Here is a 144179-nt window from a genome sequence, read left to right as displayed (position 1 = left end):
ATCCCCTCCCTTACATACACACATAAAAAGTTAAAAATTACTTCATTTATATATATCTACAAAAATAATACATAGAGCATCTGTAAATCAGGGCTTTTAAATATACGTAAGCCCAATTATGCCTGTCATTGCATATTCCTGCACATGGCAAATCTTTTTAGATTGGCTCTGTGCCTTTTTTATCTTTCTTGACTGCTCTGTAGTCATCAAGAAGCCCCAAGCAGTTTGAGGTCATAAGAAGTGTTGATGCAGTCCGTATGACTTTTGCAACTGCATCTGTGTATATGGTTATCAGACACAGATAAAGGAAAGGGTCAACTTTCTTCCATTGATCAAGTTATGACTATTCGTAACACGAATAGACTGTAGAGGATGCCATCAGTTTCATATTGGTGCTTTTGTAATATATACGCATGATATAAGATGCTCAAAGTTATGAAAGCTACAAAGCCTCCTGCTTCAGTTAATGACATGTGTGTTGCCCCAGACTTTGAGAACACCACCCATCCAGAATTTGAGCACTGCAGTCCTCCAAGATTTGAGGACTGCCTTCCACTAGGTTTTGATCACTCCATTCCCCCAGTGTTTGATGGCTGTGCTCCTGCAGAATTCAATTACTGCAGTCCTCCAGGATTTGAGGACTTGAAGGATGGCTGTTATGTTATTCTTTATTTATTGAAGGAATAGGTAACATATGAAGAGTAAAGCTCAAAGTCAGTACAACTGAGTCTACTACCGAGATGGAACATGTCTCAGATACTCTAAAAATTGCCTTCATTTTTCGAAGTGAAGAGGGAAGTTTGAAACAATTTTCACTGTAGCTCATTTTACTTTTATTGAAAATACAATAAAATAGTTCAATGCTATCAAGGAAAACAGGGAATGGTATATGTTAGTAAGACACTTTTAAAACTGTGCAGTTAGATGTAATAACAGTGTATAAGTATCCAGGCACCCTTAAAAAATTCAAGAATATTTGACCCCTTAAGCATTGTTTCTAGGTGTAGAACAAGACCCTTTCGCCTGATAATTTTCAGGCATATCACAAGTGTAAATAAAATATTCTCACATTTGTCATCAACATGTATGAAGGAATGGAGGCCCACACCGCTTTCCACGTTAAGTCATGTCAGGTGGAGTATGAAGAAATTGGGTGTATAGGACAGTACCATTCTAAATTGGGTGTACAGGACAGGCATCCATTCTAATTTAAATGCATTTTTATTCTGCATGCGTGACCAAAATTGAACACAATACTCTAAATGAAGACCAGTATCCTGCATACAATATTAAATGCTTTCATATTTCTGTTACAAATACTTCTCCAGATACACCCTAGAACTGAATTTTCTTTTTTCACAGATGCATCAATCACATCGTCACTTTTGGTCATGCTGTGATCAATACACCCAGTTCTTCCCCTTCTATCATTTGCAATCCAGAAGCCATTAACTTCAGAAATTTTTTTGCTCTCAAGTTTAAGTGTTTGAACCTGGCCTCTGCACTGTTGCACCTCATCCAGTTTCATTGCTTCATTCGTCAGGATAATCCAGCTGGTGATGATGAGAAGGTAGGGAAACAACGAAAGAGTGCAAAAGGAAAAAGAACTAAATGTGTGAACGACAAGAGAAATTTGGCTAAAGGAAACTCTGTGTCAAAAGCAACAGGGCACAGCGGATCACTGAAAATGAATGAAAACAAAAGGTAGAAGCAGAAAACAGAAATAAAAGGAGTAGGGGAGCAAGAAGGGTAGACTGAGTTCAATAACTTTAAAAAATGTTAAAGTTAAAATTGAACAAAAACTTAACATACCACATCAAACACTACAGAAGTCTCTTTGGTGCACTTATCTGTGTACAACACGCACAATTCATTTAAGTAAACTGATTGTGGTCTTGGTACAGAGAAACTAGAGAAAAGACAGCGCCCTTTCTGCTAGGGCCCTATACTTGGGGATGAAAAAATAAATACACAAAAGACCAAAGAGTCTGGAAGAAAGAACAAAAGGAATGAGAATGAACTGAGAGAAGCTCTCCAATGCCACTTGCCAGTTTGACTTTAGCCAATTGTATTTTATAGCCTTGTTTTCAATTTAAAGGAGAAAAGAAGCAGAAATTTGGATGTAACACACTGGCATCCACTAAAAATTTTAATCCTAGAAATTAATGTCAATTTTTTGTTTCAAAACAAGTTAAGATTGCATCGTTTCATACAGATGAATAAGGATTTAAACCCATTTTATAAAAAGGGAAAGCTGAGTTCTTGCAGCCACCTGGCCACAGCAGGGAGGAACTTGGTGTCCTGCCATCACACCATGCTCCATGCAAGGGTCTCACACAGGCAGCAGGAACACGTGCTTGTCTGGCGGCAGTCTGGGAGATTGATGAAATCCCTGAACGAGAGGTATGTAACCACTGAGCTTCACTCGCAGTTCTGGCTCCAGGGTAATTTCTGGAAAGCCTAAGGGAAAATATGTAGGCTGGAGGAGAAACTTAGCTGATAGCACTAAGTAGAGCTATTAGAGGAGAACTATAAAAATAGTCTCAACTATTACCCTTAAAAGAAAAAAGGCTTGGACCTAAATTTGCTTGAAGTCTGAAAAAGGTTGATTTTCAGCTACAGACACGTCTATCTTCATAGATAGCACATGGATCATTTTTTTAACCAAACTGAGGTTATATTTAGACCCAAGCACCATGACTGCGTGCTTTGCATTTTTTTAAACATGCCAAAATGCAAAGGTAGAACATGAAATAATGAATGAAGTATCAGACTGGAACAGACTCTTGAAACATGGAACATGTTTTTCACAATCATGGGCAATTTTTTTAAGAGGGAATCGGAAAAGTTAAGTTAGAATGGAAGATACCCAGAAAAAAGTACACAAATGGGACAATCAAATAGTGATATTTCCCCTGGCCCTTGACTAACACAAAATAGATATTGTGGGGAAAAAAGAAAACTCAAGAATCATTGACTCATAAATATGCAATCATGTTCAGAACAAACGCAATGGCTGTTATGGTTTGTGTAAAATACATTTGTGCAACGATTTTTATAGTTATGTATGAGGGATCCACATAAACGTAAATCTGAATTCCTGTTTCAATGTCAAAATTCATTGGTAAGTGGAATTAACATTGCTCTCATGGCTTCCAGAACAGCTGAGTTTGGCAGAACTCAAATTCTGTGGTAATTATAAATGCAAGTGATTTGAACTAGTGACAAACAAACCCTGCAGAGACATGCCCACACAAGCAGATGCAAATGGTAGGGCTGGCAGTAGCCAAGAAAGGTATTTCCAGGCAATATAGTGGTATTTATGATACTACATCTATCTGTACTGAAGAAAAGAGGAAAACTTGGAGTATTTTTAAGATTTCCTATTATGATAGTAGCAGACTGGGATATATAGGATATTTCCCACAGGAAAAAGCCTTTTATACTGACACTGCACTTAAAGTCAAAGGGAGGGGATGGATGTGCGCATGAGGAGACCCACTGTACTCCACTTCATCTTTGCCGTGGGTAATGAGGCCTGCAAGGCACACTGCGGGCACTGCCATGTTGCACCACCCAGAAGGAGGATACAGTCATTGAGTCTCGGCCGCAGGGAGTGCCCCGGGTGTCCCCTTAAGCCTCGTACCTCTGAAAGATGCACACTGGTTGGGGTGCCACGTCGCTGGTGAGGGATCTGCAGGAAGGGGTTAGCAGACTCAGTGGCATCCAGAAGGACAAGGCTGAACCCAGTGTCCATGTCAAGAGGAAGTGGTGAGAGATAGTCACCAGAGACACCCTCCTGGAGATGGAGGCCCGTATCGGCCAAACTCCAAAGGTTTGTTGCTTGCTGGGGGCTGAGATTTGGGAAGTTGCAGAGAGACTGCCAAGGCTCCTCTGGACCCTCATGCTATTGCCCGTTGCTACCCAACCACAGAGCCACCAAGAACACAGCAAGGGAGCCTTTGAGCGTATCCAGAGCGACTCAAGCAGTCAGTGGAGCAGGAATATATAAAAAGATGAAGTACTTGATGTCTTCTCCAGATTGGTCAGGTCTGCTTTTGGTCTGAGCCTAGAGGCAGAGCCTCTGGGAACACGGCATTACCTACTGCAGAGGAAGATACAGTGCAGAGGGCACTTAAACTATCTGAACATAGAAAAGTCCATGGGAGCAAGCAGGGTGCATCCCGGGGTGCTGAAGATGCTGGTTGATGCTACTGCCAGGCTGCTCACTTTGAAAGATCAGGGCAACTGGGGGAGGCTCCTCATGCCTGAAAAAAGGAAATATCACATCCATCTTTAAAAAGGGCAAGAAGAGGATCCACGGAACTACAGGTCAGCTGGACTGACCTCAGTCCCTGGAAAGGTGGTAGAGCAAATATTCCTTGAAGCCATTTCCAGCCACAGGAAGGACAAAAAGGAATTGTGAACAGCAAGCATGGATATACCAAAGGCAAATCATACCTGAGCAACCTGATTGCCTTCTGTGCTGAGGTGACTGGAGGTGTGATTAACTGTATGTGTGCATAAAAAGAAAGGAGAGCATATTGTTCAATGTATAGCCTGAATTCAACAAGTCCTTTAACAAAGTCTCCTGTAGTCTCCTTATAGCCAAACCGGTGAGATACGGACTGGATTAGTGGACCGTAGGGAGGTGGAAAACTGGCTGGTGTCTCATAGTGTAGAAGAACCATTAAAGAGAAGAGACCTGAAATCTTCAAAAGCAGCAAGAAGACTAATAGCAGAAGGTTACACCACTTCTATTGAAATCACAAGTAATCACACTCTTTCAGAATGGCAGACAACTTGCCTTCCCAAATATGTAATAATCTCACAGTTTCTTTTATTCACTGTTGGGCCACTGACAGTTTGGGGTTTTTTCTTTACTTTAGAAATTTCAGTGATTTTCAGTAACTCCTTGAATCATAGACGAAAGGGGCTCTGAGCAACCTGATCTAGTTGAAGACATCCCTGCTCACTGCAGGGGGGTTGGACTAGATGACCTTTAAAGGTCCCTTCCAACCCAAACTATTCTATAATTCCACGATCCTATGACAAGATTTCGCTGCTGAAGTGGTAGATTAAGTAACCTTTTATGCTTAACATTAGTTAAGGAACTCTTAAACCTTTAGTTTCCTGACAGTTTTCCTCAACAGTTGTCATTTTGTTCAAGACAGCATGCTAAAATATTTGCCACAGCGTGCTGCCTCAATTATTTCTATATATATTTCTCTATATATCTTTCACTTATACTATAGTAGCTAACTGAGCATTTCTCAGCAGAAGGAGCCTGAATATCTTGTAATTTTTGTGGATAGCTTAGGGAATTGTGCCAGGAATTAAAACTTGTTTGGCACAGCTCTTACGGTTGTTGCATGTATATATTTTCCCATTATATCAAGTCGCACCAGACATAGTCTTTATGAGGAGGATGAGAGAAGAACCAGTCACCTCTCTTTCTACAAAATTTCAGCAAGTCATGGCTGTAATATTTCCTCCCTTTTTGAGAAATAAGCTTCCCCTATTCACTAACATGGGTGATGCATCGTCACCTGGCACAGTAAATGAAGGTGACAAAGATTAGAAAACATTTGGAAACTGAACTTCATGGGCAATCCCAGAGAAACCCTTCACCTCAGTCTGAAGTGCAGGCCATATGAAACAACCTGTATTGGTCCTCTTTCAATAACTTGAACAGCGGATCACAACTGCCAAGTTGTACTTAAAGTAAAATATTAATAGATCAGAATGCTGAGGAAAACATATTCCCTTATGTACCCAGTAAATTAAAAATTTCTTGCGTTCTTGTTGGTTTGGATGTGCTCAAGTATTTGACTTTTGCAATTGCATTTGAAAAGCATGAAAAATTGATCCCCAAATGGCCTAAGAACTCAAAGACCAGAACACAACAGAGGAATAGAAACGCACTATTTTCCTTCTCATGCTTCCTTTGTGCGCTCATAAAACACAAAGGCTAGAAACCACACTAAACCAACCAGAACTGAGCATATGTTAAGTGTGTATGCCTACCGCATAGCCACATTTTCATAAAGCTCCTGTTGCTAAGGTCTCATTCAATTTTTCTCATATTTCAATGACATGCAAAACAAGGGCAGATGTGTTGGGTGGGGATGGCAAAGAGCTTTCCAGGGGAGCATGGAAAAACATGGGGGTGACTGAGGAATTCAGATGTCTACCCAAACACCAACAACTCTCTGCAAGATTTGGCCCTGTGATCCTTCTCCCAGAACGTCAGAGGTAGGTGAGAGGCTCATGCCAAAAGCAGACCTAAGATTTTTCAGCCCATTCCCCCAACACTGAATGAAACAACTCAAATGCATTGAGATTCAGGTTAGACTCCAAATAGGGCCTCCAGGTTTATTCTGTGGGAAGAGCTTTGCTTGTGTTGATTTTATTTTAAATTATTTTGTGGTTTGAGGATGAGTAGCAGCTATTTCTTTGTATATACTCATGTGTTTTTACATCTTGACAATGCCCTTTAAAGCCTTGAAAAAGCACATATCTTTGCTTTGCGTTCTGTGCAGTCAATCCTAACCTGCTCCTAGGAAGCTAATACTGCAGAGGAACTCCTGTGGCTGAGGTCAGTGGAGTGCTGCCGGAGCACTAGCGATTCCTATTTGTCTCAGGTTGATTCATTCCTTTCTCTCCAAATGTCCCTTAACATGCCATTTCCCTGTTTATTGCTATTCCTTTGCTGAAACCTGGAGGTTGAGATGGGATTGCTCTGGAGACTGGATAACACACTTCTAGGTGACCATGAAATAATCACTCAGAACCTCCCCAGTCATCCTATTAACCTCCACGATTAACTTACTAACTTTTTCAGTCTCTCTCCATCTTAAAATCTCAACATCTTTCAAGGCATCCACTAATTCTTGCTTTTTTCCTTGTATTCCCTCTTTTTCTGTGCTGTCCTTTTCAAAATGGGAGCACAGCAGCAGAATGTAGGTGAAGATTTGTCAGCCAGTTACTGAGCAATGGAAAAGAGTTTTCAGTATTTTATATTTCTTTATTCGCATACTTTAACATTTTATTTTTCTAAGCAGCTGTTTTCAGCTCTTTGTAATGATGCCAGTTTATTTATGAGTTGGCCCAAATTTGTCAGACCTCCTAAGAAAATTTCAACTTGTGCCTTCTCATGTTTATGGCAGACTTTATGTATGAATGTCTTGAACTGTTCATTCTGTTGTTGTATGAGGATAAATCTGCAAATAGAGTGAAATTAACTGTGACGGGAAATGAGTTCCCTTCAAAAGTGTTGCATGTACAGGGTGTTTCTGGGGAAATCAAATTTCTTCATGAAGGCTTTTAATATGACATCACAAAAAATAGATTAAAAGGAGACAAAAGCTGTTTCACATCATCTGTCATTTTCCAATTTCACATTCAGGAAAAAAGCTTGTGAGAGCTAACAATTGCGGTAAGTATTAAAATACCCTATTTACATAATAAATATAGTAAGGCAAATCACAGAAGAAATGGCATAGAGAAGGGTACTGCGATCTCTGATGACAGTCAACAAACTTTTAAATGCTTGCTTTTGTTTTGTTTTTAAATGTACTTCTGTCATTTCCCTGACAATAAAGGGCACTGCCACAAGTGAAGTATTTACTTATATAATTTGCTGAACTGGCTAAAGTTCAGTGGTTAGATTTCAGCGCTGTGCAAGACAGTCCCCATAAACAACAAATAAAAAAAATGTTAAAGTTCTCCTAGCACATTTTAGCTTCATTAAAGCAGTAAATGTTAACTTTCTAAAGATACTACTATTAAAGCAATTTACTTCTCCATTGTTAGGAGCTCAATAGGAAAATAAACTCTTTTAAAAGTTGGCGTTCATAGAAAAGCAGATGTGAAGCTTGCTGGAGCTAAGGAAAGTAGTTTGATTGCCTTTAACAGCCTCTGATGAGTCCCAGAAGGAAAATTAGGAAAATAATGAGCAAAATTGGAAAGCAAACTTTCTTTAATGCCAAAAAAAAAAATAAAAAAATATCAAACTTGGGCAAGGGTTTTGTGATACAATACAAAAGATGAATCTCAACATTACAAGCACCTTTTTTCTCATCTTCACTTCTGATTCTACTTACCACCTCTTTCACCTTTTCATGAACTCTGCTGCACGCATGTAGCAGACTGCTGCTCTAAGGAGTGTTACCTTTCTAGCCAGTTGGTATAGTTTTCAGATCAAATGTGTTTTCACTAATATATGCATTTTCCAGGTTCAAACAGTCACTCAAAGGCTGTAAAATTCCTACCACCTAAGTGCTTTTGGCAAAAAAAAAAAAACCCACGTGCACGAGAATTCAAATCAACACCTGCAGCTAGGTTTGCATTTTAACACTAGAGCACATTCAGATGTCACTCTGGTTGAAGTTAATAGGTGCAAGCTGTAAATTTTTACTATTTCATTACATTTGCATAGGCACAATTGCATTCATTGGCAGTTTTGCAAAGACAAAGACAGGGAAGTGTATTGGAAACAACATTTTGGGATGGAAGAAGTTTATTTAAACAGTACCCGGGCGGCATGTCAACATGGTCTCCAGCAGACAGTTATGTGCCAGCTATGCCAATACTCCAGGTGGGCAGCACACACTGATCTGAAAATCATAGGTATGTTATAGAGCATATCCTGCAACTAGGCTAAAAAGTTGCTTAAAAAAGCAAAATCTACACCATGAACACCACTACGTGCAAATCTAAACAGCTTCCAGCTCACAGCTTGCTCTCTTCACTCCAGCTCAGAGCATGGAAAGAATTAGAGCCCAAATGTCTACGTCTACCTGTCATAGACGTGCCTTCTATCATAGAATCATAGAATAGTTTGAGTTGGAAGGAACCTTTAAAGGTCATCTAGGCCAGCCTCCCTGCAGTGAACATCTTCAACTAGATCAGGTTGCTCAGAGCCCCTGAGGTTCAACTCCTGATTTATATTTCCATGTGCACAAGGTCCAACCTGACCTTGAATGTTTCCAGGGATGGGGCATCTACCACCTCTCTGGGCAATCTGTGCCAGTGTTCCACCACCTTCATCGCAAAAAATTTCTTCCTTCCCTGTATGCCTAGATCCTGTGAAAATCAGCACACTTAAATGTTAAGCAAGCTAAGATTTTTTAAGTAATATATTTTATTTGACCAACTGCATATTTGGAAAACATAGACAAGCTTTTGGGAACACAGGCCGTTATTCAGCTCTTTCATGAATTTTAAGCATATACCTAGAATATGAACATCACAAGGGATACACAGGTTGATAAAATTAGTTACATAAAAAGTTCTAATTTTGACCTGAATGGTTATGACCTAAATGGTTACATATATAACTATGTGTTAAAACAGTCTTTAGAAAGCATCAAGAAATCTCAGTCAGGTTTGGGCATCTTTTGTGAAAGGAGATGGGAAAAAACAATAAAAGGGTATCTCTTCTGCGTAGAAAAAAAAACTTCAGGCTAGGTTCCTGACCTAGGAAATATTTTCACATACTTCCCATTCCTCATAGGCAATTACCCCAGGCAAAGGCTGAACTTCTGTATAAGAGTTTGCAAGATCAGAGTATGTAAAAAATGAAAACAGACATGCCATCTTGATTCTTTACTAAATTGCAATAGCTGAAAATTCAAGCCCTCAATTTTACCATCACAATAAATTTTCATGGCAGGACTTGTTCCTTTTGTTTATTGCAGTTTTAATTTTCTTCTAAAGAACATGTACTTTCTCATCTAGTAGGTGATTTGTGGTCAAATTAAAGACTCCTCCCATCTCCTATTACAAAATTTGAATCAACTTATTCCAAGGATACGTCTATCCACAGTCTATGATCCAGCCTGGGGCTCAGCTTTCATACCAGCTTTGAACTACACCGGCTGCATATCATTTGAAATACAGACATAGCAGTACTCAGTTCCCCAGAGGTTAATCCCCCCTAGTGTAAAACTCCAAGCTCAGATACACCTATTTCGGTTGCAGCTCATGCAGATGTCTAAATCACAAAGGATCCAGCCTATGTGCCCCTGCAAATCCTAACAGACTCCTAATCTGGGTGCACCTCCTCATGGCACAGCTATAACCAGCAATGAAAGCAGCGTCCACGTACCCAGCACCGATTTGTTACATGAGCACGGCCTGTAAAACAGACTGGTTTAGAAATGAGCCCAAGCACTTGGAATTAGAGGCATAATATTTGACATCTCACAAGGAAGAGTGAGTCAGGGGAGGCTATAAAGCAAGTGTAATACAGACTCAGTTCAGCAGCAGTGATTAGATAGAAGCTCTTCCAATGCAGAAACTCTTCATCTTTTAACCTTCTAGTAATTAAGTCATTACAACCAGACTAACTGCTCAAAACATTTGGTTTCACTCCCTCTTTTTACTGCTACTAGTAGCTTTTCACTGACAAAAAGCTACCCATAAATCTGACGGCTGGCAGTGCCTCTGAGGGAAGGCTCCCATTACTCTGACAGAGCTTAAACTAATGCACATGGAAATATAAATCAACTTTGAACTTCAAAAGTGTTGAGAATCTACAAGAAAAGGAGCCCAGGACAGCGATACGCTCTGTGTACGCTGTATAGCTGCACCGCGTCACACAGAGGCTGGCCAGGGCCAGCGGCTTTCTTCCAAGGTGCATGGCCACATTCTGCAAAGCTCACGTTTCTCCATAAGTACACTCAAATCCCATAGACTTTGTTACATCTTAGAAATTATTAAGTACATACTAAACCCTAAGGCTCACAAATGCTTTACAGCACAGGGCCTCTTATAACTTGCACGAGTTATGGCTATGATTCACTATGGGATCAGAGCAGCCACATCAGGGTATAATAAAACAAGATATTTCTTTGTGATTCGTTTTTAAATGGAGAAAACTAATAAGAAACATAATTCATGTTTTCTAAATTTATAATTTTTTTCCTAGGTTTTCTAGCACAAATTTGTAAACAAGATTTTCTGGGAAAAAATCTGATGATGTGATAGAATGGGCCAGAAGTGACAGAAGAAGTTGGTCATACAATAAACAACACTGTAAAACTCAGTGGGGAGAACTGACTCACAGCTTTTGGGAATATAAAACTTTCGAGGTTTATTTTGAAAAAAAAGAATCAGGAAAAAAGAAAAAAAGACCATCTAAGAGAGTTATGTTTGAGATAGCATTTTTCCACTCATACAACTGCAGTCTTAGGTATTCCGGTATCAGAAGCAAAATGCTGGAAACAAAAGAATTGCCAAAGGTATGTTGCTAAAACTGCACGACACGGCAGAAAACCACCGCTGAGATTTGTATCTTTGCATCTCTTCTACATGCATGTTTTGACCAACTTCAGTTTTCATGACCATGGATTTTTTCCTCCCCAGGATGGAAAGTAAGAACCTCTTCCTGAGCCTATTGCTCTGCTACAGTTTGCTCAGAGCTGCTGATTGTCATCTGGTGATTGAAGAGAAGACAGAATGCAACCTGTCAAGGAGCAACAAAATGAATTTCCAAGATCTCCCACCCATCTCCATAGTAGGTTAGTAAAACCTGCTATTCGGTGCCAAATTAACAAGATTTGCAGAAAATACAATTGTTAATTAATATGGATTATTTTGATAGCTTACTGCAACATTGCAATTTCATACACATGCCTTAGTGGTATGCAGAACTGCAGTGGCGATGCAGCCACAGCACCCAAGGATGGCAACGTGGCAAAACACAGTTTAGAGTAAAAAAAAAAAAAAAATCAGACAACTTATTTTAGTTTTACAGATTTCACTTCAGGTCCTATCATACTGCATATTTTGTACTGAAGAGAAGTATTTTTCCATTACTACGGGCATTTAACTTCCTTTGAAAGTCTAGTGCAAATAGAAAAAGTGAACATAAATTTTTTTTTTAGGATCTGCCCTTGTGGTAGAGAAATCAACAGTTCTCTAAGGTATTAATATAACCTCAATTTACCTGTGTGCCAAGCAATCTTTAACCAGGGGAAGAAAAGAGCACTGCAAGGGAGAGCCAGAGGTCATCTATTTATCCAAGACAGGACCAGCACATCCCTACCGTTACTGGCAGGTGATCATCTGTCCTGTTAGGGAAGCACCTTGTTAGGGCAATTCTTAACTCTTTTCTTCACATTTTTTCCTAGTGTCTGCCCTAACTCTTTCAATGTAATTTAAGCCAACTTTTTTCTTTCAAGAAACTTACAGGTATTTGGGGATAATTAGCTGCAGAACGTAATTCATAACTGTGTCAAAATTTTAATTATTAAAAAAATAAAGCTTCTCTTGTTTAGCTCCTTTCTACAGGCTTTGAGGACTTTTGTTTCAAGCAGGTTGGTTTCTTACCTTATTTCCTGTATTTTGTCTGCATTCTTGCTCAGGACAACATTTCTTTAAGGAGAAACTGTTGCCCCACACATGCATTTCCAATGAAATTTGAACCTCTGAATCCTGAGTTAACTCAAGGCTGTTTAACTGCAAGTTTATTAAAGTTTGTGCTGTTCTGCAGCCTCCCAAGCCATATCATTTCATGGTCCTTGTGATCCTAGATGCCTTCAGTCTCACACTTGCAATAATTTTTTTATTCCAATTAAAATCAGAGATATAAAATACATTCCCTTCAGCAGATTCCTCTGTCTTCACAGAAGAAATGTGCCTATGCCTTAAACATGGCAGACAGGCCGTGTCGTGCCATATTGCTTTGCCAACAGACATCCAAGATAGCAAGAATCCCCTAACGCTGTCAGGTCCTTTTGCTTTGGATGGTTCTGCAATGCCTCACAAACACCCTTCCTCCCTCTCTGCCTACTTGGTTGTCTGCAAGGGGCACCTCCTCCTTCAGGAGCAGAGCATCCCTGTACCCTCACCGCTCCGCGGTGAAGCCCGGCTGTGCTGCTTTCCCATTTTATAGCCAACAGAGAGATGAAACAATTATCCAAGGTAAGAAAAGAAATCCACAGCAGACTAAGGGGCTGAATCTAAGCAAACAGCATAACCTCGAGCTCACCTTTACACTCGTTCTCCTACATGCATATAAACGCAATGAACATTTGATACTGAAAATGAAAGAATAATTCAAAAGAGCAGATCTTGGCACAACGCTCACCTCTTTCATAGTCCGCTTGTCTTGGCTGACTATTCCAAGAAGGAAAATACAGATGCAAAACCCACGGTAACACCATTGGCCAGGGCTGCACTCACTTTCTTGGGGCATGAGGCATTTCCAGAGGTATTCCAAGGCATTTCTGCAGCCCACTTGCTCAAAAGCGAGAGGCCAGTCTGATCCTCCACTACTGCACACCTAAAGAAAACTGAAAAAAGATAAAGTGAGTAATAAAACTGAGACAAATCATTCCTCTTTTTCTCATTCAATAGAATCTGACCTAAGTTTTGAAATAGTTTGTTTTGGAGCTGAAAGGGCACGTGCTCAAACTTTTCTGGGTTTTACTTCAGACAACCAGTAGCCACATTAACTCTATCACTTATTAACTTATTGAATTATAACTTGATAAACTAAATTAATTGAAAGCATGCGTTGATGCGTTCCATATGAAGAGCATTTGAAAGTCCCTAGCCATGACCTTTCAAATGGGGGGAGAAAGAAAGTGCAGGAGAAAGGACATGCACTGACATTGTTTTGGGGTCCAGGTTACCAGACCAAAGGACCTTCCAGCCCTGCTGATACCTCCCGCTGAGAGCAGGAGGATGAGAGCAGGTCTCATCATTTGTACTGAAGTGAGTGAGGAATAACATCACCTGCCTCACTCTGGCAGTTGTTATTTATTATAACAACAGTGACATGGCAAAAGGCTGACAGGCTGGTCTTTTCCATCGCTGCCACAGAAACAATTAATCCAGAGCATATATTAAGAGAGTGTTTAAATAACCACAGCCTCCTCTCCCCTCCTGATACTGTCATTTTTTTTATGATTTATCAGTTATAATTTGTCATGCTTACATACATAATCTACTTTTGCGTAAGCTAACAGAAAAATGTCTTGTCAGCTTGGTTTAAACGTTTTGGATAGAGCGTCCTATCTCGGTGACATTTTCTTATACCAAGTTCTGTTCCTCCTGGTTGGCCACACAGAACAGAGATCCTAGAATCATGGAAGGGTTTCCATGGTTTGGGTTGGAAGGGACCTTAAAGACCATCTAGTTCCAACCCCCCCGCCACGGAGAGGGACACCTTTCACCAGACCAGGTTGCTCCAAGCCCCATCCAACCTGGCCTTGAACACTGCCAGGGAGGGGGCAGCCACAGCTTCTCTGGGCAACCTGGGCCAGGGTCTCACCACCCTCACAGCAAAGAATTTCTTCCTAATATCTCATCTCAATCTCCCCTCTTTCAGTTTAAAACCATTCCCCCTCGTCCTGTCACTCCATGCCCTTGTAAAAAGCCCCTCTCCAGCTTTCCTGTAGCACCTTCAGGTTCTGGAAGGTGCTAGAAGTTCTCCCTGGAGCCTTCTCTTCTCCAGGCTGAACAGCCCCAGCTCTCTCAGCCTGTCTCCAGAGCAGAGGGGCTCCAGCCCTCTGAGCATCTCCGTGGCCTCCTCTGGACTCGCTCCAACAGCTCCGTGTCCTTCTGATGTTGGGGCCCCCAGAGCTGGACGCAGCACTGCAGGGGGGGTCTCCCGAGAGTGGAGCAGAGGGGCAGAATCCCCTCCCTCGCCCTGCTGGCCACGCTGCTGGGGATGCAGCCCAGGACACGGGTGGCTTTCTGAGCTGCAAGGGCACATTGCCGGCTCGTGGTGAGCTCAGTTTTTAAATGTTGCTGTAGCCACACTTGAGTAATAAGACTCATTTGCAATCAGCTGTTTACACCCCTGTCAATCAATCACAGTGCTCATGGTATCAAAAGCTGATATGTCTGACTCAAATTCAATAAAACCTGAGGCTGGAGTTGAATCACATCTTAAAAGGTAAGCAGAGGATTTGCTAGCATCAACTAGTAAAACACGCAATGATCTAATTAATACATGCTTTTTATAGCACATAAAATCGCAGTTGTATCAACAGAGGCTAGAGGTGTGTGTTATCAATATTTTCACAAGCCTGTATTACATTTTTCTCTATTGTCACAGATGAGACTTGTAAGGAGCTGGTCAGTTGGGCAGCTGTTGAAAACACAGTAGGTGGAGTGTGAGGAATACGAGATTAGAGGCCAGTTGGGGAAAGCAGGTGTTTTACCCAACCCAGAGGAACTATAGAAGAGACAATTACAGCACTCACCTGTCAAAAAAAAGCATCTCTGCATTTCCCTCTCATCTGCCCACTGGGCATCATTTTCTTCTTTACCGAATTCCCTGGAATAATTAAAGTGCATTTACATCACACCAGTGTTTAAATCTCTGTTTAATGACATCAAATACCCTTTAACTGAATGTTATCAAAGCAATTTTATAGGCAAAGCAATCCAGACAATCCTATAGAATTGTACTATAGAAAGTTAAATCAACGTAGAATTAAATGGCTGACAAGCATCTTGGTTACCGTCAGAACGTTTCAAAGGGCAGCATAACAAAGCCAACATCATCTGTCAGCTGGGACTGGATCTAAACCGCTAACCCTAGTCAGTGCAATGCCTTTTTTAAGACATGCTCTTGTTAAGTGGCTATAACTTTACATACCTGAAGTATAGTTTCTCCTTCCACTGTTTCTTAGAGATGTATAACCCTAACTATAATGACGCAAGGATAATAAATGGAAACCCCCAAGACGGCCCAAAATGTGTATTCTTCATTCTGTAATTCTGTAAATCCTGGCAATTATTAAATTTTAAAAAAGATACGAATAGCAAATACCAGAAAAGACAAGGAGCCACCATTCATTAGTGGGCTTATGTAAATTTTTTATCCCAGTCATTCATTACATACAGGTAGTGCTTATTACAAACCTCACACACACGGAATAAAGGTATCAAAAATACCGTAACAGCCCAGTGAGCTGGGAAGTGTCTCATGGTTTAACAGTCTTGCTGTGTTAGATCCCAAGGCAAGTCTCAGTCATGGAGTTTATATATAGTAATAAATAGCATTAGAGCTGATATGATATTAATAATAATAACTACAGTAAATGCTATTAGCCCTTAAGGGATAACATGAGGAAGTTCACAAACACTAGTGATTTGATCTAAAGAAAAAAAAAGTTACATCAGGCATAGCCTGAACACCCCCCCTAAAATTACCACATCCAAGATTCAACTCTACAAATATTCACAAACCATTCAAAGCTACAGGTACGTTAATGAAACACTTTTGCAAGTAATGTTTTGTGAAACAACAGGGTAGGTGAAAAAGGACCAAAGAACTGAATGATAATAGGTGGCATCATACAGATAAGAGAGTTTACACCAGATCAGCAAAGAATTTTTTGCTTGTGAAAACCAGCGCACACTTGTTAATTCCTGCCAAAATTGCGCAGGTAACACCACCTTTTAACAGAAAAAAATAGGGAATTCTAAAGGTTTTTCCTATTTTTGTTCATGTGACTGATGTGTGTAAGTACTCCCATCTTTTACACAGAGACCTTTAATGTTATTTCTCTGAAATTATTTTCCTTGTTCGCATCTGACCAATATGTAAAAAGGCCTTTCTAAAACACAAGCATCAGTGCTCCTTTGCTTCGCAACAACGACAGCAGGAGTTCAGACACCCTCTGTGTGAGAACGGCTCCTAGAGATGAACATCTTCACTGCAAAACATGCAGTGACGAGGTGGCAAGGCACAAAAATAGCATTAAGCATCTCAGTTAAATAACGTGTGCTGTAAAATTGATTTACTATTATGTTGTGCTATTCTCTTTGAAGATTTAACCAAAAGATCCCAGAAAGTCAGCAGGAAAGAGGCAGAGAACAAGAAATCTTCCAAGGTAGGTGGCTGTTTGGAAAACACTGTTGAATTAGAATGGTTTATTATTTCTATAGTTTTCTTCAGTGCTTTTACAGCCATTCCCCAATTTAAATAATTTACATACAATTTGAATCTCTAAATACTGTAGAAACAGATGCAAAACATTAATGGCGGAAAGAAAACTTTGTGATCTTAGATTAGTTAGGAGTTATTGTTTGGGTTTGAGGGCATCTTGTTGGTTTGGATTTTGCTTTTGGTTTTTTTACAGTCCTCTCTTACACAAAAGGTACTTTAACCTTGAGCTGGTTTAAGTATTTGTAAAATTATTTAGGCAACCACCATAAAGAGGTAACATTGCCAGTCACACCACATGGGTTAACTGCACAGGCTCTGCAACCCTGGGGCACAACCTCACTATCTGCTCATTTTGAACTTCAGGTGCTGAAAAATTAAAGTGGAGGCATACAAAGAAGTTGGTATTTGGTTGAAAATGTTAACTACTAATTTGATCAGATCATTAGATTCAGATTGATAGATTTCCTTAATGTGATGTTACCCATAGGTCTCAAATGTGAAGTATTACATGGGCCAGACTCCTGTGTTTTAAAGATTGTCTAGAAGAGTAGAAAATAGCATGTTTCTTTTTAATATGCCATGATATCTGCTTATAGCCAAACCTTATTGCTGCAGCAGAAACATTTAGAGCTCCTTCTTTTCCTTTCTAATTGATGTCTTTTGTGGTTAACCTTCCTTGAAACACTTCCTAAATTTGCAGGATGAGCCAGGTTGAAAGGGGCCTCAGGATGTCATTTAGTTCCACCTTCAGCTCAAAGCAGGACATTCTTGCGATCCACCTTTGACAAAGTATTTTGGCTTAAAAGCTCCTAAGGCACTTAGAGACCACAGAATATTTTACTTTAAAATTGAAACTCCTGAGAAACTACCAAGTCAAAAAAATGCACAGGATGCCTGTAGCTGGAGGGCTCCAAAGATCCCTCCCAGGTCCCAGGCACACGCTGATCAGCCCAAAGATTTCCACCTTTCCAAATCACAGACAGAGAAGCAGCACTCCAAGGGCAGGCCGAGAGAGCTTTTTCAGCTCACTTACGTGTGTCTGCAGTTAAGGATTCCCGTGCACAAATCTGATGCACACAGGATTACCGAGCTCCAAAGGCAGCTTGACAAACAAACCATGAAAGGTAGAGCATTGCCAAGTCACCTCCCCTCTCTCTCAGCCTCACAGCTCAGGAAACAAAGTGGGCACTAGCCCCAGAGATTGACAGGAAGGTTTCACTCTTTCATTTGAAAAGTTCAGGGATCCAAGAGTAATTCCTTACTTTGTTTTACTGATAACGTCGTTGTCTTTGCAGATTCTTGTATCCCTTTCTTCTCTGCTGCCACATTCTTCCCTACAGAGCATTTTCTAATGCTCTGTCCAGTCATGTTTCTAATTGCTCCAAATATGGGGCTCATGAGGTTTACCATTTTGCTCAGTAGGTTGGTCTCAAGCCAGCATTTCCCATGATCCAGTCCCACCACATCTCTATATTGCTGCTCATACAGGTCCCACTGCTAGCAACCGCCTACTCAGCTCAAGCCAGAAGCTCCCACGGTTCACTTTCTTTGCACCCATGCTTTATATGCATTTTCATGTTTTTTTCTTCTAGAAAAATGCTGAACCGAAGAAACCTCCAAAACCAAGGCCAAGGCCCACACCAGCTCCTGACTGTGTGCCAAACTTCAAAACCTGCAAACCCCACTTGAATTCATGTTGTAACCACTGTGCTTTGTGCAAATGCCGAATTTTTCAGACCATCTGCCAATGTCTACTGTTAAACCCAAAGTGCTAAGCCAAACTGGGAACACAATAAGGCTTCTGTCTTTCATTAGCTTCTCCAGTGTATATTTCAAACTGCCCCATGTGTATAGCAATCAAAGTAGAGAGCTTGGAAGCTGGCAGCTTGGTTTGCCCCTCTCAAAATTAAATGGACAATGTTTTTTTTCATGGGGTTAATGCTTTCATAAACAGGATGTTTTTTCAGGGAGCAGAGTACGAGGGAGGTTGACATTGAACAGCTATTTTTAGCAAAACTGACCTGTGTTTTAATAAGAATTCTGGGTTCTTGTTGGTTTGGGGTTTGGTTTTTTTTTTTGAAGGGTCATATTAACCACAGACTGCAGCATTGTCTAACTGGCACCGCAAAACCTGCACCAATGGCACACAAACGGCCACACTAAAATAGGACTGGTTAATCCAGGGAGAGACCAAAGCTGGGGTTTGCCCACAAGGACAGCACAGCACCAGCTTCTAGCACTGCCAAAATATCATGCTGAAAATACAGGTTTCTGGGTTAACTCCCTTTTCACACATTCAGCAAAAATCAGGACAAGAATTTATATAGGTTATTGTACCTGAAAAGACAGACCTGAAACAAGAAGGCAATTTTTTAATCATCCCCAGCTGAGCACCAGCACATGCATCTCCAGGGTCTTTAGTCATTCTACCAGCAACCGGCATCTCCAAGGTGTATAATATACACATATGTTTGCACCCTGAATGTATCTGTGTCTCGTGACTTAAAAATCAGAATTTTTTTCCCCAGCCATATCCATAGGAATAGACCCCTCAGCCCTTCTTCTCCTGCTGCCAAAGACATGGTGCATATAGAGCCCAAAAGCTGGAACACATATCCAGGACTTTGAGGAAGAAAGGAAAGATCAGCAAAAAAATGAATGTGTATCCCACATCTACATCTTGAAGAAAAACATTACAAGCAATCAATCTCTCTTTCTTTGCCCATTCTTACTGTGGGCAACTCCCAGCACCTACCCCCAAGTGTGAATTTAGGTGACAAGCTCCATGTGCTGCATGCAACCAGTGACCACAGGAAAAAAAAAAATTATCAAATGCTGTATCAACCCTTAAAGGCTCAGAAAGTAGCTCTGAAGGTATGGATGAAGCTCAAGGCAGCAGCAAACAGGTGTCTAGAAGACATCTTTCTCTTGTTCTTGAAGCTCTTTGCCTTAATCTTGAGTTATCCAAGATGGCACAGGAGGAAACCCCTTCTTGGTTAAACTACCAGGAGAGATGTTGTAGGTCACTGGAGAGCAAGGAGGGAGCAGACCCAGAAGCTGTCCCCAACGCTGAAAACTTCATCTGCCAGACTCCAGCTCTTGCTTTTTACCTCCTCTGCTCTGTATCTACAACATTCCTCTCCCTCACTCCTGTACCCTCTTTTTTCTTCTGTGGGACTTCCTTGATTTTAGTATTTTCCCTTCATCCCACTGTATTTCCAGTCACCACAGGAGCCATGTGCACGCCCAGGGCTAAAACCACATCTTCCATGTTCACTCCACCTGCCTGCTAGATGACTGCACCAGTGTCGCTACCAATGCTCTTTAGCTTTCACAATCAGATATTTTCTAACCAAGAATTTCTAATCCCAATCCTGAATTTTCTAATGCTCTGTGCAGGTCTAATTAATTGAGAGAAAATTTCTTTACTGATTTATTTCTAAGCACAGCTGAGGGCTACAGAAATCTTCCAGGCGGGCAAAGATGATACAGATGACACTCTAAAGGAGCTCAAACTATATGAACTTTTTTTCTTCTAATAATCAATCCAAAGCCCAGACCTCAAAACATAGGTCAGATGTTGACAGAAAAGTTTGTTCATCTTAGAGATATATACAGATGACAGAGATTAATCTAAGAGCAAGCCCAAATGATGACAGGATGTTATTGTGTTCCTTATCTTTTATAAAACACATCAGCTGTCATATGTGATGCAAGATTGAATTCTTTTAAACCTACATAAGTATGTCTTTTAATCTGATATCCTGGTTCAGGAATCTGTAAGCCATTCAGTTATGATAAAAAGAGGATGAGAAGGAAGAACCATACATTGCAATGGGCTTAGGAAATAGAATTTGGCCCCTTTTTTTACTAGGTAAAGATGTAGTTACCCATCAAGTTGTTTCCAAATTCTTATAAGAAATTGTCCTTGGCTGATACTAAGATCATATCAATGATCACACAACAACTTCTTGTGTGGAAACAGTATCATTTTCTTACCAGAATGTCCATCTGGTCAGAAAAATTATATTTTATGGTGGAGGGGAGCAGGCAGAGAAGAAAGGGAAGGAAGGAGAGCCAGAAATCACACTAACAGCTGTTCTCTAGACAGCAGCTTTGCAGTATCACAGAATGGTTGAGGCCAGCAGGGACCTCTGGAAGTCATCTGGTCCAAGCCCCTGCTCAAGTACGGCCACCTAGAGTTGGTTGTCCAGAACCACGTCCAGACAGCTTTTGAGTATCTCCAAGGAGGGAGACTCTATAACTCCCCTGGGCAACCTGTGCCAGTGCTCAGTCACCCTCAGGGGAGAAAAAAAAAAAAAAAAAAGTGTTTCCTGATGTTTGACACTCTCCAGTATGTCCATGTCTGTCTTGTACTGGGGAGCCCCGAACTGGACACAGTACTCCAGGTATGGAGTGCTGAGCAGAGGGGAAGGATCCCCTCCTTGACCTGCTGGCAACAGTCCTCCTAACACAGCCCAGGACACCACTTGCCTTCATTGCTGCAAGGGCACATTGCTGGCTCATGTTCAACTTGGTGTTCACCAAGACCCCCAGGTCCTTTTCTGCAAAACTGCTGTGCAGCTGGGTGGGTCCCAGCATATATTCATGCATGGGGTTATTCCTTCCCAGGTGCAGGACTTAGCACTTCTCCTTGTTGAGCTGCATGAGGTTCCCGTCAGATGGTGTCTCCAGACTGTCAAGGACCATCTGAGTGGCAGCATGACCCTCTTGGCACATCAGCCGCTCCTCCCAGTTTTGTGTGACACACAGACTGGCTGAGGGTACACTCCGCCCCATCATCCAGATCATGAATGAAGATGTTAGCCACCCCCTGTGGCTGTCAGCTAAGGAAATGGAAAGTGCTGAGACCCACAACGAGGAGCTGGACACATGGAAGCTGAACCAGTGAAGTGCAGGATGGTGCATGTATGCAATGAAGGAAAAGGAAAGATCCTTTCATATGAGAATGAGGGGATTTGTTTTTCAACACACATGCCCATACTTTTTACTATAGCATTTATATGTAGTGCATTTTGACAAATTTGATTTATTAATAAGCCTTTTTTGTAACTGGAACTGATTAGAAAGAGGTTATGCTTTCTTTGCCATTCATCTATCACACCAAAGAACGTATATAATCAAGTACTCTGAAATTGTTATTAGCCTTAGTGACTTTAGTTTTCTGGGTAAAGATCACATTGCATGAGGTATTGATAGGACACAGAAATCAGTAAAACATGTACACCTAATATTTGCTTCCTGTATTTAGGCTGAACAGATATTTATATTGAGGAGCTGTTTATAAGTGTAGGAGTTCCCTAAGGGACCTATCTGAAATGTCATGAGCACACATGATAAAACACATGCATGACAGAGACGGAGTGTTTAATTTTCAGTTGTCACATACCAAAATGTCTCCACTGAAAACTTACTGGGATTCAAACTTAGAGACAGACCCAGTAATGCTCCATGACAGTCATTTTGCTCCTAGTGACTAATGGAAATTTTACCCTAATTACAGCTTAGTAGGATTAAACACAAATAAATCACTATTAGCTTCTCTGAATATTGCCTATCTTGTGTGAATTTAAAACAGATACTGTATTTTCCCCATCCAAAGTCCTGACTTGATTGTTTATTGTCACTCAAAGACCCTAAAATCCAAGTTCATCCTGATGGATAAAACAAATGGTAGAATTAACATCTCAATGACTACACCAAACTAGCTCTAAACACCTCATAGTTTTCCAAGCTAATTACTGAAACTGTCTGGGAGACCCGAGAAGGAAAACAAACAACTCCCCATGTCAGTCTTTAGGGTCTTCTCACAGAAGGAAAGATTTGATGGAAGGTAGAACAACTTTCTCCAAGTTCTATAGATAAGTCAACAGTATCTGTGATGCTGCTTTGTCTGACAGTGATGAAAGATTATCAATAAAGTCCCTTTGAGATGCAGAGATAGTGCTAACCTCATTGTCACCATTTAAGGCCCGGTGGACTGTAAAGGGACAGCAGAGGCTCTCTATTAATCCTTTCCTTCCTGAGAGGGGAAAAGGAAAAGAGAAGATAAAAGGGACAGACACTTACGGGTTGGAGAGCTAAAACAGTTTCAATAAGTAATAAATAATGAACTATATACAAAACCAATACTGAGCGCCCCATGATGATGATCACATCACCACTGATGCTACAGGGCAGGCACCAGGAAGTCCCTAACTAGACTTAGCAGCAGACGGGAACCAGATTCAGGAATGCAGAAGAACGGGCAGAGTCCTCCCGAAATGCTGGCCACAGAGGAAGGGAGCGCGACCCTCGTGAGCCCTCAGCTTTAGAATGAGTATCGCATGGGATGGAATACTTCGTTGGTCCATTTTGGGTCACTGGTCCTGTCCGCTCCTCCCCGCAGGTGCGACCCTTTTATGCCCTTTCACTTGTGGAACAAGGAGACCCAAGAGGGACCCTTGTTTCCACAGCTACAAGCACATGTGGTCAACTTCAGAAAGTACAGCCACTTAGAAGAAACATAACTGAAAAGTCTGTCCTGGTCCAAACCAGGATACTCATGATTAAATGAACTGTAAAAGAACCAGATGGAGATTTGTATAACCCAACTGAGAAGCCAAGGAAGAACTTGTACATGCCATGCCCAAAGCTGACTCTGTGGGAGTACAGTACAAAAATTACATCATCTTAGTCCCACGGCAAACATGCTTCTCAGAGTATTGTGGGACATGCTATTCATGAGATACTGCAGTCTTGAGGTTATTCACTGTATGGGTGTAGACATTAAACAACATCCAAGGCCAAGGCAAAAAAAGCATTAAATCGTAACATTTTTCATCAAAGCATTTCAAGTTGAATTAGACCATTCTATGGCCAGAAGTGACTCTATAAACATGCTAAATAGACTGATTCAGCATTTGTTCACATCCAGCGTCCTGTTTAACTCAGAGACACGGCTGTGAGTTGCAGAATTAGGGCTGAAAAAGAAAATTATTAAAAATGGACTCTCCTAACAAACTGATGAGCACTTCACCTCTTTTTCTGTCTGCTTCTACGCTCTCAACTGCTGCCCTTCTGGACAGCCTTCTCCACACAGTGATCTCCAACATACAGAAGGAAACACGTGGGATGGCCTGCTACGGTTACTGCATTGCAAAATCCCAACTGCCACTGCAATACCTGGAACAGATTGGTCAGACACTTAATTTCCAAAACTGAAAGTGCACAGCAAGTAGGTACTCATTTCCAAACAGAAATATAATCTTAGATTTTTGTAGTACGTTTAATCATTGAAAAGAAATAATTGCTTCCTGTGTCAGAAGCAAGCCACCACAACCACTGCATGCTTTCCTAACTGTAAGGATGAGACTAAGTCCCATGTCACTTTTGATGGGCGTCCCACCAAAGACAATGAGTGAAGTCCCCCAGTCTGCTAAAGGCCACGGTTAGCAAGTCACAACGTAGTTATAATAATGCAACCAGGAGTATCACAGGTGGGCCCGCACATGCGTAGTGCTGAATCTTGGCCCTCCGTGAGCGGTTCTTCCATCTCTGTTTGTACAACCTCCACTCTGAGCTGTTTCAGCTTTCATTTTGCCAGCATCCAGACTCCACTAAGGATTTTTCAGCGGTATCATCAGCTCCCATCAATGCAGGTATAGCAGGAACACACACGACAGACCTGCAAAGCATTTCCTTACTTTTAGTACTTCCTTAAGCCTGTAAAATGGAAGCGAAATCTTGTGGCTCCTCACCCAAGTTAGTTACACAGCCAGCTACAACATCTGTTGTAATATCCCAGTACTCGTAACACGCTTAATGCCAGTCTTGAACCCAACAACAAAAAAAACACCCGCTCCAGAAATCTCCAGATTAGAGATCCTGAGATCTTCTGCTGATAACTTACCTAACATGCTTTAACAATGCTCCCCATTTCTTCAGATCCAACAATATATCAAGGATCCTGAAGTCAGCAGGAGCTTGCAGCTCTGTTACTGATTAGCTATTTCCAGTACACTGAATAACAGTGAGGGAAGTTTTCTATCTAGAGAGGATTTGGTGGAATTTTATCCTCCTTCCCCAGCAAATTACCCTGATCTGGGGGCCAAGACACCCAAATGTCAGTCTGGCATGCCAGGTTAGTTTAGGTTTTTCTGGTCCTCCAGAATCAACATTGGTATTTTCTGTTTCTTGTATGGTTATAGTTGAATCAGGTAAGAAGGATATGAAAATTTGTCCCTTTTTTCCAACCCCCACTCCTCCTCTGGTGACTGACTTTCACAAAAGGACCAATTCAGCAGCATCAGCGTAAGTGCCCCGTGCCATCTTGGACATATCAGGAACACCCATGCAAGGCTGGCAGATGGGACATGGGACCTATAGGAGACCAACCCCATCTGGAGCAGCAGCACAAGGCCAGAGACACACTAGGTTGCCTGAAAGAGCAGTCACTCTCAAAGTGCCCTTCTTAAATTCGTGGTGCCTGCAGATTACTTTCTGAAGTAATAAAATATTTTATTGGCAAACTTCTCAGATGATATGCAGATGGCCAACATATGGCTAAGTTCTTCTCCCACCTCTCCCAGAAGAAAAAGGAGGCTTTAGTCATTTCTACAAGGTTTTTCAGTGAAATGGGGAAATATTACAATTGCTGCATGGCATATGCACACGTATTTCTATCCAGGAAATCCTTTGAGATTAAATCCTGTCCTGAAATATGGGAACCCTAAAATGGCTGTAGTAGTGTCATAACACAACTCACATGTGGCATTCATTTAATACATATAAAGGCAGGAAAAGACAAAAATATACCCTCCTTAGTGATCCAGTTCAGGCCTCTCTGAATCAGTGGAAATCTTCTATTGACTTTAGTATACTTTAACAAACACCTTCATTGCTCACTCTCTACCACAGGTGGATTTAGCAAACAACAGTGTTCTTGTGGTACCCTGGCTATTTTTGATAGTTTGTCATCTCATATGGCCTTCCTTTCATGCTGCGCAGCTGCCTGAAATAGGTAAATGACAGTATTATACAACTTGTAACAGTAATAGCCAGAAATCAACCATGAGAATAGAGAGTCTCATTCTTCCTTGTGTTCCATAACAAACAAGTGTGGCATTTTGAAAAAACATATAAATTCATTAAAGGCTAATGGTCTTTTACCTATTGCTTTAAGTCTTCTAGAATGGAAATGGGAGCAGATGCATCTGAAGTAATTCAGCCAGGTGTCCCTCACTCTGAAAACACCTCAAATATCTGACAGAGCCAGAGCACTTTAAGCTAGAAGGTTTTAGTATTTAAAAGACCCCCTTGCTAAAAGCTGTGAATCATAGAATGGCTTTCATTGGAAAAGACCTTTAAGGTCATCAAGTCCAACTGTTAACCTAACACTGTTAAGTCCACCGCTAAACTGCTCCTCATCACACTGGTGCTCCAGCCCTTCACCAGCTTCGTTGCCCTTCTCTGGACTCGCTCCAGCACCTCAATGTCTTCCTTGTAGTGAGGGGCCCAAAACTGCACACAGGATTCGAGGTGCAGCCTCACCAGTGCCGAGTACAGGGGGACAATCCCTGCCCTAGTCCTGCTGGCCACACTGTGTCTCATACAAGCCAGGATGCTGGTGGCCTTCTTGGCCACCTGGGCACACTGCTGGCTCATATTCAGCTGGCCATTGACCAACACCCCCAGGTCCCTTCCCACCAGGCACTTTCCAGCCACTCTTCCCCCAGCCTGTGGCATTGCACGGGGTTGTTGTGCCCCAAGGGCAGGACCCGACACTGAGCCTTGCTGACCCTCACACAGTGGCCTCGGCCCATCGATCCAGCCTGTCCAGACCCCTCTGCAGAGCCTTCCTGCCCTCCCGCAGATCAACACTCCCACCCAACTTGGTGTCTTCTGCGAACTGACTGAGGGTGCCCTCGACCCCTCGTCCAGATCATTGATAAAGATATTGAACAGAACTGGCACCAATAATAATTTCTCCATTTAGGAAACAAATATTTGGAGCACTAAACGAGCGTACCAGATGGATTACTTTGCTTTATTCTTTTCAACTTGTTCAACATCCCTCAATCACTACAGCTTTCTTCTACGTGCAAGGGTTTATTCAGAGATGTCATTCTGTATCTACAAATGGCATCTCGGTGGCAGGTCAGACAATATCCCAGGCAAAGACCTTCACTGTCAAAACGGGTTAAAAGGAGTTTGTATCCAGTTGTTACTAAAATACACATAGGAAGCAAGTTTTGAAGGGGAGGAAAAACAGAACCACCAAATGTTTGTTCTGAGTGGAAATCAAGTTAATAATGCAAAGCAGAAACCTACAATAAGCACTGGCTCAAAGCAAAACCTGTGTGTCAGCCTGATCACTAAACATTTAAAGGTACTTCCAACATCTGCAATATTGCAACTAAGATGCTGTTCAGGTTACTTCTAAAATGCTGCTGTTCCATCAGGGAAAAGCACATGCCTATTAATGTGGCCCATGTAATATTCCCTTATGGAAATGATTTCCCAGTTGATGAAACCAAAACCAGAGTGCTACAGAAAAGTAACAGGTTTGCTGAAAAGTGCCTCTGGATTCTACAGATGGAACATGAAGTAAAAACTTTGCTATAGACTTTCTAAATATCCTAAGGAGTTTAATCCCTTTGCTACAGAATTTCAGAGGATTAGACAAGCAGAAAGGATGTCAGTACCCATCCAGTTCAAAAGGATGCTGCAGAACCGTAAATCCTTTTTGTTTTCATCCTTATAAGTATTTTTCCACAGGACTTTTTTTTTTTTCCTTCTTTCAGTCTTTTGTTTGTTTGTGCTTTTCCTAAGTTGGTGTGCAAACCACAAGCACTCATGAAGGGTTAGTGATTTTCAAAAAGGAAAAAAAAATACTTAGTTGTAACTGATGCTTCTTATAGCTGTGCAAAGTTGTTCAGCGGCAAACAATGCTACTGCAAAACTACTGAGGCTTTACAATGTACATTTACATTTGGTTTATCTTAAGAAAAAAAGCCCCAAAGGCTAAAAACCACAATTGGCTTCCGAGAACCTTTGTATCATCTTCAAGAAGAACCACTGCTACGAAAACAAGCTCAGTCATGAATCACAGTCATCAGTGGAACATTCATTTACCCATCCTTTGTTCTCTGCTTACAGCGATCCACATTTCCTAAGGCTATCTGTGCGCCTCCATCAATCTCCATTTCACAGAACATCTAGCCCTGCAAAAAAATAAAGAGCAGGACCTAGCAAGACTGTATTGTAAATCAGTTGCTTTTTAAAAATCATGGAGAGTAGTGTATCTGGTGGAGACAAATGGAGAAAAACGTCCAGGCTGTACTCTCTTATCACTTCTGACTCAACAGCGGAAGGAAAACGGGTGCAAGAGTTGCCATATTTAAAAGACAATAGTATATCTACTGGTAACGATAAGGAAAGCATTAAGAGAAAATGAGTCTGAAAGACATTGGAGGAAATACGTGATTACTCTTCTCAGCCGAACCAGAGACCTGTCTAAAGACTAGGAGTACAATCCTTCATCATTAATTTCATTTTACCACCAGGTTCAATCGTTTTGCAGGGGCAGGCTGCCCAGGAAGACAGTGCTCGTTGCCATCCTGGGACAGCCTAACCTTTAAAAAACAAACTGAAACTCGACATAGCATTAAAGAAGAACTTTTCCCTGTGTGGTAACCAGGTCTGTTTTAGTGTTACCTTATTACTGGGTTTTTTTTCCTGATCTACTTAAAAATCCCTGTTTTAGCTAGGAATGGCTAAATTTGCAGAACAGCTATTAACTAGAGCGCACTTAGGCATTTCCCAGTTCTCAGCCAGTGGTTACCAGTATTTGGGGGATAGGGAGGCCAGGGGGGAAGCTGTAAATCTGAGTCAATCCCTATTTTATGAAAAAGGGCACACACCACCTCTCCACGTTCCTCTGACATACTGCACACACTTTCCCAAACTGGACTTCATCTATGCACAGTTGGAAATCTCACTTTTATTTTTGCCTTTCAAAACGACCCTGCAAACAAGACTGGAGGAAGAGGGTGACAAACTGGAAGGCAGGGCTGCTCTAAGACTTACTACACTTGCTCAGCCTGGCTGAGGACACGAGCCCGATGAATGCCACAGGCGAGCAGCGCTCCTCGCTGCTCCGGGACAGCCTCCTCGCCGTACCTCCGCAGAGAACATGTGCAGGTGTACAGTTAGATGCATCACCCCCTACACCAGACCTGTTGAGTTTCACAAATTTGAGCATGAAACTTGGATTTGTTCCCACTTCACACACTCATCCCTGCCCGCGCAAAGGTCTCTCTCTTTGCAATACAGCGCAGTGACCCGTCTCCCCCTCTCTGGGATTCTCTGTGCCAGATCCAGCGAGGCTGCAGCTCACATCTCACCCCGTCTATGTGACATCTGCTGTGCAGAGTCACACAAGTGAGAAAAGCTGCAGCCTGTCACTGTCATATGACTCACCATGCCAGATGGGGGATGCCATATGAGCTGATGCATGGGGTTTCAGCGCTGAGGAGGGGACACTCGTGAGCCTCGATACCTACAGATGCTGAACTCTCTTCAGGGCTATTGTTCTTCATTCATTAGCTCCTGCTAAAACCATTGTAAGGTAATCACAGCAGGGTTGACAATCTTCAGGGAATCAAGATGCTCGGCCTCAGGCTAGACTGAACACTGAGTTAACTGCATGTAGATTAAAAACAAAAAAAAAAAGAGAAAACAGCTAAAAAATTAGTTGTAAATGATTTAGTGAAACTCTCAGTGACAGCAGATCTACTCTTGCCAATAAAAAGCAATAAGGCCAAGTGATTTCATAGAATCATTTAGGTTTGAAAAGACACTTAAGATTGAGTTCAACCATAAACCTAACACTGCCAAGTCCACCACTAACCCATGTCCCTCAGCACCACATCTACATGTCTTTTAAATCCCTCCAGGGATGGTGACTCCACCACTACCCTGGGCAGCCTGTTCCAATGCTTGACAACCCTTTTGCAGAAGAAAATTTTCCCTGCTATCCAATCTAAACCTCCCCTGGTGCAACTTGAGGCCATTTCCTCTCATCCTATCACTTGTTACTTGGGAGAAGAGACCGACCCCCCCCTCGCTACACCCTCCTTTCAGGCAGTTGTAGAGAGTGAGAAGGTCTCCCCTCAGCCTCCTTTTCTCCAGACTAAACACCCCCAGGTCCCTCAGCCGCTCCTCATCACACTGGTGCTCCAGACCCTTCACCAGCTTCGTTGCTCTTCTCTGGACTCGCTCCAGCACCTCAAGGTCTTTCTTGTCGTGAGGGGCCCAAAACTGCACCCAGGATTCGAGGTGCGGCCTCACCAGTGCCAAGTACAGGGGGACGATCCCTGCCCTAGTCCTGCTGGCCACACTAGTGCTGATATAAGCCAGGATGCTGGTGGCCTTCTTGGCCACCTGGGCACACTTTTCCTTCAATGCAGATGAGACATCTGTTGAGAAATTAGCAGGGAATCAGGACATGAGACAACAATATATGTTTTTTAAAGTAAATCATGTGCTACGTCAAAGGTCATGTTTCAAAGTCTTCCATCCATTCTGGAAAGTTTCTGAAACAGAAGTGAAATTGCATATTTTACGGTAAAGGTTATTCAAACTTGCCCTTGAGGAAGAGTTCAAACTGAAGCAACACATGAATTTGGCCGATGTATAGCTCATAGTATAGCAAGAGGTAAGACGACCCCCATTTAGGAAGAGAGACTGCTAAGCCTTACCTAAACAATGGCTACGCAGTGCACGATAACAGCTGAACACAAATATCAAACACCCTCGTGCATTAACGCTGCCCATGCACAAACCATACTGTTGACAGGTACTGGGCACAGCATTTCTTCTGCAGGCAGCACTAAACCACAACTACACTGCAGGGAGTGGAAGGGAGGAACAGAAATTCTGCCAGTGGTTTAATCAGGGTCTGTTTGATCTAGTCCTCTTCAACCAATAAAACAGATCTAGCAGAATATATTCCAAATATAAATTTTATCAACTAAAACCATGTTTCAAGTCAAATTCCCACTTTATTTACTTGCTCAAACTACTGTGTTTTGAGCAGCCAATCAGATTTTCATGAGTTTGATCAATGAAAATGCTGTGCGAAGAAGTCACTAGACAGTTCTCACAGTGATGCTTTAGTGCCCTGGCCCAGGGCCTTGCAAAGCAGATGAGATGTTTCAGACCTGGTCAAGCTGCTGGTGTCTGGACACTCCCCGACTTGTCTATGGGATCATAATTTCGTGTGCTTAAAGCCTCTGGAGTTTCAACAAGGGCTAAACAACATGAATTTGCATTGGGCTCTCCAGGCATAGTTTTGCACACAGAATTTCTCACTAGAAATATTTTCAGAAACTCCGGAGCTGCTGAGCCTGAGCCTAATGTTTACCAGACTTCCAAAGAACTCCAACAACCAGGAAACACAAGACCTCAAGTCTTCTGAGGAAAACCAAACATATATATGTTTATACACACACAAATAGATTTTGCTACACATTAAACACATGAATCCTGCAAGCAATTTAATGAACATAAACAGAAATGTGGGGAAAAAAAAGGTCCTGACCCACTACCCAACACACAAAATAACATCAAAGCATCATTAACACAGGACCACAAGCTGCCAGGCCCCACTCACTCTTGATAAATCTTCCCCCCACAAAAAAAAAAAACAAAACATTTCAAAAAAAAAAGCACACTATCATAACACACTGTACATTGATCATGCAATGGAATATGTATTTTAGATAAATTCAAGGTGTCACCTAGCCCTTTCATCTTATATTTCTGTGAGATCACAATTCTTTTGAGAATTGAGTCAAAAGTTTCTGGGTTAAGTATCAGACAACAGACCAACTCTTTGTTGGAGCGAGTCCAGAGGAGGGCGACCAAGCTGGGGAAGGGTCTGGAGGGTCTGACCTACAAGGAACAGCTGAGGGAGCTGGGGGTGTTTAGCCTGGAGAAGAGGAGGCTCAGAGGTGACCTTAGTGCAGTCTACAACTACCTGAAGGGAGGTTGTAGCGCAGTGGGAGTCGGCCTCTTCTCCCAGGCAACCAGCGATAGGACAAGAGGACACAGCCTCAAGCTTCGCCAGGGGAGGTTCAGGTTGGACATTAGGAAGCATTTCTTCTCAGCAAGGGTCATTAGCCATTGGAAGGGGCTGCCCAGGGAGGTGGTGGAGTCACCATCTCTGGAGGTGTTTAAGAAAAGCCTGGACATGGCACTTAGTGCCCTGGTCTAGTTGACATGGTGGTGTCAGGGCAATGGTTGGACTCAATGATCCCAGAGGGCTCTTCCAACCTGATTGATTCTGTGATTCTGTGAAAGTTGCATACTGAGCAACACCTTGTTTACTCATCCCCTTTTCTTCCCCTCCTCCAACAGTTCATACTCTACACCATCTGTTTTAGTTGCTCACTGCTATCCCACCTGGTGCTTGGACACAAATCTCAGAGTACTTCAAGCAAGTTTTAAGATCATACCAAACCTTTCATCTTCTTACATCCAGAAACAGAGGTGGCCTGCTGCATAACATTGACTGAAGTAGAGTTGCAAGAGAGGACTTCCATGACATATATGGAGATAAATGTGTGGCCAGAGAGGAAGAGTGTTTTTCCTGTAAGATTCAGCCCCTCAAACATTTAAATAACCTGAGGAGCAGCTTTTCCCAGCTCAAGTACATGATGCAGTCTAGCCACAGCACTGGCTTTTACCTGGAGGAAACCCCATGTGGATACATTAAATATTTTCAGTAGCTTAAGGATCACACAGAAGTAAGCAAATCCATGGCAAAACCCAAAGCATCTCACTATACAAAACAAGTCAGGCCACAGTCAGATCTTTAATAAAAGCACTTTGAGTCAGTGACAAACAAGATACAGCAGACATGACAACGCAGAAAAATCAAGTTGGGGGTGGAAGTGTGCTGCTGGTGTTTTCAGAGGATCAAACAAGGTCCCTAAACCTAACCATCCCCTCAGTGGCTTCTCCGCCATTCACAACACATCAGAAGGCTGCTGAAAGAAGTCACTCATGCCTCACACCCTCCTCAAGTTGGTATGGAAGAAGCATAGAAGGGTCTTTGTTCTGACCAAAACCCAGTAAATTAACCCAGAAAAAACAACGCAGCTCTCATCTCCAAGCAGGAGATCAAGTTGATTTTATAGGAAAGAGACCAAGCAATCTATACTGCTCCCTGCTTCCTCCAGTTTCACAACATGCACTTCAGCTAGGGCACCTTTGTGGAGAGAAGCCTGACACTGCCAGCCTCCTAATAGGATTCATCTAATTTGAGCAGGGCATGGCAAAAAGCGTCTCCCTGTAGAAACCGTTCCCCATCTTAATGGTTAGTCTGTTCAAAGAGGCTATCAGCCACATGTTTGACAAGACTATACATTTTAATTTAGCAATGTTCTGTCCTGCTCCCCTTACTGAGACATTAGGAGCCAATAAAAGGGGCACAGGATCCTTTTCACCATAACATTAGCTAAGTAACCATTTCTAACTCCAAGAGTCAGAGTGATCCTCTTTCACTAATAAATAAGGACCTGAAGCTCCCTTGGTAAGGGGAGGGGTTCTGCAGCACTGAGAGGAGTATGGCAAAGGGCTTGTTCTCAGAAGACCAGCACACACAAGCTTTGGAAGGTTGTATCCCTGCACTTTGGTCTTTGGGTAGTGCCACCTGCTCAGTATCTGTAGTGGTCTGGCTTGAATGGCCCATCTCTTGATAAGCCTAGGTATTTGGCTTGCTTGTCACTCAGCTTCGTCAGCTTCACACACAGTTTATCCAGATGAGCAGCAGCCACAGCTTCATCCAGCTGGAAAACAAAACATTGAGATAAGAATATTAGCAGAACAGCGTCCTGTTAAGTTCAGGAAGTCACAGTCAATAGTGAGAAATTAATATGTGAAAACCAATAGCAGCCCCAAGGAGGGCGTAACAGACTGACACAGATGAACAGTGAGACAGCTCTTTTCCTGCCAACATACCTCATCTGCTTGAGTGCACAGGCATCTGGTTTGAGTACAGAGCTGCGATCAGATGGAAAAGCCCCATGCTTTTGAGGGAGTCAAGCTTAAGTGAGACAACTTTTATTATATAAAGCCCATTTCAATCTCATTTACACACTCTCATCCATCCAACAAGTAAATAACAGATATCAAATTATACAGAGATAAGAATATCCAGTTTGGTAGAATGGTAAAGCCCCAGTCATGTTTCCACTACAAAGACACATGGACATACCAGATTATCATGTTAGAATTTTAGATCAGTTCTAATACTGGAAAAAAAAAAAATCTCCTTTCCAAATATCCCATCTTAGGGGTACATGTACTAAGAAATTCATTACAGAATCACTAATTCAGCAAGAACACTAGTATCTATTGGCATTATCTTCATGAAGACAAAAGCCAAGATGGGCTGTAGGACATAGGGCTCAGAAATGCTGATATATTTTCTTTATCCCAGAGGTGTCAGGCAGACATGCAAACTCAAGGGATTGAAAAATGTGTGAAGTTAGAAGACAGTTAAGTGCTACAGGAGATAGGTACAGAAGATTCAGAAAACAAACCATAAAATGGCAAACTAGTTATGTCAGAGGGGAATGGACAGTCGTAAAGGACATTCAAAGACAGAAGGGACAGCACTAAGAAGGGACTGGGTGCTGCAGAGTTACAACAGGAGGACAAGTTTGACCACCATTTGTATTCCTGCAAAACACAAGTAATCATTGCTAAGGAAGCAGATATAAGGCAAGTCTAAATTCCAGCAGCACAGGAAAGACTGGCGATATTTCCCCCATACTAGTTAAACAGATGTGAAAGGTTACAATATATTTGAAGGGCAATAAATCAACAAAACAATCAAGGGCCAGATCTTCAGCTTGTGTGAACCAGCATGTCCTAAAGGATTCAATAACTAGTCTTAGATTTCCCACTCCAATGGAGTGTGGTAACAAGCAACTACTCTGAAGCAATCCCATTGTAACGAACCAGGTAAAAAGCTACATCTGTACAGAGTATAATTCACTGCAGCTCAACCTGCTCATAGTAGAGCTGCCAACGTCTCTTGAGAACCAACACAGCCAAAAGATGTACAAGACAATTAAAAACATAAGATGAAGTGGTTGAGGAATGTGGAAATGAACCTTGAAAGCTACTGAACACTACATGAGAGTCAGGAAAATCACAAAAGAAAGAAAAGCTAACTGGAAGGACTGTGTTTCAAACAGTAACAAGTATTTAAGCTTAGTAGATCCTGACAGGAAAAAAAAAGAGGGTTAAAAATTGAATGTATATCTGGTTGACTAGACTGACATGTGAAGGTCTGATAGGTGCACTTCCAGCAAGCGTCCACAAAGTCAGATGAAGGTAAGTTGACATTCTTACCTAAAAATCACATAGCTGAGTATAAGGATGGACAGATTTGGTGCCAAGAACATGGACACAACAGTTTGTCTAGATTTCCGGGAACACACATTGCAGAAACGTGTGCATGTTTGTAATAGCTGATCATCAAAGCGATATTCTTGCAGTCAAAGAAAGTGCAATGTAAGGTACTTGGTAATTCTTAAATTTTACATTTCGACCTCAAAGCTATAGACAGAACAAGGAAAGATACTAGCCAGAAAATTACCAGATAAAGCTCTTCTGCCCATCTTTTGTTGGGTCTGACAAGGCAACTGCTTTGTTCTTTGAAATTCTCTACAAAGCACAGAGGGCAAAAAGAGCATTTTGTCACAGCATATGAACCTGAAAAGATCACTGCCATATGCTCCACTAACATGCAACTCCATTTGTAACTAATTGATCTGGGCCTTACTTCTCATTCCCAGTTCAAGTATGCTTACTCAAAATTGTTATTCAGGAAGAGGACGAAGCCACATTTTATTAGTAACATCAGACTATTATTTTCAAGAGAATTGTCAACAAAACCTTTCCTTTGAAGATGATTATATGTCAGCTTGCTGATCAACTCCTACATTGTACTTCTGGTATGCTTTGCTTGATCATCAACGGATGGTTTTGGAAGCTTAAGTCCTTCACCAAACACTTCATAAGTAAGCCCAAACATACACATTTACTTCCCAAGTGAAAAGTATTTTCACATTTAGTCTCACACCTGGTTGTAGCCCAAAGGCAGTGGGATTTAACTCCAGCATCTCTTTCAATGACTGTCGCAAATTCTCAGGCTTGTTTTGGAAAATTAATACCAGGTTAGTTTTACAAAAGAAATTTGCAAGTTGTGACATGATGCAGATTTTTCCAAGAACAAAGAATGCAGAGAGAAGTTTAAAGGGAAACCTGAGGGAATCTGTCATTAGTATTTTGTGAAGCTATTAGGACCAGATTGTAATAAGCTCTGCTCAGGTGCAAATGGGACCCAGACTATCAACAACAGTAAAAGCGATTCCTAGTTTCACTCCAGCTTCATCTCTGCCCCACTAGACTTTGCTGCTGAATAGGCATGTGAAAGGTTGCTGTCAATGCTGATGTTCAGCAGAAGGAACAAGCTGGTTGGGAGAAACTCCCTGACTACCCTGAGGCAGCACAGGGCTGCCCAGCATCTTAGGGAAGAGCCCCAGGTCAAGCCAAAAAGTGACTGAACATTCCTATTGCGTGTGATAGACAAGTCCCAGTTTCGCACAACAGGTTAGCCACCAAAACCAGCCCACTTTAGGCTCAGTACGACCAAAGCCAAGCATTCACTGAGGCACAGAAGCTCCTTGCAATAACATCATTCAGTAGGAAAATTAACTCAAGCACAAACGAAACAAATCTACATGATCACATCTGAAGTTGGCTTCCTCACCAGCTTGCATCTTTCTGCTATTCTAACTCACCTTCTTTGGCAGGAAATGGACTCCGACAGAGTATTTGTCACTATTGGTCCACAGCTCGATCTGTGCCAGCACCTGGTTGGTGAAGGAGTTGCTCATAACAAAGCTAGGGTGACCCATGGCGCAGCCCAGGTTGACCAGTCGGCCCTCCGCCAGCAGTATAATGTGACGGCCATTCCTCAGGGTATAGCGATCCACCTGGGTGGGAAAAAGCAGGAGCAGTGCGATGTCAGAAGAAAGAGAGCATTTGAAATCATGCAGAGCTTGGTGGGCTTTCTTCTCACATCAACAATTCAGCAGTGGGCTTGCAACACAGACTTTGATTACAACTGAGACACCCCTCCCTCAATTCCCAGAGTGTTTGCAAAGCCTGTAGCTCTTCTGGATTTCGCACAACACGAATCTTAGCATCTGCTTCATATTTAAGCAGTTATCCAGTTCTGGTTTTCCCACGTGCATGTTGTCTCAGGTGGCTGTGGTGGGGAGCATGCTGCTAGCAGTAAAATGCAGTTCTTATATGCCTAAATGTAAGAACTGGTGTGGAGAGACAGGAGAGAAGAGTGAACACCTCTGCATGCAACAGTCCAGTGCCTTTGCATCTACCACAGGGGGAAGAGCCAGAGTCCTCAGCCTGCTGAAGCTGCTCCCCTGTAACCCTTCCCACTTCTGTAAGACCAATGCTTTACAGTACAATAAACAGCTGGCCCAGCTTCTGGTGTACCCTCCTTTGCTCTCGGGGGGCCAAAGACATGATCCTCCACTCAGACTGATCTCCAGTCTATGCTGGCAACAACAAGACTCTGCACACAGAATCAAATCTCAGATGGGCTAAGTAGACAGGTCTTCAGCTATATGAGAGAGTCCCACACAATCCAGAAGATAATGTCAATATGTGCATCAACTGTCTGGGCCAGATTGGGCTCCTACAATGTTAAAGTTAACTCTGCTTCTCCTTTCCACCAGTCACTAGCTCTTCTCTCTCCTGTCTTCACCCCTGTAGGAGGTTACAATATTAAAGCCCAGAAAGAAATGCCAATATGGCCTGTAAGTTACAAGAATATTCAGTATTCACTGGTATTTATTGCTCATGTCACACCAGGCACCTGGGAGTAGAGCAAACCTTTGGGAAGACTTAAAAAATAATCAATGACCAACTTTGACAAAAGTTAATGCTTTAGACAAGTCCATTTATCTTATGCTGTCACAGCACAGCAACTGTGAAAGACCTAAAAGGGTCCCTCCCCACAGCTGTATTTATACTTCTAGTCTCAAAAGTTATTTCATATGAAACAAAACACATGACACTTTGTTTTATTCTTAAAGCTTTGCCCTGTTAAAAGCCATGTGGGATGAAGCTTTAACTGTAACAATAGAGTCTTCTGAAAAAAAATCTTTGTGCAGGTCCTTAGCAGAGATGTAACACATAAACCAATAGAAACTATTTTACTAGAATGGGTATTTTGCCTTCAGAGCAGGTCTGTGTCTCCACCTGTCTTCCCAGCTATGCTTCAATCACAGCACTATTTTCTACTTCTTGGGTTCACATAACAGGTTATTATGTTTTCAGCACAACATATGCAGACAGTAACCACCTCAAACAGAAGCCCTAAATAACATTCTTAATTTCTCCTGTCCAAGAGCAGTATAGCAAGGTAGGGTTAGTAAGAATGCTCTCCACTGAGCAGCTGCAATATTTCTTATGGATGCTGATTCTCCATTGTGGACCACCAGTGACAGTGCTCAGTCCACCCCAAAAATACCGTATGGGCTATCATAAGATTATAGGAGGAAGTAATGAAACAAAGGAGGAAGCAGCCAGAAAGCAAAACACAAAAAGCCCTGAGAACAGCTACAATTTTACTTATATTAAACATTATATATACAGATTAAACTACTACAAGGTAGCAGTTAAGTTGCATTTCAGTTTGGAAGTCTGAATAGGGTGGCTTAGGCGTCAAAATATTAAATCCATATAATATCCACATAGGTTGCACCTGGATAGCTGCTGGCTTGTGCATGGAATCACATACCTTTGGCAATCCACTGACACGACTCATCCAATGCACAGGGTAACACAGAGAATGCAAATTAATGTCTTTGCACAGAAATAAATACAAAATAGTAGTGGTACCAGCAGAGGCTTAAGTCAGTACTATGGAAACACACCTCATCTATGGGCATATAAACAGGCTGATTTATAAGCTCAAGAAATTGCTACAGAAGTAGAATTCAAGTTATCCAAGCAGTAAGTTCATCTCCACACTTCCACAAATGCCTCCTCCCTTTCCCCATTGGCATTTAGCTTGCTCTGGACTTTCTCACTGCTGTGCACTTCCCTCCCCACATGATACACAAATAACTTATTTTCAGTTCTGATCCCACTCTGACCTTTCCGTCCTGCCTAGAGTTGAGCCTGTGCTATACGTCAGACTAACACCAGAACACAGCTGAGCAGGACTGTGGTGCAAACCCATACTCAAAACAACCTGCCAGCTTTTCTATAATAAGCCTATTTCCTCCTTAACTGTTCTTTGAAAGGAACAGACGGGTGAGAATCGCACAATGAGACGTTTTCCTTTCCCAAGTATTAAACATTTCTTACACCAGCTCACCACTTGTAAGTGGAGGCCATATGGTAACTGAAAACTACCATGTTGGACACTTTTACAATTACTCTGTACCTCTAGCTGAAGTCTAGCAACTCTCAGCTCTGGTATTAATCCTCTGATCAAGAGACAGATGTCTTCATAGGAGGTCAGAGATTTTTGATCTTGTACTATATTCTCCTCCCTGCTACAGGATATAGAAAAAAGCTGCCAGGTCTTAGTAAAAATCTGAATATTTAGAGTTAGTACTTGGTATTATAAGACATAGGATACCTCACTCAGAACACCGACGTGAAAAAACATATGTTATTCTAAGGATAAGTGCAAGATCTCACCTTTAACACAGGACTGACCTCTCCTTGAGGCTCATAAAAGACTGGGGACAAGATGACCACAGAAGTGTTCCTTTGATGAATCTGAGCAACAAAACTGAGAAACCAGCAATGGCCTAAGTGGCAAACTGAAAATTTCCTTCCCAGATTTCAGTGTAACAGCAATTCTATCAATTATTGTAATGACTCACTGCTGCCCTGGGAAAGGTCCCAACACATGCAGATGAATTCCCAGGCAGGTGGTGAGGGACAGAAGCTGCAGGATACCTCCTGGGAGCTTGTTTCTAAACCAAAAGTTAATGGATGTCCTGGGAGAGTTAAGCAATTTCAGCAACTGTCTACTCAATGCCTTTTAATTTGTTTCAAGCATGAAATTTGGGGCTCTAAAGTCACATTTTGCCTCCCAGTCCTGCCTCTCCCCCTTTCGAAACGAGTAAGCTTTTAGGGTGTGTATTAGTCCACTCCTGCTCAGTTGCCTGTGGCAATCAGGCACAGAGAACAAAAATGAAGAATAATGAAGCTTTTACACAGCAGAATTTGTCCACGTAACACCTGCACAGCAGGCACCTCCTTACCTTGTCATGCAGGTCTGAAGTCTTTAGGACACAGAATGGAGCATAGGGGTATACCACTAGCACAGTGTAGCTACATACAGCATTAAATACACCAATACAGAGTCCAACTGCAGACTTAAACTAGTTAACAGGGCTTCAGATTCACTGCTAGAAGTCAACAAAACCCAAGTACTAACCTGAGTCAGGGACCAGCTTTTATTTGGCTTGGCAACGTACACATCTATAGGCCATCCTCACTTCAAACATGTGGAATGGCCACGTAAGATCAGATTGACCTCTAGGTACATCCCATCTCCAGTGGTAACCAGCAGATGGGCAAGGAAAAGTACAAGAACAGCCCAAGAGTAAAGTGCTGTTTCCCCCAGTAAATCCTCTCAGCTTCAGCCATCTGTGCATCAAGTTGAGACAGAGGTGGTCCGTTACGGCTGCCAGAAACGCCTTTTACAAACTTTAGCTAATGACTTTTAAGCAAACACACCCATGGCACCCACAGCATGCTGGGCAGCTACTTTCAGAGCTCTGTGAGCAGGTATCTCCTTTGCATCCCTCTGAACATCCTGCTTGCAACAGCAGCAGTTATTATAACAGACCAGAGAGATTCAGGGTAGGAGGCAGGTCTTCAGCTTTAAACCATGTGGATGACCTTGACCCTCATTCCATCCTTTCACAGAATCACAGAATCAACCAGGTTGGAAGAGCCCTCTGGGATCATCGAGTCCAACCATTGCCCTGACACCACCATGTCAACTAGACCAGGGCACTAAGTGCCATGTCCAGTCTTTTCTTAAACACATCCAGAGATGGTGACTCCACCACCTCCCTGGGCAGCCCCTTCCAATGGCTAATGACCCTTGCTGAGAAGAAATTCTTCCTAATGTCCAACCTGAACCTCCCTTGGCGAAGCTTGAGGCTGTGTCCTCTTGTCCTATCGCTAGTTGCCCAGGAGAAGAGGCCAACTCCCACTTCACTACAACCTCCCTTCAGGTAGTTGTAGATTGCAATAAGGTCACCTCAGAGCCTCCTCTTCTCCAGGCTAAACAACCCCAGCTCCCTCAGCTGTTCCTCGTAGGTCAGACCCTCCAGACCCTTCCCCAGCTTGGTCGCCCTCCTCTGGACTCGCTCCAACACCTCAACATCTTTCTTGAAGTGCGGGGCCCAGAACTGGACACAGTACTCAAGGTGCGGCCTCACCAGTGCTGAGTACAGAGGGACGATTACCTTTTGAGAAGGTAATACTCAGGTTTTAAACAGAAACTTGTTAGTTTTCATACCTTGGACAAGACTGCATCTCATTGTACCTAATACATCTGTGACAGACTGGCTCCTTCAACACAGAGTACAAAAAGAAAAAGGGACTACTACCTCTGCCAACAGTGACAATTTTTCATATGGACTTTAAGAGCCATGTTCAATAGCCATATGCAAGTAGTTTGTATGTTACCATAATAAAATCCAGTCTAGCCTCTGATGTTTACTTTTTGAGCAGTCCCAGTTTTAGTTTTAAAACCCAAGCTACCAGAAAGCAAGCAGCTAGCTGCAGGCTCCTCTAGGACAAGAGCTGTTGAGCAAAGTCAGCTCCACACTAAGGCCATGAGCAAGAACAGACTTGAATGTAGTGAGAACTTCAAGGTATAACTTCATACCTAGCTGAGCCCATGTAGAGTGTCCCAGCAGCAAACAAGGCACTGAAAAGACTCTCACAACTGCTTAATAAGAGTTTGATGTGGGTGGCCAATAAGCCACAGGGGAGTTATAAAAATTGGAGGGCAGATTGAGATCTACTAAGACACATGCTGGGGGGTGTGGTTTTTAAAAAAGTAGAAAATCTGTCCCAGAATCCTGATATCAGCATGCACACTCCCTCTTTAAAAGGTAACTAGAAGTCCCAGGCCAAGTCAGACAAAGCCTGGTTTGCTTTAGGTGATGTTCTCCCTCAACGCTGATGTTACAAAACAGTTTGATTTAGTTTCGTTTTGTTTCTCTGCTTTAGGGGACGCAGCTGAAAAGTTTTTAGATCCCTATCTTCCTGTGTAGCTACAGCCATAGCTTGAAGTAAATACATGGTGGGAATGAAAGCTGAGCAAGGATAAAACATCTCGCCTTGTCTGCCCACGCATAGACTTCTGGTCTACACAGGTTTCTAAAATGAAGCCACTAAGTCTGCAAGAAAAGTCTGAGTTTGGCAGAGCTCCAGATAGGCTTTCCTGAGGCTTGAATCTCCGAGTAAAAAAAAAATATGCTTTGAAAACAAAGAGGTGCGAGTTTTTCCAAACCTTGACAGAATCCCAGAATACATTCCCTTGAGATTCACTCTGGCACCCTGCACCAGGATCAAGATTGTTCTGGTGCAGAGTGGTACAAGAGCAAGCAGCTTCCTAAGAGGAAATTCAGATCAGCCACCAGGCAATCCATGGGCTCTGTTCTTAAGAAGTTTTATACAGTCCCTCATGGTCTGTTCTGTATTCATCATCTAACTTGCTTTTTGAAACTGAGTTATGGCATTGTTTTCAGCTGGGGGCTATCAAAGAAAGCCCATTTCCATACCTCTTCACCATACCCTAAACAAAGCTGACTTCCTGTACAGAATGAACTTGATGCAATTAATTGTCTACACAGCCACCACTAAGGGGTAAGGTCCTGTTTGTCAAGGAAGCAGGAACACATGGAGATAGATGCATCCATACCAGGCACCTCTCGTCAGAGACCATGTTGTACACTCAGACACTGACTGGAAACAACTGCTTTAATACCAACACAAGAATATGAAGGGCAGCTTGTTCCCGGTTAATCGGGGAAAAGCAGAGCAGAATCTGCATTCTAATCAGCCCAGAGCAACACTGGCTCCCCAGAAAGCTAGAAACACGAAGTACCTGAAGAGAAATACCCCCGTTTCTGAAAACAGACACCGAGTAGCTATTGCTTCTTTCTAGCAGGAGAGCTTGTACAAGGGCTGTCTCACCTGAGGTTTAACATTCACTGCCTCTACTGCATTTTCATTCAGCCACTTTGCATCAACTTCCACATCAAAATGGCCAATATTACACACTATGGCATCATCCTTCATCTGCTCAAAGTGCCTGCAAAAAGAAAGTTATATCAGAAGTTAATGCACAAAAAAGTTTTTCTTCTTCAGCACCAGAAGATGCTCTGGTCCACAGCTCTGCTCAAGGAGAAATGAAAAGCCCCTGGCTCACTGACTGCATTTGACTCTCACAAGATGTGTGGGTCTGGTAATCTTCCAGACATGTGAAGTCTACTGGAAAAAACAACTCTCAAGCTTCTAGGAAAAGACACTTCCCAAGGATATAAGAGGTTATTGGAGAGAAAATATTTTCCCAGTATAGAAAGTAGAACTGTTCTGTTTAATTGGTCAAAACTGAAATACCTGCAGTTATTCTCTTTCCTACACAGAAGAAATAATTTTCTTCATGACTTTAAAAGTTTCCAGCAGTTTTACATCTCTGGAGACTTAATTGCCTTATCTCCTCCCACTTAATCTGATCTTCCACTACAACATGTATAATCACAATGGCAAAGATAGGAATGAGTTGGTGTAGAGCGGAGGGGCTATAAATTGAGACCTAAGAAGTGATACAAAAAAGCTGCAGGGCCATTTGAGAACAGGCTATATTCAAGTCTGCTATGTGTACCCACAGATGGAATCACTTTCAACATTTACCTACCTCTTCTTCTGTTCACATTTATCTGTCCTAACACAGAATTCAGCCCTGACACTCTCATTCTCCAGAAGTCTACCTATCCACCTACACCTTTTGTTTCTCCATCATTACATGCTGTAAGACAGGAACAATGGCAATGTGGCAACATCCAACAGAACTGAAAGACCAAAGCCCCAATTTCTAACTAAACTGATGCTAAATTCTGACATCCAGAAATGAGACTGCGTGCTAACCCTCACCACACTGCGGACAAGTTATGATTATATTTAAAAAAAAAAACTGTACAGGTGTTCTTTCACTAAAGCAAGTGGGTAGATCATACCTGCCCTGAACAATGTCAGTGCAGCCAGTGGTGGTAACAAAGATATTGCCTTCTTTGCAGGCCTCCTCCATGGTCGTAACTTCATAACCTGAAAAGAGAAAATGTTATTCCTCTACCCAACCATCAGCACTTATTAAAAAATGGGCTACAATATTACAGGTAGAAAAGTACAGAGAAAGAATGAGTAAGAGAAATCTGTGCCAACACCTGACCTATGGAGGATGCAAGGGACATACTTGTCTTACTAAATACCAACATAGCATAAAAATTTCTATTCCTCACCTGTTTCCAATCTGTAGATCTATACATTCAATGTCTTGCATCCATAGGTGTGGTATGTGGCACAGCACGTTTCAAGGGGTCAAGTTTGCAAGGGAAAGTGCACCCACACCACCTGCAGGTTCTAGTCAGGTATGAATAGAAATGGGATAAACTGGTACTAAGAAGCAGTTACATGAGGCACACACAGAAGAGAAGGGGCACAGCTTCCAGAGCATGCCGTGAGCACAGCTGGAAAGGCAGAGAGCACAGCATTGCTCTCCAAAAATATCTACTGAAGGTAAGGCCTGGTGTTTTACTGGGGAGATATTATAGCAAAGTCTTAACCCACACTGGAGGTTAGAGTTGCACAACTTGAAGATAATGAACCCATTCAAAACCAGGCTTCCAGCATTATGAAATGGGAGCCTTACCCCAGTATGGTCTCTATATCCTTGACTCCAAATGTGTCTTCAAGGCCTATACTAACTTCCCTAACCATGAGGAAAGAATTCCTACAGTTAAACTGGAGTCACCTCTACCTCAACAGGGACATGGCTGAAACCCACTGAAGCTTTCTTGGCCAACTATCATTTATTGCTCTACACTGACATGCAGAGACCCCATCAAATGCATTAATTTCTACATCTCCTTCAGTTCTCACCTTCCATGGCTGCCTGCAATGCGTTGATGGGATCGATTTCAGTGATGATGACTCTGGCTCCAAAGCTCCGCAGGGCCTGAGCGCAGCCTTTGCCCACATCCCCGTAACCTGCCACAACTGCCACTTTTCCAGCAATCATGACATCTGTAGCACGTTTGATGCCATCGATGAGGGACTCTCTGCAACCATAAAGGTTATCAAACTTGCTCTGAGGAAGAAAAAGGAGAAATTTCAGAACAGATGAAAGTCACTCAAGTAAAAATGGATTTATACACAGTACTACAAACCAGGAGGCTGACAGTCAGCTAAATACCTTAACCACAGTGAGGGATGGGAAGAACGTAGCCTGGTTTGATGGTTTTATTTATCCCGTTTCAATCCTTATAGTTATACCAGATACAGGCTTCAGCACACCCCTGGTGAGAAGCATTTCGTAAATGTTTTGTCTACTGACTAGGGCTTGGATATGTTAAAAGCTTGTTAGAGGTAACCTGAATTTATCAAGTAAAAGCACAAACAATTCTTGCATACAGAGGTAGGTCCAAGTTTCTTAAGCAGTTCTCTGCTGCTGTTTATCAGACAAGGAACTGAACCAAGTGCCACAGGTAGGCAAAACACACCAGCAGAATATCTGGCCAATTAGTTAGCACATATTCTTATCTTTGCAAGACACATGCACCCTGCAGCAGCAGCAAGTTGCCCACATCAACCATGAGAAATTGGTTCCTGCAGCCCAGGAAGATCAAAATCATGTCTTCCCCCAGGAACACCAACACCGCCAGACCTTACCACTGCTCAGATCTAGAAAAATCCAGCAAGTAGCCATTCATAATACTGGTCACTGCAACCAAGAACCCCTGGATTTCATCTCCTAATGCCCCATCGCATAGCATCCTCCTACTGTAACATTAACACATGAGCTTAACGGCCAGACCTCCAGATCAAAATTCCTCTGCTAAGTCAGATGTCACAGTACTCCACCTGAACATCTTCCTAAACTCAGAAACACATATTGCTGTACTGATTTTTGTAATGCTTCCTCTTTTTCTCCTTGGGCCCTTTGTTTTGGATGGGAGGGTGGGCTGTATAAACAGATTTGATTATCTGAAGAGTTACAGAAGCCAAGAATTTTAAAAAATCCAGCTACCAAAGTTGTGCTATGCTGCCTAAGGCAAGGGTATAAAGAACCTGCCATTCACAGCAAAATTCTGGTCTCAAAGCCTGCCCTGTGCTTTCTACAGCCTAGGGTCACCAATCATTCTTGCTTTCACTTAACACAGGTAGCACTGTCTGCTATAAGCAATCTTAAAGACCACATACCTAGATGTGAGTAGGGGCACTGATCTTTCAAATGGGACCTACCTTGCAGCTATAGCTGGTGCCATCTAGCACGTGTAGGATGTTAGAGTTTGGGTTTCAATATACAGCTTACAACTGTAAAATTTTTATAATTAAAAAAATGCAAAGTCCATACATAAAAATGTTGCAGCTCTAACTCCAATGCATTATCCAAGCAAGTTACAAGTATAGTGGCACACCGACCGCCCCAAGCCTCGGAAGCTGGCCAAGGACTAATGTGTAAGAAGTTATACTCCAGATCCAGAGGTTCCTGACTCAGTGCCTGTAAGTCTTATCACAGGCAGATTTGCCATTAATATTTCAGAAAATTTATGTTACCTATCCTTCAAATTCCAAAGATAGTGCCAGTTGGTAGTCCTTTTTTCTAGTCCTCCAGTAGATTTTCCATGCAGTATAAGCCTTCTTATAGAGGGAAACAGCACGGTCAGATTTGATTCCTCATCACCAAATCCCCCAATCGCAGTCAAAGCCTTTCAGGTGTCTGTGCATTCCCACGCAGGCAAAGCAGCAGAGTGCCAGATGCAGACATATGTCCCACGCAAAAATACATTTGAGTGGCAGGAGGGAAGAACCGAAGTGGATGCTGCCTGCCTTCTCACTCCAAATACTACTATAGGAACTTGGCACCAAGTGAAAATATCAAACTGGGAGAGCAGAATTTACCAGCTCAGTTGTGTGTCTTCCTGGAGATCTGTAACTGTGGTTAGTACAAATCTTTTACTACATAAATACCAAACAGTACTTGAAAATAAGCACTTGTTTGGCACTAGAATAAAGTGAGCTCAACCCAAATCCACTCAACATCTGAATTTCCAAATCTACTAAACAGTATTAATAGTTATTATGCAGGAGGTACAAATCTAGGTGAAAAGGATGCAGAGAAACAAGCTGCTTCTGAGATCAAATGGATTCCAGCCCACTCGATATGAAACAAAAATGCCACATGTATCTTTGTGAGCAGAAAGGAGATACTCTTCAGACAGCAAACTGCAGGGAAAGCAGGCCAAATAGTGAGAACTGCCATGGCCAACAGGATAATGTTAGTATGGTAACTTGAAATAGATTTAGCAACTAGATTTAAAAGACATCCAGATACATAAACCTTAAGTGCATTTGAAATTCCCACTATAATTCATCTCCATCCAAGAGCACTAGTACCCTTTAAACACCATTCCCCCTCAATTCACCCCTCATCCCTCAATTCACCATGATTGGTCTTGGGAAGCCGTAATACAGCTAAGCAGGGAATAAATACCTCCTACCCTATCCTTTGCAACCGCTGCTCGCAGAGATACCTTGTCAGATCAACCGACCTTCACCAGCCACAAGCTCATGTCGTTCACACTCTTTTCCAGCTGGTACCTGCCACTTACCTGTGGGCTTTAAGCTACTCAGAGTGAGGACATGCCCCTTGCCACAGGAACTGACTGCACCCCAGGAGCCATGACTTCCAAAGGTGTTTTCATATTATTAAAATGCAGAAGAATGCATGTCCTTACACACAATGTCCTGATGTTCTGACAACAGGGTATTTACAATGGCATGTCCCATTAGAGACCTCGTGGGCTCACTTCAAGGATACGGTGAAAATCTGTTCAGTACCAGGTCAAGAACAGCTCAGTAAGAGAAGGAATACTTGCATGGGAATGACAACATCCCAACACCAAACTGGTCAGACAGCAGAACAGAGAAGGGCTCTAGCTGCATTACCTTGGTGACAGAATCGTTAACATTGATAGCTGGCACTTTCAGGGTCCCATTGGCCTTCATCTTGTACAGGTTGTGAACTCCGGTGGTTGTCTCTTCTGAAATACCTCTAATTCCTGTGGGAAGAGTAAAAGGATTCACCTCAGCTGGAGTTAACACTGCTGCAAACCAACATATCCAGGTGCTGGGTGCATCCTCCAGAGGCCTAAGTTAAACAAACCCTTTGCAGGAAGCCAGGAAGAGATGAGAACCTTCACTTGGACCCTCAAACAGTAGTTTGACATTTCAAACCAGTTTCTTCCCCCACAAGGCAAATAAAAAGAGCAGGACAAAATATTCTTTGGAAAAATGGAAGGGACCAGCTCTAGACCAAGTGATTAGGAAAGACCCCACTCTAATCTTTCTCACAAAATGATCAAAACACTCTTCTGCAAAAAGGGCGAGATGTTCACCTCAGTGATGTTTCTACAGCATAGTCCATTCTTGCAAGGTGATACCTAAATAACCACACTTAAATCTAAGCACTTGGATCAACTGAAAGTAAAAAAAGAAATCAAATACACAGTTCATCATTCCCAATCCTCCTGTTCTAATCAACTTAAGCTCTAATTAAACAGCTGACACGCCCCCTAAATCTGGATACTAGCCACATGAAACTTCAGTTTCATGGGTATTACCAGCACAATCAAAAAACATTATTTCAAATATATTCTTCTTTGAAAATAGTCTAGGAGGCAGAGACCAGAGATAAAGGAGAGTCTAGAAACACCAACATCATATAATGGACTAAGATCCTGATAACACAGGAACTGTCATGGGGTTACCTGGCTCCACATGACACCAAAAAGCCAAATCTGTAAAGGTGCACCCTGCTTTAAGGGTCCTGACTCTTTGTGGACCTTTTGACAGCAGCCAATTGTTCAGAAGTGGTATCACTGCACGTAACTTGTGGATACTTTTCCTCTCTGATGTCTCAGTAATATCTCATTGTATACAAACTGTCTAGTTGCTACACTGGGCAACACCCTGATTACTTAGAAAGCCTGTGTGCACAAAAAGGTACATAATTTATGACAATCAGAATAAATCTGAAACTAAACTACCCAGTCTGGCTGAATCTCCACTGCAGAGGATATGGTAATCCTCTGGTAAACAAACAAAAAATCTGTTTGTTCTTTAAGGGCTGGAGGCATACTGCAAGACAATTATTTTGTTGAAGTATGAACTATTGGGGGAAAATAAAGGAATTCTGCTAAACCAGGCTGAAACCACCAACACGAGCAACATCTCTATAAAGAGGTCCATGTGGCACTTGGAGCTAATTCAGATTCACAAGAAAAGAGAAAATATGAAAACAATGAAGACCAAGTTCTAGATACACCAGATTTATGCAGAGAAGATATTGCCCCTCCAGGCAAGTGACCTCTCACATTGACCTCAATAAAATTTTAAGGATGCTCATAAGCAAAATAGCTCTACAGTCATTTTGATAGAAAAACTCTGAAAAATAAACATTCATAATTTTTTCTGTTCAGGCCCTTTTACTGATAAAGCAGGTGACAGCCCAGGTTATCCTCTGTGAGTGCACATGGACAGAAATACTGCTCCTTTTTGTGTCACTTTTCTTAATTCCTCTCCCTCACTGTGTAACACATAGTCACTCCCAACTCCTACATGTATTTTTTTATCCACACTCTATCCACAGCTCTCCTAGTATTTCAGAAAGGTGAGCACTACCCTTCCTAGGTCACACATAGCAAAAGCAGAGGGGCCAAAGGACTAGCCCACGATCACCAGCCAGCAGCAATGGCAGGGCTCCTCAACCACAGCCCACACACCCCCGCAGCAGCTGGTATTACTTTAGGGATGGGCAAGTGGGAACCATCAACAACAACCCCCAGCAAAATCCTAAAAATCATTTATGTAGCCTGTTAATTCTGGGTATCAAAGAGAAGTGTCCAAGTGTCCCTACCTCCCCAGCCACCAAGACCTATGAGATGTTCATAGGGTGAAGAATCACCTCTCTGAAGGGCATGCAGAACAGTCGTCACTGTTGGGAGCAACAGCATCAGCGCAGCCCAAGGAGGGACCGGGACCAAAGCTCACGAGATCAGCACCTCCAGGGGAGCAGCTGGCTTTGCCCCCAGAGGACAAACCAAGAGGTCAGCCACCCGAGGGGCCTGCAGGCTCCGGGGTGGCTCCTGGAGGCCAGACCAGGACCCTGCAAGAGCACCAGTGCACAGCAAGGCCAGAGAGTGTGTTTCAGATGCACAGGTACCTGCACCCTCCGGGCACCCCGGGGTGCTGTGCCTCCCGGGCATGGCTCCCGAGCAGGCAGCAGGGGCACAGCTCCTGGAAGAAGGCAGGCAGGTGCTTTGTCCCAAAACCCTTTGGGTTTCAGCTGCCTGGCCGGAACAAGAGCCACGTGACAGCCACCGGGAACCCAGGGGCTCAGGTCACCCCCCCCAGCAAGGCAGGAGAACGGGGAATCCCAGATTTGTACCAGAGCTCAGTGAAGTGAGAAGGAATAAAGCTCGTTAAAGTCAGCTTCCCAGTTCACACCGCCCCGTAGCACCGCCCCCACCCAGGGACCCCCCCAGTCACACTCCACACGTGAAGATGCCACTAGAACCCCCCCACCTGCCCTCCCCAGTCAGGTCAGCAGCACACAGATGCCGACTCCAGTTCAAACCCACCCCTACAGCTTAAAAAAAAAAAACAAGCTGCAGCTGATCCAAGCCTAGACGACACAAGCCCAGAACATGGACAACTTCGGTTCAAGTCTCCAAGTGCTACTCAAAGTGGTTTTCAAACCAGAATTTGTACAGATGTCTCAATGGAGCCTAAGACAGACAGAGCCATTAAACCTCCCTTTAGCTTCCCAGAGCAGCAGGCAGAAGCACCAGCACTCTGTGTCGCACGAAGGAAATGAGACCAACACCACTAGAAGGAAACAGAGCTTGACTAGGCTGATTCATCTCCACAGAGGTCTGTCTCATCACAGACCTTGCACAGAGCCTTGGGTAACTACACTCCCCACGTGGTTACCTGCAGAGAGAACAAGTTCAGGCTTTAGCATAATTAGGGCTTGCTTGGAGGGCACAGGACAGTTGAAAGAACATCACCTGGTGCACAGTGAAATACAGCATCTGCAGTAAGTCTCCCAAAAGTATCGATTTTCCAGCACAACTGCCTAGATCAAGTACAATCACCCCCTTGTGAAGGAAATGTGGAGTCACCATCTCTGGATGTGTTTAAGAAAAGACTGGACATGGCACTCAGTGCCATGGTCTAGTTGACATGGTGGTGTCAGGGCAATGGTTGGACTTGATGATCCCAGAGGGCTCTTCCAACCTGACTGATTCTGTGATTCTGATTCTGTGAAATCTGTGGGAGGTCATGGCAGAAACCTCCTGTTCAAACCTGCCCTTTTTCTTCTGGTCTATCCAGCCACTAGGAGACATACTTGTGATCCTTCAAAAGCTCCCCAGGCTGACATTTCTAAGCTTAGCAGATTGTCTTTAAAATTGCACTAAGCAAACCTCATATCATGTACACCAGCAGCTTCCCTTCCCTGAAGACCACCTGCCTACCTGCCGCCCCCAGGTGACACTTAGACCCCCAGGTCTAAACTACTTTGCAGCTCCAAGTGACTTAAGTGGCTGGAGAACAGCAAAGGGCCTACAACAAGGAAAAGGTTGAATTAAAGTGAAAAAGCCTTGCTAAACACTCAGAGCTGCTTTGCTTCCCTGTATTTCTTACCTGATCAATGAGCAAGTCTGCATCAATGCGTCACAAATGATCCAATATTCTCCACCCCTTCTCAACAGTAGTCAAAGGATGCCAAGGACCTCCCTTGCAGGAGTTCAGATGACTTTCTCCTTTGTTCAATTCTAGTTTTCCCCCTCCTACCCTTATTTATCTTGGTTTTAAGGGCATTTAGTTTAGTGGAATAAGCCAATAGTACAAAGGCCATTCTGCTCTCTAACAGCAGATGCGATTAGGGAGAGGGGAAGCTTGCTGACACATCTCCTAGTTGAAGCAGACTTGAGTGAGCCCTACTTTCAACTGTTAGCTGCACACCAGGACTCAACTAACTTCTATTTAAATTACGAGCAGCTGAAGCACAGAAAACAAACAGTTCCCTTTGAAATTAGCCCAGAAAACTGGTCCAGCCTTTAAATGGCAAATGGCACTTTCAGATGCTGCATGCCAGACTGTCTCCTGCGCTCACGATCCAGCCTTTCCACACACTGTGCATGTTCTGCCAATGTTACTCGTGTCCTACCTCTCCCTCAAAGAGGTCAAACATCACCACAAGCCCTTAGGAGATATTAGCCTCTATTATCTTCAAGATACAACAAAATGGTTGCTACACAGCTTCATTTAAGCAGTCTTTGCAGCAAAAGGCTAATCACAGAGCTCAGTTAATTGAGATCAAGACTCTACTCAGTGGGTCCCACTCTGAAAGTTTTGCTGTTTCCAAGGAGCAACGGACTGGAAGGTAAAACGGATCAAGTTCTGTCACCCTCCACAGAGATCAGTCTTAATTAGTTTACTGAACTGCTGCAAGGAGGCTTTTCAGCTACGGTCACTGCAGATAGTGCACACATTTTGGCAAGGGAAATGTTGACAGATACAGCATCCTGCCTAGACTATTTAAAAATCCAGTGAAAAAGCCATTTCTATGGATTTAGGAAGCAACCCCAGGCAGTAGGGATGTTTTTTATCCATGGCAGACTAGAAATGGATGCCAAGACAGGAGACCGTTCAACAGCCATTGCCCTACTGCACTGTACTATACCAGTCCCTTCCACACCAGGAGCACAAGACAAGGAAGAAGGAGCAAAGTGCTGGAGAGGAGAAAGAAGCAGGAAGGCTGGAAGTGTGGAAAGAGCTCAGCACCAGGACATCCAGGAACAGGGACACCAGCTGAGGTGTTGCATGTGCATGGCAGAGAAACAACCCTGAAAAACAAAGAATATGAACATGGAAAATGCATCTTTTGGCCTCTGACAATGCCAGGAAGACAGGGAGGCATGCTCAATTGTGGTATTCCTTGGCTTCAAATGGCAGGAAAGCAAGAGGTCATGAACATCAGACAGAGGCAATCTAGGAAGCAACAGACCTTTGACACAAGAGAGGGGATCCCAGCATGGCTGAGCAGACACCAAAGAAAACCTCTCGTTACAGTTTAAGTAACACAAAGATGTTGACTGTTGGATTACTAATGACATCAGGTTGAAGATGAAGGAGAAAGTGAGGCCTGTCACACAGAAGTTTCCTCTCTTCCTTGTGCCCCTACCCACACGGGCACATGGATCAGGAGCAGCCCCAGACTCCTCTCCTCACACAGCCCTACCCATGGCCTGCCACCTTCAGACTTTTTCCCCGTATGTTCCTCTTAAAGCAGTGCAAGAGTCACAGGAGAGCTGATCCAGGAGGCTTCTACAGCTACCTCACCTCTACAGACCAAGAATGTACATCAGTACACCCCACTATCAGTTCAGTTTCCACCCTGTATCACCATCCACTTTTCTTCACATCCCAGATCAAACGTGCCCTTTAGCAACACTGGGCATCTGTGGCTTGCAGCAGTGCAGACGATGGATGCTGGCAGAGCTAAGGAGAATCTGTCATACTCGCCAGACACAGATCAGCCTGCTACTGCAAGTCATGCCAAATTCTCTGCAGATAAATCTTTTTACATAAACATGCGATAGCAAAACCACACTGATCTGTTTTCAGTTTTTCTAACTTCACTGTACATAATAAGTCATCGAAGCAAGAGTCCCTATCCTGACTCCATCAGCATCTTCGCTGACATAAATTGGATGAGTTAGCCTTGTAGTTTATATAAGGTAGAAGACAGTTCCCTTTCCAAGAAAAACTACAGGTTGTCATGACTTCATCCAGAGGTGCACTAAGAGGATGGGGAAGAAAAAGCATTAATATTAAAAATATTAATTGCAAGCAGACATTAAGCAATTCTAAAACAAAGCTCATCTCCAGGGAGCTTCTGGCAAGTCAGTAGTACCACTGGTCATTCTCAGGTAATGGGCACTGCGAAGGATGGCCAGAACAGGTCACTGTAGCTTATATACTACAGTGCATAGATGGAAATAGCTCCTACAGGTAACATTCTGGTCTTGGGCTGTAAGCAATTTTCACAGACTCGTTCACAGCCCGTTTGCACATGCCTGTCTCTTCCCCCACCCCTTTTACACAAGCAGGGAATTCCTGCAGAAACAGAAGCAGAACTGTGCCTGACAAAACAAAGTACAAGTCACCTTTCAAGAGCTGTGGGTATTTGGTATGAACTAGGTTGGTAAGATCTCCACCATCATCCAAAATCATGTTGAGGGGTTGCCCATCCTTGAAGTACAGGGTCTGCTCAATGCACCACAGATATTCCTCGTCGGTCTCCCCTTTCCAGGCAAACACTACACAGGAACAAACACACACAATTAGCTGGTTTCTTACTCAGCATGTAGTAAAGAAGCCAAAGGAGGATTTCGTCAGCAGCTGTCAGTGGCAGAGCCAACAAACAGATGATTATCTGTGCCTGCAGGCCAGAAAATACATTTGCATTGAAAACAGATCTCAGAATGAGCAGAAGTGAAATCACTTTGCTTTCTGTTCCAGGCCATGAACTTGGTCAAAATTTTGAGACTTCATTGCTCTCCTTATTCTTCTTCCATGTTAAGAGGGAGAAGGCAAAGCAAACTAAAGCAGACTCACATCCCCAACAGCCCACTTGCTCCCCTAATACATTCTATGTTACCAGGAATTAGAGAGAGCCACTGGATATATTGATATAGACAAATGAAAACATAACTATAGCATTTTCTAGCACAGCAGAAAAGAGACTCAACTTTAGCATGAGCTAAACACCAGACTACAAACTCTTCAGTAACTTTGAGTTTAAATTCTAGTCTCTAGCACAGCACTAAAATCCAAGCTGCCGTGCCTTGTCTGCTCTTATTAGGGTATATTTCCACATCAGAACATCTACCACCAGCAACATGCTGCAAGCACTAGCATGTTGTATCTAGCAGTGTTTTTGCCTTTGCAGGCATTTGTACTGGCTTCATGCTGTGCTTGAGCCTCAGTGGTACTCAGCCATTCAAGCACATATTAGGCACATGACTTACATACCCCAACATTTGGCTAAATTGTCGTGTTTTCACTGTTCACACAGAAAACTAACTCTTGAGCCGCAAAGAGCCAACCATGCAATTACCCCTTCTGAAGAAATGCACATCAGTATCTCACACTGTATCCAGCGGATCAGCATTCCTCCAAGGTCTCGTAAATTCAGTATGTGAAGTGTAATATTACCAAAAAGAGCAAATTCCACAAAACAAGGATACCAAGGGCAGAGGTCAAAAACTTAGACAAACACTCTACCTGTAAACTGCTCTGCAGTTGAGTGTTGGGTGTTGAGAGCAGGGAGGAAGGCAATATACTAGCATCAAATCTAGCGAGCCCCACCTGCAGCTAGTAATGCCAAAGGAGCTGATGAAGGGACCACCTTCTTCTGTTACCACAGCTGGGGAAAGACTTGTGGCAATACCTAATTATAACAGAAATGAAAGACACCTCCCAAAGCAAAGAACCAGGCTGCCAGAAATCAGATTCAGCCTCTGCCAACACGCAGGCTCAGGCCATACAGTTTCCAGCACAGAGCCCTGAGGACTGTACGTCCCTAAGCTGGGTAACACAGCAGACAGCTTAATGTGTTCATACTGATCTGCAAGGAATTGATCTTTGTTGGAAGGTGACAGTAACAAAACAGCAGCATCCTGACAAACTGCTTCAGGGATATTAGGCAGCGACACAGCTGGCCTAGCTCTAGCCTTAAAATATCTTCAGTGTTGACTCTGTCACTGTAACAGGCACACTGCAGTTAAGATCCTTTCCCCAACCCCTATTTAGCACCAAGCTTGCTGGAAAGCATCAAACACCTCCATCTACACACACCTACACACCAATCTATTTAATTACCCAGCCCATTCAATCATCTTAATGACCAGGCTTAAGGCTGGTAACATACAGCCAGGCTCTTTCATAGCCTAACACCAGCCACTGTCAGGAGTGCAGTCTGATGCAATGCAGCTTGAATCAAATGTCCTATTTTGTAACAATCACTGCTTTTGATGGGCTATTTCTGTCCTGAAGCTTGTTCAGAAGAGCTTAATTTGCACACAGTTTGATTTAGGTAGAACAGGCAGTACACCCCAACTCATCAGAGCCAAATAAGAACACAGAAAACTTACCAGGGATACCAGCTTTTGCAATAGCAGCTGCAGCATGGTCCTGAGTGGAGAAAATGTTGCAGCTTGACCATTGTACCTGGAAAACAACCCAAGTTTTGTTTGCTGAACAAAGTTCTAAGATATCAGGCACCCTCTTCCAGACACAGGAGTTAAAAAGGGAGCAAGAGCAGAAAGGCATATTAGTGCAGATTCCTCCCTTTCTCAGTAGCTCTGCAAAGTTATGGTGAAAACTAAGTATCTGACTAGGCCAGGGAAAATAATGTCACTTTGGCAGAGAATGTAATGGAGCTTTAGCTATGCCACATTTTCAGCCATCTCCTTACCCACAAGAGCTTCTGCCAGACAGCCAGAGCGTACATTCAGCTATAGATCTTCAGGACGTGCACAGCAGGGTGGGTTTCGAAAGTTTTGGTCAATGAAGTTCAGATTTTCACAACAGCCACATAGCAAGTGTCCACTGAGGGATACGGACATGCAGCAACACACCTGCTGGCACTCAGGCGAGTCAGAAACACAGCTGAAACACTACACTCAACCAACAGGCATTCTCCAAGATTATGCTCACCCAGCTCCCACTCTGTGCTCCAGTCATGGAAGCTTTTCCAGCTGAGCTAAGCGTTTTCCACACAGATTTCATAACTAGGCTCAGGCACCTAGAAAAGCAACAGCATGTTGCTGAGTTGAATTGAAAAGTATCTGCATACTACTGCAGCTCCCCAGCGAGCACAGACACCACCACATCCCAGAGCCACAGACAAGTGCTCATGCTGTTCCCTACAGGGCTGACTGGCAGGTATTTGCATGCTTATTTGTAACAGACCTTGAAGAGGGAAGGCAATAAGGCATAAACCTTCAGCCTGTTTTCAGATACTCATCCCACTTTATCAAGAACTGACACTTCAAAGTAAGGGCTGCAGTAGGAAGCGCCTCATCTGAGCCTACACAATCAACACTTGTCAGTGAAAACACATCTGGAAGGAACACAGGAAAACTGAATTCCTGACCTTAAGCACTGCACCTCCTCACCTGGGTTCTTCTAATCTCCCTCCATTCCAGTACGGATTACATGAGGTATCATGAAATTCAAAGTATACAGAATACCTATGTATTGTTTACACTTCAAGCACTTGATCGAAGACATAGGCCACTTCAGCTCTGCATCCTCAGATCTGTAATACCAGTTTGTGATAATGGCACAGACCCTAGAATAACTGGCATACCTGATGGGCTCAGAGCCTAATATTTATATCACTGGTTGTGAAGAGGATGCATTTTTATTACAATTTTAGAACTTATACTCTGAGGCACAGAGTGTTTCTTCTATCTTTGCTAACATAGCCAGAAAAGGGATAGCAAGATTATTATGCCACAGTGAGCTACATCCTCATTATGTAGGGTACGGTTTCACCAGAGTTTCACTTCTCTCTCCTGGGCACCCAAGTTCTGGCAGAATGGATGAACGAGGGCTGAACACAAACTGAAGTAAAAGTCTAAACTAACATGCAGGTATCAGGACAAGGAAGGAGCTAGTGCAACAGCACACATCTTAAAGGCACAACCATAACTTGTGCTTAGAGGAACCAAGTCTCTGCAGGTACCTCCCTGAATGACTTGGATGAATCCCCTACAACACTGATTCGGGGTTGTGCTCAGACTAAAGCAGCTTGGCAATGTTTAAGTAAGCACACAGCTGCTCCCTAGGTCAGCCAAACTGGGATACAGCAACCAACAGGAGCAGCAAGGAGCTTCCCAAATTTCAGTGGCTACTGCTTTCTTTTAAATCCTGTGGAGGGACAAGAGTTTCATACACAGAGTAGTTGGAATAAAGCCAGGACTGTACCTCTACATCAAAGCCCTCCTTCAGCACTGCACCATGTGCAACCACAGAAGAGCTCCGACCAGGCTGAAGAACACCTGCACAACAGCACATACCTTGCCCAGGCTCACCTGGCATGCTGTATAGACCTACACCCTCCACCTTTTGAGGAAATGCCTTAGCTGCTACAAAGAGAGAGCTTCTTCCCCTTCTCCCAGTGACTTTTATCAGCATGACACTGCTCAGCTCTTTTAACCATTCTTAGGGAGGGATCCCATATAGGACATCTCTGGGCATCCTGAGTTCAGGCAGCTAAGCTTCAGGAAGAAGGAATTTCAGATCACATACATACTTAACATAAACCCTCGTCATGTTCTCAGCTCCCTGCTCAGCAAGAAAGCTACATGAATCTGCTCAGATACCTGGCTCTCCTCATGCCCTGTACAGCGAACACTCAGCCGTGATGTTTGGACTTCACTCAGCAAGCCAGGCAGAGGACACAATGCAGTAAATGGCTTATAAGTATCTCAGTCTTTAACATGGACCAGGGTAACTGGTCCATAGTCACAGAACAAATTCAAAGTTAGTGGAGTACCCAGCCCTTGATCACTGAACCACACTGCCTCCCTGCTGTGCTCCTGCACAGCTCAAGGGCCAGCATGAACTCTCAGAAAGCTTCATTAGTTTTTGCTGACTTTACCAGGGCACGGTGTGGTTCTTAATACAGGCTAATCTGTGCTGGAGGCAGCATTACCAGCAACAGCACTGCATGCCCAAGCACAACAAAACTGCGTGGGAGCAGCATTTGGCACCACTGCTCAGGGTTGCTGTGCACACAGCTGACAGAGCTGCTAAAGCCAGCGACCCAGCCCAAAATGGGCACTCATGAAGATGCAGCTTGTCCAGAGGGAAGACACATACCACGTCCCAGAGGTGCATGCAGTACAAGTGACAAGCTTTTTGCTTAAGGAGAGAAGACATAATTCATCCACCCAGGGATTGCAGCACAGTCTCTTCCAAAAAGTACAGACATTTGCCAGGATCCCCTAAGGAAGTTATACAAGCAGCAGCAGTGCCCCAGGCAGAGCATTACCTAAGAGCTTGCTGAAGGAGAAACACAGAGACACTTTACCTCAGCTCCCAGCTCTAGAAGGGTCTCTATGAGAACTGCTGTCTGCACAGTCATATGAAGGCAACCAGCGATACGTGCCCCTTTCAGCGGCTTTGATGCAGCGTACATCTCCCGCATCTTCATCAGCCCTGGCATCTCATTCTCTGCAATCTCGATGGCCTTGCGACCCCAGTCTGCAAGGCTGATGTCAGCTGCAAGAGAAAGAGGACAGGTGTCAAGAGCTTAAATAGCTGAGACCTTGGTATCTGTTCACACACTTGTGGACAGGCATTGGCTGCAACAGCTGAACTGAACACCCAGCAACAGCTGGGAGACAGAGCTGGGGGAAAAATGGACCCTACCCCAGTTACTCTCTGTTTTTTTACTATGGTACACAGGCTTTCAAACAAGTTTAGCCCAAACTTAACAGCCCCTCTGAAAAGAGTGTGCTCCTGTATGAGCATATTAATCAACTGTGATATAGGACACAGACATCCTGAGGCCCATTCATTCAGTAAGCCCCAGCCTTAAGCACTCCTTACAGATATGCCCAAGGGTCTCACACTTCCCATAGAGATTTCCTTCCACTGTATTAAGACTTGCATGTGGGGAGGCTGCTTGGATGGCAATAGCCTCCCCACGTGAGAGCACTCATAGCATGCTCCCTGCCAAGCCCAGCCCAGCTCACTGTAAGAGCCAAGCTGCAGGGCTCCTAACCCCTTGGATCCACAAAGATCATTTTCAAGGCATCACAACTACCTTAGTTACAAGTCTCCTTTCTGCCTTTGTAAAAAGGATCTATAGGAGAAAAGTTCAGCAAAAACTGAACAAAAGAGACTTCCGACAGGCTAGCTCGGGGTAGAAAATACCAGACTCGCCATGGATGTCTGACTCCAGTCTTAGAAAGGCAAGGGTCAAAGAGCTAATGCCCAGGTGCACCACTTTGCAGCATCAGCCAACACCGAGAGTCCCTCTTACTTGGTTAGCTCCTCCAGAGATTTCAGTTTACCATTTCACTTAAGAACACATCCAGATACTTTTCTTTCACCCACCTAGTGAACACAGGCCGCTTAAAGCCCTCGGGAACACTAGGACCTCACAGCCAGACTGCTGTGTTTAATACAGACAAGCTAATTGCATTTTGCTCCAGAATGAAGCCTAAGGGCCACTGAAGCTGTTGCCTACACTGCAGCTGCCTGGTGCACAGCCTTTCCACCCACAGGGCACTGAAAAAAGCCCAGGCAATGAAAGGACCATGGAAAAAAACTATCAAGGTGGTGGTGGGGGTGTCTTGAATCTCACCCCTCTTAAGGGCTCGGTAGTTTTACCAAGGCTGCTTAAAAATATATCCTGCAGTATTTCAGGTTCATAGCCTCCCAGGCAAATCATTAATGAATCTGAGCCTTATAGATTAATGTCCTTCTCTTCGAACTTAGCCTTCAAAGAACACACAACTCTTTACAAAAATTAATTTTTTTTGTGGAGTTTCAGGTCGACAAAAAATCCCGCCAAAATCTTCAGGGAAAAGCGTAACAGGTCCCAGGTTTAAAGACACTTCGGGAGTCAAAACCTGTCCCAGGCGAAGGGCTCCCGGTGGGCAGCCGGAGGGGAAGGTCTGGGGACGGGGCAGCCGGGCTCGCCCGTGGGCTGCGGGGCGGGACGGCAGCAGAATCGCGGGGGGAAACCCCACTCGTGCGGCGCTGCGGAGAGTGACAGCGGCTCCAGGGAGCGGGGGCAGCCCCCGAGGGCCCCCCCTCCCTTCTCCGCGGGTATTTCAGCAGCGCAGCCCTGCCCCACAGCGCAGGGGGGATTTCGGGCTTGGATCGCTGCCTGCCCCGCTCCCCGCCCCCCGCGGCCGCACGGCAGGCGGCAGCTGCCATCTTTCCCCCGCCGCCGCATCCAGCCGTGGCACCGGGGCTCCCCGGCGCGGCCGCGGCCCGGCCCCGCCATGCCAGGCGCACCGCGCTTGGCCCGGCCGCGGGGGAGCCGCCAGAGCCCCGCGGAGGCGGGCCGGGCCCGGGGCTCGCACTCACCCACTTTGTACGGCAGCCTGTCCGACATGCTGGCGGGCCGCGGCAGCCGGCGGAAGAGGAGGAGGAGAAGGCAGCGGCCGCCCCGAGCGCGCTTTAAGTAGAGGCGGTGCCGCCGCCTGCGTGGGGCGGGGCGGAGCCGGCATGTGCGCGCTGAGGCCTGGCCGGGCCGGCCGCCCCCGGGGTCGTGGGGCCGGGCCGGCCGCGGATCCGCCTCCTCCGCGGCCAGAGAGGGTCCCGGAGGCCCTGCTGCTTGGGCTGTCGCCAGAAGCTGCCCTCCTCCGCACCCAGTACCACAGCGGGCTCCAGAGGCCTCCTCAGCCCCTGGGGCCAGAGTGAGCCCCAGCCCCAGGCCAGGGCAGGCTCTGTCACCCACTGGGACCTGCAGCGGCTCCGCCACCATCGGTGCCAGGACAGGCCCTGGTCCCCAGTACCAGATCTGGCCACGGGGCCCCTGCGGGCACTGGCCAGGCAGCACACCCTGGCCCACTCTCCTGGGAGGCTCCCCAAAGGATCCCACGAGTTCGTTGGCGTAGGCAGTTACTCTCTGGCTGTCTCTCTTACTGTTAACTCCGTTATTGTTTAGCACACATCCAGGGCTAAACAATAACCAGTTGTTCTCTCACCCAATGTTCCCTCCCTGACAGAGAAAGGGAATTGGGAAAAGGAGGGAGACTCATGGGTTGAAATTTAAACAGATTTAATAAAATAAGAAAACCAATATCAATACTAATACAAAAGACACAAAATTATACTGAGCCCATAGAGTAGTGGCAAGTCCCTCCAGGGATCACCAGGAGGCAAAGATCCCCAGCAAGATTTCCCATTAATAGTGAACGTGATGTTAATGTTATAGAATACACTTGTGGGCCAGCCTGGGTCAGCTGCCCCGGCTTTCACTGCTAATGACCTCGATCACCGTACCACAGCTGGCCACAAACTGAAACAAAATGTAACAGAAAATTGATTCCATAATTTTATCCCCACGAAACGAGGACAGTGGCGTACGGACCCTTCGCTGCAGCAGGGCCGAGGACAGCATACAACTCAGCCAGTCAGGCCTGCGAGGCGGGGCAGCGCACTGGGGAGATGCCACGCAGACAGAGCCGAGACGCGGTGCCTGAGTCGCTCTATCAGCCTGGACCTTGGACTTGGCTGCGGCCTGTTCCTCTTTCCAGCCTACGGCCGGTTTGCCAGGTGCAGGGCAGGAACAACGGGGGCAGCCTCCCAGACCCTGCCCCTGGCCCCAGCCAATGCCTGCTGCACACGCAGGAGGCAGAGCCCCGCTTCAGCCTTGTCTGGGGGTCACGTGCACATTCGCTCCTGTTCTAACATCTGAAGTACATTTTTCATAAGCCTCAGTCATAAACTGGGGCGAACTTTGCAACCAGGGTGTTATACCTCTCTTCTTTTGTCTGTGAAATATTCAAAAGTGGAGATTTTCTCATACTTAGCCATAAATTCTCACTGAATTATTTTGCAAAGTTTGAAACAATTCTCAGTGCAGAGTTCACCCTGACACTCCAACTCACACTGCTCCCCATATATGAGGTTCAGTATTTGTTATCTGAGCAGCAGCTGATCTTCAGTGACCAGTCCTACAGTGAACAGTCCACAGAAGTCCCAGTAGGAAACCTACAGCCAGCACAAGTGCAAGTGGTAGCGTTTGTGTTTGATATTCAGAGGGCTGCAGGCGCACTAGCACACCTGGTCCCATTACAAGCAGTTCTATAAAACAAAAGGTGCCCAAAGGAGTAGCATGTCTGTTCCCCTGGGACAGGTTCATCTATGTCAGTGATGCTTTCACTGGTTAACATCACCAACAACCTTTTAGTCACAGCTCGAATGAGCTGGCTCACCGCAGCAGGACAGGAGTTAGGGCTCTGGCAATTCCCCACCACTCATCTGAGACACCAAGGTTGTATTGCTGGCAGACTGCAGTTTCTGCATGCTCCTGCACGCCTGCCTCTGCCAAGAGGCAAACAGGGGACTTCCCAACAGCCTGATGTTATACAGTGTGACCTAAGGGCAGCAGAGTGCTCCAAATGTGCCTTGCGTTAGGTGTCAGCCTGCAGCCTCCCTAGCAAACCTGATCATCAGTTTGTCAATTATAGTCAATGTCTTTATGCACTAACCCACGGCAACCCCTACACATAAAATGTCTTTCCTAAATTAATGAGCAAGGCCAGAAAGAGACATCATTTCATATAAGAACCTCACTGCAAGAAAGACCTTGAGGTGCTGGAGCGAGTCCAGAGAAGGGCAACGAAGCTGGTAAAGGGTCTGGAGCACAAGTCTGATGAGAAGCGGCTGAGGGACCTGGGGGTGTTTAGTCTGGAGAAAAGGGGGCTGAGAGGAGACCTGATCGCTTTCTGCAACTACCTGAAAGGAGGGTGTAGTGAGGTGGGTGTTGGTCTCTTCTCCCAGGTAACAAGTGACAGGACGAGAGGAAATGGCCTCAAGTTGCACCAGGGGAGGTTTAGATTGGAGATCAGGGAAAAATTTCTGCACCGAAAGGTTTGTCAAGGATTGGAACAGGCTGCCCAGGGCAGTGGTGGAGTCACCATCCCTGGAGGGATTTAAAAGATGTGTAGATGTGGTGCTGAGGGACATGGTTCAGTGGTGGACTTGGCAGTGCTGGGTTAATGGTTGGACTTGATGATCGTAAAGGTCCTTTCCAACCAAAACAATTCTATGATTCTATAACTTCCACTAATTTCAGCTCCAGGCATACTTCCCTGTGAAGGCTGAAAGGGATCAGGACCTGACTACAGTTAAGCCAAGGAGTGGGTGGTGGGAGCTGACAGTATTTATTAAATGAGGACAGATCAGCTCCACCTAGTGTGAAGGTGCTCTGGTGCTTGTCAAAATATTCTCCGTTGTTTATAACTGCATAAGGAATGCTTAAAGACAAGTCATGCTAGCAGCATGGTTTGCCCTGACCCTCTGATTTAGGAGATTGATACCTCATAGCACTGTATTATACTACATCTTAATGTGTAAGGAGTCAGTGCCTTCACTACTCATATACACCCTGGTCCTTTCATTGTTGCTGTCACTGGTGGATTTGGGACACCAGATGGCACAAGATAGGCACAAAATGGAGGGAATTGGATGTTGTGAAGAAGAAGGAACAGGAAAAAGAATAGAAGAGTACAAAAAACACTACCTAACAGAGTACATGAAACACTAACAGGATGTTGTTCATGTTATACATCCTGTGGCTGTTTCATTTACTGTAGTAGTACAAGTTGGGAAGTTTTGGAATGTAAATTTAAATATCTCACGCTCACTGAAAACCTGTGAAACTCAGGGGAAAAATGCCACTTTTAAAAAAAAGAGAATATGAATTTATTCAGAACTATATTTAAAAAAAGATTGGACTTACAGCATGGCTAGGAAATACTGTATATTTCAAGATCAGAAAACACCAGTCTATGCTTCTGTATAATACAGGTGATACTTCACACAGGTACTCCATACAAAGCCAGTTAGTTGCTTGACTAGGGCAATTTATATATTATAATATACATTATAAGAAGGATTTTGTGCAATCTGATGCAGCTTTTTACAAAAAGAATGCCCACGATTTGTTCAACAGGATTCTCACTTGACAGTGCACTGGGAGTATCTGTGCTGAGTGTGAATTAGAAATGTACAGAAGATGAGGCTGCTGTTCACAGGACTTCCTTTGTCACAGCAGGTAGAAGTTGGGTATCAAAGAGTGGCAAGAATGGTCTGACAATTAATGGGAGCATGGAGAACTGGGTTCTATCCCTACCATAGCACATCATCCCCTTGTGGTGCTGGCTCAGTCCCTTAGGACAGGCTTTGCATGAGTGATCACTAATTGCATACTCATTTTCTAGGTGCCCATAAGAAGCATCCTCTGCTTTTTCCTATTCTTTCACCAATGTTCTTCCAGGCTGTGTGGACTGAAGTCCAGAGTACATCACTGACCTTAGAAAATGCAGCACAATGCCAAATACCCTGATGAAACAAACCCTGCATGTCTCAGAGTAGAACCCACAAACAATGAGAACATTTGATGTCATATTCTGTACCTCAGTTCACCCTTATCCATAAACTGCCGACAATGATTTCACTTTCCCACAAACTGACATACACATTGCAAAAATAAATTCATTTCTGCCTGTGGAGCATTACGATATTGTGGTGGCAGCATTCAGGAGCACCCTGAATTAGGAAACTAACATTGTCTTACCCTGCATAGAGGTTTGACGAGGAGTGAAGAAGAATCCCCACAGTGGATGATGCAGATGAAAGAGGTGTTGCCTAACTACTGTTCCAGCCAGCAGAAGCCATTCTGTGCAGTGAGGCAGGTACAGTGTTTGATGATCCAGTTAGATTGTATCACGGTAAATGTCACAAGGTGCCTAATGAAGGTTGTAACAGTGATGCCATCACTGGCATCTTCTAAGTGCTTTGCTCTGCAGCCTTACCGCTTGTGAGGGCCCCAGCCAGCAGCTGAAGGCTACAGCAGCCTTCTTACATGCCCGCTGGATGACTCACGCTGATAATTTAGCTTAATTTAGCTTAGCGGGGGTCCCATGTGGACCAGAGCCCTTGTTGTTCATGCCTTAAACTGGCTTTTAATATAAGGCTGTTATGGGTAGCACAGACATAAACTTACAGTACTCACAAACGTGTTACAGCTCATGCTGTAAGTAAACTCTCCCTACCTGCCCGAAGCATGAACTCGAGACATGTATTGCCTCGTGTGTTTGCACAAAGTCCTTCACAACGTGATTTCCCACTCGCTATCATCCTGTGCAGCAGTACAGAATACACCACTGGGGATCTAGTTCAGTTAATACTATCTCAATCCACAGCAACATCTATATTACTGTAGCAAGCATTAGCGTTATGATGATAATACCATTTGCCCCAGTGATATTAGATTGAATGCATTCCAGATTCACCGCAGCTGACTTTCTCCTCCCCTCTCCTCAGTAAGGACTGATTTGGTGTTTATGGTACCATCCACTTTCCATCATGAACTGCCCAAGAGAGGGCAGAGAGAGCCTTCGTTTTGACTTCCCTGCAAATGAGGGCTACCAACATTTAAATAAGAGTTTGGTATGATCAAGCTGGTGCCTTTTGGGAGGAGTATGGTTCATCCAAGAGTTAAAAGGAGGCTATGTTTTTGTTGCAAGAACACTAGAAATTATTTACTTGTGAACACGCTGTTTGTACACCCCGTGCAAGCATGAACTGAAGCAAGAGCTAGAAGATAATAAATGAACTGGTGTGAAGTTTGGACTAGTATCACCTCTTGCCTCTTATTTTCCTTATACCCCCAGCAAGAGAAAAAACACCAGGTTTTGTTTCTTAGAGGAACCCTGGGGCCAGCCTGTTACACAAGAGGCTGGTTCAGCCCCTGAGAGCCTGAGGCTCTGGGTTGCTGCTAACTCAGTACAACACCATCTTCTCCTCCCTTTTGCAGTTGTAGCAAGCATGAGCATAACATGAACTGAAGACCAAGCCCTGAGCCTTGTCGAGCAAGTTTAACCAAGCGAATTCTCCCTTAATCCAGTCTGGGAAATTATGAGCACTGCACCTGGTATGTTAATGGCATGCGATGGGACTGGTATAGCAACCTTCCTGCCCCTTGCTGTTACTCACAGCTGCCCAGTTACTTAGTGCACACTGAGCATGAGAAAGGCTGGATACAATAAATAGAGTGAATGTGCAAGATTACTACTCAGCAAGGGATATTCCAAGCCTGGGCCTGTTAGCTTCCTCGCAGTCCGAAACTGGAGGTTTGGTTCAGAGTTCTTGTTCAGAAGTGTAATGCTGCAGCTCCAAGGGACAGACGGACTTAGTGAAACACAGAACTTGACCTCTTACTCCACAGGACTGATAGCTTGGGTGGTTTTGTTCTTTCCAGTGGAGGTCATTGGGGTATCCTGGTATGAGGGACTACATAAGGTAAAGAAGGTACAGCCCCCTGAAGCTGATAAAGACTTTTAAAGAATTCACAATGGAAACCAGTTCATTAGCTTTATTTGGCTTTGGATCAAGCCCCCAGTATTTAAATCATACCTTCTCCCTTTGTATTAGTTTTGACATTACACAGCTTTTTATCAGTATCTGTTCTGCTCTGAAAGGCAAGCTGATTTATACCAGAGCAATTTGTAAGGAGGTAAACCACGCAGGGGATGAGTCAGCCTTTCCAATGTAGATAATTCAGAACTGTATAAATGAGGGAGGTTATCAGGGTGGGACAGGAATAAACCTGGGTCTGAACAAGTTAAAGACTCCCTCTCTACTAGCATCGCCATTTCAAAAACTCTTCTCAAAGAGCCTGGCAGAAGCAGGCATCCAACTTACACTGAGCAAATGCATGTGTTCCCGTCCTTTAAGAGTCCTAGATGCAGCATCCAGAGAGCAAAGCCGTAACAGGGTAACCAGCAAATGGTGCCTGCGGGTACCCTGCATACCTACCCTGCTGTCTCACCATGGCCCAGCTGACCTGAAGGCTGCTTGCGAGCTGTCTGTGTAGACAGGAGCTGGACAGAGCCATCAGTTAAAATTGCATGGAGTGTTTCACATATCCCAGCACCCACATGTCATGTCGTGTTGTGAAAACTCCCCAGCAGATTTACGGTATCATGTTCTTCAGTCCCAAGGAAAAATAATGTTCAGCCTTTTGCGTGGGGAAGAGAGGAACAATTTTCCCAGTATCTTGTCCTTCCTTTAAAACATCCACATATCTTGGTTGTGTCATTTCCGTTCTCAAGACACCTAATCACTCCCTTCCACTTCTCTGATTATGCACTGTAGAGCAATTGAGTAATAAAATACTTAATTAAATAACCACGTCTTTGTTTTACCCTTTAATTAGATTACTCGGAAATAATAATAGTTTCTCACCAACCTGAGGGTTTCATTCATTCCTTCTCCAGATAACAGGAAGTAATTTATCTTTTCCTACTGATACTTTTCTAAATCCCAAATCAATCAATACTGATTTTAAAATCAATTAGAAATAGATACACTCTGACACCACACTGTTATCTTCATGAGTGAAATAACAAATTCAGACTCTGATAACAAGGCAGCACATCAAAACATATTTTGCCACAAGAAACAATCTCTGTCCCAGTGACTTTATAACCTGGGTTGGGCTGAAAAAGAGTGGAAAAAATATTATGAATATTATTAAATATTATGTCTCAGAAATTAACTCCCAGAAGCACTGCTTGACCATATCAAACCTAGGAAATCTGAAAAGCAATAAAGTATACATAGTTTTCCTAAAAAGCCTTTGTACAAGATCATCCTGCACAGTTGTAGCAAACTTTCCTAGTCTGTCGAGGTTCTTACTAGTCAAAGGAAAGTTTTGACAGGGAATAGCAAGAAAATTCCATCCTGCCTGAGTATCTTGTAGTTATAGAAAGTATAGGGAAAAGCAAAATAATCAAGGAGTCTCCTCCTTTCCCCAAATAAGCAAACAAAAGAAAGATAAAATCTTGGATATGTAGCTCTTCTGCCACTCAAGTATATTCATCTGTGCTTGCCACATCGTTCTGGTGTTAATTCATTATTTGTTGTTCCAGTTCACTGATAGGCCATGATTTTTAACAGGGAAAATGATCTCTGAAAGAGTGTGAATGTGAAGGTTGCTCTACGTTCATCTTGTCCTGGCAAGCATAAACTAATCAGTAGTCTGTGCACCTGGAATGCATTCTTTTTCTCATGAATTTTACAGAGCAGATCGCACCAGTGGAACTTGACTTGAGGCAACAGAAGCTGAAAAATAAAAGAGTTGCTGCGGTTGAACAACAATCACTTTTCCAAAATGCCAGTTACAAAAGGAGGAAACAAATGATAACACAGAGGACAACTTACGTGGTGTCCTTGAAAAAAGACGCTGAGTGCTATTAATTCACATCTGCTTTAGCAACCTTTACGTTGGAAACCTAAAAACAGTAAGACAAAACCAGAGACTGCAAATGGCCACACTGCCCTAGGGATATATGCACATCCATTGAATCCCATAGGATTCACATGTATGTGTACTTGGGGTAGCATTCAGCTGCTTCCTGCAGACACTAAACTTCTACTAAAATTAAAATTAATTCAGACGGCTGGGGTAAAAGGTCATAGTACACCTAGCTGCAACGTTGCTACGGTTTGGGGAATCAAACTACAGGCAATCTGTAAAAACAAGCCCAATGTTATCTACCAGCTGGGAGACAGAACAAATAACTGTGAAGGAAACCCAGCTATGCAGATGTGGAACTCCAGCCGAAGTCAGCCTGAGCTTTACTGTCCTGCCAGGACAGCAATCTGTACCGCAACAACAGAGGAGAGATGACTGTTTATGTAGGTGATGCATGAGAGAAATTTCTGTTAAGTGAGCCTTGCAGAACTCATTTTTATTGTTATTAATTTAAATAGTGCTTTTAAATATGGAACTGTAAATATATGTATATGTGGTCAAAGATCTGTAAAGGAACTTAAAGCTGCATAGAAAAGTTTTAGAGAAAAAAAACCCAGAACTTATTTCAGCTGTTCAGTTTGTTTGCTTCTTATATTGGGCTGTAACCTTGGCTTCAAAATTGCTCTCCAGGGACGTGCACCTTTCTGACAAATCTGCACACTTCTGACTTTTCAGTACTCACAGGCTCTGACTGAGCAGCATATATTGTTCTGTGCTGGAATTAAAAGTGATTCCTGTGCTTGAAGTTATGTGCATATATACCTTGGTCAATCATAACTGCAGATGGCTCACCGGCTTTGAAATATATATGTTATTCTGTTAGGGGGAAACAATCTGAGTTGTTTTCTTGCTTAGGCCTCATCAACAGAAACGCTCAGTTAATTGGTTATTGGAATTTATGTGTGAAGTAGGGAAGACAAGATGGATTTTCACATCCCTACCAGTTGTAAGAAAATGCCGAACTTTGAACTTGTAAAGCATGTAATTTTCCTGAAAAGCTAGTGAGGATATTCTCCTACTCTTTGAAAATTAAGGAGTCTGTTCTCTGATTTCAGTGCATGGAGACTGAACTCACTCATTCCTCACTGTCGAAAGAGGAAGTGTATTGTAATTTCTAGGTATTCACTTATGCAATAGTGCATTCTGGTGAAGAAAAAATACACTGGAAACAAGAAGGGTTTTATGTAAAGTTTAAGTACTATCAACAGCTTAAGTATCTGCAGCGGATACATTAAAACCACAAAACCTTAATTGTGTGCCACAAAGCCCACGCTGCTGCCAGTGATGTCCCAGTTGCTTGACTGGTAGAAAGTCAGATTACTGAGTTATTAGTTATTAGTACTGTGATAACCCAGCATCATGGATAGGCGTAGGTTTGTTAAGGCATTCTTGTAACTTCAGAGGAGCATTAGCCTAGCCTTTGATGATCAATTATTTTTACTGTAGTGCGTGTATACATTTGTATACAGACACACATGTATATACTCTGTGTGTGTGTGTGTACATATACACAATTCTTTCCAGGGACGCGGCCCAGAAGGTCGCTGGGTGAGCTGAAGGGATGACCGGGCCCGAACGGGCAAACCCCAGCTGCGGCCTGGGAACCGAGTGCTACTGCGAAGCGTTCACACGAGCTTAGCGCCAAGGCCCAGGCGCACAAACCGCATCCACCGCCGGCACTCACCGCCGGCCAGGCCGCCCCACCGCCCCCGGCCCCCCGCGCCCCGGCCCTCACTGCCCGGCGGCCCCGCAGGCCGCAGTGAGCATGCGCAGCGCCCGGCGCGGAGCACGCCGGGACTTGTAGTCACTGCGCGCCTGTGGCCGCTGAGGGACTCGGCGCGTGCGCAGATCCCGCCCGACTTTGTGAAGTCGCTGCCTCAGGTGGGGCTGGGCCCGGCTGCCATCTTGGCCCAGGGACGGGGGAGCTGCGACGCCGCCGTGCCCGGTGAGGGGAGCGGGGGTCCGCGCGGCGGGCAGGGCGGGAAGGAGGAGGCGGAGGCGGCGGTAGCGGTGGGGACGGGACCCCGCGGGGCGGCGGAGCGCGGCACGGCGGCCCCCGCCGCTCTCCTCGGCTCCCGGCGGCCGTGGCGCGGCGGCGGCGGAGGCAGGGGGGCGCGGGGGAGCCGGCGCGCAGAGCGCTGGCTTCGCGAGGGGTTTCTCGCCCCGGGAGGGCGTCGCTGGGGGAGGCCGTTCCCGCCGCGCTGCCGCCCCGGGCCCTGGCGGGGGCAGCTCTTGGGCCGGGCTGGGACGGCGGCATCGTTCCTTGCCCGGGGCACGGGGCGGCGGTCCCGGGACCCCGGCGCTCCCCTGCGAGGGCTGCCGGGCCCCGCCGCCCCTTCTCCGGCGCTGCCGGCCTGCGCTGCGGAGCCCTTGCTCCGCTCCGGCTGGCGGGGACACCTGCCCGGCCCCGGGCTGGGGTGCCCGCTTCCCCCAGCTCTGCATCGCTTGCTCCGGTTGTCCCCAGCCGTATCTGCCTCCCCTCCCCAGTCGGACCCTGCCATCCTTTCGCGGCTCCTTGTCGCTGAGATTAGCCTCGAAACCTTCGCCCTCGGAGGGCCTTGGGGATTCGCTCCCGTCAGAGGCTTTGCTTTCCGGCAGCCGTTCCGTAGCACAGCCCTCTTTCCACCCTTTGTATTTATCCCCTTTTAAGCAGCGCGTCCCCTCTCTCCGGGGGTCTCCTGCCAGATGAGGCTGCTCCTGCTGTACCGCTCTACGAGGGTTCGCCGCCTTTGTCTTGTCGGGGTACAGCCCTGCCTTGAAGTACTGTTTCCCGGTGATAACGCAGGACTGTAGCTGGAGGTTTGTACTGAACTGTGTTGCCTTTCATAAACCCAGCAGAATGGCAACGCTGGTGCCACCGCTTTATTTTGGAAACACGGACAAGTTCTAGCTGTTAACCCTCTCGCTTCCAAATAGGGTGGCTTTGACCTTGTGTGGCAACAGTATCCAGATAAAAGCAGAAGAGAGTGTTTGAGGATGCCTTTATCTAATGGGCTCTGTATCCAAGAATTCAGCTTGTTTTAATAGCTGTAATTTGTGATGTTAAATTGACAAAAGCAGTTCAGATCTCTGTGTGATGCAGAGAGAAAGGACGGTGTAGCATTTGGGATATCTGTTGTCATTTGTGTGGCATCCTTTACCCTTGAAGCTTCAGAAAATATCCCCAGCAAAACTTATCTTTATAGCTTAGTTAGAATTGAAGAAATCAGAAACCAGGATATTTTAGACCATTTTTTCCCAATATATTATTGCTTATTTTAGTGAGTTTCTCATTGTTTTGTTTGGTGTCTGCTACCCTGCCGCTCATCCTTTTCAAAGAGAAAGGAGAGAAATCCATACTAATGTTTGTAAGAAGACAGTCTGTGTCAAGAGAATGAGAGTAGACCCAGCTATTGCTTGCTTGTATTTACCAGAAAAAAGGCATAGATGTTTAAGAATGAACATGAACTGCAATCTGGCTTCGGTTCTGAGGATTTTAATGCTTAAAAAAAAAAATCTTGTTTGAAAAAATAAATTTAAATTCTTTTCTCTCTTCTTACGGTAAAAGTCCAAAGCAGTTTTAATTTATTTACAGTTACATTGCTCTTTGCTACAGCCATTTAAATCTGAACTTGGTCTAGTGTGCATTCTTCGTTGTGGTTTGGCTGACAGTTCTAATCACTACACTGAATGCATTCGCCTCCAAGTGATCATTGGAATAATATGTAGCGTTCTGATCCAGAGTGAATTTTCTTGTCTTTAAAGCAAAGAACTGATACAGTACATGTGAAAGATGATGTTGCAGTGGAAAATAACTGAGACTTCTGAGTGCTAACTTTGAAAGCTTCTTACAGATTACACAGTTATTTTGAGGCTTAAGAGAGATTGAGAGAAGATTATTTATATGAATTTATTAGTTAAGCAGTTTTCTTCCCTCAATTTTCTCTCCTTTCTTAAAGTTCTGTTTCTTCTGTGGTGAAACAGACCTGAAATACAAAGTTGTCTTGTTTCTTTGTTTCTAAGTTTCAAAATGGTTTGAGGAAGTTTACAGAATAAATAAGCTGATAGTAAGACAGGTAGTAAAGTAGCATGATGTTTCTCTTGCGGAGTTTAAATTAATCATTGTTTCTAAGAAAGCTTGCCTTAGGACTGCTTGAAAAATACGTTTCATGAGAGATTTACAGAAGTAATTTTCTTCAGTTTTACGGCATGTGCAATAGATAAGTCGCTTCTCAACAGCATTATCAGTTAGTATCAGCTGATGATAGCATCTAAACAAACATCTTCTGTAAATTTAAGCTGTTTAAACAAAGTGGTAAACATAGTAAACCGTAGTGAAGAGCTTTTCGTGTTGCAGCGAAACCAATTTGATTTCTGCTTAAAAGCAAGGAAAAGAGTCTGTAGGGTTAGAGCAGAAGAAAAACCCCTTGCAAATGGTAATGGCGAAGCTTCTGGGAGTGCTGTCACTGACACTTTATTTTTAAGCCTTTCTGTTTGGCTATTCAGTTGTGTTCGTGTAATATTCTGATTTTTGTCAGTCTGCTGTACCTGTATGTAGTTGAAGGAACTACTTTGTGCCCTTACACCGAAGGAAAGGGAATGCGTGTGCATAACCTAGAGGAGAGTATTTGCCTCCGTTGCTTAGTGTAACCGTACTTTGCCCAGCTATAGAAGCACTTTGAAGTGTGTGCTCGCCTCCGAAGAGGAAGTATGCAAGCCATGATTATAATCTAGCTTGGGAGTATTCTGTTTTTCTAGATAGTTACTTTTTGCTGTCTCATAAATTGAGTACTTTTAAAGGTTTTAGGCAATCGTTCTTGGTTTGACTGTTACCTGAGCTAATTCTGTGCCACATTTTGGAGAGGGAAAGGTAGTTTTTCTTCTTCATCCCTCTCATCTGAAGAATAAAGCAATAAGGACTTGGGCATTTTCTGTAAGTGACTGGCATTCAGGTTTTACTTATTGTAGTGCGGAGTTGCTGAAGGATTGATCTTTTTTGATAAAAGAATTGTAAATGACAGTTAATAGAAATGAAAGCATTGTAACAAACTAGTAAGGAGCATTTTAAAGAAGCCAGGGCCCTGTTTCATATGACCAGCTCTTAAGTTATGCCTGGAATTTCTACTTTTACTATACTGGGGCATAGAACAAACTTCCTGGTAAAACATCAAGGGCACATTTTTTTTTCCCCCTCTGAGGAAACACGATACTAGATCTTGTTACGCTGCTTATTCAAATCATTTTTTAAAACTTGGCAGTATGTGAATATGCTGTTCTTTTTTTTAAAAAAAGTTTCATTACAGCCCTCCCATTTGAAAACTGATAATGCCTCCCTTCCACCCACCTGCCCGAGCTGCTCTAAACTGTGCTGGGAGGAGAGGCCTATTGTTTCAGTCATGAACAGAACTACTTACGTGTTTGCATTTAGATCATTGATTTTGAAGTTCAGAGCTCAAATGGTATTGTTGTTGAGCAAGAAAAGGCCTGTTCTGTTCAGGTGGATTGTTAAAGTTTTATTGTGCGGAACCCTGTTTCTAATCCAGGAGTGAAAGTTAGGTGACTTATCGGTGACCTGAAATGTGCAGATCTTGGGTTTTGGATTGGGTAGGTCGTGATATGGAAGTTGGAGCTTTCAAGAAGAGTGTGTTAGTATCAGCCCTGTAAAATCTTTATGCTCTCTGTTTTCTGTTCTTTACAGGTCTAGCTTTCTGTCAAGGGTAGCCTTTAGACATGCTTTTTCTCTCTTAGTATTAGCTAGATACCTGGTAATCTTTTTGAAGTACTTTTGAATACTAAGGGAAAGAAAGATCAGTTAAGGTTTAAAGCGATCTTGAATAGAAAAAGACGTAGTAAAGACAGGTCTGTAATCTGGTTCTGATTTATTCATTAATTCATCAAGTGGATAGCCATTTGCAGTGAAATATCCATCAAGAATATAAAATCTGTGACTGGAAGCGTGTTCATTTACTTAAAAATAAAATGGGCTCTTTGATTCCTTCAGTTTCACGTGATTGTGATGGAACTTTTGCCTGTGCAAATCATTTGTAAGCGGTTACGGCCCTTTTTAGCTTTGCCTTGTCCAGTACATGAAAAAAGCTACGGAAGCCTAGATGCTGAGCAAGTTGAGAGTATGTACTGAGACACAGAAGAATGGATTGTGTTAATTTTTACCATGTTTTTGGTCAGTATCCATCCCTAGTGCCTGCTCCTATCCCCAGTGCTAGCTGTCTTAATTATATATTAATAATCATTACTATTGCTTGACAGTTGGAGTGGTCAGATATCTACATTTTTATTTCTTCACTGCTGATTTCATAAACATTTGAATGGATTAAGACCTGTTGCTCCAAATACTACATTTGTACTTCTCTGACACCTTAATTTTTGCTCTGCGGCTGCCATGAGCTGCTCTTCTCTTCATTTATTTGCAAAGCAGCTACATTGAGTTAGTTTGTTCTTTATAAGGATTCCTCAACTTTAAAGGTTTTTTTTTTACTTTGGCTTGTCAGAGCCTGAATTAGTTGACCTTTGGGTCACACTGATTAATTTTCCTTCACAGGGCTTGCCTCTACAAGTGCATGTGTGCCTTGCATGTATATGTATGTGTGCATTTCCTACTGCTGTAAATACATCATTTCAGAGACTAGATAAAAAAGTGGCAATTTATATATAAATATGTTCATAGGGTGATAATGTGTTTGGTCTAATCTTTAACCAGGCTTGCTAACTGCTGTGAAAGTGATGAGCTGCATATTTTCACTAGATTTTACCTGAAGTTGACCAGTCTTTCCTGTCTATTCAAGTTAAGACCTCCTGGAGCGATCCTGCATACGAAGGGCCTTTCACTCTATAAAGGAAGGGAGAAAAAAGAAAATGCAGGAGTTTAGAAGATAGAAACTAACAGTGTGACACTGACTTGTTTTTTGTGTAAGGGTAGCAAGGCTGCTTCTGTTCTTAAATGTATGCAATTCATCCAGTGTGTGTGTTGTCATCAATGATGCAGTCTTCAGAGCAGCTTCTTATTCCACCTGTTTGAAGGGGATAGTGTGTATAATGATAACGGGAAAGAGGAGGGAAGTGCTGAAAGTTTAGGAGAACACTCTGACCACCTCACTCTACATTTAAGACGTTTGTGTAGCTATCCAAACTAAATAGCTGTCACCCGTGTCTTCAGGGTTTTTTACATTGTGTTGTTAGTAAATACTGGTCATGTGTAACATCTCTAATTCCACTTAGAAGTGTTCATCACCTAAAGGTACAGAGGAAGACTTTTGATCAGTGGACAGTACTTCTGCAGATAACTGGCATACTCCATTTTGTGCTTGTTAAATTGGGTTTACCACTAAGACATTAGAATATCTTTTTTGTCTTTTGCAAACGCGGCGTGTGCTGTAGATTAGAATGACCAACTTCCAGAGCAGTGCTGCCTTTGTTAAACATTTGCCTGAACCAAATCTAGTTCAGGTCAATGAATAAGCTATCACAAGGCAAAGGTGTTCGCATTGTTCTTTTTGTGCACCCATCGAATCAGTGTATTTAACCCTGGTTCTGAAATCTAATTTGGGCAAGTGGATTTGCTCCGTGTGGAAACCTGTTGACATTGCTGATGGTTTATTTAGGTATTCTCAATGGTTTAAAGGTTTTAAACGTACTCCCGTGAGGTGTGGTGTATCATTACTTTTTTCTTTTCCCTTTCCACCCCTCATCAGGCCCTCAGAACTACAAGACTTTTATGGCATTAGTGACAATTTGAGTTATTAAAGCAAAAGATAACTTTTAAGAAAAGTCTTGCTTTCATCTGAGATGTGAATGTCTGAACAAAATAATACTGTCCTGATGGTGACGGTAGAGGTGAAAATGCTTTCAGACTAATGTGTGTTCACGTCAAAGCTGTGAACTGTACATTTGAGTGTGGAAGATACCAACAAAATGAAATTCAGTTAAAAGTGGACGACGTGGGCGTTGAGTGGGGAGGGACTTTGTAGACAGTAATTATAGGGGTAGAGTCTATTATGAGAGAAAGCCTGTGCCACAGCTGGGATTTCTTTGCTTTTTGGAATTTCACTTCCTATTTTTAAAATTGTAAACTCTGTACTTTATATTTTGTATTTCTGCCTTCATGACTTATAATTAAACGCAGTAAGGTTCTTACGCATTACAAACTAAATAAGTGTCTGAACAAAATTTAGAAGAACAATTGTCAGAACTCCTCACATGACTTAGACTCAGGACTCGTATCTGGAAGAATGCTTTGCTGATTAAGAAGGTTGTTGCATAGTGTTATAACCCGACGGGCCTATACCTTTACGCCAGTCTGGGAGTACCTTTGGTTTGCCACATAATGCACGGATAGGTAAGCCATGAAGGGCTGTATGTATCATGTAATAAGCATGTTCACACTGAATTACACTCCTTGTTCAGAATACTTTGCCAGGGTGCGCAAAGTATCCCTATTTTCTAAAAAAAAAAATTTAAAAAAATTGTTTTGCAGTTATCAGGGGCCCTAGGGGTTTTTTTCCCCCCTGAAGATTTATGGAATTTAAACAGGTCAGCGAGTGTCAATTTAGCACTAGAATTGGCACAAAGATAGAGGAGGACTGTGTGACTGGGAGGAGCGTAAGGGGGAAGGTGGCACCACTCCTTCAGCAATATCAGGCTGCCAGAATAGAACTCACCATCTGTGCTCCCCTGATAGCTGCAGCAACTGTTTGCTGTCGCTGTTATTGTACAGTTACCTCTGGCTCACTGTCAAGTTTTAGTTTAGGAGACAGTTCTATGCTTCTTAACAGACCTGTGGGCTTTAAGTTGTATCCCTGCAGAATGGCGATTCCCTGGAAATTGAAGGGTGCAGTAAATGTTGTCGTTAGCAGAGAATTGAGTTCTTTTTTTAAATGTGCAATTGTCAGTTCTTCATACAGAAGATCGAGGACGTAAAGACTGAACCTTTCATTCAAGGATTGTATTTATTACTACAGTTGGAAGTCTCGGGTAACCCAGGGCTTCAGAAGAGAAGTCTACTTTATCTTCTGATAAAGGGCAAAAGGGTTTTAGGGCAGCCCCACAAAAAAAGCAGGTTAAATGGAAGTGCTGGGAATGTTGCAGTGGTGGTGCAGTGCTAGCCATCGTTTTCCTATAGTTGCTGTTTTATTTTTCAGAGAAGCATGAGCTGGAATGTAGCAAGCAGTTGCATTGTGCAGGGTTGGGGTGGCTGTGTTGTCCACTCCTGGCTATGCTTTCATGTTGCCATCTGGTCACTCGCAAAAGATTCCTGGGAAGCAGGTGATGGACTTCTGTTGTAATTAGAAAACATGAAGATGATTCCTCTGGAAACCTTGCAGCAGTTTGCAGTTTTAAAAAAGGCAGTGACCCATAGTGGACTTTCAGATATGTCAGTGTTCACTTAAATAATCTCAATTTTCTTTTTTTTTTTTTTCAGAAATTCTCATTTCCATTACATCTTTTGGGTTTGTGTGCTTTACTTTAGTAATGCATAATTTAGGTTGGAAAGGTGCAACCTTTATTTCCAGCTGGCATTGAATTTAGCACACAGGAATATTACTTCATTTTGTTGCAAATACTAGATTTCCAGTTCTAGTTTCTTTGATTGTATTCAGAGAAGCAGCTTATTTTTGTCATGGGGCAATGTAGGTATGTTCACACCTTGGTAACTAGTTAACTGTAAGAATTTCAGTGCATTGGCTACAGTAGTTCTTATTCTCACAGCTGAGTCTAAGTTAATCAAGAGGAACTGTGTCTTGTACCATCTAATTTGCTAAAGCAAGTACAAGCAGCAGGTGACAAAGAACTTTCTTTTTCAAGAGATTTCAGATAATCAGCAAATTCCAGCGTTGTGGTTGTCACTGGGAGTAGAGCATGATTCATCATTTCTCTGGTGCTCCTTGCTAGGTTGAATTGCAGATCTCTGCAGTCTGGTTTGATTTGCTTTTATTGCTCAGATACCTACAGTGACAATCTGTTTAGCAAGGTAGTTTTTGTCAGGTGATGTCATTTGCCAGTATCTTTCTAGTGATCCTTCCGTGGCCCTTTTCATCTGTGTTCTTGGGAGCAAAGAAACAGAGGTGTGCCTGGGGCTCTCTTCATTGTTACACCCCCAGGGGGAGGTACCTTTGTACACTGTGACCCTTCATCCGTGCTCTTGAACACTCTTAAGGTGTGTTGTGTGCAGCACAGTTCTGTACAGAACGTACTAAAGGATCATCTTCAGGTTAATGTAGATACCAGCTTTGTTCTGCTTTTGAAAAATGTACCTGCTAGATTTGAGTCTTCCAGGTGACAGGATCTGGTTTTGGTTCTGGGTTTATAGACTGCTAGTAAACAACAGCCTTTCCAAAGGCTACTTTTAAAAACATTCTTTAAAACAACTGTAATAGTGGGTGAAGTTGTCATTCTTAGTAATGAACACAGGGAATAGTGTCATTTAATGGTCAAGCTTTCTGTTGTTTTTTCCATTCCCCCCAGAGTTAAAAACTGTATGTAGGTTTGAGTGAGGGTGTGTATGAACCATTGATAATGAAATTTAGTTCTGAGAATGGAACAGGGAAATATGCTGAAGCAAGCACTGAGCTATAAACAAGAAGAAAACCTAATGGCTGGAGATCACAAAATCCTCTGTAGGTGCTGTCCTCTGTTCATAACTGAATATATAACTGCTTCTAAAGTGACTTGTTTAAAAGCTGCAGGGTGGATGGTGAAACAGAAGGTGGTGGCCTTGTATTTTGTTTTACTGTGAGAGTTTATAATATATTGTTTCTTATTGACACTTCAAAAGTAATGCCTTTGAAATACATTTGCTAATAGCTGTAATACAGAAACATTAGTTTTTTTCTGATGACAAATCACAAAATAACCAGTAAAATTAGCTAAAGCTCAAGTGGTTCTCCAAGATATCTACTAATATCAGTCTTTTATCTCTCTTCCCATGAACATCAAATCAAGTTCTGCAATTTCTGAAATTTGCTCATGAAGGTTAATGATTTCCACTTTTTAATTGGAAAATAACGTAAAACTGTAATCTGAACTGTGATGCCATGTGGGTATTTCTGTAATAACGAGATAGGAGAGCTAAATGTATGCATTGGGAACTGTGAAATGAGTGAAAGTTAGTGGATAAGTTAAAACCAAAAGGCTAAAGTGGTAGAACAGCACATTGATGTGAATTTATCAGCTTGATATGCAGCTATATCAAGTTACCTTTATATATCATTGGGATTTTTGGCAGCATAATTTTTGTGTGGTTTTAGTATCATAAGTGAAACTCCATTGCACTGAGGTTTGGATTAATTTGTATAGATACCTAGGAGAAACTTTCAGAAACTGTTAGAGGTTCAACATCCTTTAAGTGACACTCTGGCCCAAATTTGTCACACATGGGATGTTTTTAATGTAAAATAGAGTAATTAGTTTGATTGAACATACTGCAGAGATTGGGACAGAGGCTTTGTAGATGCGTGGGAGAGATGTGGAGCAGCATACGGGTAACTCTCCAGGTTTGCTCTGGATAGTTATCACCATATGAGTTAATATGAAGGAAATTCTTAAAGGTGTGAACAGTTGGACACCAGCCAATAGCAAAATAAAATGTCTTTTTGAATAAACAGAGTATCAACCATGATATTCAATGACGTCCCCATCTCTGACATTATATTAATAATGAAGGGATGCCACAGGTTCCAAGGCAGTTATATGTGAATGTTTTATGAGGTTTCTTATCGGGGGGAAAGAAAAAAAAAATCTGTGTGACCAACTTGATAGATGTCTCTTCAAAGGAGGAATCTGTTACAAGACAGACGCCTAAAGAGAATGAACAGGACACGTACAACAGGAATTATTTGGTTGGTTTTAGGGAGGTCAAAGAATCACAGAATAATTGAGGTTAGAAGGGACTTCTGGACACCCTCTGGTCCAAACCCATCTGCTTGAAGCAAGGCCAGTTAGAGTGGTCAGTAATGTGTTCAGTTGAGTCTGGAATATCTCTGAGGATGGCGACTTGACCTCTCTTGGCAAGCTTCTCCACTGTTCAACCACCTCACAGTAAAATAAATAACTAAATCCCCTGTTTTTAAGTGGAATTTCCTGTATTTTAATTTGTGCCCACTGCCTATTGTCCCGTCACTGAGCACTGCTGGGGAGAGTCTGGCATCATCTTTTTTTAACCTTTTATACCCCCTTCAGGTATTTATACATACTGATAAGATCCTCCTGAGCATTCTCTTTTCCGGACTTAACAATTCTGGCTCTCTCAGCCTCTCCCTGTGTGTCATGTTGCAATCGCTTTATTATCTCTATGGCCCTTTGCTGGTGTCACCCAAGTACATCTGTGTCACTCCTGATTTGGGGAGCCAAGAACTAGACTCGCCAGCACACCAGATGTGGTCTCACTGGTGTTTAGTAGAGGGGAAGGACCACCTTCCTCATCCTGCCAGTGATGCTTTTCCTAATGCAGCCCAGGATGCTGATGACCCTTTTTGTGCTCAAGGAAGCATTGCTAGTTCGTGTTCAACAGGACCAGTGTTTTATGCCAAGTTGCTTTCTGTCCAGCTGCCCCCCAGCCTTTACTGGTGCATGAGTTTATTCCTCCCCAGGTGCAGAACTTTGCACTTCCCTTCGTGGAACTTTTGTTTCATCAGCAGGTTTGCTGAGAGTGAACTTGGTCCCATTGTCCAGGTCATAAATGAAGAAGTTAAACAGTATTGGCCAAGTGTGTACCCCTGGGGTACAGCACCAATGACTGGCCTCTAACTGAACTGTGTACCGCTGATCACAACCCTCTGAGCCTTCGCAGTTCAGCCAGGTTTTCAGTCCACCCCACAGTCCTCTGTCTGGCCCATGCTCCATCATTTTATCTATGAGGATGTTACAGGAGACAGAGTCAAAGAGAATCAGCATCCACTGCTGTCTTCTCAACTACCAAGTCATCTTCTCATAGAAAGCTGTCAGGTTGGTCAAACATGGTTTCCCCTTCAGAAATCCATGCTGACTAATCCAAATCACCACCTTCTCCATAATATTTTGGAAATGGCTCCTATGAGAATTTGCTCCCTGACCTTCCCTGAGATTGAGATGAGACTGACCAGCCTGTAGTTTCTTGGATCATCCTTCTTGCTCTTTTGAAGAAAGGCATTTGCTTTTTTCAGTACCTAGGAATGGGGAGAGTCGCTCAAAGGAGTTGAGTGACCTTTTCACTTTTACCTGGCGCAGTGTGGGCTTCGCTGAGCTCAAACATGACTTCAGAGATTTAACAGAAATTTTAGTTTCGACAAATGATTTTCTCTAGCACATAGAATGAATGGGAAAAGAAACTTCAGATTTCAGGATCTCTCTAGATGCTTAATACTTCTTGAAATATATCCTCATTGTAAAAAGAAACATTTTTATTTACACAGCAGTATTCAGTTACTGGTCTTCCTTCCACACAAAACAAGTAGTTCTGTGATCCAGCTCCTTGCTTAGGCCTCAGAGAAAATCAATCTCTCAGCCTATCTGAAGACACGAATACTTTGTGCTTTATGACAGAGCTTTTTCTTTGTTTTACCTACAGCATTAATCATTCAAGTTAAATAGATATATGCTTTAAATGCAATCTTAAGCTCTTTGACTAAAAAGATCCTTATTATTTACTTAGTTTTAACTGCTGTGGTCGTGTCGTTCCAGTAGTTTTGCAGAAACAATTTTCTAGCCTAGATTTTGTGCAGAAGAAGGGAAAAAGCAGATCTATCCCAGTGATGGAGAGTGGGAAACTTTGGGGTTTCCTGTAACTGTATTTTTATAAAGAAAAACGTTCTGTGAAAAAATCTCCTCTGAAACTATCAAAACAGAGTAAAAGGTATAAGTCTTGAAACAAAGTGACTAAGCATGCTCCTGCGTGAAAATACCTGTGTTCACATTCACAGAATTACAGAGAACAGAAGTTATGCAAAAGAATAAGCTTGAGTCCCTGGACATAACTTAACCCTGTGGAGGTTTTCCATATGGCCAGAATGCATACCAGAGGAACAGGGGAAGGGGAAACAGGGAATGCATCTGCATTAGTGTTTTTATTGTTTTAATTTGGACAAGGAGTGCCTTTTGGAAGTGAATCCCCTGATCCCACAGACTGCACTTTGATTGAGCTCGGATCAAGGAAGGTGAATTGCTTTTGGATGAAACTAAGCTGTAAGCTGCAGTCCAACTGGTGTCGGACGGTGGGATCAGAGTAGAGTATTCCAGATAAAACTCCAGAGATGTATACAGTGTTGATACTGGGTCTACAGACCTGTCTTACTTCCCAGCTCCACTTCTGTCACATTGCACTGCTTGCCAATGTGGACATAGTACAGCAAATCAGATTAAGGAAGTTTCAAAGACTGTCACGCTGGAAAAAGGCTGTTCTGATTCCGAAAGACACCATAACAAAACAGAGACAGGTCGACTACTGTATTTCTGAAAGGTTTGTGCAAGCAGTTGTTAGAGTACAGGAGGTCTGGCAAATATTTCCCTCAGTGAAGCTTAGAATCAATAAAACAACGCAATAAGCTAATACAAGCTAAAAGGGAATAGACCTATTTTTAAATACAACTTTTAGAAAGGAATTATTTTAATTTTCCTTCAGAGTGTACAACATGAACAAGCGTAGAAAATGAAGCAGTAAAAATCTTCAAGAAGAAAAAAGAAACAAAAAGAAGCCTGGATTGATAGAAAGTGAAGCATTTATATGGTTTTTTATTGATAAAAGGTGCAGGGAAACACATCCCAAGGTGTTAAAGGAATAGCTATTACATTCACTAAACCCAGAGTTATTTTTGGAGAACAGGGAGATGGAGAATGCTTCAGAAGGAGTCATCTTAGAAGCTCTTCTCAGTCTTTCAGCTGAGAGCTGTATGAAATGGATTTGCAAACATATGCTGGAAAAATTATTACACTTCTAAGAATTAAACCATGTAACAAAATAAATCTTGTCATATAAAATGCTTTTTTTAGAACTACTAGATTTGCCCTCTGGCTTTAGTAAAGCAGTTTGATATACGGTTTGCATGAAGTCCTGAGAGAAGTAAAGCATCTTGACTGCGAGAAATTGCTTATGAAATGATAGCTGGCTTGTCATTGAACTTGACTGGAAGGTGACCGCTTAGGGTAGAAGAGGCAATTGTCTTTGGAGTTTACCTGTTTCACTTTATTTGCTTTATTTCTCCATATTATTACAAATATCAAGAGGAATAAAATTTCTAAGGAATGCATCTTGAGATAACTTCATATTTTAACTTTCATTTTAAATGTATTTTGTTTCTCTTGATACATTTTAGTAGCAGTATGGCAGCGATATGTGAAAGGCCTGAAATGTTCGGAATGTACGGCATTTGTGTACACGTTTATATGTTGGGAAAATAGATATGCATTTGTGTAAAACCAGAGTCACTCACTTTGGGGTTATTGTATCTGGAAACTTGAGTATCTGTTGAGTGAGAGACCTTTATTACAACATGTATTTTGCTACTTGTTCAGTGTACTGAACGTTTTTGTGAGGCTCTGAGCAGCTTGGTCTAACTTTGAATTTGGCCCTGTTCTGGGAGGGTGTTGGACAGGATGGCCTCCAGAGGTCCTTTCCAGCCTAAATTATTGTGTGGTTGTATTAAATAAAAACAAAACAAAACACAAACACATTTGGGAGGAAATTAGAAAGTAATTCATAAAAATGTGTTGTTCTCATTTTAAGATCCCCGTGTTTCCTCATGCTCTTTCAGTAACACGTTTTCATTTATGTTATTTTCAGATCATTTTTAGATACTTTTTTTTAAAATACATAGCATAGGGAAGAACAAAAATAAATGTAGGAAGGTTGTGAGAGATAAGATACAAATACTGCTTGACAGTTGTTTTAAACTATGTTCAGAAACATCTGAGAGTAAAACCAAGCAAACTTTTTTCATCCTGTGTGAAATTTTTCCCAAGGCTTTGTACCATGGCTTTAAAGTCACTGACTGTTCTGTATATTTTGTCTCCCTGTCCTTAATTTTCTAGGCACTTCATAACAGGCAAAATTTTGTTTGTTATGGTATATTTTTTATCTTTCAAGTTTTGTTCGTGTGTTTTATGTGAAATAGCTTTTAATCCTTGCATATCTTTATTTTAAATATGGAATTGTTAATTTGTGGTTTTCCTGACTGTTTCTACTAACTTCTGGCATTTCAGGAAAAGTGGTAAACTGCAGAAAGATGGGTAAAAGGGAGGTGATTTGAAATATCTCTTCCAGGCAATCATCAGTTAATAGATTACAAGTAAGAAAATTGCTTAAAGGGGAGAAAATAACTTAGAATTTTGACTTAATATTTTGGCTCTGAGTGATCACATTAAGATTATTTCATTGCCCTAATTAAAAATTAATTGAATAGCATGAATAAGTAGCTTATGGCTTGTGGATTCGTGTGACCGTCTCTTCTCACTGCTGTGTCACATAGCAAAGCAGTGATAAGCGGAGGCCTCCCCATAAATTCTTTCAGTCGCCTTCCCCTAGCAACAGGCAGCAAGAGACTTTGGGTAAAGTTCTTCAGAAGATTTCTTTTTCATGCTTTCAAGACAAGGTCCAAAATAACCTGTTGCTAACACCAACATTAATCTTTGACTGAGGTGCTCAAGACTGGGATTATTGCTTTGTAGGAGCCTCTTAGCCTCAGAGCCAGCTGAAGTGTAAATGTAGCTGTAGGGCTAAATGAGATTTTTGTAGGGCAGACAGAACAAAAAATATTGCTGCCTTTGCTCACTCTGTGTTTTGTAACTATCTTGGACTTCTCTTCAGTGCTTTGTGCTCAAAGTTGTCCTTTGTGGTAGAAGAATTTGAGTAGAGTTGAGAAATGCAATCTCCGAATTACATAACAAGTGCATGTGTTTCTACAGTTAGGGTACAATCTTAGGTAATCCATAACCAAGGCTGTATGCTGTAGAATATTGTGTTTATGAGACAGCTGCAGTTCAAAGAAAGCACTGATGCTTTGGGATACTCGATCAGCTTACTGTTAGTGCACAGTTTACAGTGACTGCTTGTAACTGTCTGGCCACACTATCTGCTTTTCCCTTGAGAAAATTATCTTCCAAGGTTACCACTGGAAAATGTTGCTTATACTTTCTAGGTACTTTAGTTTTAGAAACCTGGAAATGTAACAGTGTTGTTTTTTAAAAGTGAAATATAAAAGCTTTTTGCCTGTAGGGCTCTGTCAATATGTCGATCGATGACATTGCTTCAGTCTTTGTAACTGTCTTTCCTTCCTCTCTGAGGAAGGATGTCCATGAAGTTACAGCACGGATTATTTTGGTTTTAACCTGTATTTCTGCAAAGCTCCATATAGGATATGGTTCACAGTGCAAGGAAGTGGAAGAATTAAGAGGGAAAGCTGTAATTAATTTCTACAAGATGTGAGTACTAATTGCTAGAACTTGATGCCTTTTTGTTAGAGATCTATAGTAGCAGTCTAACAGTCCTAGTAACAGGAATTGTGTAAGGTCAGAGGAGCTTTGGTATTTGGAGGTACTAAAAGGATATATCCCTATGAAAGAAGAATATTGCTCATTCTGAGAAGCTGTTTCGCTATATAGTCAGTCATCCCCAGTTCTGGAACATCTTCAGGGCAGCGACTCTCTGATTGTAGAACTGTCAGCTGGTAGGTTCCAGATCACGAGTTTAATTTGTACCCTGAAAGCTGAGCTTTCTTTAAACTATCCTAAAAGAAATGTGATGCAACTGAAATGTGATGGTCACAGTAGACCAGTGTGATGGGTTAACTGTGGCTGGCTGCAAAGTGCTCATCAAGCTGTGCTCTCACTCCCTCCTCAGCAGGAGGGGGGAGAAAATAAGATTGGAAAAAGCTCATTAGTTGACGTAAGGATGTGGAGATCACTCACCAGTTACCATCATGTGCAAGACTGACTTGACTTGGGGAAGATTAATTTATTGCCAATTAAAAATAGAGTAGGATAGTAAGAAATAAAATCAAAACTAAAGACACCTTCCCCTCACTTCCCTCTGTTTTTCAGGCTCAACTGCACTCCTTCATTCCCAACTCTTCTACCTCCTCCCCACCCCGAGCGGCACAGGGGAGTAGGGGATGGAGGTTGCGGACAGTTCATAACACTTTGTATTTGCCAGTCCTTCGTCCTCACACTTTTTCCCATGCCCCAGCATGGGGTCCCTCTCATGGGATACAGTCCTTCACAAACTTCTCCAGTGTGGGTCCTTCCCGCGGGCTGCAGTTCTTCAAGAATTGAAGGGTCCCTTTTTCGTGGGGTGCAGTCCTTCAGGAACAGACTCCTCCGCTGTTGGGTCCCCCATGGGCCACAGGACCTGCCAGAAAACCTGCTCCCACGGACTTGGTGATCCCAGAGGTCTCTTCCAACCTGATTGATTCTGTGATTCCTCTGTGTGGGCTCTCCACAGGCTGCAGCTTCCTTCAGGGCACATCCACCTGCTCTGGCGTGGGGGCTGCAGGGTGGATATCTGCTCTAGCGTGGTCCTCCATGGGCTGCAGAGAAATCTCTGCTCTGTTGCCTGAAGCACTTCCTCCCTCTCCTGCTTCACTGACCTTGGGGTTTGCGTAGTTGTTTCTCTGACATTTCTCACTCCATTCTCACACAGCTGCTGCCCAGTGCTTTTTACCCTTTCTTAAATATGTTGTCACAGAGACGCTACCAGCATCGCTGCTGGGCTCAGCTTTGGCCAGCAGTGGGTCCGTTTTGAAGGCATCTCTGTCCAACATGGGCACAGCCCCTGGTCTCTTCTCACAGTGGCCACCCCTGCAGCCCCCCCTCCCACTACCAAAACCTTGCCATGTAAATCCAGTACAACCACCTACTAGAGACAGGTTTGGGGCTAAATTTGATTGGTTGTCTTTGATAAGTAAGTAAAAATGTTCTGTACTCACACCATTAGAGATTTGTTACTCCATCACAAAAAGGCAACCAACAGTGAGTGATTTAAAAATCTTGACCTATAGGGTAAGCTTCCAGAAGAGGGGGGCTAGGAAAATAGTTTTGCCCATTATGAAACAGATAAAAGAGCACAAACCCTTATAAACAAACTTCTACTTTGTGAGTGTATTGTCAGCCCGTGATAACACCAAGGTTCTTTCAGCCATAAAAGGAATAGGCTTGAATGTCTGGTTTCGTGAACGAAAAGCGATTTGTCTTGCGTTGGGAGTAGCAAGGTAACTGCTTCCCTTCCAGTCCACAGAGTGTGACATTGTTCTGGTTGTGCACTACCACAGGAAAATTTTCCTGAAGCCTCATCACAGAAGTATTAAGACGAAACATAGTTCTGAGTCAATGCAGTATTGTGCTGAAACTATATTATTACAAAAGATTTTTTAAAAAGAGTTTAAGAGGCCAAAATGAATTTCTAAAAGCAGTGGTTTGTAGAATGCAGGAGTTAATCCAGTTGATGTCCAGTAAATCCAGCAGTTTAAAAATCTGTTTAAGTTTGTGGTAGGTACAACGATGCCAGTTTCACTGTCTTCTCCTCTGTCTTCCTAATACCGGTTTAATTCTCCCCACTGTGGGTTAACATGAGTGCCAAGTTTAATATATCTTGTTTTCCAGTGGTGGCATTTAAGAACGAGCCATTTTAAGTATTGCTCTATTTCTAAGGTTACAGCAGTGAACTAGTTTTAGCTTAGTGGTTTGCATATATGAATTGTTGTCCTCTTTGAAATGGATTGTACCATGAGAAGGAAATGGCTGAAATAAAAATAGACTATCTCTTTGTTTTCACAAATGGTTTTAATTATCTCCTGCAGCTCTCTGCAGTGGCTTTTCTTGCCAGGCTTTTTGGAATCAAGCAAAAGGCGTATGATGTTCATGTACACTTTTGTCTTTTTTTTTTTTCCCCCCTCTGAGCATTTCTTAAAAGTTAGTAAAAGCTAACATGCTTTTAGTTAGGAAGGAAATTCATTGGCAAGTTATCTGAGTTGGTGGCAAAGCCTGTTTTGTCCCTTTTGTCCTGCCTGCCATGGTTGTAGTAAGAACAGCTTGTGGTTGGGGAATTACTGATGTTCTACTGAAAGGCAAAAAAAACTGTCAAATTGCATGATTTTTTTGCTTTGAATTTTTGTATATTGCAGTACTGTTTCCTTACATGTCTTTTTTCTAATTCTTTTATTCAGTATCAAGTACTATGTGTATGTAGAAAAGAGTCACATGAAATATTTCTGCTGAGGTGCAGGTTATACAAGCAGGCCTTTTGGTGCAGAGAAATGCTAATGAATGAATTCTCTGTAATTTTGATGTAAGTCTTTGGTTTGGGAGGCCTGAAGACAGTTTAATTTGGATTGCAGGCAGTGTTGTTGAAGCATTTTTCTCTGCAGGTTGAAGTTGATGGACCAGTTTTTCTAATCTGCGCACTTTGCATAAGGAACACTGGTGATCCCTGGTATTGAGGTAAAAATGACAGTGTGAATATCTCTGGGTGTCTGGCCACAATGTTTCTAGAGTTATTCTGTCTTTCCTTGGGCAATCTCTTTGTTTTGATGGGCAGGTTAAATGTTTTTCAGCTTTTCTGACTTAGAAACTTTGGGTTCAGAAGAGTGTCCCGTGTTCACTTCTCTTTTGAAGTGGTAGATGTTTAGGAAAAACGAGGAGTCGGCTCTGAGGATCAGTGTTGCATAAACAATTGTCTGAGTGTTTTTAGGGAAGGTGTTTAAGGCTGTTAGTCTGTAGTGCCTTAGTCTTTGCTACTGTAATTTTAAATCTGTTCATGACACAGAATAGAGCCATCTTTTGATCCTATTGTAGGATATCAATATGGTGTCAGGCTGATTATCATTCATGTTGTGTATGAGGTCGCAGGAAATTAGTATAAAAAACTCAGTATGAGACTTTACAGGAAGGGAATGTGGTATTTATTTTTAAAGTCTCAAATTAATTTTACCCGCTCACTCATTCTTTCATACGTTTCATTTACTCTTTCTCTCGCACTCGTGTACCCACAACATCAGGGCGTTTTTGTGTGTTGAGGTGGTACAGCCAGTGTCTCTTACGTGCAACACGGGGCATGGAACTAATAGTATCTGTCATCTGCTTATCATGCTTCAGGGTCCTTTTGGTGACAACAAGCTACAGACAGATATTTTACATCCTTTGGGAGTGAAGAGTTGTTTTACGCTAGTCCTTTGCTTTAGAATCTGCCTTACTTCAGCCTCCAGAAGTCTTAAGTGAAGGCTAATGATGTTTTTTCCTGATTTGGAATAACCGTATCTTCATAGCTACAGGATGTTTTCCTGTTGGACTAACAGGAAAAGGAATGACACGTGGTGTGTTGTAACCCCGTTGGCACTCTCCTGTCTTTAAAGCACAGGCTCTTTTGCTGGTCACCCCTCTGTGCTGAGGTCTTATCAGAGTGAAGGCATCCTGCTCTTGACACCAACACTCTCAGTTTTATTGCTGTGAGAAGTGTCCTTTGTTATCATTAAAAGCCATTCTTTTAGCCTTTGTTTTGCTGTTTTTTCTGATTTATACATGCATGTTTCCATTCCTCCTTTGTTCATACCGATCTTCACATCTCCAGTACAATTCTCTACAAGGTATGTTTACTTGTAACAGAAAAACATCCAATAGAAAGATTCAGGATGGTAGTTATGTAGAATAGATTCAGATAGTATCACTCATAAAGTATAATTAGACCTGTTGATTTAAAGGAAATGTGACTTCTGACTCTGATGATACCTCTGTACTTTGAAAGGGTGTAGAAAGGGTAGTTTGTAAGCAGGCATAGCAAGAAAGTGGCTCCTGTGTTGAGCCAAAAGTACAAGGGATCGTATATATTATATACATGAATTAGCGAAAAATGTAAAATACACATTTTTAAGACAGCATAATGAATGAAGTTTCTACTTCAATGTCAAGGATTTCTCATTAGCAAGTCCATAGTAGGGAGAGGACAGAAGTTGGGCAGCTCTTATGTTTCGTGGTTTATGTATCTTGCTTTTCCCTCACTGCAGCCTCTGAAGGTCATGTCACTTGGGTTGCTTCCCAAACTGATTAAATTGTATTTCCCACAAATATATTTTTAGCTAGTATATTGAATTGGCTCAAGTGTTGCCTTCGAGTCTGCATCTCACTCATTCTTATCAGAACAGCTGCCTGCATGTTAGCTGTGTAAACAGTTAAACTGTGTGTGTACACAGCAGAGGGAGGTGTGCCTGTGGTGCTAAGTGGCGTATCAGTGCTGGCTCTAATCTGGTGAGTGCCGTTAGTGATAGCAGTGGAGATATGACAACAGCAGCTCAGTAATTCAACCTACAGTCAGGGTTGGGACCCAGTATGCACTGTATTTCACATTTGTTCAAAAAACAAATTAGGCATCTGGATTTTAAATTTCAACAGCTGTATAATGGCAGAGGCTGCTTTGGTTTTACGGCATTTTCAGTAAATAGGTGTAGTGCTGCTCGCAGGCAGTGATGGCCAAGGGAGCCAAGCTGCACTCTGCTGCTCAAACCCTCTTTGTTTCCATTCCTTATATAAATATCCCTTGATGGAAACCTCATAATTGCTTCCCTTTCCAGCGTGTACTCAACACTCTTATAATCTGTGTCTATTCTTTTCTTCCTGGTTGATTACTCAGCAGTTTCTTTCTTTCTGTGTCTTCTTGTTTAGGCACAACTGACCATGTCCTTAAAACTTATTTTAGGGAAAAACACGATAAAAATGTAAAGCAATAAAAACAACTTTGTCAAACCACTTTTTACTTTAAAGATGAAACTTAAACAGTTCAAGTAATTGCAAATCTGCTAAACAAGTAAGTTGCCAAACTAACTGTCTCTGCCTAGGCTCACTGGGTAATTATATCCAACATTTAAGAGAAAATAACTTTTCCACAATATGCATTTTTCAATTAAAAAGAGGCTTCAGTGTTTTGAGGGAAGGAAGGGAAGCGTTTGTATTTAATTTCTCACACACAAAAAAGTGCAGTATTAATGTAAACAGGTGACTTTGAACTTTCTCTGAAGTGTCTAGTCTAATATCTTCTTAATGGTCTGTAACTCACATACCTGTTGATAAAAAATTAACTGTTGTAAAGGGGACGTGTTACATCTTACGTGCAGTTTTTTAAAATTTGTATATTTTACACTTTTTCCAAAATTCTGTATTCCCGTGTTACACAGTGAGGTTTTCAAAACCGTTGTTAAAATGACTAGGTATGTTAAAGAAATTTTTTCATTATGCAATTTTTTTTTTTCTGAATTATTGAAACAGCAAGTGCACTTTGAATTGGTACACCTGTAAATAGCAGTTTGGCCTGTTTGTAAAATTAATTACTACACATAAGGCTTACAGCAGCCAACAATATGCAATTATTTCAGTATTTTTTAAATTATAAAGAGCATGTGCCAACTTATTTTCAAAGCTCTGCGTGTTTAATATACAGTCACAGGATTTTGTTCTGACCTAGTTGGGTCTTTCAAATAAATACGTAACAAAATTACCTTCTGTGGTAAGTCAGTTCTGTAACACTGAATCCCATTGCTGAGTAAAGTCACTCTAAAGTGACAGTCTGAAGATCTCTCAAACCTTTGATAGCATTTTTCCTCTATTTATGCTCCCTGGTTTTGTGGGGTAAGAAGCTCCTTCCCATCTCTTCCCTTACTTTGCTTAAACCAAGAAGCACTCAAACCTGCTTTTCTCCTCGCTTGGTCTCATGATTTGTTAAAAGAAAAAGAAATGAGAATCCTCCCTTTCTGCCTGCCTTTTTCTGGAAGTGTTTGCAGCATCCGGGCTGCACTCCTCTGAAATTTCTTCTTTCATCCACACCACTCGCACAAAAAAAATCTAGTGATGAAGTTTGCTGTCTTGGATTAAAATGCCCCTGAAGATGATGCAGTTTGGCCTAACAGCATCAGGTCATGCCACAGGGGAGGCTTCTGAGAAAGCTCTCTGGTTAGAGGTGGAATTCAAAGAACTGAATCCCGAAAGGATGCATGGACTGAGTTTCCTCCTGTGAGGCGGATTTATTTTAAGCAATGTTTGTTCAAACCTGCCCGAGTACAAACAATGGTATATGCAATTATGAAGCTGAGCATAATTTATCTAATAGTCTAGACATTATGGCAGGACGTTATAAAAACAAACCAACCTACCTGGGAGTAGGGTGCAGCCACTGAAGAAATTCAGGGAAGCATTTGAATGCTTTGTTTTTGATGACAAGAAGATATTAATTCTGTATTATTCTGTATTATATCTTTTTGTACACCAAATAATTTGTCTTATTCATTTCTAGGAAAATTATACTTATGTGATCATGCTCTGAGTGTCTGTTACGCTGCTCCGCTCTCTGTGTCACAGCTTTCAAACCTTTCAACTAATGTTCCTGAATTTCAAATTCTGGCAGGTGTCTTGGAAGTGAGTAGCAGCATCTAAGGGAAAAAATGGCAATATGAGCTTGCTCTAATTTAAACCAGAACAAAACCAGAACAAAAAAAACCACCCAAAACCAAATCCATAAATATTTATGAAGATGTGTGTAATTTTGTACTGCAGCAAAAAACTTGACTATGTATTCTCAGTTGTTTGGAATGACAGTTTCAACTTGTGGCAGTACTTGTTGCATTACAATGAATTTATAAAGCAGACATACCTAGTTTATAGTGATTTCTCAAATTGTATTTGTGTTCATACAATGATTATTTATAACGTAGTTTGAAAGCAATCATAGTTCTCCTTTCCACTGGCAAGAGGTCCAAAGGTCTAGTACAGTTAAAATGCTTGTTGGTGTTCACACTGGATGGCCTAATCATATCCAGTTGCTGACAGAACTGCTTGTCGTAAATAAAGACATGTACTTTTCACAGAATCCTAAATATTGTTTCTATTGTAATGAAATGAAATGAAAGTATTTTAATACTGACTGAAGAATGTACGTTGCCTTATTTTGTGATTAAGTTTCTAAGGCACCCTAGGCTGTTTTTGAGTCGCAATCCTATGCAGTGTTACCATTAAAAATAGCTGTTAATACGGTAGTTCCTTACCAAACAGATTCAATTAGTGTAATTTGTTATTGAAGGAAAAAGGAGTAAAATGTTAAAAATTAAGTTTAAATGTAGAAATCAGCTGGATGTGTGTGACTTGTGGGGTTATTGTCTTTTGCAATGTCTTTGTGCTTCTTCGAAGTGTAGTTCATTAATTGTCATGGATTCGTATTTCACTAATTAATGTGTTTTAGCCATGTTTCCTAAGAAAAGGAGGTGTATACAATTCCACCTGCCAATCCTGTTCTGCTCTCTTCTTCCCCTTTTCCTGTGTGTTGCATTACAAACTTTCTTAATTGCTGATCTATTCCAGCTAAAAATTGATGGAGACAGGGGTATCAAAGTGGATTAAATTTCTGTGAGTTATGAAAAATCTGGATAGAGTGTATACCTGCATGGTAGGGAAGAGACTTAAATTTAGTGCCCAGCTGAGAGAAAAGCTGCAGTGTGAGTTCAGTGATTATTCCTTGCTGGATGCCTGGCTTGGAACCAGCTATTTGACTTGCTGAGTCTTTTTCAGCTGGCAGTTTAGGGGAGCAGAAGAGGCACTGGGGTCAAGGTATTCCAAAACATGAAAAGAGAAATAAGGCTGTTGAGGTGCAGGGCACAGGTAAGTTGTTGCTTGCTGATTCTTCCTCTGGAACTCTCCTTTTTTTTCCTGGTTAACTAAAGGAGCTTGCTTTAAGTGAAGAGCCTCTGGATTTTAGCCAGTGTGCAATAAAATAAGGCTCTTCAGTTTTATTGTTCAAAAATAATTAGAAACTTTATGGCACCTGAGAGAACTAAACAATGTGTAATGTAGTTTCTTTTTTTTTTTTAGGAGTATTGGGAGCAATAGATTCTTGAAATTTTACTTAAGCTAGTTGTTAGTGAAAACTGTGTCTCACTATGTACACACTCCCACATATCCATGTGCTAACTCAACAGATGTTTGCAGGACAGTATTCCAGGTGTGATTAAGCTGCTAGTATATTTTCTGCATATTCTCAATGAAAATTACCAAATATTAATAAAATAGTTTTAGTGAGTGTATTTTGCAGGCTTAGAAATGAAAGTTAGCTGTAACATGTGCTTCTGAATGGAAGCTGTGTGCTGTATGTGCTTACTGTGTGACTGCAGTTGAAAATCATCACCTTCAGTAGTTGGTTTGTATTATGTGCAGTTTTATTTCTCCAGGTGGGAAATAGCAGCTCTTCTGTAAATGCAGACTCCTTTAGGCTATCCAGTGTGTCTGTATTGGTCTAGGTGCTATTCAACTGCTTTCTTAAAGCGTAAAGGATACCTAGTGAGTTTGGTAGAACTAATCACGGGGATCAGAATTAAGAATTGACCTCTAAATCTTTTAAATGTAGACTACTTTTGAAATACTTGTATTAAAAGCTTTTTCACTCTAGCAGGATTTAGATTTGTATGATTCACATCTGGAATCTAGTAATTAACAGTACTGAACTCCACTAATAACACTATATACTACTTAAGAGAGTCATTAGTACTTTTTTTGGTGGTGTCCTATTCTCCAGTAGTTAACACCAGCTGTAGGATGCAAGAACTTCCCATTTTGCCACTTCCAGAATACCTGTGGAATTATCAATTTCACAGTAATTTTCACGTGATACAGACTTTTGCTTCAGATTGCAGCCTCTGAAAAGAAAGTTGGGATATTCAGCTCCTGTCTCCTTTTACAAATTCTGGTTTGCATGGCATGCAGAGGGTAAGACATGCGCTTGTTTAGACTGCTTGTGCTGTTCTCAGTTGGTAAGTTCATACATGTAGCCTTTGGTACTCAAGGTACAGATAGCAGCAGCTTAAGCTAACATGTTACTTCCCTTGTTGGAAATAATGTGTGAGGAAATGACCCGAGAGCTGGCACGTGAGATACGATCCGCTTCGGGATTCAGATTCGGTGGCTGTCCAAAGATGTGCAGCAGTGGGCTGGGAGATTTGCATGTGCTAATTAGCCAACCCCTTGGCCAGAGTAGCTGGGCCTGGCAACAGACAGGAGCCCAAAGAGAGATAGGTCAGACATGTAGGTGGATGAGTGGTTTTGCAGTAGGTTATGACCACAGAAGACAGCGAGGAAATGGCACAAAGGGGGGAACGCAGCATGAGAGGGATGCAGTCAGTAGTCTGGAAGTTGTATCCAGCCGGTAATTCGGAGTCTTCAATAACCCATTAATTTTCCAGTGGGTAATCTGCTGGAGAGGACTTACTGATACATGTCTAGTTTAGTTGGTAAGGGATGTTGAGCTGAAAATGTGTTTTAAAAATGAACAGAAAGCAAGGATATCTGGATATTTCCAAACTGATGTCTGGTTTTAATATCGTAGCTGTTGTGGTTTAACCCCAGCCAGCAACTAAGCACTACACAGCGGCCTGCTCACCCCTTCCGTCCTGGCAGTGGGATGGGGAAAAGAATGGGGGAAAAAAAAGTAGAACTCCTCATGGGTTGAGATAAAGACAGTTTAATAGGACAGAAAAGGAAGAGAAAATAATAATAATAATAATAAAAGATTATACAAAACAAGTGATGCACAATGCAGTTGCTCACCACCTGCTGACCAATGCCCAGCCCGTCCCCGAGCAGCGATTGCTGCCCCCCAGCCAACTCCCCCCAGTTTACAGGCTGAGCAGACGTCATAGGGTCTGGAATATCCCTTTGGCCAGTCTGGGTCCGCTGTCCTGGCTGTGCCCCCTCCCAGCTTCTTGTGCACCCCCCAGCTTTGTCACTGCAAGGCATGAGAAGCTGAAAAGTCCTTGACTTGGTACTTAGCAACAACTAAAACACGAGGATGTTATCAACATTATTCTTATACTAAATCCAAAACACTGTAGTGTACCAGCTACTAGGAAAAAAATTAACTCTGTCACAGCCGAAACCAGGACAATAGCACACTATTTCATTCCTGTCTGTTAATATCAAAGCTGTACGATGCATATTGTTCACTTTCTCCATCCTGCCCCCCAAAACCAAATACTGAATTGAATTAAGTTCACAGAATATAGGAATACCTGCTGGCTTTGGTGCTGGGAGGATCAGGCTCTCACAGTGTGAGGATTGGGGGGTGGTAAGAGGGAAGGCTGGGCTGTAAATGAAGGTTCTCTTACCCTCTTTCAGAAGTGATGTATTTCCTCTTTTAGTGAAGTGCTTTGCTGAATTACAGCCCCTGTCTGTAGACTTGATCTGTCCCAGTGAAAACAAAAGACATACAGAACCAGGCTGCTTTAAATTTGAAATTCACTTTTTAATTTAATAATTAATTTTCAGCCTTTTTTCCTATGCTTGTGGATTGTGGTTTTCTTTTTTTTTTTTTTAAAACCAAGTAATACTTGACATGGGAAGATAAACTTCTTACCCAGGACTTATGACATCAAAATAGGCGGATATTTTCAGACATAAGAGGTACAGCAAACTTTGTGATTAGAACATCATTCACTCTCAGTTAATTGGCAAATTGAAAGGACAAAATCAGAAGACCTCTTTTGCCTAGGACATGAGTGTTTACAGATCATGTGCTAGTAGAGACTAAGCCCTCCGTAAACCATTTTCGGTGCTTTGGGGAAATGGAAAGGCACTAGAAAGAAAAGAAATGTGGTTTTGGTTGCAGTGTAATGTATCTACATGTCAAAAAACGGATGATTCAACTTTTGAGTGTTTGAGCATTCAAATGTTTTTGTCTCTTATCCAGATTGAAGATCCAGCCCGTATTATGGCTGGCAGTGGGTCCAGGTCAGGACCATCCAGTGGGTTTTCCATGAAATCACAGCTTCAAATCACTGGTAAGCCTTTTGAAAGGATGTATCTTTTTTGGTTAGAAATGTAAAAGTGTTTTTCCCACAATTAAACAGAAGTTACTGGTCTGTTGCATTTTGGGAAGTTGTGAATTGTACAAAACCTGAGAGAAGTTGCACAATAAAATTGATGGTGTTATGCCATCATTACTTGGCAGAAATATAGCTATTTTGTTCAGGGTTTTATCTAAAATGTATTTTGAAATGATACATTTCTATGTTAAAAAAGGGAAGGAATAATTCTTTTTGAATGCTGTTAAGTAAATTGTACAGAACAGACCTGCTTGAAATGTCATAATGCGATATGATACTGCTTCCAGTTACTAACACTTGACATAATACCAAATCTAACGCTTTCTCCTAACAATCTTTTTACATCTCAAGTTAAGTTCATGAAATTTGACTTACTGCTTCTCCCTTGTTACATGTTTTTATGGCCACTGTTGTAAAGGAGCTTTAATAAAAGTGTTGATGAGAATATTACTGTAACTGAGCACCTGTAGATTGCATAGGAAGGGATTTACGTGACATGCTTTGCTTTTTGTAGTGCCCCACCAACGAAGCAACTGTTGAAACTTAATCACCAGGTTTTCCTCACTTTTGCTCTCTGACAAATTTTACTGAAGCATAAAAGCTGAAGCCTGGGAATGGGGGATCTGTGGATGTACGCAGAAGCATCAAGGGTAAATTTTGCACCTTCAGTGTGGAAGATCTGTGGGTATATGCAGATGTTTCGCAAAGTTGATCTTGTGGGGATGAAAAGAATTGACAAAAATAGATGGGAAAGCTTTAGACTAGAAAGGAGGTTGGAACTGACTAAGTTATACTGGCTCTAGCTGTCACACTGAGGTCACAAGCTTGTTTTTTCTCAGTAGGCCGTGAGACTTTAAGAGAAATCTTGTCCCTACAGGTTGATATGAGAGAGAAAAATTGACGAGGTTTGGAAGGAGGTACATCCTCCACAGAGCTCTGGAGAGCAGAGCTAAGGATTGAAGCAGTGATTGCCATCTAAGGCTTGCTCCGTTGAAGGCCTGTGATTTGCATAAAGAAAGTGAAGTTGAAATGTCTCCGTGTTTAGAGTTGAGACTGTTAAGGTGCTTGAATGGTTCCTAGTTTCTGTAGAAGTTCAGCCACAGTCTGCAAACAAACTATTTCCTCTGCAAGCAGGCATGACCTTTGGTAGATGTTTCTGTAAACAGCACTCCCTGCCCGTCCTACCCTCACCCCTCCCTTCTGCTGTTTTCATTGGTTGTAAATGAACTTTCAGGTTGTCTTGGTAAGAACAAACCTTGAAAGTAGGTACAAGACTGCTGATTTGTGCTGCCTCAAAGTTGTCTTGATGCCTTTGAGATAGCTGGTGATGTTGAAGGCACGAGATGCTGTAGTATAGAAGTACTGGAGACATGAAGGGAAGGGGAACTATTTGTGAAAATTAATGTCAGCTAACTGGAGTTAATTTCTGAGAGATCTCTGTAATATAGAGAGAAAGAGTTTCCCTTGGGAGAGTTCAGAGCAGTTTATACTAAGCTACTTCTCTAAATCGCTGAAGGACCGTAGAGACTATAAAGGGAATCTGGGTAGATTAGCCATATGGGCTTGAATTAGCCATCTTTTTTAAGGACATAGTGCAGCTGAGGTGGGTAACAAAAACACAGGAGACCAAGTTGTTATTTGTTAGAACAGAGTGGAGTTCACTGGCCAGTTGGAAATGACAATATCTTTGTCTTAAGTACTGTTTTGCGAGTTTAGTGTTGCCAAGGAATCCAAGACCACTCCTAATCCGACTCAAATGTCGGGAGCAGACGCGTGCACACGTGTGCTGCTTTGGCTAAATGGGGGCAACGTAGCCACAGTGTTTGGAAAGACAGGAGCATTGCAGTCAGTGATGTTGAATGTTTAAAAAAACCCTCAAACCCAAAACAATAAAAGCCCAGCCCCCCAAAAAAAACAAACAAAAAAACCCCAACCAAAGCACTCACACCCATCCTCCCCCCCAATTAAACCTCTAGAACTGCAAGTCCTGTCCTGGTTTTGTTGTTTCTAGAACAGTAGGTAGTTATTGGAACTCAATTTCCCTTTAGTTAGCTTTCCTGTAATTTGTTTTGATACAGAGAACTTAATACAAAGTTCTGTTTCTTAATGATGTTCTTTTCATGAGAAGTGGTGGCAGTTCTCCATGATTCCTTAATGAGAGAGACAGATCATGTTTTGAGCTTTTTAACAAGCAACTGTAATAAACTCCAGGAATTCTCTTGGCTGGTGGTCACCTGATCTTTTGTGGATCTTATCCTGGTTATTATTAATTAGTGTCTGATGTTATAGAAGTGCTGCTGCATGTTTTAGGCATTTGTGTGAGCTATAGCAGTGTATAAAATGATTGTCTAAAATCGATGCAAGAGCATTTTTGTCCATCTAATGTATTTTTTTTTCCTGACTGTTATTGTCAGGCATCAATGACCTTATACTTGAATACTGAAGCACACAACTGACAAATACTATTTGCAGTTGAAATCTTATTGATCTTCTTATTTTTCTCTTTCTTAACAGTTATTTCAGCAAAACTAAAAGAAAAAAATAAATGGTTTGGACCTAGCCCTTACGTGGAAGTCTCAGTAGATGGGCAGTCAAAGAAGACAGAAAAATGCAACAATACAAGTAGTCCAAAGTGGAAACAGCATCTTACTGTGTAGGTTTGATGGTTTTATTTTCCAATTTGAGCTAAATTAATGCATTGACAGTGGACTTAAGGGTTGCCTTTTTAAGCAAGGCATTCGGTGTTACATGGTGTGAAGATATTTGTGTAATATTTGGAGCAAATATACTACACTGTGGAATATATATTTGCAAGCTATTGCATTATGTCCTATGGAAAGGACCCAGTGGTTATGAAGGAAAGTATCCTGTATTAATGTACGTGGCATATCAAAGGAGCTTTAATTCTGTGAGTAGTAACGAAAGTAGGGTAATTTGATATTCATACTGCACGTTTTTGTTGTCGTTAAGGTTATGGTGTTTCAGAAATACTGTGTAGCTATTCTTTGTGTACCACTTTGTTGTGTACCATGCCATAGCACAGGTAGTTAGCTCTGTCTTGTGCACGTCTAAATTCAATCACAAGTACAAAATTTCTGATTAATTTGTGCCTTGAGAGTGCAAAACTAACAGTAGATTCAAGATGAGTGCAGCTGTTGATGTTTGCTTGGCCCCAGTATTTGTGTTGTGGGATGACAGGAAGTATGAAGGACAGAAAAAAAATGATCTGCAGCTTCTATAAAATTTCATTTTCTCTTAAGAATGTCACATGGAACACTGGGATAAAGGTCACTCTTGTGCTTGTGTATTTGCTTATGCTTAAATTCTAGATTATTATTCTTGAGGCACCTTGAACATTCCTGCCTAATGAAAACCTTTTTTGTCCCTGTTCTTTTCGTGTAATTCATATTATTATGAAGTTTTCGTTATACTATTTACCTTACTTTCCACTGCAAAGAAGTATTTTAAGAAAAAGAAAACCTTGTGCTTTACATGCATATCAATGTGCAAGAGCAGAATTTTCTTTTAGCTTTTAAAGCCTGCCTTTTATTTTTTTTTTTTAATTTTAATGTTCGTGGCTTGCACTGTGCAAGTCCACAGAATAATACCTGGGCAGTTTTTGCTCTTGTTCAGTAAGCACCGAACAGAGACACCCAGTGCACATCAGCTTCGTGGAAGATTACACTAATGCTACCTGGAACTTAGTGGAGTAAGTTAATTGGTTTCTAGGAAACCAAACTGGTGTGATAGTTGGGTCCATAAGGGACTTTTCTGGTAGTAAACCTGGACCCAATTCTCCAAGGACATAGTCAGATTAGCACACTGTAGAACTGGTACATCCTACTCCTGGAAATGGTGTGGGCAGTTTTTGAATTGTTAAGCCGTGGAAGATGTACAGTGGTGTTCTGTTCTCAGTAAATGCGTTGTGAAGCCAGAAGTATACTAGTAAAATGTTAAATAATTTTATATATATTCTTGCTTCTCTGTCATAATATGATGTAAGTATGTGCCAGCTTGTTAAGGGAACAGACATATTCTAAAAACACTTGAAATAATTTTTAGTATTTCTGAATACTTCCCTTTTTACGGGATGTCCTAAAATTTTCCGATAACCTCTTCAGAAAGCGAATTTGCTGTCTGCCCTCTCTGTGTGAAAAATTCTCACATCAATGCTGAGCACTCATGAAATGTGAACCTGCAAGGATCGGTCTTTTTTTCTAATCCTGGTTACACTCAGATGCTGATCGTGAGCTGGTAGTTTTTCTATAGGTATTTCCCTTAAAACAGTAATAATAAAAAATGTTCTCAGTCTGTAACAGTCTTGCAACAGTCTTGATTTACATGACATATAAACATCACTGCCTAATAGAATGTGATAATTAGAAATGGTTTGATGTTACCACCGCTATCTCTTTGTTTTTAAATAATTTTAAGTGACAGTTGAAGTAGATTGCTCAGTTCACCCATTTCCCCTGCCAACAAATGCCCTTACACAGTGCTCAACTCTTTTGGTTTAGTTTCGGTTTGTTTTTTTCCAGAATTGTCACTCCTGTAAGTAAATTAAACTTTCGAGTCTGGAGCCATCAAACATTAAAATCCGATGTCCTTCTGGGGAGTGCTGCTCTGGATATTCATGAGACTTTGAAATCAAACAGTATGAAACGTAAGTATAAGATTAACAATGCCTTGGAACGCTGCAGGATTTGTCAGGAACTGCCTGTTAGTGAGTGCTGTGTGCAGCTCTGTAGATGGCCCTTAAGAATTCCTTGTGTTGCTACAGATTGCATTTATGAGCTTCCTCCTCCTTTTTCAGTGTAATCTTTTTTTGTTGTACACAGTCTGCTATGGTGTCATTAAAAAAAATGGTGTTTTTCACTTTGCTGTTATGTGCAAGAGTGAAAGCCTAATTAAAGAAAAGTGTGTTTCCTTTTATATAGCTTAAAAATGAAAACTGGTATGTTCCTGGTGCTGGGCCAGCAAATGTGTAAAGTTATTTTTGTTCTAAGCAGTGTTATAGGGATATGTTGTATTATTTCATGCATCTTAGAACAAGTTAGCCTTTAGGCAGTATGTGCATCCTGTGAAGCCTGAAAGAGAAATACAGAATTCTACACACCCACTACAGAATTTATGTTGCTACAGCACAGACCTTTGTGCTGTCATATTTAGGTTCTGGCCTTTAAGGAAGTGTTTGCTTCTGGACTTCTGGATGTGGGCACTGTAAATGAGCATGTTGGTAGCAGTGTAAGGAGCTGTTCACCTGACAGAGTGTAACTGTCCTGCTGAATCTGGGTGAAAATTACTTTGGGTAACTACATTGTTCTGTGTGACAGCAGATACCCTGCTGTAATTCACTGGATTTTGTTTCAGACCATTTCATCCAGAATGTTTATTTACAGTTCTGTTTCACTGGAAAACAGTTATTTACCCTGGAAATACCTTTGGTCTGGGGATATGATGCAAAATCTTCACATTCTAAATGTGAATCTCGATGTCATTAGATAAATGTGAAATATTTTAATCAGAAGATGGAATTGATATCTGCTCTGTGTGAAGAATAAGGTGAATTACATTTCCTACCTATAGGTTTTTGAGGACAGGTGTATTAATTGCTTTAGAAGTGTGGGCAGAAACGTGAGACTTATGCTCTGCTGCAATGATCTTTTCTTTAGGCAGCAACAGGTTTATGCTCCAGTTTTCCCCTTTTTGTAGAAATTGTAACTTTTTACTGACATCTGGAAATGATTAGTTTTACCACACAAAATATAAAAAATTATGGAGAGACAGAGCTGTAGTTCTGAGGTTTGTTTTGGGTTTTTTTTTCCCCCTTGATCACTGTGGTCTATGATTGTCGTCTTGAATAAAATGCACTTTTTTGTTATACAGTAAGCTAAACTATTCTTTTCTGTACTTCTCAGTTGAGCAGGTAGTGGTGACATTGCATCTTGTTGGTGACAGAGAACCAGCAGAAGTGGTAGGGGACTTGTCTGTCTGTCTGGATGGGATGCAGGTAGATCCTGAGCTCCTAACCAACGGTGATGCCTCAAGTACAAGAAGTAAGTAACTTTGAATTCAGATGTGCCCTCTACACGTGTCTGGTATTCTGGTATACAAAGCTTTTTTTTTTCTGGAAGCTTTAACACAATGTTTTAAAAATCATCACAACAGCAGTTTCTATAACTTCCTGTTTGTAGAGACCAGAACTCTTACGCATTTTTATTTGAGGTGGAGTCATAGTCCACAGTGAAGATTTTCAGCCTTATGAAAATAAGATTGGTAGCTTTATTTTCTGGACTTTGCTAACTTACATCTAGCAATCCCAAACTTTAATGAAAGCTTCTAGCTTCCCTGAATGTTTAATAACATCGTAAACAGAAAAGAATATAAAATAAGTTAGTTTGATCCCATAATAATAAGTATAGTGCCCACTAGGACACATGGGTTTATATTAATTTTTCTTAAAATATCTCATTTAGATGTTCTTATGGATTTTGTTCTGTGTGGAGTGCTGCAGAGAGGGATTCGCTGTTCTGTTTAGTTGGTATCTTCAGTTTCAGATAACTAGAATGATTTTTAACTGAAAATCTTGAACATGTGTGAAATGTGTAATTACACCAAAATAAAAAGTAAGGGGTTTAATTCCATTGGTGCAGGTCAGGCAATGGAGCATTTTTGAGGATATTGTACTTTGCAAAGTAGAAATAGATAAGAGGGTATTTCTCCAGAAGGCAGCATTGGAGACACTGCTGTGGCAACTAGCTGGGCAGTTAATTGGCAGTTTTTAGGCTTCGGAGTTTGGGGTTTTTTTTTTTGTGAGGACTACAGGAATTTGCTTTGAGATTCCATCCATGTGTCATAGGAAAAGTGAATTAACATACTAGCTTTGTAACCAATCAGTCAGTGATCTGATGGTGTGGGATTTTTTTGTAAATACAAGCCCAATGCTGGGATTGTGTGGGGCTTGTAGAGCAGGGCTGAGGTATGTCGATAGAAATACCTAGTGAAAGTAACAAATTCTCCTCTTATGCAATACTTGGTTTTCATCTGTGCTTTCTTCCATTTCCTGAAATCCACCTACTGAGAAAAAGGTGCTAGCAAGTACACAAAGGCATGCGGGTAGTGGGATTGAGTACTATATACAGTTTTGGGCTTGACAGTAAAGACAGACGCTGACATATCAAGCCAGAAGTTCAGCAGAAGGTTCCCAGATAATGAGGGGATGGGAGCACTTGAGGAAAGAGTTAAATCTTAGTCTAACACGTTCTTATTGTACAGGCTAAAGGTACTTACAGGCAAATACATTGTTTGTTGAGTAGCCTTTTAAATTAAGATTTCTGTTTCTGGGATTAAAATCCCTGCTGTCCACAGCCCTCTGACAGCACATTATCATAAGCCTTTACATGACCACGTCCTTGTCTTTGGCTTAGATCTGTACATAGTTCCCGTCGGAATTGATAGCTGATGTCTTTGTTAACGACATTTGTTTAATTCTATGGAAATAAACTATTTGTGCTGTCTATGTGAATGAGCAGTTCTGTGCTGCATATTCAAGTATTGCATGGCACAAAAGGCAAATATTTCCAAGCTGGCTGAATAAGCAGTTGCAAAACGTTTGCAAATCTAGGCTGAGCTGCTATAATTCTGTTTGGGGTGCAGCCATATTTTGTACCTGCTTGGATGCCTTTATGCTAATTAATTTACAGAGAAAGGGAAGGGTCCAGGCTTGAGAGCCCCAGAAAACAAAGCCCCTGTGGTTTCTTGCTAGCCAACCGGAGAGAATATTTTAGAGAAGTTGTTGCCCTTCCTGCTCTGCCTGTCATCATGGAAAAGGGAGAGCATATGAAAAGCCAGCTTGAAGAGTGGAGAACGCTGCTTGATACTGCTGTAAAGACAGGAGACAATGTTATTGAACAGTGTGTGTTGGGGAATATTCATAGAGTCAAATGATATCTTGTTACATCTTCCATAAGGTGAAAATTACAGTGGTAGTGGTTTAAAAAAAATGTATACACACACGAACATATAGACACATGCAAAATGTATACAGTTTTGAAATAAGACAGTAGATAAGCAGCATGTAGCGTATCACCTCCACATTTGAAAGAAATGTGAGCATTAAAGACTGCTGCTTTTCTTGAAGATGATTCAGAATGTTGTTCATACTTCTCTTGTCTTTTTCTTTCTGGTATTTAAGGTCCTACACAGAATGATAGCTCCAAAGTAAGGAATGATACACGGTAAGACTTTTTTCCTCTTTTTTTTGTATTACTTTTTAGTGTTTGCAGTTTTGAAAGAGGAATTGTATGTTTTATAAAGAGGTCAACTGAAAAATTTCTGAGTGTGCCCTGCAACAGTATCTGTTAAGATCTGAGCATGTCCTTAGCAAAAATACTGTACCATTGTACATTCACATATTAAATGGTTTTCCATGTCAGCCCCATCTTCTGGCTTCAGTTTGCCTCCATACCTGACTGATCTTTTGTTTCTTTTTTCCGTTTGTGTTCCTCATCATTCTCCCAATTAACTAAAGTAAAATAAAAAAAAAAATCCCACTGGTGAGTAAATGGCACTGGTTATTTTTACACTGTTCTGCTTTATAGCATATAGGTATCAGAATTATATTTAGATTTGTTAAGATACCAAAAGTTGTCCAGCAGTTGCAGTGTTTTAAGGTTGATATTGGACTATGTACCCTGCTGCTTGGTAGGATAAAATTGTGACCATACTTGGTGGTGCAATGAGCACCATGCTGTGTTAATTAGTTCCCGGTACTACAAGTGTTTTAAGGATCTGCACAATGCACAACACTCTTGGATGACATCTGGAGTCATCCAGATTAAATTTCACTATTTTTTTAATAGATAGTAACTCTCTTAGCTATGTTGTCTAAAGTCTTCCCATGAAAGTTTATTTTTGTTCTGTTTCCTTTTCATGCTCCGAATAATGTTTCCAGGCTTGGGTATTCAAAATGCCTGAGGGTGTAATGGTATAATAATAATACTAATAATAGCTGATTTGGTTTTAGTACCAAACAGTGGGGCTTTTGGTGTTCATTAAAGGTCCATTTTGAGGACCATGTAAATGATCTGCAATATATCTAGCAGTGGTTATCGTTACATGTGTAATAATGCTTTGATATGCATTGTTATACCTTAAGCCAACTGGTCAAATACACTAAAGATAAAAGGTTACACTTGGGACTTTAATGTTCAAACAGCAGCAGCACGCTTTCTGGGACTGAGGGAAACCTAGGCTATAGCTCTTACAAACTTCAGATCACTTAATGGTTTGTACACGCTTTCAGAGTCATTTACTTTGAGGTTGATGTGGTACGGTGTGAATTGTGTGCACGACACCTGATATAGAGCAAAACCATGTTTGACAATGATATCAAGGTCAAATGTACATTATTCTACTTGATCCTCTGTGACTTGTGATTTACTTAGGCTTACCTGCTGGTTTTTATGTTGTGTACATTTAAAGGAAAGTAATTTTAGAGGTAATGGGCTGAAATTGGAACCTATGGTTTTATTACTGATGGCCTATGTACTTGACCTGTCAAGCCACTAGAATTTTAGTTGACAATGTTTTTATTTCCTCAATATATTCTGGAAATAAAATGCTTTAGAAGTAAAGATGTAGATACCTGTAACTCTGCTTAAGGAGCTACAAATGTATCAGAATAATGCACTGCTAGGTATAACTGAACAGTACAGAATGGGTGAGTACTGCTATTTAGTTTCTTAATTCTTGTAAAGTTGAGAAGCTCATATTCATAGCTGTTGGTCAGAACTTTAATGCTTAGTCCTAAATTCTCCAGCCCTTTCCAGAGTTGAGTTTAGGGGGGAAATTGGTGTATGTGGAATTGAGTTTTCTAAAAATGTGAAGCATTCTGTGTGATCTGAGCAAATGCCAGCCCCGTGCAGCAAATGCACACAGGCCGTTCTCAGGTCTTAGCTTCCCATCTCATTAGGGACAAGTGGAATTCGTGGGTGGAAGTAGCTGAGCAGCAAAATCCAGAGCCTGGGCCTACAGGCAGGTGCATCACGCTGGGAGATGAAAGAGAAGATTTCAGTGACAGATCTTATACATCTGTTTCGCCACCTTTTCATCAGTTGACGTTTCATATACCTCAGGAGATAAACTCTTAGCAAGTTTATACAGATTTATAGGTTTTTATAATTATTATGAATGTAAAAATCTTACCTAGTCATAACTGTTACGCTCTGGTGTCTTCCATAAAGTTTAACGTCACCCATACACTATTAGAGCAGTTCTCCTTTCTGTCTTTTCCTGCAAAAGGACTAACTCGAATGGCCTTGAAAGCTGTGAAGACGCTGCTCCCAGTGAAAACAAGACTGTTAATGGTGGTGATTCTCCATTACTCTCAAATGGAAACTGCAAACCTTCTAGACCTCCCAGGCCTTCTAGACCACCTCCACCCACGCCCCGCAGACCCACTTCAGTAGCTGGTACGTGTTCTAGGGCCAGGCATTCATATCAAAGCTGCACACTCTTTGAATGAACATAGCTGGTTCTGACACTGATTTTTAACTACATTTTTTAATGGTAAATTCTTTGGCAGATAACTTCTGCAGGACTAGTTTTTAGCTTTTAATTGTCCCTATTATTAGAAATTTCTCGCTTCCATGTCTGCTAAGTAATGATTGCAGTGATACTGCTGTATGTAGTGGAGCTGGGACCAAAAGGACACAAGTGAATGCTACTAGTGTACTAAGACATCCACTAAGTTTGAGGCTTGAGATGAAATCTACTGAAGGACCCACAGAACTGTCTCAATTCGATAATATTGAGTTTTGAAATACTAGTTATTTGTTTCTACAATTGCAGTTAAACTCTGTGAAATAGCAGCACTTAAAACATTCATTACTCTTGCACTGAAATTGATAGATTTTTTTCTTTACCTGATTATTTAAAACCTTCAAAACTTTAAGACAAGTAGTCCTGAAAAGTTAGTTGATGTTTTTAGGGTAACTCCTTTACCCCCATAAACTGCAATCTATTTCAGTAGTGTCATTATTACAATTGATAAATGCTGAGTCTGGCTGGGAAACTGCGATACAGTAATTACTTTAAAAGATTAATCCAGTGTAGTTCAGTAATAAGACCTGACTTGTATACAGCTTTCAATCCCACCCACCCAATGGCATTCAGAAGAAACTGAAAACGTTTAAAGAATGCGTGTATTCCCCTCCTGTTCAGATAATCTCTTTCCATGCAATGTCAAATCTCTTCTTGAAAGTTTTATGCTTATTGTCTCTTAAATTATTATTCCAAATAATAAATGGAAAATAATTAATTCATCAATGCAAGAAAGTAGTTTTTTGTTTATGATCTCCTAGTGTTTACAGAATGCAGACAACTTGCTTTGGTAAATATGATTTATTCTATCAGAAATATCAAAATTGTGCCATCAGTGGCAGTTCTTGGATTAAAACATTTTACAAAGCGAGATAAAATTGCTTTTTAGTTTTTGTGTAAGCTCTAAAATGTGGCTGTATGTGTGCACGTTGAAATACCAGTTCTTGCATGTTTACTTTTGTGATTTACAACTTCTAAAATACATTGGTGATAAAATATCAGTTAAAGGCTTTTTTTCTTGTGCCTTTGATATCTCTGACATCATAGCAAGTGTAAACGGTCCTTCAGCCACATCCACAGAAAATGAGGGGGCCAGTGCAGGATCACTGGCAGGTACAGCTGCAAATACATCTCCAGAACCGAGCCCTGAGGGGGCAACAGCTGCAACAACAGCTCCTGCAACTGCTGCACTCACCACACCTCCAGTATCAAGACAAGTCCAGCCAGTAAATCCTCCACCTCAGGCACTTACTACAGTCAGTCAAGGTCCTCTTCCACCTGGGTACGAGTTTAATGACAATTTTTTGTCTGTGTGCTGACATTTCTGGTTTTACTTTATTTTACTTACAGTAGGTGTAACAAAACATTCACAACATCTGCCTTTTGCTGCATAACAAAAATCCTCCCCGATATTAATGTGGAGGTTTTCATAACTGCTTTGTCTGGTAGGCCTTCAGGCATGGTTTGTTCAAGAAAAGAATTAATATTTCAGATATTTTTGATACTTGCAATGTGTTCCCATGTCAGTGAAACATAGAAGTTTTAAATAATGCTGTCTTCAAATTAGAATGAAGTCAGGTAGTAAAATATTTGGTGTAGATAAGCAGAAGAAAAGCTGCTGTTGCAGTACATAATGTGTGGTATGTCCTAAAGTTTTGGGCTTTCATACTGCAGCTCCTGGGAGTAGCGGGGGCACACATGTTGTGTTTCAGGCACATGTGGAATTTGTCAGGTGATGGGTCCATTGCCTCAAAGCTCTCATTTAGATTCTGAACTTTAGGAAAAAAAAAAGTTTCTGGACTCTTTGAGTGAGGGAAAGCAAAAGTTTCCCATTGTGGATGGTATAATTGGTGAAATACCTGCCTTAATTTGCAGGCAGTTGAACCAAATGGTAGGAGAGGTCTGAATTACTTCAGTTACTTGCAGGATAACTGTGAAATATAAAAGCAGTCTTGAAAACATCAGTTGTTGCTTTACCATTTTGATTTCAACAGAAATGGCAAATTAACATGCTTTTTGCCCTGCAGTGTTACATTTGATGCAAATACAGGAGTAAGTCAGTATCCCAAATACTGCATATGCAGAAAATATGTCACCAGTGCCCTTACGATGAACTCTACATATGTGATCTGTGCAAAATTTGCATCTTTTGAGCATTTAAATTGAATTAATGTTACACTAAAAGGGGATTGTGCTCTACAGATGATTCTGTTCAACAGGTTATTGATATACTTGATATTGAACAAAACTTCGCTTCATTGCTTGCTAAAATTGTGTGCATAGGCATGAATTGTAGCTTCAATTTCACAGAAACTGGAGGTAGTCGTGTAGAATATTTTTTGTATTCTGGTTGATATAGAATTACTGTTAATATGAACATTGTACCACTATATATTGTACAGCCTTTTGGTGCATCTTGTGAACCAAGTGTTAGTGTTTCAAGCATTTTATTTAGCAATAAGCATTTTATGAAAACAAACATTTCTCATCTTTATACTGCAAATGAATGGTTGGAGTAGTTTGATCTGGAGAAAGATAAAAATACTGTTTTATTTTCAGCTGGGAGCAGAGAGTAGACCAGCATGGTCGAGTATACTATGTAGATCATGTTGAAAAAAGAACAACGTGGGATCGACCAGAGCCTCTTCCTCCAAGGTGAGCCAGGATAAGTCATATCTAGATTGTCTAGGGTATGTCTGGATTTTTCAGTAATTAACTGGCTGACAGTTTAGTCAAGCTAGAAAGCGTGTTTGTAAATAGAAATGTGAACCCAGTGCAAACAATTGCTCCAGGTTGTTTCCAAGGAGTTCTGCAAAAACGCGTAGTACGTAGCATGGAAAAGAGTTGGATGTCAAAAATAACACAGTCTGAATTTCCTGTCAAAGATAAAGCAAGTGCATCTTTACTGAGAAACAGATCTAAGTTTACTGGGCTCTTACAAAACAGCTTGGGTAATTAGGCTTTTCCAGCTGTTCGCATCAGAGCAGCAGGAGATGTTAGTCTCTACATGGAAGCAGCATTCACGTTTGTTCTATTGTTTCTTATTTTTTAAAAAAGGAAGAAAAACATAAGAATTATTCTGTTGCACTTCACTCATAAAGTGGTTCACATGCTCTACAGAATTACAAAGTAAAAACATGGGATAGTGAAGAGAACTTGGTATTGAAGAACAAAAACTGGCAGACAGTCTCATAAAGGGAATGCACCTGTCAGACTCAATTTACTTTGAACTCTTTGAGAGGATTGACTATTGTATTACTTAAACTTACTCAGAATGGTGATGTTTTCACTCAAGTTTTGTAAATAGTACTGATTTCACATGAACTGAAAATAATAAAAAACCAGCAACACAAAACCAAAACAAAACAGAAAACCAAACCGAAACCCAATGCCCACATCTTCCTTTTCTGCCAAATTAGAGTGTGAGGAAATCTCGCATTGTACAGCCCAAACTGTCAAGGTTTTTGCTGTCTTTTTAGGAGAAACCAGCAGACTATTGTCTTCGGGGTTGGGCGGGATAAATGCAGTAATGACAGTATAGTATTGACAGTGGTCTGTGTAGCTCTTGAAAACTATTTCAAAAAATCCTGAAAGTACAGTAAATGGAATGAGTCTGACTTGGTATAGTGTGCAACAAAGTAAAAGTGATTCTTCTCAAATAATTTCAGCTCTTACATCGTTTTAGTGGAGGGTAAAAGGAGAAAAAAAAGTCTGCTGAAAAAAAGGTCATGCTTTATATTCACTTCCAGCATACTGCCTGTTTGCCTAGAAGTGCTTCTGTGCCCTTAAAATTGTCAGCTATTGAGAACTGTTGCTTGTATTTTTTTTTTAAAAGCTGGGAGCGACGAGTTGACAACATGGGGAGAATTTATTATGTTGACCACTTCACTAGAACAACAACGTGGCAGAGACCAACATTAGAGTCTGTCCGAAATTACGAGCAGTGGCAGCTTCAGCGCAGTCAGCTCCAAGGAGCTATGCAGCAATTTAATCAGAGATTTATATATGGGGTAAGGAATACAGTGATGACTGTAAAGGTTAATTTCAACCCATTAGTCTCGGTTCTGCATATTGAAAGTAGATATGTATTTAGGGGTTGGGCATGCTTGTGGGTGACTTTTCCCCATAAAGATACCAGACTTTGTTATGGGTTATTCTTTATGATAATATAGTATCTGTGTGTGTGTGGCATGGCAGGAGGTGTAACCTTAGTGCATATCCTTGAAATGACTGCAGGCAGCACGTGCTGTGTAATGGTTTTTATTTGTCAGCTGAATATAGGTGGTGTTCTTTGATAAAATGTGTGTACGATACTGATAACAGCCATTGGTTCAAAACAAATTACAGCTTAGTAGTAAGCTGATTCATTTGTATTGTGTCTTGTATTGGCTTGGCCAAAGACCTGCAAGGTAAGTGAGCTCACAGGACATACATTTCTGCATTGGGTAAAATGAAATATGCACAATGAATGTTATGAAAGCAGGGAAATTGAAAGTAGTCCTTCCAGAGTTTTAAATCCATTGTTTACCTCTGATGAATAGTAGACTTTAGATAACTCCAACTCATGCCACTAGTTTATCAAGAATGGTGTAGCTTCTAAATTTGCTGTATGTGTAGAGAACAAAAATGGACCTCATAGATGTTGGAAGGGAGAGCTGTACTGAATGCAGGAATGAAGTGGTTTGCTTTCTGATTGTTTTGGGTGCTACTGTACTAATTTCCCTTCTGCGTAGGCAGGGGCACTAAACAAAGAATAATTATTTTCTTGGCACTGTAGTTAATTAAGCATGCCAAGGTCTGTAAAATAGGCCTTCTCTGTGGAGAAAAATAAATTGTTGGCATCTTTGGTTATATGTAACATTAACAAAAATGCATTTACTTCAATAATTCATGATGGCTCTGGTAGAACATCTGGAAAGCAAATGACTAGTCATTAATGCACCATTTGTTTGTGTGACTTGCAGAACCAGGACTTTTCATCCACACAGAACAAAGAGTTCAAAGAGTTTGATCCTCTTGGCCCTCTGCCACATGGATGGGGTAAGACAGACTTGAAAGTGTTTTGCAATGCAATGTAATTAAACATTAAAGCATACTTCTGCCAAATTATTTTGTCAGCTATTCTAGGCTAGTTTCTTAAAATGAAAATCTGGATTAAAAATCTTTTAAAATTAAATCTAGTCAAATGTGCTGTTAAAATAGAGTCCTGATGAGGATGTGCAGTTTCAAAGTAGATTAGAAACTGTAAAGTATTCTGGTTTACTCCCTGTGACTATCATAATAGCTTCTTTCACACTGTCATCCTTTTTTTGACACTTCCAGCAGGCAGGATTCCCCCTGCCCCAATCCCTTTCCTGCCAAATCAGATTCCAAATCCCTTCTAAACCAGACTGCCGGATTCCCTCTGCAAGCCAATTCTTGGAGACTTTTGTTGGTCTGAAAATGTTTTTTATAATGACAACTAACCACTTCTTGACTTGCCCCTCTCCCTGGAATAGATTTGTTTTTGTACTTTACAGGGTTAACAATTTACAATTAATATAATTGGGGGGATGTACAAAAATATAAGTGTAAAACTAATTTCTGGTGTGACTGTCAAGCAGATAAAAGAATTCCGAGTTTCATGATACATAGGCAAAGTTCTCAGAATTGTGTAATTTTAAAGCAAGTAATTACTTGGCAGTGAGACCTGCGTTTTTGGCTCGGCTGTTTTTCAAATGTAACTTTTTGGATTTTTAGTTCTGGTATTGATGCAATTTCATGCCATGAGATTGCTGTTCCCCGTACTTGTGCTTTGTTGCATTACATGTATAACATTTCAAAGAAAGTTCTTTAAGCTGGCATTGCACAGGAAACAACAAAACTCTGAATTTCCACATCATGTTGAATTCTGCTATCAGTGGAACTCTCATACACAAATGTCTGCTTCCAGACTTCTCTTGTAAACTGAAGCTTTCTACCTGTGGTAGTCAGATTTTGGTTTTATATTTTGTATTCTATATTCTGTATTTATCTTGCAATGCTAAATAAAAATTGCATAAAGAGCTGTAGAATGGTACAGGAGACCAAGCCGGGGCATTTATCATAAGCTTTGTTCAATCATGGGCATACACTAAACTATCTGAGAGAAAATATAAATGTGTTTTCTTGGAAACTGCATTGATCATTTTTTATTCCCTGCTCATAATTTGAATATGAAGCCCTTGTACTTTCTTGGTGCTTGTGTATACATCTGTTACCTATTTTGTGTTTACTGCCTATATTCCTTGTAAGGTCTGTCACAATCATCAAAGCAGATGGAATTTCCTGTGGAGAACACAGCTTACATTGTTTCTTTCTTCTAATTAATTTTTTCCTACAATTGAAAAATAAACAGCATAGTAAAGGATCTTAAGACAGAAATTTAAGCTTCATCGATATTTTAATCCATATAAATTTTAAACTTGCAAAAATACTGAAAAACCTTTTTAAATGCAAACAGTAGGCCAGTGGATCTAGTTGAAGGTAAATCTTCTGTGACAAACGACTTCCTTCACACAATTCTTTATATTGTTATGATGCCCGGAATCTCTCTTGTGGTCAGGATTGTTGGTATAAGCAGTGCAGGCAGACATAGCTGAACTTTTCAGGGTAAGAACCGAGATATAAAGAACTTACCTATCAACACCATTAAGTGGAGCTTTTCACTGAGGACAGGTGATGGTGCAGTTTCATATGACTGTTAAGACTCAGTAATATATACAATATAATAATAATAATATATAATAATAATAATAATATAATAATAATAATATATTAATAGTAATATATACAATATAATACAAGTTCCTGTTTGTGAGTAGCCTATTAAGGAATAACATCAAAGCTGTTGAGTCAAAGGAGGTACAGAGCAACCTGAGGACAATAGAGGCTATGGCAGGGTCTGCTGATTGATTTTCTTTATTTATTTTATTTGATGTAGTCTCAGCCATACATTAAGCAGGTACTGAATTTTTTTTCCTTTTGCATCTTTCCAGAGAAGAGAACTGACAGCAATGGCAGAGTGTATTTTGTCAACCACAACACACGAATCACTCAGTGGGAAGATCCCAGGAGTCAGGGGTAAGAAATCAGTTGCAGCTTCATCTAAGTCTGAAATGAAAATGTCACAAAGTAGTGAGACTGAGAGCTAGGAAATGCTGCCCACAGCTGAAACATGGACTGTCCTACACAAACTTCAGACAGCCCATTAAAATATTAAAAGGTACTAGCCAAAATGGAAACTGTCCAAATATTACTTAGTAGTAGTACAATTACCAGGGGAGTCTTGGTCACTAGCAATAAGTTCATTCCCCAGAATAGCTCCTACTCTTTATTTATGAATAAGACACGCATGTCTAACCATCTGTATCATTGAGGGAGGGAAGGATTTCTTTCATATGGTGATGGGATAGTACAGAGGATCCTGAATAAGAATTTGATTTCCTAGACAGTCAATAGCGAAGAGACAGAAAGAAGACAAACTTGAAAAACTGCAGCAGCCCTCTTCATGCCTTTTAAAAAGAGGGGAAGGGAGAAAAAGAGACTGAAAGAGAACTTGAGCCACTACTAAAAGTAATGGAGTACTGTTTATTTCAGGCTCTGGTCAGTCTGACTCTGAGGTAGGGAATGTAGGCAGGAGATTGAGGGTGAAGGGTGTTCAATCCCAACTCCTCCTGTGAGCTGAAAATTTGCATTTGGTGAATCAACTTCATCTGTCCTCTGCAGAGTGGGGGGAGTGGAATAGCCTAGCAGGTGTGGAAGGGCAATAGCTGTAGCCACAGATGACAACTTTTCCATCCCAGTCATGTCTGCAGCAGCTGACACTGTGGAGAACACTTACTCTTAATACAACCCAACAAGCAAATGGGCTGGCCTCACAGAAGTATGGTCCTACAATGTAGTTCTACGGAGGGAAGTCACTCTGAGAGCACTTTGGAGTCTTACTACTCAGGGCTTCCAAATATATTGAGATCCATTTTTGTTCATACCAAAATTGAGTTGGAAGTTGTAGAAAAATTGTACAAGATCAGTATTTGCATTTTCTTTTATTTTTGTCATTCTGAAACTCTTAAGTTTTTGGCTACTGTGATTATACATGAGGTACCAAAAGCTACTTATTAAAATTATGTCAGTTTTTGAGTAAAAACCTAATATAAGATAAAATTCTGTTATTTAAGTAGAGGAAATATTGATAAACTTTGCTTCCATTTTTCCCTTAAGTTTCTATTTGCTGTTATTCCAAGCAGTGCAACCGAATGAGCTAATGTTTATTTAAACAGTCATTTTGGTCTAATTGACAGCTGACATGAAAATTTAAGAGGAAAAAAAAAAGGCAGAATAAATATTGAATGGAAAGTGTCTCAATCCGTAGTTTTTCTAGATCTGCCAAAGTTTTTATTGTCTCAGGTGTTGTTCAATTGACTTAATGTATTAAGTTGATCATTACCATATATTTTCTTGTATCCATAGTCAATTAAATGAGAAACCCTTACCAGAGGGCTGGGAAATGCGATTTACTGTGGACGGTATTCCGTATTTTGTGGATCACAACAGAAGAACCACTACATATATAGATCCCCGCACGGGCAAGTCTGCTCTGTAAGTGTTCTTAACATTATACTAAGTTTTCAAAAGTGAAGTTTAGCATAATTTTTGAAAGTTTTTTTTCCCCTTTGTATATTTTTTTTTTTAATGCAGAATGTTTTACATCTAGTAATGCTGCTTCATTTCTGGGTTTTTTCATCTGCTGATACCTGTCCCTGAAGGAGGCAGTGTTTTGAGCACTTCAGAATCCTTCTTGCCCAGTAGTATATAAGATTTGAGGGTAATGGAGGAGCTTCATGAGTACTGTTGGTGACTGGTTCCCTTCCTTCAAGTTACTAGTCTTTCTTTTTAAAAGTACACTTAACACTTTCTTTGATTTTTAGGAACCAGAATGGAGTTAAAACCAGAATTTAACTCCCAACTTAAATTAACGGAATGTCATCCCATCCTAATTGTTAGAATCTTTTTTACAGTTAATAATAATCAGAATATTATATAGTAATAATAATAATCAGATTATTTTACAGTTAATAATAATAATCACATCCTGTTTAAACGTACCGTGTATGCATTCCACAATTCACAAAGGAAGATTTTTTTTTTTAGTTTAAAAACAAGAAAATGTGAATAAGAATCTTCCAACTAGATAGCCAAATAAACCATACAACTAACACGTTTGCAGGCTTTTACTTAAATTACAAAAACAATTTTGAAATTAATTTTTTTTTCTCCTTTTGGTTCCAGAGACAATGGACCCCAGATAGCTTATGTGCGTGATTTCAAGGCAAAGGTCCATTATTTCAGATTCTGGTGTCAGGTACGAGTTCATTTCTTGGGAATATTTATTTGCATTTTTGGTTTTTTGCTGACATACTTTAAATGAACTCTTCAATGCCTTGCAAGTAAAGGTAGTCAAACTACTTTAAGGTTAAAGGTGAGCTAAATTAGGAGGGAGTAAATACAGGACTTGTATAAATTCGTGTAAGCTTTAAAGCTAGGTGAGCTATGGCTTTAAAACTTTTTAGAGTAAAGGAAAACATCAATTTAGCTACTTTTTTTTTTTTAAGTAGTGGGTTTCAGAATCGTGTTTTCTTTCTGCTGTTAATAAAGGAATATATGGAGGCACAATATTTTTATAGTTAATACAAGATCTACTTTTTTCACAAATACATACTGCTGGAAGAAAACGCAGGGCATTTGACACAGAACATGCGTGTTTAAACACTGAGGAATATACTGTGTTGCACGTTAGCGTGTTCTAACACGATACCAAATTCCAGCGTGTCAGCCTTGGTCCTCTAAACCCAATGTATATCAAAAGATTAAGTAATTTGGTGTTTAGGAAAAAGTCTTTGGTTTAAATGTTCCAGTTTTCAAGAGTCAATGAATTATCCTTTGAAAAACAGCAGAGAGACTAGCCTAATTTTTCACTTTGAATTTTGTGCAGAATAAGTTACATTTTCTAATTTTTTATTAAATTCTGGAGCAGAAAGCCTTGCTGATGTAGAATACGTTATTGATCTTCATGTTTTCCAATGTCTTGTGAGAGTGCAGTATTTGAACCTGTTCTAAGCAGGATCTGGAGACATGTATACCTCAGTATTGGAAGCAATTTGTTCTTGGAGTAAATTACAATTCAAATATTTTAATTCCTGAGTTTGTTTTATATGGATTAGTGAAATTCAACTGTACCTCTTAAAACAATATACACAACAAATAACAGTCCAAACTCAGTATGAGAAACTTTAAGTGATTGTACACTTCACCTCTAAAAAATTTCATTTCAGCAACTGGCAATGCCACAACACATAAAGATTACAGTGAGCAGAAAAACATTATTCGAGGACTCATTTCAACAGGTATTGTATTAAAACACGTTAGTAGTGGGCATGAGAAGTTGAGTTGATTAAATCTATTGTCACATGTCATTCTTGATCCTTTGACATCTTGCTAATGTTATTTTAAGTGAGACTAACAAAAAAATACTAGTTTAATGGGATACATTCATACTTACATATTAAAAGATCATGCTAAAATATGAAGTTCTGGCTCTAAAGACTGATTCATCTGCCAGAGAAGGTGATTTTTTTAATTAGTTTTTATTTTTCCTCAGAATTCTTTAAAATCTGAATTAATTTTGAGGGGAGTGCTGTAGCAGAGCAGCTCCCCATTTTCAGGAAGTTTTCATGTTGTGCTTATGTTTGTTGGCACATTTTTTGAACAGTTTGTTATATAAGCACGGGCTATGTATCAAAACATATTAAGTTGATCTTAGTTTGGGTGTTGTGGGTCTTTAAATGAGTAATGAAATGGTTAAAAGAAAACAAAAATTATTAATTCTATTTAGATTATTAGTAGCAAAATTCTTCTTAGTATCTACAGACCTAAACCATGGTTAAAATTTGTTCCTGTACAATATTTTCAAGTGCTTTTGAATTTTACTTTTGCTTTTTTAATGCAAATTTTAATAAATCACTCCCATTGCTTGTTAAATTGAAGGCAAAAGCAGCTCTTTATCAGTCTAATAAGATACATAGAAACAGGCTTGGAAGTGCATGGAACATTTCTTCTTGGCAGATACTCCTCTTGCCCACTTCTGTATTTTTCTGACTTAAAATTAATTTATGAAAATGCCGACCTTATCTAAGAAGACAGGAACTTTCAGCTTCCTCTGTCTCTATCTGAATCTTTCTACATGTCTTCAGGCTTCCTTTCTTGTAGGAATTACCACAGATGTTTCAAGCCACGAAATTTGAACAAATAGAATAGTATGTTTTGAGACAAATATATTCTTAAATAAGAATTAATGCTTTCTTGTTCAAATTACTGTAAACTGGTTTAGCAGAAGCAACAAATAGTGCAGTTGGGTAGCGTTTTCTTTTGGAACAGTGGTGTCTTCGAATAAAAGGTTTTAGAAGGAGACAAAATAAATCCTGTAACTGGAAGCGAGTTCCAGCCTTATTTCTGAAATTGCAGTTGGTCCTTTTACGGGAACTGTAGAGGTAATAAAATTATACTGTCCTGGAAAGAATCGAGAGATAGATCACGTCATGATGTAAACATCAGTAAACCTACGTTTCCTTAGGGAAACGGGGTGCTTTATCAATAATTTAGATGACATAATCACAGAGACTTGGGTTAATTTTTTATACTTGTTAGTCATTCATCAGTTGCAGGTGTCTCTGTTGGCGTTATAAAATTTTTTGTGATGGTTACTACAGACATCTAGGAGAGATTTTAAAATGCAACTCTTGACCCAAATTCTGTGCCTCTCATTGCAAACAAAAACTTAAGTTTCTTGAACACACATATGTGTTATGTGAAATTTCTTTATGTAAGCCTCTGACAACTGACCAAATCAGCATAATTACAAATTTGATAATTATATTAAAACCAACATTAGTAAAGTTCCTTAGCATCTGTGATTCTTCCTGACTTTTAAAAAACAAACAAATCAGCTAGATTTTTATTATCCTCCTTAGGAGATAAAGCTGTAAAATGAAAAAATACATAATGTATGTTTGTTACTGTTTTGTTTCTAACTTACTTGAGTCCTTGGTCATGTCTCTTCATTACATGGAACTGGGATACCATTCAGTATGGTATTCAACAAATACCAAATTTACTTTGGGCCTGTTATTGGCTGAATTTCTGTCATATATTTATAGACAGGCTGCTGGCCTAAGCATCCCGAGTCTTTAATTTCAGAATTATTATTTCTTTTACATCTTTTACTTCTTAATCTATGGAAATAGGTTTGCACTGATGCTTCAAATTCCATGAACATTCCACGAGCAGGTACTTCATGTACTCGTAGTTCATTTTATGGTCTGAATTATGAAATGCTGTATTGCTTGATATCAACTAGTAATAAGTCTAGCCAGTGCTTATAGCTGTTCTCTTAAAAAGAACTGATTGTTTTTCTTTTACTAAGATAATGAGCTTCAGCCCTCAGGATCTACGGAGACGTTTATGGGTTATTTTCCCTGGTGAAGAAGGCTTAGATTATGGAGGTGTTGCAAGGTAAATTAAACCGAAATAGCAAATAATATCTTTTTCTGCAAATTGTTGGTGTGACGACTTCCCCAAAGTCAATACTTAAACTGCAGTGCTTTAGGGAAGTTTAGGGAAGTTTATTCCTTATCTTTCCTCAGAATATCTGAGAAAGACAGTTCCTTAAGATGTATGCATGTCTTAAAACTATATAAACTTATTTTCAATTCGCATTAGGAATTACTTTAATCGTCTGTGATTAAAGAGATGCCCAGTTTGCTGAACTACAGTAAGTCTTGGGCACAACCGTTAATATCAAAGTACAGGTTTATTGAAAAAGTGAATAGAAATCTACTTTCAAGTGAAAAGTCTTACTAGAATGTCACAAGAAGTGCATATATTAATTGGCATTCCCTAAAACGCCAAAGTTTAAATCAGTAGTAGACTATTAATCTGCTCATTTAGATATGGGTATTTTTTATCCAAGCCACTGACAGTTGTATATCATTGTAACTTTGTGTATTAATTTGTGATTTGTGTTAGTTTCCATTTATTTTCAGTTTGGTCTAGCATACTTTCTGGTAAAGATGCCAGATTGACTACCTATGTGCCAACAAGTTCCTAAGTCAACATGAGTCAGCTAAAGTAATTTCTAACTTAATTTATTTTGAAATGTGTTTTTATTGTTTGTGTGATTTCAGGGAATGGTTCTTTCTATTGTCACATGAAGTTTTGAACCCAATGTATTGCCTGTTTGAATATGCAGGGAAGGATAACTACTGCTTACAGATAAACCCAGCCTCTTATATTAATCCAGACCATCTGAAATATTTCCGATTTATTGGAAGATTCATTGCCATGGTAAGTTCAAAAGTAGAAAGAGGTGTTCTCATGTAATTTTCCTATAAATAAATACTGTACTATCAGGTGGATAATTAATTCATTTTTGAGTTGAAACTACTGTCAGGTGTTTGGATATAACTACAGTTGGTATAAGTTAATTCAGTGAATTAGCAGTCATGATATTCTAGGTGGTTTTACTTCTTTGGCTGTCAGATTTCATTGGTAGAGTATGGACTGTTGTCATATTCAGTTATTCAATCATCCTTTGCATTATTTTGTCTGTTTTCATGTTCTTCAGGCTTTGTTCCATGGGAAATTCATTGACACTGGTTTCTCTCTGCCGTTCTATAAACGTATCCTAAACAAGCCAGTAGGACTGAAGGATTTAGAATCTGTTGACCCAGAGTTTTACAACTCTCTCATCTGGGTAAAGTGAGTTTGACTTTATTTTGTTCTTGAAATAGCAGTAGAATGTTTTTGATTTTCAGTTATGCCAGGAAGTAGGTGTAAATTTATTACTAAAAACCCCACTGCAAAGTATAATATATCAATTGCACAGCAGCACTGGAATTTTTACTGTAATTTTAGGTCCACAAATAATAATTTCATAATGCAAAAGCCTTTGTGGTTCATTGAATATTCTGCACAGCATCTTGCATTCCTTTTTTGCTGTTCTTAAATTAATGTAACTAGACATTATACAGATATGGCAGTCTTGAGCACTGTTACAAATAAAATGGCTTGAGTAATTCCACTGATAACTTTTCAGATAACTGATTAAAAGAAATCGGCAAAAATCCACTCAGTGTTTCTCTCACTAATACCTGGTTTAGTTAGAAAACATAAAAAGTTTAGTGCTTACAATAATGTAACGCTAACAAATGTAGCTTATTATTTATTACCACATATTTCAGGTATGACTAGCAGAAGAATTTTGACTTAAAGGTTAATATTGAAGTTTTAATGCTTTAAAGAAGTTAATGCTCATGCATTTTTCTAGCTGTCCTTGTTTTTTTGCTCTAAGCTGAATGATTCAAGACCAGTCCTATGTATAGCCTTCTATAGCCTGTCACCTGTCTATTCTACATCCATACTCTTCTTGAGTCCTCCTTCTCCACTCCTTTGCAGATTCCTCTCCAGAGAGCAGCAAGTAAAAAGGATGTGGAGTTGATAGACCATAATTATTCTGGAATTATGTGTTAATAATATTTTAAGAAATAATTTTAAAAACCCCTTGGATCTAAAGCATTGTAATTCTGTGCTTACTTTATAATAGCAGGACTCCAGGATGTTGTAGTCCATGGTTGATGTGTGCACCATTTGTTTCAGTAACAAAGCCAATTCTCCTTTCCCAACAGTTTAAAAAAAAAAAAAAAAAAAAAGAAAGAAAAATTAGCAGGGAAAGACAAAAAGACAAATTCAGTTACAGATTTTTTTGCTTCTGCTATAGTAAAAAGAATTTAGCAGAAAAAGTATTTTTTATGTCCTAAATAAGAGATAAAACATTTTACTTAAGAATCATACAAAACCAGAATAGTTTTAAAAATGCTTTGAGAAATTCATAACAGGTGTGGGGATAGATTGGTTTTTAAAATGCAAAAATAGATATAAAAGACAAGATTGTCATCCCCTGTAGTGGTGAATCTTGGAAGAATTATCTTGAATAACCAGGAGCCGGGGGAAGGCAGATTTAAGAGATGTTTACAAATTGATATAGGAATTTTGATTCGGTTTTCGAAGAGTGGTGTGTTCTGTACTCGATGTATGTGCTGCTAAAAGGTGTAGCGAGTTAAAATTCCATTAGACATACTTAAAATAATTGCTGTTTGAGTAAAGATGCCATAAAACTGAGACCTGAAAGGGAAGCAAAGGTCTCAAAGCTGTAAGTCCTGATTTCTGTAATTAAGGAATCCTGTTACCTGTTTTGTAGTCAGAAAATGTACGTATATTTTTTTAAAAGGGCACTTTGTCATCTTGTGACTTACTGAGTTTTAGAGACCAAGCAAATATGATACAGAAAAAGGCAAGTTATAGGGCAGAAATTTGCATTAAATCGTGGGGGAAGCTATTATTGCTGAATGATCTTCTGACTAAATTGTAATGAGTTGCACATATAACGATGTTTACCTTATGAACAATATCAATCCGTTAATATTTGTGGAAAGTAGAGTAAAAGCGTGTTATTTTAAGCCATTATCTGAAGGCCCAGTTGCATCTTTGCATTTGTGTGTGTAGTGCACATAAGCTGGCCACTTCTCACATTTCAAAGCAATGGATTTTCTTTATAACACCCAATAATTGCAAGGTCTTTCAGTGCTGCTCCAGTGTTACATTTATTCTATGTATGGTTCTCCTGGTGCATATGTAATTTATAATGGTCTAAAAGAGAGCACAGAGGCTTCTGGATGTCAGTATTAGGCTGCTTGACTCTGGTAATAACGGGGGACTTGTTATAGACATCTCAGACTACTTTTTCCCCTGATTTTAATTCAAAGTATGCAGTGTTGCGTGAAATGTCCAAGACTGAATTCTTGGGTACCAGCAGTCCCTAATGAAAGATTTTGTCAAAGACAGGAGAAGGAACTAGAAAACTTGGAACTTACTGTAAAGAAAACTTTTTTCTTTTTATTTATCATTTTTCTTTTTTTTTTTTTTTTTACCACAGAAGAAAGCAATAGAGAAGCTTAAGGCTGTAACAAGAACTTTTCTGAGGGCTGACTCTAGAGCAAATGTGACCCAAATATCAGTAGCAATTTCTGTAGTAATAAAGAAATCTTGTAGGTTGAAGTCCATGAAAGGTTTTGCCCCTTTGAAAAAACACCTTAAGGATATGAAAATTCTGGAGAAAAACCTTCAGACCTCTGAGGGATGCACATTGACCTCTAGGTACCAAGTCCCCAACTTCAAGTTTAGTGTAGTTGAGCCTGCTTATCTGCAGTGCTGATGAACTTCTCCAAGGAAATGACTGCAAATTTGTAGGAAAAAAAGTCATGTCTGTCAGGGTGGATGTCATTTGTTCCTCATCAAAAAAGCCAATTTTATAACTTTCTGGGAAGCTTTCAGTAGTTTTGAAGTTTCTTGGCACTTCTCCTATCAGGTGGCCTTTTTTTCTCATTCCCACGACTTTGAAAATTTCACAGAATCATTGAGTTTGGAAGGGGACCTCTAGAGGTCAGCTAGTCAAACCTCTGCTCAGACTGAGCTAGAGCAGGTATCTGTCATTTTAAAAGGAAGGGGTGATTTTATTTCATCATTGATCGGAAGCCTTCCCTCCTCAGCTGAGATTTCATGCAATAGCATGTATTTTGGAAAGATCAAGTTCAGAATCACAGAATCAACCAGATTGGAAGAGACCTCTGGGATCATCGAGTCCAACCATTGCCCTGACACCACCATGTCAACTAGACCAGGGCACTAAGTGCCATGTCCAGTCTTTTCTTAAACACCTCCAGAGATGGTGACTCCACCATCTCCCTGGGCAGCCCCTTCCAATGGCTAATGACCCTTGCTGAGAAGAAATGCTTCCTAATGTCCAACCTGAACCTCCCCTGGTGAAGCCTGAGGCTGTGTCCTCTTGTCCTATCACTAGTTGCCTGGGAGAAGAGGCCGACTCCCACTGCGCTACAACCTCCCTTCAGGTAGTTGTAGACTGCACTAAGGTCACCTCTGAGCCTCCTCTTCTCCAGGCTAAACAACCCCAGCTCCCTCAGCTGTTCCTCGTAGGTCAGACCCTCCAGACCCTTCCCCAGCTTGGTCGCCCTCCTCTGGACTCGCTCCAACACCTCAACATCTCTCTTGAAGTGCGGGGCCCAGAACTGGACACAGGATTCAAGGTGCGGCCTCACCAGTGACGAGTACAGAGGGACAATCACTTCCCCAGACCGGCTGGCTACACTATTCCTAATAGAGGCCAGGATGCCATTGGCCTTCTTGGCCACCTGGGCACACTGCTGGCTCATGTTTAGCCGGCTGTCGATCAGCACCCCCAGGTCTCTTTCCGCCGGGCCGCTTTCTAACCACTCTTCCCCCAGCCTGTAGCGCTGCATGGGGTTGTTGTGGCCGAAGTGTAAGACCCGGCACTTGTTCTTGTTGAACCTCATGCCGTTGGTCTCTGCCCATCGATCCAACCTGTCCAGATCCCTCTGTAGGGCCTTCCTACCCTCCAGCAGATGGACACTCACACCCAGCTTGGTGTCATCTGCAAATTTACTGAAGCACTGTTGCATCACGGTGCTAGATAAACCACAGTGATGTTTTCAAGACTGACATTTCTGTGTTATGGTTCAGGTTGCTTCATATCTGCTATTATCTGACATAGTGACACCTATGCTTTAGCACTGTTAGAAGAAGCAATCATGCAATGAAATATGCAAAAATGTCATTACTTGACAAGTTTCTGTATTCCATAGACGTTCTGCATATCATAGTGAGCAGGTAGTTTGTCAGCTTTGTGACTGGTAAATTTAAGGGTACTACTGATCAAAAATTTCTGATCAGGAGTACAGTTCACATATGCAGGTTGGTAAAATGAGTCAGGACTTCTTGCAAAACCATAATTACTGTGGAACATTTCCTTTCCTTATCTTGGTTATTTAGCTCCAAACCTTTTTTTTTCTCAAGGTTCTTCGCACCCATCTCCTCTATTGAGTACAAGGTCTTGACACAGTTATTTAAAATTATCTTTTTTCCTTACAGAGAGAATGATATTGAAGAATGTGGCTTGGAAATGTTTTTCTCAGTTGATAAAGAAATTCTGGGTGAAATCAAAAGCCATGATTTGAAGCCAAATGGTAGCAACATTCTGGTCACAGAAGAAAACAAAGAAGAATACATTAGGTAAGAATAAATGAAGATTTTAAAATACTCTTATCTCTGTGCCATTGTCTGTCTTTAGTTCTAGCAAGAAAAGATTGTCAAACTGTGTAATCTGAAGCATTGTTGAAATTCTGTCTCTGAGTAACTGCTGATGTTGGCAACAAGAGGCCATTGTTTGGCTGTCATATTTGAAAGAAGAATATTGATAGAAATAAGGTTTTAAAATCCACTTGTCCCGAAGATTGCAGTTAGTAGAAGGTCCACTTTTTCCCTACAGGTATTTAAGTGTAGCAGAACATCATGACAACAAATGTGAATGGCAGGTGTTTCATGAAATCATTGCATCTGTTCATTATTGGAATTATATTGCTTCGTAGCCTGCTGGTACTCTACCCAGCCATTTATGTTGGGTTTTTTTTTAAACTTAGGAACATTTTTTGATGCTTTTGTGATGATTCTAATTTTTTAAAAGATACTTGGGTTTGCTACTAGTTTTATCTGGACTGGTCTTACAGTATAATTAGGTCTTGGCATTTGTAACAGGACAGTGTTGTGAATGATGTCATAAGTTGTATTGTTATAATTAAAGGATTATATTCGCAGTACCAGAATGTTGTAAAGCAATAGGTTAAGTGGGAAGGAGCCTAAGAGTGATTGAAGAATAAAAATGTGAACAGTGACCTGCTTTGTCCTGAAATATCCCCTTCTTCCTCAATGTGCAGCAGTACATAAGCTCTGCGTTAAGGCGTGAACTCCAACATACAAGCTTGGCGGATGTGCTTGCAAAAAAAAAGTCACATATTGCAGACACAAAATAACCTGAATCACAGTAGAATTTTCCTCTCTTCCTTACGATGTGTTCTGTGAAGGCTTCTTTCACGGGAAGGGGTGAGGGAGAAGGGAGTGCGTTTTGTTTTCATCAGATGAGTAATCTGGAGACATTTCGGTGATTCACAGACAAGGTAGTATTTGCAGAGGAAACGTGCTGGCATTTTGCAGTTTTGCAAAGTATTGCTATTGGGGTTGAAAATAGGGAGGATCTGCAGAAAACCGTTCGCTCCTAGTTTCTAGGAACCCAGGGAGAGCTCGGATTCCGGTTTCACTCCTATTCTTTTGTCTTACTCTAAGTCCTGCTTTAAGTCCCCAAAGTTTCTAGGATTGAAATCAGAAACTAGCCATCTCTCCTTTAGCCTCCAGTTCTCCTGCCAGGTTAGGCTTGAATTCAGCATAATATCTGCTTCTCCCTGGGTTCAGGTTCTTCGGGTCTCCTGCCTGCTTTTCACCCTCTTATTAATGGAGAGTGGAGTTTCTGCCACAGAGCAAAGTTTCATGATTAACAGAAACAAATATGGAACTTTCCAAATGGACATAGTCGTGTATTGGTAAGCTAGCAGTCCTACTTATCTTCACCAGTACAACTTGACCTAGTTTGTACCTTTTCATGGATAATGACTGAGATTTCTGGGGAGAATATTAGACAAATATAGCTCTGCATTTTTCTTTCTTCAAATACCTAGGGACTGCTGTGCTGTCATTAATATAACCAGTGAATAGATGCTGCCTCCTCTTTGAGTCTGAAATACTTTCCGTAGCAGAGTGGTTAGAAACATAGGGTTTTAACTTGAAGAAAAAACAAAACAGTTTGCACAGAGTAAAGGTTACTAATAACGTTATACAATGCTCTATCCCCAGAACTTTCCAGGCTTTCCATATTTTTTTAACTTAGCTTACAGTTCATCTCAACATAGGCTAACAAAGATGTGGACTTGGGTTAGCACGGGCCATTTAAATTACCTTTCTGTATCTTCTTTTACAGGTTAGTAGCAGAGTGGAGACTTTCCCGAGGCGTTGAGGAGCAGACACAGGCTTTCTTTGAAGGTTTCAATGAAATTCTGCCGCAGCAGTATTTGCAGTATTTTGATGCTAAGGAACTGGAGGTAAAGGATTGTTTGGCTATTGCTGGATCCAGGTTGTTACACATAAAATACTTAAAACTCCAGTCATTATGTATGAAGAGCAGAACTCACTAAGGCTGACAACTCTGGTTTATAGGGCATGAGGGAAACTTGAGAGTAGTATTTGGTTAGCATGTTTCCTTTCACTTTCCTCTTTGCACCCTACTTAGGCATCTCTAAAGGCTAAGATTCTGCCAGTAGAAATTTCTTACCAGATTGCTTTTGTAATCCTCAGCAATTTGATTTGCCTGTGTTCAAGGAATTAATAACTTGACAGAAAGGGAGATAAAACCAGATATGCAAAGGATGATTGCATATAGACTGGGCCAGGTTCTAGATGCTTGCTGAAGCATCTGTTCAGTTTAAAAAGATAAAAGCATAAAAACAAACCATCCTGTTGGTAGCAGAGAATTGTGTGGCTGAGCAATGGTAAACTGTTCCTGGCCTGAATGTGTAAATGCAAGCAATTATTCAGTTTTTCAGAGGTGCTTTCTGTTTTGAGGCCTCTCCAAATACACTTCAGGAGCAGTCATCATTCTTTGTTGTAGAAGTTTTGGGTAAAGTTTAAAATTAAAAACAAGTATGCTGTCATTGCAGATGCTTCTAAGAATGGGTGCAGTTGCTGTTCTGTTTTGCTGTGTGGGAGGTCAGAGAAGGAAAGTCATAGCTTGTACTCACACATTTATTTCCCTTTTTCTTCCCTAAAGGTGCTCCTGTGTGGAATGCAAGAAATTGATTTGAATGACTGGCAGAGGCATACCATCTACCGGCACTACACCAGGACCAGCAGACAGATAGTGTGGTTCTGGCAGGTTTGTAGACTTTTTTTTTTATTCTCAGACCAACAGCAGTTACAGAGCATAGCTACAGCTTAGTAAACAATAGTCAGAATTATTGAACAGATCTGCAGTGTGTAAATCTAAATTGTTACTGCTAATCCAGCTATTCGTAACAGTCATGTAATTTGTTCATCTATGGATGATGATGATGTGAAAATCTGAATGTCAAATCTATACCTACATTTTATTTCAATTATTATTTTTCAGTTTGTGAAAGAAATAGATAATGAGAAGAGAATGAGACTCTTGCAGTTTGTTACTGGAACATGCAGATTACCGGTGGGAGGATTTGCTGACCTCATGGGTATGCATTAATAATCCCTCTAATGCATTAGATAATTATTTTAAAGAACCAAGTTACGTGTTTATGGACATTTTAAATGAATTTTATATTGAATGCTATTTTGTGAGTCCTGCATATACTTGAGCTATGATGGAAAAAGAGATGGAGGGAATGTTACATTGAGTTTTGAAATCACTTCAAATTTATGCATTTCACCACGTGCATGCTTTGATCTAGACAGAGTTGCACAGTGAAAGATGTCTTTTTTTTCTGTGCGAGTGATGGTAATCTTGTGTTTAAGCCTTTCATACTTCAGTTGTAATGTATCACCTACTAATACAAAGGTAGCTAGACCTATTCATTTGAATCATTTGAATTTGTTACAGGGAGCAATGGACCCCAAAAATTTTGTATCGAAAAAGTTGGAAAGGAAAACTGGTTACCTAGGAGTCACACCTGGTGAGTATGTAACAAATCAGAATGTCACTATTGGTCTGGTTTTGCTGACAACAATCTACTTGAGATTTTAGTAAATGGGTAGTATACTTAAATGGATGAGACTGTGTGAAAGCAAACACCAAGTTATACCAATACACTTGGTTGCTGAATAATAGCTGAACTTCTGAAAAACTCTTGTGGCATGGAGTAGATTCCATTGTAAATTCCATGGGTTTGAGTATTACTGAAAATTTAAAGTAATAAACAGTACTGTGTAAAGAGGTTGGGACTGATCTTTTGTCATCACTACACTCCGTCTTGATGGTGAAGCAGCCACATGGACACTCCCTCCTCCCCAGAGAAAAGGTGGCTTCTACTCAGTTCCTCAGGTGTTTTAGTGGTTGGTAAAAACACACAAACTGAAAATCTCAAATGCGAATGATGACTCTTGTTAAGCAACCAGGAAAATTTAGTGAAACTTCTTACCAAGTACACTGCATTTCTAGAAAACTGTCACTGTTCAAGCGCTTGAACTCAAATATACATATTTCTAAGAGCAAAAGTCAATGTCAGTAGTCAGCTTTTCACAGGGTATAAATCCAGATATCCATCTACACAGCAAAAAGTTTAATTACCCATATTCGTCATGGAGTTTTTTTTGATGGTTTAATTATTTTTCAGTACTTAAGTTTTTTCTTTATTTTCAGTTTCAATCGCTTAGACCTTCCACCCTATAAGAATTATGAGCAGTTGAAGGAAAAGCTGTTGTTCGCAATTGAAGAAACAGAAGGATTTGGGCAAGAATAGCTAAAATTTGCACCTTGAAGAATGTGAACTCAACACGATGTATGTTCTTCACTTCTGCTTGTTGCACACTTCACTGTAAAGTAGACTTGACTTGGATTTATTTAACAATACTAGTGTGTAAGTAAGTGGATGTTATCCTGAGGTTTTATCCACATTAACTCTGGATTTCTACTGAGCACTTTCGGAAATCAAATGAGCAATCAGATATGGCTACAAATGAAGTATGACCTAAGTAGAGGTTTAATACAGCTTTGGGCTCTGCTTTGTTTTACCATTCATTAATTAGAATGTGTCCTTAATGACTGACAGATTTTTAACAATAGTTTTGTCTTTCCTTTTTAGTAGCATTTTTTGCTACTGATGCACTGGGAAGTTCATTGGTAGCTGCAATGCTGCAGCAGCATCATAAGCCTCTTTACAGCGGCGGTGTTAGAGCCAGCTTGTAACCATCCTCTGCGTACTGTGAGCACATTCATTCCTTAAGCTCTTTTTTCTAACTCAAGTGTGGCCAGACTGTTGTTTTCCCCGCCTGGAGTCTGCTCACATGCCAGCTGGACTCAAGCTGCTGTTAGGGGACGTCAAACTGTGGCACAAATCCAGGGCATGGCTTTGCTTTGTTTTTTCCCAATCCTGCTAATTTCAGCAATGAGACACCCGCCCAAAGTTGTTTGAACGTTTCTGTGCACCCTCAGAAGAATTCTGATCCTTTTCTGTGTAACACATTTAACTTTCCGATCAATAGTAACACTGTGGTACTTCACTTGTTTTGCAAAAGACAAGGCCACCTGGGATTGCACTGACTCCATTTAGATTCCTGTTTGCAGACTGGTGTTTCTTGTCATAAGTGTTAATGGACATTATTCTCAGTGTTATTCTTATATGTTGCAGTCAGGTTGCTCTGAAGACTTTATTGGGTTCTCAGGAAGAGGTACAAAACAACTGGATTCAGAAAATGATACTACTTATCATTTTTGCTGATGAACTGATATGCAGTAGTGGCTAAGGCTAGGAGGACTGGGAAGTTCAGACACAGATTACACATTTTTGCAAAGCTGGAGCATCAGTAAATAGTTCTATAAAGATTGAAACTAAAGTTTTTAGGGGAGATTTCTAAGCTAATTCACCCTAAGCTGCTTATAGCGAGTAACTTTTGTAGTGAGTTCCTATTGGATGAATAACATCTTTTACTACCTTTTAGAATCTGTTCATATTCGATTCTCATCTGGTTTACAGAAACATTTTGCATTTTACTGCTCCTTTAGACTGAATGCACTTTTTGGGTATGGTCAGCTCTTTCCCTGTCTGAAAGGGAGGAAAGCAACTTCAGAGAGATGAGCTGTTAGCCGGAGTGAGAGACATGACACTTGAAACAGCACGTAGCACATATTAAAGCATAACCCGAGCTCAAAGCGTTGGGGCAGGAGCTGTTTTTAAGAGGCTTCTAGATATCTGAGCTGAAACAGGACAGTGGGAAACTAAAACTGAACTTCCAGTCTTGAAAAGAATATTTCTTTCCTGCTGTCCTTTCTGTCTAAGAGGGGAAAACTGATTTAGGCCTAAGAAGAACCAAGACATTACAGTTTTTAACTGACTGCAAGAGTTTTTCAGGTCATACAAAGTGATATGTGCTTATTGGAAGGCAGAATAATTAGACTTTAGAGTGAACAGCCCTTTTGTCATGCGTATTCTAAGGCAGGCGTGGAAAAGAGTTGGTGACCATAGAGAAATGACCCTCTTTTATAGTTTCATTGATGTGAGAACTAACCTGACTTCGTGGTTTTACTAAGAGGAAAATCTGCCAACTTCAAAACATTTGATGGATATATTACAGTGTACAGCTCACGAGGAGAAAAAAAAGCCTTATAAATATTTTCTGTTTATATTAATTTTACAATGAAATGTAGTTATCTAACATATTTACCAGAGAGACTAAATTAAGCAAGATAATGCAAGATTAAGCTATGAAAAATAGTCTGTGTTCTGCAAAATGCTTTCATGTAGGGAACCTAGAAATAATGTATAATATCACCCAAAAGGCTTTCAGCCCTATATTTTTAAAATAAATAATAGTTATAATTGAAATAGCCTTAGCCCTAGTTCTATAGGGTATGGCTGTTTAATATTTTTATGGTTGAAATGTTTAGTTCAGGAAAAAAGTAAATGCTTGTATATATTTTTGCAGTCCGGGATTCCACTTATTCCATTTTTCTTTCTTTAATTTAAATGGCATGTTTATATGTCTTTTCTGCTGTATTAGGATGGGGGGAAGGGGGCTGGATATCCCAAGCACCAGATATGATTTTAAAATATTGCAAATAAAGAATTCATTGGGGGAGGGGGGGGGAAATAATCCATGAAACACTGGATTTACCCAAAATCGAAAAAAAATTAAAGCAGCTTGACTGTGTTAAATTGGCAGTATTTCTGAAGCCAGAGGTTAAGATTCCTTAGGCATTTGACTTTGTCAGCATTGTGAATGCTAACAAATCTGTTAATTTTTTACAGCATGTTGTGTAGAAATAAAAAGGAATTAATAGAAGCCACTGGTGCCCTTTTCTGTTCTTTATGGGGATCTGGTGAAAACAACGTGTGGATGAGCCCACAGCGTCTGGTATCCCAGATCACAGGGTGTTATGAATTGGACTTACAAGTAAGGTTTTCAGCAGAGATCAATGACTTTGTCTCCCACTATTTCAACTAATTTAGCAGCCTGAGCTGCAGAAACTCATAGTATGTCACAAGTGTATATTCATATGCAACTGTCAATTGATCTTAATTTTCAAGTATTAAAATAACTTTTATTTAGAATTTTGCCTTATGAGAATGACATGAGAAAATTAAATGCTGAGCTGCTGATCTAAGAATTAACAAAGCCTTATTGTTCTGGGTAGCTCAGGAAATGTTAATATACTAATGAAATGCACAGTAAATGTCTTCATCTGATCTAGTATGGGAGTTGTTTGGGTTTTTTTAATCCAGTTGCTTGTCTTTAAAAAAAAAAAAAAAACAGCTTTTTAAATTATTCCGAGAAAAGTAAAACAAAAAAAATGCTTGTTTAATTTTTTTTGTTTGCATTTTTATTACATGCTGCACTGGATTTGTAATCCGAGCTATCTTTATATTGGTATCTCCAGCCCCCTTTTTGTGGTGTCTTTTAATTTTCTTCCAGAATCACTGTTTGTGTATATGTGCTTTAGTGAACTCGTATATAAACTGGGATCAGCAGCACTGGATTGTAAAATACTGTACTGAAATTCGTTGTTGAAATTTCCTTGCATTGTAATTGCAAATACTCAGGTAACTGTAACAGTATCTCAGTAAGTCAAATACTTTTATAAAACTACTTAAAGAGCCGGTAGTCTCGTCGTTATTCCTTCTGTGTTATGAAGCATCCACGTGCAAAGAAATTGTCTGTCTGCTCGTTTGGGGCTGAGGGGTTAGGCTGAGACCTCTCCTGCCATTGTTGGTTGCACTGGAAATTCGTTAAGATTTCAGACACAGCTGCCTTTGTGACTGGTTAGAAACTGCAGGTAAAACAATTCCTGAATTATTAGTGCTCGTGGTCGTGGGGATGCTGCCTCCAGGAGCCAGTGAGGCTGCTGGTCTGTTAGCAGTGGTACTCGGAGGGAGATGCTCTGCAGAAAGGTTCTGCAGGAGCCACAGCGTCAACATTTTCTTGTACCCCTATTGCAGCGGTAACAAAAACAAGGTACGACTGTGCAAGTTTGTGTTTTCTTTTCTGTTTAGGAATGACAGGGTGACAGGACGGAGGGGAAAAAAAGCTCAGATGAGACTGACCAGCCTTGTCATTCCCCTGATCCTCCTCCTTGGAGGGAGAAGTGGTATTTACATTCTTCCTGTCATCAGGAACCTCTCCCCATCACCATGACCTGTCAAAGATAATTGAGATCAGCTTTATGGTGACACTGGCCAGCTCCCTCAGCGCTCTGGGTACATCCCAGCAGGTCTCATGAACTTATGTCCGGTTTGTTCAAATGTTCCCTAGACTGATCCTCCTCCTCTGCAGGTAATCTTCCTTGTCGCAGACCTTCCCCTGGGTTTTCACTCTGCTTACTCTCCCGGATGTTCACACAGCCTCGGTGAATACAATTTTGTCAGTAGCAGCAAATCCCAAGTGTGCTTTCTATGCCAAGTAAATACATGCAATAATTGCCTTTTTCCTGCAGCAGAGGAGGTTAGGTGGGAGTTGCTTCCTCCATGCTTTATGAAATCACTTAAAAGTGTGCTAGTAAGTTGTGTAAACCCCAGATTTGACACTCCTGTGGGTAGTTTTAAGTTAGTACAGCTGTGAGGATATTTCACATATATTTGAAGTTTAAAAAAAAGACAGAAAATAACCCAAAACAGAATCACAATGCAAGGCATGATAAATGTGTGGTATGATAGAGGTACAATTCAGTTGCACCATTGCATCATTTCCTTGCTGTTTTCTTCTATGATGATGTTGGTGCTGTCAGTAACGTCCTGGGTGGGGTTATTGATGGTTTTGTTCATGGCAAGGTTAAACAAAACCTTGTTTGGTTCAGGGCTCTGAAGGCAGCTGTGCGCTGCTGACCTATTGACCAAATCTTACCATCACTGCGGGGACTAGAATCAGTGTGTGGTAAAATGTCTTTCTGTAGCCAAGCTTTAAAACTTATTGCTGGACTGATAAGACAGATGAGAATTGAAATTAATTAGATTGCAGAGCTGTGAATAGCCACTAGAAGATAAAATAGCTGGATCTGTTGGATCCTAAAGAAGGGTTTGTTCCTCATCTCTGCAGATGCCTGATCCCCTGCCCACTCTCAACCTGTCAGCTCTACAGTAGTGCACAAGTGACAGGGCTCATTGGAGAAATCTTCTGTTTTCTCAGAGCAGAAAGTAGTCCCTGGCAGATTTGGAGGAGCAGTGAGCTGATCTGCTATGACAAATCCTGGTTTTCAGAGTATCTTGGAAAAAAAAAAAAGAAAAATCCATCCTGGGGTCATGTTTTTATGTTTTACCCAACAACTACCTGCTTTCTGTAAGTGGTGTGAGGAGCTGAGGGGTAGCTCAAGGTCTGTTTTCTCCTTGCACGGTCGCAGTGCTGAAAGAAGTAACGTTCAGGTCAAACAGAGAACGGATTCCAGATGAAAGGGGGGAGGTAACAAATGGTGTTAGTGTGTCTGTACGGTACCAACCCGGGTTCTGTTTGACACAGCTCTTGAGGGTGGGTTATTTTGTGTTCCCTTCAGACCCTAGGCCTTCCCCGCGCCTTTCACAGGCAGGCTCAGCGTTCACCTTCCCAGGGGCAGAACACGCCGTGAATTCCCAGGGGTGGCGGCAGGGCCGTTCCTCGGTGTCCACCGGCCCCCGTTTTAGGGGTGCGCGGTGCCCGCAGTGACCTTCCCCGCTCTGCCCCGCGCCTCTCCGGGTCTCGGGGGGTTCAGAGGCGGGGGGGGGGGGTCAACTCTCCCCGCGCCCTTTACTAGAGGGATGCACTTGAAGGCCCTTGACACGAGACCAGCGACCCCGCGGGCACCAAGCGACGGCTCCCCCCGAGCAGCAGCCGGGCCGGGCCCTCCCCGCGCCGCGCCCTGACGGGGGGTGGGTGTGTGTGTGCGTTACCGCGGCAACGCCGGTGCTCGGCCCCGCCCGCGCCGTGGACAAGTGATTCCGGGGCAGGGCCCGGCCGCCGCTCCGGGTTGGCGCAGCGCGCGGCGCATGCGCGCGGGGCAGTTACCGGGCGGAGCGGCGGCGGCTCGAGATGGTGGGTGAGGCCGCGGAGGCGCTGGGGCCGCCCGGGCGGGGGCCTTGTGCCGCCTGGGGAGGCGCCGCCTCTCGCCCGGCCCTCGGGGGGCTCCGCCGTGGGAAACGCCCGTGTTGGCGCTGCCGCGAGCGCCCGCCCTGCCGCAGGGGCGAGGCGGAGGGGGCCGGTCCCGGGACCTCCTGGGCCGGAGGGGCTGCCCCTGCCCGGGCGGGTGTCCGGGCCGTCCGTGTCCTGCGCCGAGTGACAGCGCGGCCCGGGCTCGGCGGCTGTTTGATCCCCCCGGCGGCTCGTCCCCCCGGTTTGGCCCGGGCTGGGTCTCTGTGCGCGGGTGCGGCCCTTTTTGTTCGGGTGTCTCGTGCCCTGTCGGTGTTTCACACACCGGCGGCCGGGCCGGGCAGCTCCGGAGGCCCCCGCGGTGTCACAGGGGGGTTTCACCGTGACGGCTGAGCCCGGCCTGGCGGGTAGCGCGGGCCGGGGGCTTCTGTCCCAAAATCACCGCGGTGGAAAGCGCGTCGTTCCCGTAAACCTTCAGTTAATTCTGTCGGGCACGGGAACACGCCAGGTGATGGCAGGCTGAAGGTGTGTCCGGAGGAAAACCTTTGCATTTCTTATGGCGACCAGGTTACAATTCCTAAAGCTGAAAGCAATCAGGAAAAAAAGACTGTTTTAAGACAACTGGGTGTTCAACGCTCTGTGGAACCTGGGACGTATCGATTTTATTGTAATTGTATTGCAGGTTGCTTCCTGTTCCTCTGTATAGTTGGCTAGCGCGTATTCATGGAATTGGGAGTCAAAATATGTGGAAAAATTTCTAAAGAAATAGATACTGACCTAAGTTACTAGCTGTCTACACCTACCTGAAAGGAGGTTGTAGCGAGGCGGGTGTCAGTTTCTTCTCCCAGGTAACAAGTAACAGGACGAGGGGAAATGGCCTCAAGTTGCACCAGGAGGGGTTTAGATTGGAGAGCAGGAAAAATTTCTTCACTGAAAGGGCTGTCAAGCAGTGGAACAGGCTGCCCAGGGCAGTGGTGGAGTCACCATCCCTGGAGGGATTTAAAAGACAAGTAGATGTGGTGCTGAGGGACATGGGTTAGGGTGGCCTTGGCAGTGCTGGGGTAATGGTTGGACTCGATGATCTTAAAGGTCGTTTCCAACCTAAAGGATTCTGTGATTCTATTGTGTGATTCTAAGTTGTAGATAGAAAGTTGAAATGGTCTAATAAAACATATTTTTTAGACAAACCGAGGAGTTAAAGCTTTTTAGATGAAAACAGGAAGATAAAGGCTACTCTGTATGTACCGCAAAGGTTCTGTAAGAACAGATTGGTAGTGGGGGAGTATTTATTCTCCTTTTCCAGAGTGCGTCTTTCCTTCCCCATATACCATCTCTTGGAGTTATTCAGCCCTTTATTAAGATAGCTTTTGTTTGTTCACGAGTTAAATATATAATTTTTTTATCAGTACTGAGAAAATATTACTATTTTTGCTGGTCTGGTGAGTTGAACTGGCTCGTGGAGGTGTTGGACAAGCACCAGAGATAGTGTGTGTGAAGTGGGGTGTGTGTCAGGGAGTAAGAACAGGAGGAGCAAGACCTTCCCATGTCAACAGCAGTGAACTGTTAGAGCAGCTCACCCCACCTCGTGAGGCAGGTCATCTGTTGGTTGTTAGAAGAAATTAAAAATTGGTATCGTTCTGTATGGACGCTTCTTTGCATCGAAATAGGTTTGTTAAGGTCCAATGAAGGAAAGTATTTAATGAATCAGGACTTAAATACTGCTAGTAAGAAGTCAGGAAAGTATTTCTGACTTAACAGTGTGCCACCATATTTCTCTCAGCATTTGCACCCTCTGTAGTTTGTTCTTTGTTTCACTTCCCTTGTCTTCCATTTGAAAATAGTCCGGCATTCAGAAATAATCAAGAGCTTTGTTGAAAAGACTGGATTTTTCTGTGCTGGATAAGACAGAAAAACTCTGCTTCATAAAGACAAACTCAGGTGGTACCATCTCTTATCAGCAACAGTTCATGTGACTCCGAGCTACTTACACTGACAGCACCCTGTAGAAAGTTTGCTAGTAGCTCTGAGGTGGAGGCCACGTGGTTTTGTTAGGACAAGTCATCTTCCCAGGGAACAGGGCTTGTAACATGACTGGGCTCATCTGCTGCGGGGTGGAAGTGGAGAGAGGGTTGTTCACAGTGCCTGAGAAACACGACTGTCTTGGCCAATGCCCCATGTAGGTCTCATCTTTCCTGAGTTCAGGTGATTCCTGTCTTCCCTCCTAGACCGTTTCTGTGGGACTCGGTCTTGCAGGATCTGAAGGACGCTGCATGTCTTTGTTTCCTTTAATGGGAATAAAAAATGCCAAATATTCACCCAGCTGTGGAAAACAGCTCAGTGCTGCGGTTTTATAACCCTGTTAGAGAACCCATAGTTAAATTTTGATTGATGTCTTGTAGCAATGGAAGTTGTGCAGGAGGGTTCAAAAGCTCTTCTGAAGCTGATGGTGATTTTTACAGAGAAGGCAAAGGCACTACTGCCTTGGCCTTCAGTTTTCATTTTTCCTTTTTTTTTTTAAAGTTGATTTTGCAAAGTTGTAAATTATTGTCAGTGGTTATAATCTTGTTGCTATCCCAGCACGAGTCATACTTACAAATAAATAGCATTTATTAATAGTTTTTCTCCTCACTTTTCTTATTTGTAATTGCTCTTAGCATTCACTTGATAAAAGGGAAGTCAGTCTTGTACCCAGAATGTATCTTTTTCTACTTTTTTGATAGATTCCAGATATATTTTCCTACGTGATTTTTGCTTGACACATGAATTGTAGCAGTCTGACTAAGCAGTCTTCCCGTTGCAAGTAAGGAACTGATGTGTGAGGTTGCGGGAGGGTTGGAGAGGGGGAAAGGTTAGAGGGGAGTTCCAAATTTCCGTAAAATTATAATCACAAATGAGTGAAGACAGATAAAAAAACAACTGAAAAGGATGTGCAGAAAAGGTAGTACCAAAGTATTTTGCTGTATGGAACGGTGTAGATAATACCTGTTTGAATCATCGTTGTGCAGCTTTATTTTCAGACGTGTTATTGCCAAGCTTTGGTGGAAGGCAAATAGCAGCTGTAATCTCTTGGTTTGTGCTTTCTCTGTTTGCAGGCTGAGGTGGAAGAAACACTGAAGCGAATTCAGAGCCAAAAAGGAGTGCAAGGGATCATTGTTGTTAATTCTGAAGGTACTGTGTCAGTCTCGGTTTGCTGAGGTGTAACATTCTAAACATGTACTTTAAGGACTGATGATTGTGCTACTTGCATTCAGACTACAGTCTGTCTTCAGCAAAGGTTTTCCTGTAGCTAAAGCAGATACACAATAGTTAGGCTAGAAGATAAAACTGGATTCCTTTTTCTGCTTTTCTGCAAGCTCGCCTTATTATTTTAGGAAATAAATAAAATAAATTGTAAAAGCTTAGAAATATCTGAGTTATGCCAGTGTTGAAGACTATGTTCTGTCAAAGCCTTTATCAGTAGCACTAAAAGCTCTCATGACATCTGAAATCTTGCTGCTGTCTTGGCAGACTCGAGTCGCTTAGCAGCTGTCTCACGCTCGTGGCCCCCTGAGACTCATAAGCTGGTTGTCTCTTTTTGGAGTCACCGAAGGGTCCAACAGAGCAGCCTTGTTCAGAGCACTCTAAATACACCGTGAGCAGCCCAGCTTCTTAAAATTGTGTGATTATCAATTTAAATTGATTATTTCCTAGAAATAATCCTTAGAAAAGATGACAGTAGCTATATATGACTACACTGAAGATGAGATCATTGCGTACTTGTGTGCAGCTTGTGTTCCTGCCCGCTGTTTGTTCATGAGAGTGAACAATGGGTTGTGCTCTCCAGGCTGAAGCTGCGCTTGTTTAACATACACCTGCAGCAGTTTTTCTGCCGTGCCAGTATTTGGTAGTTGGCTGCCGCATTGTTCTGACACATGAGCTGAATTTTGGCTGGCATTTTGTGGGAAAACCTGTCTAATGGGTGGCAGAAGTATAAGGGACACACTGGCCCACCAGTGTCAGCGTGTCTGCGCTCTGGGCTGGTGCACAGGAGTGGAACCAGGGGCCTTGCAGGACTGCATCAGCTCTTACGGCTGAACGCTGGAGCCTCGGCTTTGTAACTGCGAGGTGCAGCAGCTGATGTCCTCCGTGATCGACACTGATCCCAGCCTAGCTTACTGGAATATCATTTAACTGATGTTCAGGAGCCTTTCTGAAAGGAAAAGTTGTCCCCAGTCAGGAGAACAAAACTGAACCATTGGTATTTCCTCTCTTCCCCCCAGATATTTGTTTTTGTTATTATTTATTTCTATTTATAAATCTCATAGAAAAATAAATAAATGAAAAAGCAAAAGTAAAACACTGCTGCTACTAGAGGTAAACAGTTCTCACCTACACCTGTGGTTCCAGATCTTTGCCTTTCCACATCTTATTTCTGTTCATGTTCTTCTTTTAAGCCTTTAAAGAGAACACTCCTAATCCCTGGTGTAGTGCCAACATCTGCTTAGGTTAAATAGCCGCTGCAGTTGGACCTGATGATGCCCAAGGCGGAGATAGCTCTGGGGTCTTGTCGCTGACCCTGGCTGTCCCCTGTTGCTTGCAGGTATTCCTATCAAAAGCACTATGGACAACTCCACCACGATTCAGTACGCCGGCCTCATGCACAGCTTCATCATGAAGGCGAGGAGCACTGTGCGAGACATTGATCCCCAGAATGACCTCACGTTCCTGCGCATCCGCTCCAAGAAAAATGAAATCATGGTTGCACCAGGTAAAAGTGAGGTGAAAGCAGGCATCAGGGAACCCAGCAGAATTCTTTTCTCGTGAGATTGACGCTGTCAGCCTGAGAGAAAAGTTCTGCCTGCTGCTTTTACTCATGTTGTATAATCTCTTCTCTTCCAAGAAGCTGTTTGGCTTTCTTCAGAGTTGAAAGCTTTTATCATTGACCTAAGTTTGCCTTTTCATGTGTGAATGTGGGAAATCACTTTCCTCATTTCATGTTGATCAAAGTAGAAAGTGTTAAATAGTGTCTGAGAGCATCTTGCAGCCTCTCATGCTTTGTGCTTTTCAGTTCAAAACCACAAGAGTTGGAAAGGAATGTTTTGAGAGCAATTTCAGTTCAGCACTGTAGACTTAAGTGATAAAGCAAAACAGGAACAGATTTTGCAGTTCAGAGAAAAGTAACAGAGCGTATTATAGCTGTAATCATGAGTCATAGAATATAGCAGCAGCCAGCTTCTTTTCAGGAAATGTCTTCAGTATTTCATCAAATTATGAATGGGAGGCAGTGAGATGAGTACGGCTCACTAGTGTGGCAGGAACTCACTTTGTTCCCTCACACCGGACCGGCTCCGTGGTGGGATTGTGCTGATGGAGAGGCGAAGGAGGGACTGCAGCTGCAGTGGCTGCTCAGCAGGGACTGTTTTGCTCATTGAGAATGAATGTCAAGACTTTGTAGTTCCCACAGTGTATCAGTGAGATATTAAAAAATGTTGAAATTTACTGTTGCCGTGAACAAATACCAGCAATGAAAGAATAATTTTTTTTTTTCCTCCAGATAAAGACTACTTCCTGATTGTCATCCAGAATCCGACTGAATGATTACACTGACTTGGTCTGGTTTTTTTCCCTTTGCCCAGCTGTTTGTTTTGTTTTGTTTTGTTTTTTATTTAATGGTAAAGAATAGAGCATGACTGTTAACTCCGCTGTGCCACTTCAATAATGTCTGGAAAAACAAAAGCAGGTGGTTTTGTTGTTTACAAACAGAAAAAGTGGCTTTTTTTTTTTTGTATCACAAGTCATTTTGAGGAGGAGCTGGTGAATTAGAATCAGGCAGTAAAAAATGCAACGGGTTCTTCTAATAGTTAAGAAGATAATATAATAAAATTCTAATAATGTCCTAAAAAAGATTATTCTGTGTATGTTTCCATGCTTCTGTCACCACTATTTGAGATAATGCTTTTACACTATTACTTTTGAATGACTGTAAATATGAAACTTGCCTGTCCTCTAGTTCTGTCTTATTCTGTTGGTTTTACAAGTTACTTTGAAAAAGTCTGGCCTTATCAAATTAAAAAGTGTCATCAGCGACTGTTTTTGTCTTCTGTGTTTTCCTTCTGAAGATGTTAATTATTCTCATGATTGATTGAGTTTTTCTTCAAAAAATAGAACCTTCCTAGGACTATTTTTACTCATCTGTTGCTTTCTCTAAACAAAGGTTTAGTCTAAGTGGATGTGCAATGTACTCATAATTGCCTCGTATGTTGGAGCATTTTCCTACCACTTCCTTTTTGTTTCGGACAGAGAAGTGTTGTGGCTAAGTAAGGCCATCGAGGCTGCCTGTTGGAGCTCTCGTATGGTCACAGTTCAGTAGCCGATTTGCTCTGGTATCTTCTTTTATATGGTATCTTCTTTCGTGGAGAAACTGGCTGCTCAGGGCTTGGACAGGCGGACGCTTCGCTGGGTACAAATCTGTCTGGACGGCCGGGCCCAAAGAGTTGTGGGGAATGGAGTTAAATCCAGGTGGTGGCCGGTCACAAGTGCTGTTCCCAAGGTTCAGTGTTGGGGCCAGTTCTGTTCAATATCTTTATCAATGATCTGGCCGAGGGGTTGAGGGCACCCTCAGTCAGTTCGCAGACGACACCAAGTTGGGCGGGAGTGTTGATCTGCGGGAGGGCAGGAAGGCTCTGCAGAGGGGTCTGGACAGGCTGGATCGATGGGCCGAGGCCACTGTGTGAGGGTCAGCAAGGCTCAGTGTCGGGTCCTGCCTTGGGGCACAACAACCCCGTGCAATGCCACAGGCTGGGGGAAGAGTGGCTGGACAGTGCCTGGTGGGAAAGGACCTGGGGGTGTTGGTCGATGGCAGCTGAATATGAGCCAGCAGTGTGCCCAGGTGGCCAAGAAGGCCACCAGCATCCTGGCTTGGATCAGCACTAGTGTGGCCAGCAGGACTAGG

The 144179-nt window shown here is 41.7% G+C and overlaps 4 protein-coding genes across 5 annotated transcripts; 3 read left to right on the top strand and 1 right to left on the bottom strand.

Annotated features, from left to right (window-relative positions):
- The first annotated feature begins 11344 nt into the window (after positions 1-11344).
- On the top strand, positions 11345-18690 carry ASIP (agouti signaling protein). Its single transcript, XM_068419738.1, has 3 exons — positions 11345-11525; positions 16798-16859; positions 18508-18690. Exons 1-3 carry the CDS (start codon positions 11345-11347, stop codon positions 18688-18690), a joined length of 426 nt encoding a protein of 141 aa, XP_068275839.1.
- A 14086-nt stretch (positions 18691-32776) lies between these two features.
- AHCY (adenosylhomocysteinase) lies at positions 32777-61639 on the bottom strand. The gene is made up of 10 exons (XM_068419613.1): positions 61538-61639; positions 59526-59716; positions 56578-56653; positions 54589-54741; positions 48302-48414; positions 45233-45440; positions 44311-44398; positions 43268-43385; positions 36799-36993; positions 32777-33771 (listed from the first exon to the last, which is right to left on the bottom strand). Exons 1-10 carry the CDS (start codon positions 61563-61565, stop codon positions 33640-33642), a joined length of 1302 nt encoding a protein of 433 aa, XP_068275714.1. The 5' UTR covers positions 61566-61639; the 3' UTR covers positions 32777-33639.
- A 9733-nt stretch (positions 61640-71372) lies between these two features.
- ITCH (itchy E3 ubiquitin protein ligase) lies at positions 71373-134790 on the top strand. Of its 2 annotated transcripts, XM_068419624.1 has the most exons (24): positions 71373-71448; positions 98167-98257; positions 100817-100955; positions 102841-102965; positions 104221-104358; positions 106497-106539; positions 108605-108774; positions 109952-110186; positions 111464-111559; positions 112740-112914; positions 113869-113944; positions 115921-116005; positions 117395-117523; positions 118214-118286; positions 119257-119328; positions 121404-121492; positions 122164-122323; positions 122604-122737; positions 127001-127141; positions 128937-129057; positions 129783-129887; positions 130122-130218; positions 130584-130656; positions 131343-134790. In XM_068419624.1, exons 2-24 carry the CDS (start codon positions 98188-98190, stop codon positions 131440-131442), a joined length of 2646 nt encoding a protein of 881 aa, XP_068275725.1. In that variant the 5' UTR covers positions 71373-71448; positions 98167-98187; the 3' UTR covers positions 131443-134790. The 2 variants fall into 2 exon arrangements, with proteins under 2 accessions (XP_068275725.1, XP_068275726.1); XM_068419625.1 differs by lacking the exon at positions 98167-98257 and having other exon boundaries at positions 71412-71448.
- Positions 134791-137114: 2324 nt separating this feature from the next.
- On the top strand, positions 137115-143315 carry DYNLRB1 (dynein light chain roadblock-type 1). The gene is made up of 4 exons (XM_068419689.1): positions 137115-137194; positions 140341-140416; positions 141828-141995; positions 142782-143315. The coding sequence occupies exons 1-4, from the start codon at positions 137192-137194 to the stop codon at positions 142823-142825; spliced, it is 291 nt and encodes a 96-aa protein (XP_068275790.1). The 5' UTR covers positions 137115-137191; the 3' UTR covers positions 142826-143315.
- The last annotated feature ends 864 nt before the right edge of the window (positions 143316-144179 follow it).

This window comes from Nyctibius grandis, chromosome 28 (assembly GCF_013368605.1).
Source record: "Nyctibius grandis isolate bNycGra1 chromosome 28, bNycGra1.pri, whole genome shotgun sequence".
Lineage (NCBI taxonomy): Eukaryota > Metazoa > Chordata > Aves > Nyctibiiformes > Nyctibiidae > Nyctibius > Nyctibius grandis.
Note: the sequence above shows the minus strand (reverse complement) of the source record. Positions and strands in the feature narration are given on the sequence as shown.

What these genes read in the sequence shown, in the direction of transcription:
- ITCH (XM_068419624.1), top strand. Translation starts at nt 98,188, where the DNA reads ATGGCTGGCAGTGGGTCCAGGTCAGGACCATCCAGTGGGTTTTCCATG. An exon ending in TGGAAACAGCATCTTACTGT is followed by an intron (nt 100,956 to 102,840) that starts GTAGGTTTGATG and finishes GTTTTTTTCCAG; the next exon opens with AATTGTCACTCCTGTAAGTA. An exon ending in TGATGCCTCAAGTACAAGAA is followed by an intron (nt 104,359 to 106,496) that starts GTAAGTAACTTT and finishes CTGGTATTTAAG; the next exon opens with GTCCTACACAGAATGATAGC.
- DYNLRB1 (XM_068419689.1), top strand. An exon ending in CATTGTTGTTAATTCTGAAG is followed by an intron (nt 140,417 to 141,827) that starts GTACTGTGTCAG and finishes TGTTGCTTGCAG; the next exon opens with GTATTCCTATCAAAAGCACT. An exon ending in TGAAATCATGGTTGCACCAG is followed by an intron (nt 141,996 to 142,781) that starts GTAAAAGTGAGG and finishes TTTTTCCTCCAG; the next exon opens with ATAAAGACTACTTCCTGATT.
- AHCY (XM_068419613.1), bottom strand. Translation starts at nt 61,565, where the DNA reads ATGTCGGACAGGCTGCCGTACAAAGTGG. An exon ending in TTCTAGAGCTGGGAGCTGAG is followed by an intron (nt 56,654 to 59,525) that starts GTAAAGTGTCTC and finishes GTTGTTTTCCAG; the next exon opens with GTACAATGGTCAAGCTGCAA. An exon ending in ATTGCAGGCAGCCATGGAAG is followed by an intron (nt 44,399 to 45,232) that starts GTGAGAACTGAA and finishes TTCTCTTTTCAG; the next exon opens with GTTATGAAGTTACGACCATG.
- ASIP (XM_068419738.1), top strand. Translation starts at nt 11,345, where the DNA reads ATGACCATGGATTTTTTCCTCCCCAGGATGGAAAGTAAGAACCTCTTC. An exon ending in CCCACCCATCTCCATAGTAG is followed by an intron (nt 11,526 to 16,797) that starts GTTAGTAAAACC and finishes TTCTCTTTGAAG; the next exon opens with ATTTAACCAAAAGATCCCAG. An exon ending in AGAACAAGAAATCTTCCAAG is followed by an intron (nt 16,860 to 18,507) that starts GTAGGTGGCTGT and finishes TTTTTCTTCTAG; the next exon opens with AAAAATGCTGAACCGAAGAA.